A 124,594-nucleotide genomic window follows, 5' to 3' on the forward strand; every position below is an offset into this window, starting at 1 on the left:
CCAAACCAGCAATGGGGCTGATGCCATCCACTTCGTCTGGTAAATTGGGAACAAGGCCACTAGGAAAGAGTATAGGCAGGAAGACATGAGTTAGTGTCTGAACAACAGAGACTGTGAGGACTGCCTGGACTGCACTTGACAATCATCAGGCCACAGGCAATAAGCAACACACAGCTGAGCTACCTGGGAGACATGCAGCGCGGAGGTGAAGAACTCAGGCTTTGGGGCTCTAACACTTAATAGCTGGGTGACCTTCAGTAAGGATGGTCATTCGTTCATTCATCCACTCAGACATCCAGTGTGCGTGTACCGTATACATGCGAGGTGCAGAGGCACTGTGCCAACTCCAAGCTACTGACATTTCTGAATCTTGCTCTACCTGTTACATGGGGAGACCACGCTCTCCCTGTAAAGATTAAATGAGTTCATGTTTATGACACTTAGCACATAGTAAGCACGCAATAAGTGGTTATCTACTGTTTTTGTCTTTACTATTATTGTCATTAATATGCCTACCACAACCAAAAATTAAGCTTTTAAGAAGCCGGCACCAACTCGGATGCTTTAAGAATGTCACACAAAAATGCAAAATCCGGGGCACCTGGGTGGCTCAGCTGTTTAGCGTCTGCCTTCGGCTCAGGTCATGATCCCAGGGTCCTGGGATCGAGCCCCACATCAGGCTCCCTGCTCAGCAGAAAGCCTGCTTCTTCCTCTCCCACTCCCCCTGCTAGTGTTCCCTCTCTTGCTGTCTCTCTCTGTCAAATAAATAAATAAAATCTTAAAAAAAAAATGCAAAATCCACTGATCAAAGAAATTTTACTGGTTGAATTATAAGAAGAGGTTAAGTGAGGATCTGGAGACACTGACAGAAAACTAAACCATAACAGGAGGTGTGGTTGGACACGGAAGACACTACGCTGGACTCTATTCTAAGCTCTGCCATCGACTCTCCAAGCCTCACTTCCTTCATCCCGAAAAGGAGAAAAGCAGCTACCTCGTAAGTCACTGGCAATCAAAGACACAAAGTGCCCAGCAAGGCACCTGGCACATTGCAGGCGCTCCATAAATGGGAGCAAAATATTACTGTCACCAGGAAACATCCAGCGCTTTGCAAATTCATAAAAAGATTCACCGTCGCGAGAGCTGCCGGTGTCCCGACAGTCGGTGCATTTTCGAAGGGAGGCACTAGGGTGCAGATAATTTCAGCGGCCTGGCCAGAGTCACATGGCAGTTCAGTGGACAACCAAGTCCAGACCCCAGGCCTTTTCTGTCTCACCTCCAATAATGCTTCCCTGTCCCAAGCTGTAAACGAAGAGCTGACAGACGCTCAGCTTGACTTCCGGCAGTTTGTTCTCTCCATGTTTCCAAACCCAAATCCACCCTGTTCTGAGGACAATTCTGCCTGATCGCCAAATTCTGGAGCTGGGAATGGACCTTCGTGATCAGAACCAAGCAAAAAGCTGGATATCATAAGGTTCCGACATCAAGAGAATAATGACATAATACGTGTCTGCTATAAAGATAAGTGAAAAAAACTTCAGTAGACTATGCCTTCGACTATGAAACAAAAAAATACACGTACACTAACATCACCTCAAATCCTTCTTGGAAACTAGGCGGGCAATGCATCCATAAAAAGACAACGGAAATATTAAAAATCATCATTTGTAGGAAAATGAGAGATATTTTCCTCCATTTTAATTTTCTATACGTCTTCATTTCCTCCAATAACCATCACTAGAAGAACAAATTCCATTCTCTAAATTAAAAATTAAAATCAAGCTCAACCAGCACCTTTTGCAGATGGTGGCCCAGAGGCACAAAGTCCCACACCAGCTTACTGGTCAAGCTTAGCCTACAGTCTGGTCTGTACATTCCCGATCTGGGGTTCTCTCCACCACAGCCACTAACTTACTACCATTGGCTGAAGTGGCCCATCAATGACTCAAGCCAAGATCAACCACACTGGAAAACTACGTGGCAGGCAAAGCCAAAGAATTTGGTCTTACACAAGTTTCCAACAGGCAAACAATGAAGTTTGAAAAATGACATGTGACATCCCATTTATGAAAAAGAAACCACTATTTAATGCAGAAGTTCCTGCCTGGTTCCTGCCGAATTTCCACTTGGGCTTTACCTACCCTCTTTTAAAATGCTATGAATCTCTGTCACCTGCAATCTCCCGTTGGTTCCAGCCACCCTCCAGCTTTAAGTAGCTCCCTCGTCCCACTTGGATCATTGGCTCTTAGCCTTGGGACTGAGGTTGGGGCTTGAAGGAGCCCCACTAGAAATCAGAACTATATAAGCAAAAGCAGAGGGCTTAGGTACAATTTTATCACGCTATCGATGCAGGAGACGAAGGCCCAAAAGAGGAAGGAATCTCTTGGCTCAAAATCACAAGGGGTTCTCAGCAAAGACCAAACAAAATCCAGGTTTCTCAGGGTCCACATGCCACTCGCTAACCTGTGCCCGGGCCGCCCAAAGCTCCTAGACGAACCTAGTCAGTGCCGGTTTCCTCCCAGGCAAATACAGCATACTCCTAACCAGCTACCATGTGGGGGCACCCACGGTGAACAGGCACCACGCTCCCGACGGGCAGACTCCCGCTGTAAGCCTCACCACGGCCCTTCTGTGATTGGTGGCAGTTTTTATACGTTGCCTTTTTTTTTTTAACAAGGAAAACAAGAAACTCAGAAAAATCAGTAAGCTGAAAGACGCGAGCTGGTCTGATTTCAAACCTCATGCTCTTCCTCTCTACACCCTCACCCCCAGGGCCCCTCACGCCTTCCGCCAGGGGAACACGGTCAGGTCCAAATGAACCGAGGCAGAGGATGTCCAGTAACCGGCACAGGGCACCCTCACTGAGGCCACTTTTGCCACCTCACCCTCTTGTCTTGCTCTATCTACCACGCAAAGGCACAATCACTTTCTGTGCTGTGCGTGGCAGCAGCCGCTGTCCGTTCACACAAGACCCAATGAGGCCCAGAGGACTAAGTGTGTCATTGATAAAGTGTTGGGACAGCTGTGGCTGGAACTGGGCACCACATTCGGAGAACAGTTATACCAAGTGCACTTTTGTCTGTCTTTTAACAACTCATTTTTCATTCTATGTTATTTATTCTTAATTAGTGAAGAAATATATAAAAACAAAAAAATGCAGACAAAATAAGACATACAGATGGCCAACAGGCACATGAGAAGATGCTCAACATCTCTCATCAACAGGGAAATGCAAATCGAAAGCACAACGAGCTATCACCCCACACCTGTCAGCACGGCTAGACTCAAAAAGACAAGAAACAACAAGTGTTGGCAAGGATGTGGGAAAAAAGGAACCCTCTTGCACTGCTGGTGGGAATGCAGACTGGTGCAACCCCTGTGGAAAACAGTATGGAGGGTCCTCAAGAAATAAAAACTAGAACTACCAGTAATTCCACTACTAGGCATTTACCCAAAGAAAATGAAAACACTAATTTGCAAAGATATGCACCCCTATGTCATCACAGAATTATTCACAATAGCCGAGATAAGGAAACAACCTAAGGGTCCATCAACAGACAAATGGATAAAGAAGATATGGCATACACGCAGTGGAATATTACGCAGCCATGTAAAAGAATGAGATCTTGCCATCTGTAACAACATGGATGGACCTAGAGGGTATTATGCTAGGTGAAATAAGTCAAAGAAAGACAAATACCATATAATTTCGCTTATATAGAGAACTGAAAAAACAAAACAAACAAAAAAGCAGAAACAGACTCATCAATACAGAGACCAAACTGGTGGCTGCAGAAGCGGGGCGGGGGGGTGCAAATGGGTGAAGGGAGTGGGAGGGGGAAAAAAATACAGACAAGCCCAAAGTTCTTGACTACTCCTCACTCCCATCTTAGCCCCCTAAGAGGTAGCCACTGTTGTCAGCAAGACATGTGTCCTTCTAGGCTTTTTTCTAGGTATTTACAGATAAAGGGACAGTTTTATTTTGTGGCTTAAAAACAAAACAAATGCAGGCACCTGATGGCTCAGCCAGTTGATCGTCTGCCTTCAACTCAGGTCAGGATCCCAGGGTCCTGGGATTGAGCCCCGCCCCGCATCGGGCTCCCTGCTCAGCGCAGAGCCTGCTTCTCCCTCTCCCTCTGCCTGCCACTCCCCCTGCTTATGACCTCTTTCTCTCTCTCTCAAGTAAATAAAATCTTTTTAAAAAATGCAATCAAACTGTATATTTTATTCTGCTGCATCTTTTCTTTACTTAATGTGTCCCAAAGATGTTTTCATGACAGTACAAACAGATCTGCCTTCATGTTTTAACTTCTACATAGCTTTCTACAGCAGTGTTTTTCAAACTTTACTGACCACCACCCAGAGAAGGAAATGTATTACCCTTAATTCTTGAAATGCTTTTTATTCCGTACTATTATATTTTTTTAAATTCTGGTTGCAACCTATTGAAATTGAATTTCATGAGCTGCCAATGGGTCACAGTCTGAAATTCACTTTCGAAAGGACGTGTATTTACCCTACCCCCTGATGGTAATTCAATTTGTTTCCAAGTTGTTCCTTTTACAAACAGTGCTTTATGAATATCCTCATACAGGTCTCCCTGTGCACGTGCATGAGAATTTCTCTAAGATAACAGGAAGCGCAATTGCTGGGTCAAAATACATTCACGTATTTTTACTGGGCAAAGGATTTGAAAATACAGCAGACCCTTGAGCGACATGAGTGGAACTGCACGGGTCCACTTACATGCAGATATTTTTCAGTTAATACAGTACAGTAAATTTGTTTTCTCTTCCTTATGATTTTCTTAATAACATCTTCTCTTCTCTACTTTCTTTTAGTGTAAGAATACAGTATACATATGTAATACATATAACACACAAAATATGTGTTCGACTGTTTATGAATCAGGCTGTCAGGTAACAATACACTAGTAGCTAAGTTTTGGGGGGAGTCAAAAGTTACACGTGCATTTTCCACTGCATGGGACATCGCACCTCTAACCCCGTGTTGTTCAAGAGTCAACTGTACACAAATGGCCATAGAAACACAAGAAAACGTGTTCAACATCATTAGTCATTAGGGAAGTACAAACCAATACCACAAGGAGATATGTCCAGAATAGGGAAATTCACAGACAAAAAGTAGATTGTGGCTGCCTAGGGCTGGGGGCGTAGGAGGGGAGGGGTAATAGCTAGTGTTATGAACTCAATGTTTGTGTCCCCCCCAGAATTCCTGTGTTGAAACCCTACTCCACCTCCCAAGTGATGGTATTAGGAAGTGGGGTCTTTGGGAGGTAACTCAGATGAGGGCAGGAGGGTGGAGCCCCCACGAATGGGATTAGTGCCCTTACTAGGGTTACGAGAGATCTGCTTCCTCTCTCTGCTCTCCACCCTAAGAGGAAACAATGAGAAGTCAGCAGTCTGCAACCCCCAAGAGGGCTCTCACCAGGACTCAACCATGCTGGCACACTGATCTAGGACTTCCAATCTCTGGAACTGGGAGAAATAATTTCTGTCGTCTATAAATCACCCACAGTCTATGACATTTTTGTTACAGCAGCCAAGCTAAGACAGGGAATGACTGCTAATGGACACAGGGTTTCTTTCTTAGATGATGAAAGTATTCCAAAATGAGATCATGGTGATGATTGCATAACTGTGTAAGTATACTAAAAAAATCACTGACTACTGTATTTTAAATGGGTGAACTTCATGGCATACAAACTATATTTCAATAAAGCATATTTTTTACACTAAATTATCTTCCAGAAGGACTACAGAGGTTGACACTCCGTGTGTGCACTTCTCAGAGTGATTACAAAGCAGTATTTCCCTACTAAACATGCAGCCTGTATTTACATGGTGTTTATCTTTCTAGAGACTGAACAAAATTGACTCATTCAACAAGTATTTGTTGATCCTCTACTGTGTTATGTGCCAGACATGGTTCTAGTCTAAAGATACAGTGGGGAACAAGCCAGCCACGCTCCCTGCCCTCATTAAGCTTATACTGGTGACTGGGATATGTTTCTCAAACCTCAAGCCTAGGGGTACCCCTGATCCAAGATCAGCCTTGGATCAAGCCTTCAAACCTTCACCAAAATTTCATTCCACCATCCTCCCTCTCAACCTCCTTCTACAAAAGTCCATGAGGGCATCCTTTGCTTGACAAAGTACAACCGTGTACAAACTTGAGGGAAAACATTCCCTTTGGGTCTGCCCCTCACCAGACAGCAAACACTTAATGGCCATGCCATGGAAGAACCCACAGACAAACAAACCTGAGCCCAGGCCTCCGGAAGCTCACAGTTAGGGAGAGGCAGAATCCCGGGCATGAAAACAAAGGGACAAACCCAGGGTTGTGGGCACTGAGGATTTTGTCCAGGAAACCATGCAACACTGTAACGATAAAATAAAAACAGCTAACGTTTAATGCACCCCCAGCAGGTGTCAGGCACAGAATACATACACCTTTGCTCCATCCACATAGTTAGCCAACAAGTAAGTTATTATCACTGAAGAGAAACTAAGGCTCAGAAGGGTTGAGTGAATCACTAAAGCAACTCAGCCAATAAGTGGGTGAAGCAGGATTCAGACCCAGTCGTCCTGAGTACAAAGCCCAGGTTCTTCCAAAACCACCAGGCAGGACTTAGTAAAGGGCCTTAGCTTGGGCGAGGTTCCCAAGCCTGGCATCTGAGCCTGATTCTCACAGGCCTGGAGCGCGTTGGGGCACCCACAGGTGATCAAGTTTGGAGAGAATGACGCATATTGACCTGATTCAACAAAAGTCTGAGGACAAACTGGACTTCCATTTAGTCTCTAAAACTGGGGCTTGGAAATTACCAAGCAGAAGGGAGCTCATATCGGGATAAAAAGAGATGATTTTATTCTAGGGATTTTTCTCTTCCACTGTGACCATCTAATGGAGAACCCGTCTCGCTCGGGACATTTCTGCCACTCTTTAAGGGCCAGTTCACGTGCCAGCAGCTCCCTAAAATCCTCCCAGAGGCCTCTCAGCACTGGCTCAGAGAACTAGTTGGAAGGCAGGACAGGGACCGAGAGCCAGACTTCGGAGTCAGAAAGCCTGGATTTACATCCTGGCTCAAATAAGAGACTCCGAACTAACAGAGAACAAACTGGGGGTTGCTGAAGGGAGGTGGGTGGGAGGATGGGCTAGATGGGTGGTGGGGATCAGGGAGGGCACTTGTTATGATGAGCGCTGGGTATTGTATGTAAGTGATGAATCACTGAATTCTACTCCAGAAACCAATACTGCACTCTACGTTACCTACCTAAAATTTAAATAATAAAAATAAATAAATAAATACATAAAGTAACTCTTGCTCCATCGTGTACTTTTTTATGGAATCCCAGACCATTCACTTCACCTCTCTGAGCCTCAATGTGCCCACCTGTAAAAAGGGGATAATACCGTCACCTCCCATTTATGTGCCTCATACCAGGTTAGGCACTGGAGTTACAAAGATGAACGCAACACAGCCCCTGCTCTCCAACAGGTCAGGGTCTCATTAGGGAGACAGACACGTCACAGTTGGACCTGCACTAGCCAGTGCAGAAGCCACCAGCCACATGTGCCTGTTGAGCACCTGAAATGTGGTTAATCCAAATCAAGAAGTAAAATGCATATCGGATCTCAAACACTTTGTAAGATAAAAAAGAATGTGAACTATTTCATTAATAATTTTTTATTATTTGCAAGTTAGAATGATAGTACATGGCCATATTGAGTTAAATCAAATATATTATTAAAATTAATTTCACCTATTTCTTTTTTACTTTTTCATTGAGGCTCCTAGAAAAGTTTAAATTACGTATGTGGCTCACATTATATTTCTATTGAACAGCGTTAGTCAATAAAACTCAGTGAGGTAGGGATGCCTGGGTGGCTCAGTCGGTTAAGCGTCTCCCTTGGGCTCAGGTCATGATCCCAGGGTCCTAGGATTGAGCCCCGCATCGGGCTCCCTGCTTAGCAGGGAGTCGCTTCTCCCTCTCCTTCTGTGCCTTCCTCCGCTCACGCTCTCTCTCTCTCTTTCTCTCTCGTGTGCACTCTCTTTCTCTCAAATAAATAAATAAAAGCTTAAAAAAAAAACCCAAAACTCAGTGAGGTAAATAAGGGCTGAGATGGGGTCAGTGATGGGTGGGGGTGGCTGGAACAGCACAGAGGGCCCAGGTGGGGAGGGAGACGTGTCAGCGAAGACTTCCTGGCATTGAAATCTAAGTGAGACCTGAAAAATAAGAGGCATTAATAAGACAAAGGGGAGAAGGGAAGGCAACCCAGGCAGCAGGAAGAGCGAGTGCACAGGTCCAACAGTAAGAAAGAACAAGGCAAGGCCGCTCGTGACAAAGAGTTTGGCAGCCAGGCAGAGGGAAGTGTTTGGGGAGGAGAGAGGTAGGGGCAGAGAGGACAGAGGAGGTCAGTGAGGTAAATAGGGTCAACTTATGAAAGACCTTGGAAGCTATATTAAAGAACTTCATCCTGAGGGTGACGGGGAGCCGGGGAGGGTCTGAAGCAGGTAAGAGATCAGTCACAGGAATGTATGCAGCAAAGGCAGGAAGGGGAGGCAAGAGAGGAGATGTGCTCATCTGCTGAGCTGCTACTCTGTCAGACACTGGTCAAAATCCTTTCAGATTCACCCATTTTTCAGATGACAAAAACTGAGGCTCGTAGTGGGTCTTGCCTAAGACCACCGGGTTGTTAAATACAGAACTGGGATTGAAACCCACCTAGGTCCGGATCCCAAAGCCCAAGGGCTTGGTCAACTGGTACAGAGGTAAGGAGAGCTGAGAATATTAATGGACTTTATCGTAACGGCAACAAGAAACACTAAACATCTATACAGCCCCAGACTGTTGGATTTACACTTTAAAAAGTCTTTCAAAGTGTAGGATAAAGGACTATTACAGGTGTGAGGACAATCCAGGCGAGAGGTCCTCCCCAATATGCTGGGACAGTGGTAGTCAGAGGAAGAGAAAGGAATGTGAATTACCACAGGATACAATCAGGCAGGAGGTGCAAAGGGCCTTGCTCTGTGCCCAATNCACGACGCGTTCTCAATAAACAGAGTAACTGTCCAGATTTGCCCAAGATAGAACCGGTTTATGTCTGCTGTCTAGACATAAATATTAATTGTGCCCATTTCACTCTTAAAAGTGTCCCGGGTTACACAATAAATAACATGGTCACCCTTCCGATGAGGGTCTGTTGACTAAAACCAGCAGCCTATCCCCAGCAGAGCTGGATAAACACTGTGGATTCTCAGTCAGGTCTCTCCTCCACCTCTCTCTCTCTTCTTCCCACTCTCCAGGAGCCCCCGAAAACCAAACGGCCCCAGCCCTGGAGCAGTCTGGGGCTCTGGCAGGCCTTCCTATCAAAAGGAAGGACGCCAGGCCCCCTACAATGTAGGTTCCGACAGCCTCTTGGGACAGGTCCATTGGGAGGACACTTCCAGGCATCAGTCCCCAATTTGTCGGACTGATGATGATATGATAACGCAGGATCATTTTTTAAGCACCAATTATGTTGCCAGGCAAATCGCCGGGAAGGCATCTTCTCTTTTAATCTTCACCCCAGTTCTGTTGGGTGGATGTTACTACCAGTCCCATTCTACAGACGGGAAAACAGGTTAAATCCCTTTACTAAAGTTACACAACTAGTTAGGTTAAAGGGTCGGATCTGAATCCAATTCTGATCAACTCCAGCCAAGGTTCTTAACCACTGCACTTCATTGCCTCAGTCTTGGTGGCCACTATGTGATCCCACGAAGTCCAGACAGACCAATTACCTTCCCCATAATGAAAGCAAACCTCCAAGTCAGAATGAACCATCAAGTGTCCCCAAGGTCCCTACTCCTCAACCAGCCCCCACTAATGGTACATTCCACGAGGCCCCCCTCGTCCCCCTCTTTCAGAAAACCCCTTACCTGACCCTCACACCCTCTTCAAAGTATTTCCCGAAATACGAGAGGAGGGTGTGATGTAGGTCGGGACCCCCACCGTCCCCCCACTCTCAGTATCAGCTGCTGGGTCCTCGAGACACCCACCCACCCCGACCCCACCCCACACCCTGCCCCTGTCTGGACGCCCTCAAACACCCTCAAGAGCAAACCCCAAGTCTCCGTTAGGGTATACCCCCATCAGTGGGAATCCCGGCCGGGTCACCGCGCCCCTGCAAAGCCCCGGCCGCACCTGCAGCCGCTGAGCGTCCCGGGGAGGGTGACGTCCTCTTCCAACACCGAGTCCATCGTGGACACAGAGGAGGTGGTGGCGTTGGTGTCTGTAGCGGCGGGGCCAACTGGTTCCCCCCGCTGTCGCGACCCGCAGGCTCCCCAGTTCCCCGCCCCCTCCAATCCTGCTCTTGTTCGGACTCTGGCGGCGCCGCTGGAATTCAAACCGCAGCCGCCGCCATCTTTCCCGGCGCTTCTTCCTACGGAAACGAGGCGGGGTCATCGAGGCGCGCGCGGTGAAGCCGACAGACTGGGGCCAGAGGCCGGGCAGGGAAGCGCGGGAGGGTGCCATCTTGATTAAGGGCAAGCGCATTCCCACTTGGGCCAGCAAGACTAAGGAAAGAGAGGCAGGTTGCCATTTTTCGTGAGGGCACTCAAGCCGAGGCCAGGGCAAGCGCCATCTTTGTTGAGGGCAAATGCTGGCTTTGGTCCGTTAATTCAAGCGGGAGAAGGGAACCCAGCCTTTCACCGACCCTGAGTTCCTAACCCAGTACATGCTTTTCTAGAGCAATGATCCCCTAACCTTAGGATACTGTGCATCCAAAAGGCTTTCGCCTTGAGCTGAAATTCAGATAAACAAGTGCTGCCTCGCTTTAGAAAAATCCTTCCTGCGGAATCCCAACTCAAGCAGTAATTTGCACACTTAGTTTGAAGCAAATAAACAATTCCCTTTGAGCGGGTGGTCACCAACACTCCTCCAATCTCCCAAGGCTCAAACGCACGTGACATCAGTAAACTGAGGCCCAGAGAGAGGAAATGCATCGCCCAAAGTCCTGCACAGTAAGTTTGTCAACAGGAGCCACACCCAGGGCTCCTAACAGCAAGGTCAGGGGTCTCCATAACCCTGGCTGTCCTTCCTAATGCACAGAGCAACCACCAAACACAGAGATAATTTTGACAGAGCTGGGCCAGTGAAGCCAACCTTCATCTGGGTGTTGCTACCTTCCCCTGCGGGCTGTCAGCAGAATCCTGGATGAAAATAACTTGAAAAGGGGGAGTGGATAGATGGTGACTTTCCCTATAATCAGGTACAAGTCCTCCCTCGGCCTCAGTTTTCTCCTTCTAAATGTAAGTGTACTATCCAAAAGAGGCCTTCTCTAATCCTCTAATGTAAAGCAAGTCGTTTCTTGTATTCTTAGCAACCCGTATTTTTCTTTTGTGGCACTTAACCACATTTTGCAATTATGTATTTCTGTGTTTTTTAAAAAACCTTCCTTTTGCTCTAGACTGGAAACCCCATGAGGACAGATACTATGTTCTGAATTGTTCACTGCTATATCCCCAACACTATGCCTGCCACCCAGAAGGTGTTTTAAAATATACATTGAATGCACGATTCAATCAATCTGGGAAGTGGGGGCTAATACCTATTTTGCAAGGTTTTTATGAGGATGACCTGAGATACCTCTAGCAGTACTGTCAACAGTAATCCCACAAATCCCTCCCCCACCCCTTTATTAGCTTTCACGAAGTCTAAAAACTAATGGTCCTGCGCCTGTCCCTCTTCTTTATTCAGTTCACCCACCCCTGAATCAGCAATAAAGCAACAGCCCAAAAGAGAGAGTGGGCAGGAACTAGTTGGCACATCAGACACCCGACCCAGGGAGGGGACAGTCCTTGATGCCCTGGAACGGTGCTAAGTTCAACCAGAGAGATGAGTGTGTCCAAAAGCTGGCAAGCTGGAGGTGTCAGGATGCCTGCCTTGGTTCTGCCACCAACTCTCTGCGGTCTTTGCAGACCATTCCTCTGGGCCTGTTTCTCCACCTCTGAAATAAGAAGGTTGGACTAGATGGGTGTCTCAGGACCTCCCAGCTCTGGAGGCGAATTCTTTGTGTTTCTTTCAAAGCTACAAACACACCGCCAACTCTGTTCTGGTGAGGGAGGCTGAGTCACGAATCATCACTTCCCAAATGAAGGCACTAACTTTCCATCCAGCAGATAGAAGCTCTTGAGGAAAGAAATGAGGACGAGGACTTACACATTTTGAGCATCTCTCATGTATTACCTGTGTCCAGCATATCTCATGTACCACCTCCCTGAACTCTCGCAATGGTCCTCTGGAGTACGCACAACTGTTATCCCCATTTTACTCACAGATGAGAAGACGGAGACCAAAAGAGGTAAAAATATCTCACTCCAGGTCTCATTGCTGGTAAGTTGCAGGGCTGGGATTGGAGCCCAGGTCCCTCTAAACTCCGATGCCCTAATTGTTTCAGGTAGCCTGTCTTTCCTATCTGCTTGGTTTTCTACACTTTAGAATTTAAGATTAAGAGGTGAAGTCTACATCCAGACAACAGGATTTCAGTGATGTGTTCACCAGACTCTAGTCCTTGGGTAGCTGCTGCAAGGTGGCCACAAGGCAGATCTTAGTGTGGGCAGTATGATTGCAGGACTGGAAGTCTGGGCACCTAGATTCGGATTCTGGAAAGTCCTCTGACTTTTCCTGTGACTGGGGTCCCTTCCCCTTGCTCCTTCTTGGTTTTCCCATGTGTAAAATGGGGCAGACCATGCTGAGCTCACACAGTTGCATTGTCTAACTAGATACTTTGAAAACTATAAAGCAGAAAGAGCCTGTGAGGAGCTCTCCTTATGATGAATCTATTGCCCTGTCCTGCAAATGACTATGTTCCTGGATGGTGGGCTAAACCCTTTAGTAAACCTGGAAACTGAAAATAGAATCAATTGACAACGGAGAGCCCATTTGGGAAGTTGTTTTTCCCATTTTCGTGGTCAGGGACGAACCCTTTGCCCCATCTCTGTCTCACCAGGGCCTTTCTTTCTGCCAGGCCTGGAGATGACGTCACTCCCACCAGCTGTTTGGGCTATCTGGCTCCATCTCCTTGACAACAGCCACCCAGCCACAAAGCTGACATTATTATTCTGTTGGGCAAGGTCAGAGCAAATGGCTGGGAGGAAGTAGCTTGCAGCCAGATGTTTCTCATTAGGGTAGAACCCTCCTGAAGTTTGAGCAGCTCAAGCATCTCGTCAAGACACACGAGCTGCCACTACCGGCAGCAAGAATAACTTTGTAACATCAATACTTACACTATTTCATTTTATCCTCATCACTATGAAGTAGATTGGAGTGAGTGCCCTAGTCTATGGATGAGGAAAGAGGAAAGAAAGGATCAGGGAAGGGAAGAGATTTCCCAAAGGCATTCTTCTTTCTTTCTCTCTTCCTTTCCTTCTATTTTTCTTAGCTTTTCGTTTAGAAATAATTTCAGACTTAGAAAAAAAATTGCAAAAACAGTGCCAGGAATTTCCCATATAGCCTTCACCCAGCTTTCTAATATATTAACATCTGACATAACCATAGCGCCACTGTCAAAAATAAGAAATCACATTGTACGGTACTGTTGGCTACAGACCCTATTTAAATGTAATCAGTTTTGCCGTGAATGCCCTTTCCCTGGACCCAATCCAGGATTCCATACCGCATCTGGTCATACTCCCTCCTGACTCTTCTCCGGTCTGTGACAGTTCCTCTGTCTTTGGATTTTATGACATTGACACCTGAGGAAAGTTCGTGTCTGTTACTTGATAGAATGTTCCTCAGTTTGGGTTCACGTGGTGTTTCCTCATGATTGAACTGAGAGGTTGTGTGCTTGGGGCACGAATGCCACAAAAGCGAGGCTGTGCCATTCTTAGGGTATCAGGAGGCAGATGATGTCCTTATGTCTCACTCATTGGCGATATCAACTGTGATCCTGGCGAAGGTGGTATCTGCCAAGATTCTCCATGGCAGGATTATGATGTTTCTTTTTGTCATTAGTTAAGAGTCTTGGGAGGTGATAGTTGAGACCATGCAAATATCCTGTTTTTCATGAGACTTTCACCCACTAATTTTAGCATCCACGGATAATGCCTTCCTAAAACACTGATGACCGGGTATTCACCAACTGGTGATTTACTATTTGCATCTTTCCTTCTATATATATTTTTAAAGATTTTATTTTTAAGTAATCTCTCCACCCAATGTGGGGCTGGAAGTCACAACCCCAAGATGAGGAGTCGCACGCTCCACCGACGGAGCCAGCCAGGCGTCCCTGCTTCTGTATTTTTTAACTGGAATTCTACTGGAAGAAAGAGCTTTCCCTTCTCCCTCACTTAGTTATTTATTGAAATCCATATGGACTTGTGGGTGTTCGCTTTATTTGATGGGCTATAATCCATTACTATCCTTATTTCTTTTGTTATACAAATTGTCCTAGATTTGGCCAAGCTGCCCTTCTAATACATAGGTGTGCCAAGTTCCAGACCCAGGTCTGACTGGTCCCAAGGCCAGCAGAACCAGCAGAATTTCTAGCACGTCACCCCAGCCCCTTGCACTCAGAAGCTCTTCCCAGTCAGCCCTCCCCATCAGCAGTCCTTAAGTACTGACTGTCTTCTCCATAGCATGCTGGGTTACTAAGCTAGTGATGCCATCTGGGCCCAGACGAGTCCCAGGCTGTGCACAGAGTCGGTGCTCAATGCCAGTCTGTCAAATTCAAGTCCTGACTTTTGATTCAAGATGGAAAGAGGAACGAGAAACACTCCATAACAAGGGAATAGCAGGTAAAAAAAAGTAACACACATGAACAGGATATGACCGTAGACCTGCCAATTCAATGTTCCAGGCCTGCTTTCTTATTTGTAAACTCAGTGCATCAGACTGCAACACCGAGGGCCCCTTTGGCTCTGACGTTCGTGAATAACTGATATGAGTTACCGTGTACTGATGAGCACTTTCTATGTGCCAGACATGTGTTAATAACATTCTATCCAATCCTTACATTAACTGTATGAAACAGGGACAGATTATACTCCAGTTTTACAGTTGACAAAACTGAGGCTCAGACAGAAGAGGGATTTGCCTGGTCACACAGCAGTGAGTGGAGGAGATGGGAGCTGAACCCAGATGAACCCAGCGCTTCATTCGAAAGCCCGTGCTCTTAATCACGAAGCCGCGAAGCCGTGATGCCTTTCACTGAGTTCCTGCTCCCCCTGCCTTCAGAAGCTGGTGAAAATGCATAATTAAAAATCACAGTGAGGGGCACCTGGGTGGCTCAGTCCTTAAGTGTCTGCCTTCCGCTCAGGGCATGATCCCGGCATTCTGGGATCGAGTCCACATCAGGCTCTTCCGCTATGAACCTGCTTCTTCCTCTCCCACTCCCCCTGCTTGTGTTGCCTCTCTCGCTGGCTGTCTCTCTCTCTGTCAAATAAATAAATAAAATCTTTTAAAAATAATAAAAATACAAATCATAGTGAAATAACTTCAATACTTTGCTGGCCTAAGAAAACTAACAGTAAGATTCTAAGGGCACAAAGAGAAGAAACTGAGTCATTCTGACTGAGAGGTTGGGGAAAGGCATTTTAGAAGCAAGATCCATTCCAGCAAAAGAAAATACAAACTTGTTCACATCGTATGTGCACAAGGCCTTCACTTTTTAAGTCCAGCAGAAATAAAATCACCATTTGATGCAGCTCTATTTATAAAGCCCATATCACATTTTTCACCCCTTGATTCTTTCTCTCACACAAACAAGTTTGTTACCCTTTATGAATAAGGACATTGAGGCTGCAGACATGAACCAGTTTTCCCAAAGTTACACAGCAAAACTAGTGACAGAGAAAGAAACTTGGACCTCAATCTCCCAGTTCCCAAAAGCTGATAATTCTGAGCTTTTTGAAAACTTACAAAGGGCCTACCTATACCCCAAATCAAAATCTCCCATAATTGATATCATCAGTACCGCAGCCAGATCCCCATGTGTCTAAACCCGGAGGCTGGCTATTAGAGAGTCAAAGGCTTTGGGAAAACTATCCGGGGAGAGCTTTCCAGCATCCTTCCCAGCTGCACATCTGAATATATAAAGTAGCAATAGCTGTAGGCAAGAAAAGATCGCGGAATTACTCAATTGTCTGAACATCTTGCGGCTTAAAAGAAGCACAGAACGTCTTGATTGTAAGTTACAGGCGGTGGTGGGAGACTGCCCCCATCCCTTAAATGCAGTGACTTTCTACTGAGAGAGCAGGTCAGGACGTAGGGAAGGAGGACCACAGGTAGGTGGCCACAGGACTTACTTCCTCCAAGGGATGAATGTAAGGCCCTTTTGGCTTTGCTTCTGCCTCCCCCATCCCCACCCCTCCCCCCCACCCCGGTCAGGCCACCAGCTACACTGCATAGGGTGTGTTCTGTTGGAGACACCCAGCCAAAGGACAAGTGGAGGCTGAAGTCCAGTCTATCCGCTTGCCAACCTGTGGGTTCTGTTTCCCAATATGAATCCATTCCAAAGAAGGGGCATCCTTTCCTGACTTGCGCAAAGGAACTTAGTATATGTGTGGCTCTTAGTATATGTGTGGCCTCTTTGTCACCCTTAACTGACACTTCAACACCTTCATTCAATAGTGTGATGATCTCTTTCTTTTCAGACAAAAAGGTGAGGAGCGTATTATAAGGAAATAAAGTTAATTCTTTACCCAGGTCCCATACCTGTTCACATTGCTACCTTTTCCTTCTAATTAAGGAAATTCGAAACATAGCTGTCACCAAAGTCTGCTTCTTGCTCCGGAGTGTAAAGGCCTCTCCATTTCAGACAACTCCTTTGGAGATTAATGGTCCGTTGGAGGCTATACAATTTGCTTAATTACCCCCAAATTATTATCTCAACTAAAACAGAATCTTAATAGACAACCATTAATGTCTCTATCCTTGTCTGGAAGAATCTCATCTCTTGGCAAAAATAGCTTCTTCAAATGAAACTGGATAATCCCCTCGCATGGTGATGAAAGATAACAATGGCTCATTTAGAAAATGTTTGGAGGAAATTAAAAAGCTGAGCGATAGCCTCTTGGTTCTGCAAGCTACTAAAAATAAAGGCAGGGAGGGGAGGGCACCCAAAGCATCCATGTATCAGACCGAGGTTGCTTCCTGCCAGTCAGCACGTGCCAGCATGTTGGAGGCTCTGCAATCCAGTGAGTGGGCGGGGTCGCTCTCTTACTGAAGGAATGCGCTTGGTCAGCACCATTTGGCGGGAGGAAATCCTGGGCTGTTTATTTCCAGGGTCACCCCCCAAAACATTCCTGCTTAAAAGTGACTTGGTGCTGCCCAAAATAACCGTCCGCTTGGGCTTTCATTAATTCGAAGCCTTTACGACCTGCAGTATACTTATGTGTCTCCAGCATGTTCACTAGTATAGAAACGGTAATACAGTTGATTGGCTCGTTCATTTACCAGTATTTATTGAGCTCTTTTTGGTACCGGGGCCTGTGCTCAGCAATGGGATTAAACAGAAAAAGCTGGTCCAGCCATCAAATTGAACAGATAACTTGAGAGTAGACAGCTTACCATCATCATTTTCTTCTTCCTCCTCCTCCTCATCATCTTGATCATGAATCAGTGTTGCATTTGGTCTAGTGCTTTTTCTGTATCTACAGAGATGATCGTCCTATAATTGTTTTCCCATCTATGTGAATTACATTGATGGATTTTCATACGTTGTACCAACCTTGCATTCATGGGATAAATCCCAGGAAGTTCTATCTTTTTAATATTTCATTGTATTTACTTTGTTTAAATTTTCTTAGAAATATTTATGTCCATGCTCGTGAGGGATATCGGTCGGTAGTTTTCTTGTGATGCCTTTGTCTAGTTTTGGTATCAGGGTAATGCTAGAATGAGTTGGGAAATATTTATGTAGAATTTGTATTATTTCTTCTTTAAATGTTTCATAGAATTCACCAGTGAAGCTATCTGAATCTGGATTTTTTTTTTTTTGGTAGGAAGTTGCTAAACACAAATTCTGTTTTCCAATAGATGTTATCTATTGCTTTTTGAGAGAGTTTTGATAGTCTGTGTCTTTCAAGGAATCTGTGTGTTTTGCCTACGTCATCAAGTTTATTGGACTTGGTGGAGAGCAAGATGGAGTCACGCGTCAAGCAGGGGCCAAGCAGTGATGCAGGCAGCGAAGACCAGATATCACCGAGACCAGCACCAGCTGATGGCACACTCAGAACTGGTCACAAGCAGAAACAGAGATCTGCAAAGGCCCAAGTCTGATTAAATCCTTTAAAAAGGAGGGATTTTTGTAGCAAACTGTCAGACCCCTCAGACCCTGACTCCTCTGTGTCTGACCACTTCAAAAAGCAGCTGCAGCCGAGAGTTCTGCCCCACTGATCCCCAAAAAGAGCTGAGATCCTTCCCTGCTTGAACATAATAAGCAGTGAGGCCTGAGAATGGGCCTGGACAGGACCAAGGCCTTATCTCAAACTCCACACCCACGGACTGACTCCACATTTGGTTCTTGAACTTCCTACCCCCTGTGCTATCTTGTTTGTGGTGTGACTTGTCTTGTGTTTTGCTCTGTGTGATGTGTGAGAAGCCACGTTAAACATCCTAGTGAAATGTCACTGGGTCTGGAATCCTGAACTTGCTTTATCATTATGTTAACCTTGCTTTACGCCTGAAGAAAGCCGACATTGTGGGAAGACACAACTCGTGTGTGTGCCTTGCTAGCGTGCTCATGACAGCCTCAACTTCCCTTATGTCAACTTCCCTTTAATGTCAGTAGGATCTGTAGTGATAGCCCCTCTCTCATTCAGGATATTGGTTCTGTGTGTATCTTCTTTCTCTCTTTTTAAAATTTTCCAGGTTGCAAATTTATCAATTTTATTTGGATTTCTCAAAGAAGTTCCATGGATTTTCTCTCTTGTTTTCTTTTGTATTTATTTTTGGCTTTATCTTTGTTATATTTTATCTTCTGTTTATTTGGGGTTTATTTTGCTCTTCCTTTTCTAGTTTTTTTTAAAGATAATTGATTTGAGATCATTCCTCTTTTCTAATTAAACATTCAGTGCTCCTAATTTCCCTCCACGCACTGCCTCAACTGCGTCCCACAAGTGTGAAATGTTGCGTTTTCATTTTAATTTAGTTTAAAATATTTTCTTTTCTTCATTTTTCCTTGGACCTATGTGTTATTTAGAAGTATGTTAGTTTTAGAAGACTTCAGAATTTTCCAGCCATATTTCTGTTACTAATTTCTAATTCCATTGAGGTCAGAGATCATATTTCGTTGATTTGATGGTTTTTTTCTTGATTTGTAAGACTTACTGGGGGATGTCTGGCTGTCTCAGTTGGTGGAGCATGCAACTCTTGAGCTCAGGATTGTGGATTCAAGACTGATGTTGGGTGTGGAGCCTACTTTAAAAATAAATAAATAAATTTTTAAAAATTTGTAAGACTAATTTTATGGCTCAGTGTATGGTGTACCTTAGGAAACGTTCCATGTGCTGTTGAAAAGAACGTGTATCATGCTATGTTGTTGGGTGAGTCTGTTTCCATGAAGGTCAAGTTGGTGATAGTGTTGTTCAAATGTTCTACATCCTTACGGGTTTTCTGTCTCCTTGTTATATGCGTTGACAGAGGGGTTGCAATCTCCAACTGTAATTATGTGGTTTTGACTATTTCTCCTTTCGGTACTATCAGTTTTTGCTTCACATATGCTGACACTCTGCTATTAAGTGCATAAACATTTAGGAGGCTCTGACGATTTATTTTTTTACCATTAGGAGATAAAATGTAGTGTAGATTTGTTTCCTTTGTCTCTTTTGGTTGTCCGGATCGTTGGGAAGATTATACACATGTCAGATCTCTAACACGTGTTTTTGTTTTGTTTAATCTTTTCAACTAAAAAAAAAAAAAATGTTCACCGATTTCTCCCATCCCTTCACCTCTTGCAACCACCAATCTGTGCTCTGTATCTGTGAACTTGGGTTTTTTCTTTTTCTTTTTTAGATTCCACATATAAGGGAGATCCTATGATACTTGTCTTTCTTTGTCTGATTTATTTCACTTAGCATAATGCCCTTGAGGTCCATCCATGTTGAGTCAAATGGCAAGATTTCATTTTTTATAGCTGAGTAATATCCCAATGTGTGTGTGTATATGTATGTATGTAGATAGATGATAGATAGTTAGATACAGATATAGATTAGATAGATAGATAGATAGATAGATAGATAGATAGATAGATAGATAGATGATAGATAGATCACAATTTCTTTGTCCATTCACCCATCAATGAACACTTAGGCTGTTTCCATTTCTTGGCTATTATAAATAATGCTGCAGTGGGGGCGCCTGGGTGGCACAGTGGTTAAGTGTGTGCCTTCGGCTCAGGGCGTGATCCTGGCATTATGGGGTCGAGCCCCACATCAGGCTCCTCCGCTATGAGCCTGCTTCTTCCTCTCCCACTCCCCCTGCTTGTGTTTCCTCTCTCACTGGCTGTCTCTATCTCTGTCGAATAAATAAATAAAATCTTTAAAAAAAATAATGCTGCAGTGAATATGAGAGTGCAGGTATCTTTTTGAGTTAGTGTTTTCATTTTCTTAAGATATACACCTAGAAATGGGATTGCTGAATCATATGGTAGCTCTATTTTCGATTTTTTTGGAGGAACCTCCATACTGTTTTCCATAGTGATTGCACCAATTTACTTTCCCACCAACAGTGAACAAGGGTTCCTTTTTCTCTACTTCCATGTCAACACTTGTTATTTCTTGTCTTTTTGATACTAGCCATTCTGACAGGTGTGAGGTGTTACCTAATTACGGCTTTGAGTTGCATTTCCCCGATGCTGAGTCATGTCGAGCACATTTTCATGCAGCTGATGGGCATCTGTACGTCTTCTTTGGAAAAATGTCTGTTCAAATCTTCTGCCCATTTTTTAATTGAATTTTTTTTTTAGCTATTGAGTTGTAGGAGTTTTTTGTATATTGTGGATATTAGCCCCTTATCAGATATATGATTTGCAATTATTTTCCTCCCATTTAGTAGGTTGCCCTTTCATTTTTGTTAATGGTCTCCTTTGCTGTGCAGAACCTTTTTAGTCTGTTTAGTCCCACTTGTTCATTTTTGCTTTTGTTGTCTTTTCTTTTAAGGTCAGATTCAAAAAATCATCACCAAGACCTTAACACCTATGTTTCCTTCTACTTTTATGGTTTCAGGTCTTACAGTCAAGTCCTTAATTCATTTTGAGTTAATTTTTGTGTACAGTACAAGATAGTGGTCCAGTTTCATTCTTTTGTATATGCCTATCCAATTTGCTCAGCACCATTTATTGAAGACACTGTCCTTTTCCCATTGTATATCCTTGGTTCTTCGTTGCTGTAAATTAATTGACCATATATATATATGGGTTTATTTCTGGACTTTATATTCTTTTCCAGTGATGTGTCTGTTTTTATGTAAATACCATACTGTTTCATTACTGTAGCTTTGTAATATAGTTTGAAATCAAGGAGCATGATGGCTCCAGCTTTGTTCTTCTTTCTCAAGATTGCTTTGGCTAGTCAAGGTCTTTTGTGATTCCATACAAATTTTAGGATTATTTGTTCTGTTTCTGTGAAAAATACCACTGGAATTTTGGTAACGATTACATTGATTCTGTGCATTGATTTGGGTAGTATGGACATTTTAATAATATTAATTCTTTCAAACCATGAGTGTGAAATATTTTTCCATTTATTTGTGTCTTCCTCAGTTTCTTTCATTAATGTCTCATAGTTTTCAATATATAGGCCTTTTACCTCCTTGGTTAAATTTATTCCTGGGTATTTTATTCTTTTTGATGCAATTGCAAATGAGTCTTGCTTTCTTAATTTCTCTGATAGTCCATTATTAATGTAAAGAAATGCAACAGATTGATTTTGTATCCTGCAACTTTACCAAATTTGTTTATTTGTTCTCATGGTTTTTTTAATGGAGTCTCTAGGGTTTCCTATATATAATATGATGTCATCTGCAAATAGTGACTTTTATTTCTTCCTTTCCAATTTGGTTATCTTTTATTTATTTTTCTTGCCTAATTGCTCTGGCTAGGACTTCCAATACTATATTAAATAAAAGTGGCAAGAGTGAAGATCCTTGTCCTGTTCCTGATCTTAGAGAAAAAGCTTTCAGCTTTTCACTGTTGAGTGTGATGTTCGATGTGGATCTGTCATATATGGCCCTAATTATGTCAAGGTAGTTTCCCTCTATACCCACTTTGTTGAGAGTTTTTATCATAAATGGATGTTGAATCTTGTCAAATGCTTTCTCTGCATCTATTGAGATGATCATATGATTTAAAAAAAAATTTTTTTTTAAGTAATCTCTACATCCAACATGGGGCTGGAACTCATGACCCCTAGAGCAAGAGTTGCATATTCTACCAACGGAGCCAGGCAGGTTCCCCGTTGATCATATGATTTTTATACTTCATTTTGTTAATCTGGCCTATCCCATCGCCTGATTTGTGAATGTTGAACCATCCTTGCATCCCTGGAATAAATCCCATTGGATCTTGGTGTGTGATTCTTTCAATGTATTGTTGAATTCAGTTTGCTAATATTTTTTTAAATATATTATTTATTCATGTGACAGATAGACAGCCAGCGAGAGAGGGAATACAGCAGGGGAGAGGGAGAGGAAGAAGCAGGCTCCCAGCTGAGAAGCCCGATGTGGGACTCAATCCCGGAACGCCGGGATCACGCCCTGAGCTGAAGGCAGACACTTAACGACTGAGCCACCCTGGCGCCCCTCAGTTTGCTAATATTTTGTTGAGAATTTTTGTATCTATCTTCATCAGGGATATTGGTCTGTAATTTTCTCTTCTTGTGGCATCCTTGTCTAGTTTTGGTATCAAGGTAATGCTGACCTCATAACATGTTTGGAAGAGCTCCCCCCTCCACTGTTTCTGGAAGAGATTGAGAAGGATTGGTATTAATTCTTCTTTGGATGTTTGGCAGAATTCACCAGAATTTGTTTGTTGGAAGGTTTTTGATTACTGATTCAATCTCCTTGCTAGTAATTGGGCTGTTCAGATTTCCTATTTCATTATGATTCTGTCTTGGTAAATTCCATGTTTCTTTTTTTTTAAATTTTTTATTATGTTATGTTAGTCACCATACAGTACATCATTAGTTTTTGATGTAGTGTTCCATGATTCATTGTTTGCGTATAACACCCAGTGCTCCATGCAATACGTGAGCTCCTTAATACCCATCATCGGCCAAATTCCATGTTTCTAAGAATTTATCCATTTCTTCCAGGTTGTCCAATTTGTTGGCATATAATTGTTCATAATAGTCTCTTAGAATCTTTTGTATTTCTGTGATATCAGTTGGAACATTGTATTTTTGGTACATGTATCACAAGTTATGGTATTTCCCTCCAAACATTTTCTGTATTATTATTTTTTAAGATTTTATTTATTTATTTGACAGAGAGACAGCCAGCAAGAGAAGGAACACAAGCAGGGGAGTGGGAGAGGAAGAAGCAGGCTTCCCAGTGGAGCAGGGAGCCCGATGCAGGGCTTGATCCCAGGACTCTGGGATCATGCCCTGAGCCGAAGGCAGACACTTAACAACTGAGTCACCCAGGCACCCCTGTATTATTTTTTCAACATAGTTGTAATCATGTTGTATCCACCAGTTCATATCCTATTGAAAATTTTCACTGTGAAATGTAACACATATACCAGAGTATATGTGTGTTTGTGCGTATATACAGACACAGTATTAAAAAAGAATACATTAAAAAGCCCATGTACACACACACACTTCTTAAGGACATTACTCGTACCTTTGAGGTCATCTCTGCATCCCCCTCTCTTTTCCAAAGTTATCTTCACTTGTATTAATTATTCCCTTGTTTTTCTTTATAGTTTTCCCATATATGTATGTATTTTTAAACAATATATTCTATTTCCCATTTGGGGCCATTATATAAAAGAAATTATATTGTATACATTCTATACAGCTTGCTTTTTTTTCTTGGCATTATGTTTTTGAGATTCAGCCATACTGGTATATAGCTATAATTCATTCGTTTTTGACTACTGCGTAAAATTCTGTTCATGTATTTGGATACACCACAATGTATCCATTCTTCTACTGACAGACAATTGGGGTGGTTTCCAATTATTTTCCTATAACGAATGCTGCTGCAGTGAAGAATTTGAAGTATGGGTCCTGGTGCACATACATAAGAGTTTCTCTAAACTGTATACCAAAGGTGGAATTGCATGCACATCCTCAAAATACCGTTTTCTTCACTAAACCTTGATTCTGTTTTTAGTCATTCCTCCTAATTCTTTTTAATGTTTGCATTTTATCTCTACAGGTGCATGCACTAAGCCACATCTCTATTGTTGACCGTCTAGGGTTTGTCCCCATTTTTTTAAACTTTATATACACTCTGGGGGTAAAAAATTTTTTTGCACAGAATTCTCTGATTTTTAGGTCATTTCCTTATGAGGAATTCCCAGAAGTGGACTTCTTGAATCAAAGCTGTACTGATTACCATCCAGTGGGAAGGTCTTTACTACTGAAATACACAGAGTAATCACCATCCAAGTAGTTGTTAATCCTTTGGGGATCATAGATCCTTCAGAGAATATGATCAAGGGTATGGATCTTTCCTCCAGAAAACACATGGACATGCGCACACACATAGAAATTATTTGTATTCACAAACAAAGCAGAATGCCATTTCAAGAGTTTCTCAGACCCTCTAAGTACATATGCTGACATCTCTATTAAATAAGATATACTGTGTTGCCTAGTGAATATGTCTTATACTTCACCACTTAAGTTCCCATACCAACTCCTGTATCTGTTAAGTAACTTTTGTTTTAAACCACAATTTCCTGAGCATCTACAATGTGCCAGCACCATGCCGGATACGAGAGATAGAAGAATAAATGTTCCTGGCTTCAAGGAATATAGAATCTACTGGGGAAGACATAAAATAACAAGTATTTCCAATAAAACATGTGCAATAGAGAAGCATTCATTAGGCAAAACAGAGATACAAATTAAGGATTGATCAACTTTCCTTTATCAAGGAGTTGCAAAGAATGAATAAACATGCTCAAGGATGTTATAGATAGGAGAAACAGTACCAGCAAAGGGAGAAAGGCATCCTATAACGTGGCACCTATAGGAAGTTATACATGAGTCAAATATAGCTGGGTTAGAAGGGTAATGAATGTAAGGAAGGGTTGGGACGCTTCCTTATTTGAGACTGAGATTAAGAAAACAGTATGGACATAGAAGACGATAGCGGTGGGTCTGACAGCAGAAAGGAAACCGCAAAAGAAGATTTCCTCCCAAATACTTCCTTTTTTACCCCAAACCTACTTTTATTAAACACAAAGGAAAACATCTTGCCTGTTTTTTTGTGCAACCATCTGAAAGTTCAGTGCTCAATATCCAAAGTCTAAAACCTACTTATTAATACAAACAACACATTTAACAGTGTGATGGCTTTCATTTTGTAAGTGGAAGTATCAGAAAGCCAGTACTGAAAGTACTACAATAATTTCCTCATAAAATTGCCTTGAAAATCTAACTTACATGTAAAACTATGTCTGGTTAACATTCACTTAAAATATCTCTTTGGGGGCACCTGGGTGGCTCAGCCGCTAAGCGTCTGCCTTTGGCTCAGGTCATGATCCCAGGGTCCTGGGATCGAGCCCCCCCATTGGGCTCCCTGCTCGGCAGGGAGCCTGCTTCTCCCTCTCACACTCCCCTTGCTTATGTTCCCTCTCCCGCCTATCTCTCTCTGTCAAATAAATACATAAAATCTTTAAATATATATATATATATATGTCTTTTCAGCCTGTCAGTTAACACTTCTAATGCTATCATGTCACGAAAATCATTTCGTTGTTTTGAATTTAGCCTAACTTTTTAAATGTAACTAAACATAATTGTTACTTTGAAGCACTGGTTTCATTATAATGGAAGATGTGAAATTTTTGTAAAACATACATATCTTCTACTCCTCTGGAAAAGGAATATACCCAGTTTTGATAATCTAGACATCTAGACATCTTTGATGTCTTTGGTGGACTTTCATCCAAAGTTCGAATACAATACTATAAAAGTAATATTTCTGGCAATATTTCCTCTTGGTGTGTTGGGATTGTACATACATTTCCCTTCCTTTGAAATTTTAATTTGTTTAGTTAGGTTTCAGCCCTGCTTACTCGTTTCCTTAAAGTAACACCCAAATCATATACATTATACACTTACGCGTATAGAACCACATACATAAAAATATAAGGTGCGATTATAGAGTAATACGACTTGTTTTCTTGTGTGACTAGAAAAGAAAGGAGAAACGGGGTTTTGAAGTTTAAATATCAACCAGCTGAAGCTGAATAAACCAACTGAAGTTTATAAAGCTCTCAGCACAAAGGAACGCCTGACTTACTTTTTCTCTTTTTCAAAGTACTCCTTGGATCTTTAGATGGCATCCCATTAAACACCACTGAGCTTTGTCAAAATACAGGATCTTCAAGGGTACCTCAAAAAATAAAAAGATGTACTCTTGTTGCAGGTTGTCTAATAAACACATAGAACATGGTTCCCTTCAGATTTATACTGAAGAAAGAAAAATTTTTATACGTATGAAAAATTCAAAAGGAACACGTTTTTTCTTTAAAATTTTTATGGAAATCCCGATGAATCTCATAGAGGACAGGCAAAAGCACAAACAAGGATATATGTTAACATATGCTTCCTCCCCCCCACCCCGCCAGGGTGTTGTGTTTTGTTCTAAGAGGGGGAATCTTATGGCATTTTTTTCCCTAAGTGGAAAAACATTTTTAAAAGGGAGTTAAAACAAAAAACATGGTCAATAAATGAAGGGTTCAAAGATTTTCCTGAACGGGTTTGAAAATAAATGCCCTGCGACATATATTAAAAGACTTCCAACAACTCTGACCACTTAAAAAAAGTAAAACGACGAATCTACAATAGGTACAAATTATATACATTTATTTTTTTAATAATTTTAAATAACACTCTTGTATAAATTCTTTTCATATATTCAAATCATACACAAATTTAGAAATGTATCATGAAGCCTAGTACAGCGTATGTAGGAGACATGTTTTTAAAATTTGTGTTAGAATTTTAGTGACATACAGACGAGTTTAATGTTTCAGAAACATTCCCTAATCGCTCGGGCTGACGTGTAATGCATGACAGAGCGCTTGTGCCTAGCGTGAGAACTCAGCTGCGGATCCTTCGGCTCTGGGCTAACGTGGCTTGCGTTGTCGCCCCGGCTGCAGTCATTGTATACGCAGAAGTAACAAGTAAGAGAGGCTCCCAAATGCCTTTGAAAAAGCATCATTCAGCCACTGCCATTTTAACGATCCATAACCTTCAGTCCATTTGACGTTGTTTGACGTCTTCGGATGAACCCGTGTGTTCTTCCTGTTTTTTCCCTCGTCATAGTCACTGGCTCAGGGTTAAAGAGGAAAATTGCCGCTAACCTTCCGTCACTCCCCTGCACACACCAAACTCCTGTTAGTTCCCAAACCCCATACTGTCCACGAAGATCATAATGGACCAAAAGTTTTCTGTGGGTGAGGCCAGAAATGCTCTTCTTGCTCTAACAGGTTACACTGGGCCGCTTTTTACTTCTCTGAACTTTTTGTTGGAGAGCTTTCCTTGAGATGCATAGATTCAACTCCTACCCACAAACCTCAAAGTATAAGAACCAGGGAATGTTCATTACAAGTGCTGTTATGTTCACCGTGTGTCCTACAAAAAATAGAGGACCAAGGTGAATGATCTAATAGCCCCGTCCCAACTGAGGCTCTTAGGAAGACATACTATTGCTTTAGCTCTCTGCCTCCAAAACAGCACGAGAAGGGCTAAACGTCCGGAAGGTACTCGCCGACCAAAATGAATGAATGGGGCAGTGAGTACTGCTTTAATGACCAATTTTCTGGGGGACGTTAGGGCTAGAGAGTAGCCATATAATCTGACACTTATACAAATCCTCTCTCCCCAGATCTCTCTCCTCCCATCCCACATCTGCTCTGTTCTCTCTTAAAATGCAGGTACCCCTAAGAGTAGTAACACATCAATCCATAGGACCCTAGTATAAGTGAGCTTTAGTTTTTATTACCATTTTTCTCTATACCTGGAGAAAGATGTCTGGAAGCTTGACAGTGCAGGGAAGGAGGGGAAAATAAGGGAAGACAGACATAGTTAATAGCACTACCTAGGGCATCTGTCAGAAATGCATCAGGGCTTACGAAAATGAATGAATGAAGATACAATCATTAGTTAATAGTAGTATCTGTCATTTATCAATAAGATTCACACTAGCCTTATTTGAAAATAAACACATTTCTAATCCTTATTTAAAATTCTTCCAATATTATCTTTCTAAAGGACTGACGGGATCCCGGTGCTGAACACCATAGTTCATGGGGATCTTGCCTTCAGAGGAATGAATATTGTGTAATGCATATTCCCTACTAGTTTCCTAGTTTAATTTTGCTGGTAGATCACTTCATGATGGATTTTAATTCTAGAGCAAAATGATTTCCCCCAGCAAAAAGCAGGGGACACTAAAGAATATTTTTTAAAACAAATTTTAAGACCTTAATTTTTTTTTCCACTGGGAAGAATTAAGAACATGACCTAGGAGATGTTAATAAGTATTTAGAGGTTAGTGTTCCTTGTAATTCAATGTTTGCAGTATCTCTTAAGGTCTGTTTCAAGAAATCTCTATATGGCCGGAATCTGGACTGTTTGGCTTTGGCTCTTAGACTCCTTTCTCTATTGATTTAACTTCTACTTAACAAATGGTTCTTCCTCATCGCCCTCAATCCCTCACGTCGAGACGGTGGCAATCTGGGAGGGAGGCGGGTGTGTCAGTCTGCACATGTCCTTGCAATTGTGCAGTGCACAGTCTGTACGTGCATGGGGGCAGCTGCTGGGAAAGCAGATTTTCCCTCCCTGCTTGGGGAAGATTCGTTCACTTTAATGAAGCACAAAATGGTAGTTTTTTTTTCTTATCACCAATACTAGCTTCAGATAGTAATCCTCCTGTGTCCTTTCCATGAAATCCTTCATAGCTGTATGCCCCTGGACTGTACCTTGCACTTACAGAAGTTAGAAACAGTCACAGACAGGACTCTTCCCCCAGTCCTCCTTGTCTGGGGCTAGGCGGTTTCTGCACTGGCATACAGTGGAGAGAATATGTGCTTTAGTTAGGAGGCCTGATCCCAAGCCTAATAATGACGTATCGTATAGTCTCGAACAAGACATTTAACCTCATCTATAAAATGGGGACAATAATTACTTCCTCAGGGGGCTATGATAAGGAACAGAGGACATATATATATAGAAAGGTGTTTTGTGAACTGCAAAGGGCTATAGCAATATTCACTGATTTTAATATAATGTAATGTCACATAACCTATATTCTCGTGAGCAACGGCCAAATATTCAGAACACCTCAGGTTACCAGAAGTAGATTATCTGTCTGTCCATCCTCCAGAACATCATCTCTAAAACCTGAGAAAACTTATGGGTCTCCTACAGAGGGATGACCAAATTACATATTTTTCTTGGGGGAAGTTAGGCAAGGTTGTTAACGTGGATTTCCTAGGTCTGATCTAATAAATCTTTGTTTTTTTTTCCTAACCACTTGACAGTTTGCCACTCCTCCTAGTAAATATCTATATTTGATTTCTGGCTGCTTTTCCTGGCTTGCTTAACCCACAATCTGTCAATATCATAACAGATGAGAGCAACAGTAGGTGGCCTCTAGGGAAAAACTGTGTATAAAATCAAGGACTAACTGTACCCACCCACCTCCAGAGCTACCCTCTAACCCGACAAGAAGCTCTGCAGGAAGATGGTACACACCTTGTGGCATATGGGTGATAAGCTATGTTCAAATGTAGAAGGTATTTTTTTTTGAGGGGGTGGAGGAAGAATATAAATATTTGACAGGTATGGAGACTGGGGATCCCAAGCGGTACGATGGCTTTTCTTTTGGAACTAAAATATTTCTAATTCCTTTGGAAGACTATCTTTTACATTTTGAGACTTTTTTTTCATGAGGATATGTTCTACATTAATCTATGGAAAATATGTAGACTGGCTAATGTCTAATCAGGGGAGTACTTTGGAGAGCACAGCCTCTGTCCCAGCTTAACAATCAATGACTTAAAAATCTATTGCTTGAATCTATAGTAAGTCAAAGAACATATAACTCTACTTTGAGACTCAGAATAGGAAAGAAAGGTTAGAAACATTCAACCTCTTATAAATTTCAACAGTGTCCAAAGAGGGACTAAAAATGACTGATGGTCACCAGAGTCCCAGCTCTAGCAATATTGCCATCTATGTTACGCTATTTTAACCAATCCCCGTATTTTCTTTTTACAACACCATTAACTGCTGTACAAATAAATTCTAGATGATAAAATATGACATGATTTTTTTTTACAAATAGATACAAATACAATGTTGACCAGATATGCTACATTAACTATATACACCTTATTTCTCTAGAGGAAGGAAGAGTCCTTATTTTTAGACAATTTACCATTTACACTGACACCCTAAGGAGGACCATCAACTTCCTGCTCCTGGATGTTGCCTTCCTCTTTCTACCATTAAAAGCTTATCCTGTGCTTTGATCCTATCATTGAGCAAGAATTTGGGAAGGAAAAATCAAGCCTTTCTAAAGATCTTCTTGAGATTTTTCTGCCCCTATTTTAGAAACAGTTGAGATTGTTTATTGTGATATAGCCCAGACCTTAAGCTTTCTTCAGTGGTGTCTTTTAGCACAGTAAAAGGAATATCATCCCTGACTTTCCTTTTAAAAAAGGTGTCTCAGGAATGGAGATGAAGTCTTCCGGCAGTCCTTCCCCCTCCACTTCCATCCTGTTTCTGCTGGTTTGGCGAACACTTCCCCAGAAGTCTATTCCGAGGTCAAAGTAGATGTGGGCTGCACTGTAGGGTTCAGCCTTTCTATACTCCCATGTAGTTTGGTACAAAAATATACTTTACTACAAGTCCTTATTGACAGCAACTGCTTCAGATCTTCATGGGGGGAAACTAAAAGTAATGGGCTAAGTGCATTACAAATTTGTACCTGAAAATTTCAGATGCACTCTATGCTTTTGCTTTCTCAGCAAATCTGCCCAGGCCTCATCTGGCCCAGGAGCTGATGGGGTCTTAGTGAGCACTGTGGTCTAATAGTCCAGACAACGGTTCTAGCTCCTTAGGCTTTGTAGTTATGTATGGGTGTCGTCAGGGTCAGCTGCCCGTTGGGAGCCACTTCATTACCATCATCTTCCAAAAGTCCTGACACATCTGCATTGGGAATGCTGTCATGGTAGCTGCTGAAACTGATATTGTCTTCTTTCAGCTCGATGGTCCAAAAGGGGGCATTGAGTTTCCGGTTTTGGTACTCCCGGTACATATAGACAGCCCCCACAAATCCCATCAGTAGCACCACCACAATGATGATGACTGTCAAAATGATGATGTTAAACTGGGTCCATGAAACGTCAGCTAAAGCTGATGTGCTGTTTTCAGCAGAGCTTACTGAGAAGATAGTCTGCAGGGTTGTGGGGGTAAATGTACTATTTATAACAGGGGTGGGCACTGATGTGGTCAAAGAGGCATTGGAAACCAAAATGGTAGAACCTTCAGGTGTTGGAACAATAACTTCTGAAAATAAAAACAGAGAATGAAATGTAAAAGACAAAATTATCCAGTTTTAAGAAACAATAAAAGAAATACACATGGGAGTGGAAGTTGATGTGGGATGCTGAGATGATATTCTGCTTTAAGGTAATGCAAGTTAAAAATAATTTTTAAAGAAATATAGTGGAAAGAATCAAGGTCTAGAAAGCTAGATTGTTACATCCATGCCTGTTCTCCAAAATGTACAATATTAAAATCTTTGGGAAAATTTTAATGTTGCAGTTTCCCATCCTTCTTGACTCTGGGATAGAGTCATACAGATTCCTGCAAAGGCAGTAAATATGTCACTACTGAATCCTGAATCACTTGGTTAAAAGTGATAGGGATAAAAAAGCAATCATTTGAGCTAAAATAAGTTCAATGTGTCTGATGGCATTTCATAAGGGTGAAATTCTCTTCAAAGGTGGCAAAACAGAATAAGGAAAATAGTATTTCTAGTTACTTCTGAAAAACACAACTTAAAGGTCCAAATTGATGTCAGCCAAGGGAAAACACAGCCTTCCTTTAATCATGTGTGTAGTGATTCTTCCTTTGTGTAGATCGTAGACGATGTCATAATTAAAGCGCTAATGCAACACAGCTCAGTAGAAATACCGAAGGCTTTGGAACCAGGTAGAACTGTGTGGCTGTAGACAAGCAAGTGAATCTTGTTAACACTGAGGCTTCTCATCTGTAAAATGGGAGTGATAGCACCTACTTTGCGGAGTTCCTGGGGAGGGTTAGGCGAGAGAGGGCGCTATGGAGCGTTCCCGCATGTAATGTTCACAGGGCTTGGCCCATGGTAGGCACTTGATAAAATGGCTGCTGTTGTCATTATAATTTGTCGCCATAGTCAGACACATTATTCTATCCCCAGAAGAGGCAAGTTTTACATTACCTAGTAACTAATAAGAAAAATCATCATGGTTCTGTCTGCTACGTATGGACAAAGCATGTCTCTAAATGGGAAAGGGAACTGCGTGACAGGATCTCCAGGCTAGTGAAAGGGTTCAGTCTCCATCTTTTAGCCTTGATCACAACGGAATAAGGATATCAAGAAAATGGCAGAGGGACGACACCTGCCACAGACCATCAGCCCAGTATTCAGCATCTGTCAGAATATCAAAGAGTGGTTTCTAGAAGAGTGTGGTCTAATCACTCTGTGACCCAATAAAGCCTGACTATCCCTAGCTCATCCTGAATTTCTAATCATTAATTTTTATCTAAACCTCTACTGACCTTTCCTGCAAGAAACATTTCACCATATGAGTAACTTTTTCTTTCAAAAGTCAGAAGGAATATTATTACTCTTTTCTCCATTGCACATGGGAAGACGCTGGCCCAAAGTTAGGACAGAGGCTACGGTGGACTCTTGTTTCTCAGCTGGAACGTCTAACTGGATTACAGGTCCCTACTTCCAAAGACCTTTGATGGTCACTGGAAGTGATGAGAATATAGGAAGCAAAGGATAAAAGAAATGATAGGACTTTTAAATTATTAACATAAAAATGAAAATAGATGAAAAGAAAATGTGAGAACCCTGCAATGACTTTGTTGTGGGCCTCAGATTTCTGGAGTTGACTTTGGAGCAGCAGGAGAGCAGCAGGAATAGAAGGAGATCCCTTTAGGCAAATATCTATCAAAATCTATTTCCAGAAAACTCCTCCGGTGGGATTGGAAGGTTTTATAAAGCTAAAGGTAGCTGTCCTGCACTCGTCACTGCTAGGCATAGATAGTAAATGTACCACCTTACGTGAAGCGTTACCTTTCTTGGTGCAATTTCCCTCGAGGTCTCGGACATAGCCTTCTAGGCAGTTCTCACACCAAAACCCGGTGGTGTTATGGAGGCAGTGGATGCATTCACCACTCTCGGGCTTGCAGATCTTTGGAGTTGTGGTTGAGTCCACGTGGCTGTGACATTGGCACTTGGTGCAGATGCTGTCAGAGTTGTAATAGCCGTTTTCACAGGTGTTGCAGTTCTTGCCCGTGTAACCCTCTTTACACTGGACACAGCTAGGTTCCGATTCACCCAATTCTAAAAGTGAGAGAACACCAAAGAAATTCAGTGCAGCCTCAAGTTACAAGCAAAAATGCAAAACAACTAGTGGTCCTCAAGCTGGTTTTTAAACCCTCCCTACTATCTCCTCTCAGACTTAAAGAGACTAATGATCTATACCTTATTTCTTAATTCTTAATTGTCCAGTTTATTGTAAAAATGATGGGGCCCTCCAGAGAATCTCTGCAGGTAGAGAACAAAAGAAATATGCTTACATAAGGAATATGAATAATTGTAATGACGAGGCACTCATAACTGTTTTTATTGCTTCTTTAGTCATGACAGGTGGAATAAACATGATTTTAACAAAAACTTCCTCATCTCTCCCTCAAGTCTCATTTCATATATGTACTTGGATTTGGTTGCAAATCCCTAGAAAGAAAAACCTTTGCTGTTTTTATAACTCCTCTTCGCCTACTCTCACCCTCCTCTCACTCCTTTTCGCCAAGAACTTCATTTATCAACACACTTGATATCAATTGATAACGGATTGCCTGGTCTTTCCTCTCAAAATGAAGAAGCAGAAGAAGGCCTTACTTATGACACAGCTGCCTGTCGATGTCACTGCTGAACAAGGGCAGCGAAGACATTCTTTCGTGGCACCAGGACTCTGATAAAATCCTTCTTTGCATTCTTCACAGTGATCCCCTTTGCTATTTTCCTGGCAGTTTAAACAAGCACCTAAAAGAAGCAAATTATTTTAAGAAGTTAAAGACTTACTCTGAAAGCACAATAACTTTAAATAAATCATACCCGCAACCAAAAGACCTTATGCGTTCACCAGAAGAAGTGATGTGACAGGAATTCGATAGAGTTCAGTTTCTATCCCATCTTATTTCTACATTGGCCGCATCTGTGGGGTCTGTGTCCCCTTCTAGATTGTAAACTCTAGGGAAAGGCTGGGTACATGAGTAGAGGAAGCCCGGGTTGACGGTTGACTGCATACAGAAAGCAGGCCAACTATTTTCAAATTAAAAATATAAACAATCTAAAGACCTACGTAAAAAAGAATAAATTATATACTATTTTCATAGTTGGGATACTATAGTTAAGTAAGTGAACTAGACCTATATGTGTGAACATGCATAAATCTTGAAAAATGTTGGTTGAAAAAAAGCAAACCGCGGAATGATACAAAACAGAGGACAGTACTTACTTATCTTGTAAAATTTTTAAAAAACATACTAAACAATACTAAGCAAATGGATACAGAATACACTAAGCAAAAGGATACATACATATGATATGTGGTAAAAATTAAACGTGGACTGAGGGGGCATAGGCAAATCTCATGCTCTGCTCATCTTTGTGAGGGAAGGAGAAAAATGAGACACGGGGAAAAAGAGGACTCCAACTGTATTTGAAATTTCCTATTTCAAATATATAACTATATATAATACATATAAATATTGGGCAAAATACCAAAATGTTAATATTTATTAATTCTAGGCGTAGGTACATGACTATGCATATTATTCTCCATACATTTTTATATTAAAAAATTCAAGATCAAAGTAAAAACAATTAATTAATAGGAGCGCCTGACTGGCTCAGTCAGTAGAACGTGTGACTCTTGATCTTGGGGTTGTGAGTTTGAGCCCCACAATGAGAGATTACTAAAAATAAATAAATAAATAAATAAAAACTTTAAAAAAATTAGTAGAGAAAATGAAAAGGAAGGAGGAGAGCAAAGCGATGTGTTTTGTAGTAATACTCTCATGGTACCCTATTAGTAAAGATATTATACAGGCACTGAAGCAGCATCGTGTCTGAAAACAAAAAATGAAAAAGCACAGTGTAATTAACATCCCTTTTTTACGGGGCCACAGAGACGCACAGGGACTCTTCCAACTGCTATTACAGGAATAAGTGAGAAAATGTGACATAGAAACCTAAGAAGACGATAAAATTTTACCTGGTAAGCTAAATACCATTCAATGCTAAAACTATTCATAAACAGTTGTATTTGATTTCTTTTCCTTATGAGTGAAATATTTATGAAAAAGGGCAGAGAGACTGAGGCTGTGAAATAAAATTGTCTGACAACTGGGGCAAAATTTGAAAAACCAAATGACAATGTTATTAACACACATGGCACATCTCAATTCTTAAGTCATTACAACAGAATTTCCCCAAACTTCATGAACTGACGGGGAAAGACAGGTTTAAAAGTTTATTACCTGAACACTGAACTTTGAACTAAATCAAATTCCCATGCAAATGTCTCTTTCAATCATATAATTGTTTTTAAGATATTGTTTCTAAGTAATCTCTACACCCAACATGGGGCTTGAACTCATGACCCCAAGATCGAGAGTCGCATGCTCTCCTGAGCCACCCAGGCACCCCAATCATATAACATTTTAAGGCCTGTTAGTGTTAATGATACTTTTCACATACATAACAAAATACTAGTATATCCTCATACAGTGATAAACACGTTAGATACTGATTTCTTTCCAGATCTTCTTATATCCTGATCCCTCTTTAGCTATGTATCTTTGTGACAATAAAAATAGCTGAAAAATACATACTAAAAAACAGCAAACTGCGGATTTTGGTTCTGCAAATAAGATAATCTTTTGTTTGTTGTTTGTTTAGAGAGGGAGGGGGAGGGGGGAGGGAGAGAGAGAAACTTGAGCAGGTTCCATGCCGAGCGAGGAGGCCAACGCAGGGCTCCATCTCACAACCTTCAGATCATGACCTGAGCCAAAATCAAGAGTTGGACACTTAACCGACTGAGCCACCCAGGCACCCCCAAAAATAAGATAATCTTAAATGTTAAAGTGTTCTGCAGTTTGGAAAAATCAAAACCTGCATTATGTGTAAAATCTGGACACCTGCTGGCCCCTTTTAAAAATGCGCGATGAAAATAATTTTTAAGAAAACAAGTTCTGATAAAGTCCTAAACTTTCAAAATACCTCAAAAATGTTAATAGTCCTGTAACAGAATATGGATGTTTGGGGAAAGATGTGTTCCAATAACATGCCACTTGCATGTGACTAATGTAGCAAGAACAGGTCATATTGCTCTTCTTATTTAAAAATGGTAAATATATATACTGTTAATAGTTTGCTTCTACTATGCTATTGGACTTACATGCTTATTTTGGGGGGGCTTTTTACTATTTTAGATAAGACCTCAAGCCTTGGTGCTTATCACAATATCATTCCATTCTCTTAAACCGTTTATATTAGAATATACATTCTTTTAAGAAATTATAAAATGTATAACAATTAAACATTTTTTCCAGAAGAATTTATTTCCATTCATTTTATGCTGTATCCTACAAAGAAAAGTCAATGAGAAAAAAATAACGATATATGGTAAATATGTTGTCTCAAAAGGAAAGATGAAAACAAGTCTAATAATAAGACTCATTACTCTACACTGCTTCAAAAATAGCACGCACCTGGAACACAGCCACTGAGAAAGAAAATTAATGAATTACAGACAGACAGACATAAATACAGCCAAGTGCTATCAGTAGCTGTGAGGGCAACAGCCCTTTTGATTTCTCCCCTTTCATTTTCACGTGTCTCTGGTATGCATGTATCCTTTTTTTATATTGTCTTGATTTTTTTCCTGATTACAAAGCTAATACATTATAAACTCTATCACATGCGTATTATAAAATATTTTAAGAACTCAAGCAAGTTTAAAACATTTCATGAGAAACTTGGAGGAAATGTTTTTAGAATAACAATGAAGATCATAACCTTTCAAGTCCACATCCAGTAGGAACTGGTGGTGTGGCTTTACCTTTCTAACAGCTCATAGCTCCTCTTGGGGAGGCAAGAGAGCATAAGAAAACTGGTATAGTGTTTAATGTCAGATCTGAGTCCCACTCCCAGCGGAACCTCTTACCAGTGATGGGACCTTTGGGAAATAGCTTCTCTGACTCTCACTTTTCTAATCTGTAAAGTGGGATGATTCTTGGGCTAATGATTTAATGTAACATGAATATTTCAAGTGGTGAAAAACTATTCCATAAGACAAATGTTTTCTCTTTATGTTTCAATTTCCTCATCCATAAATTAAGAAAGCCACACTAGATGAAATCTAAGTTCCCATTAAAATCTAAAAGTTGAGGGTCTCTCTTTTATGATAAAGGATATGTAAACATTAGCTGAAGTTTAACTTTATTATACTCTGCCTGGAACCTCCCAAAATACAGCAATATCGCCTTAAAATTCACATTCTCTTTGCTGAAAGATGGCCAAAGGAGCGGATTACCAAATGAAAAAAAGAAGAAGAAGAAGAAAAAAAAAAAAAGGAGTGACTGTTTCCTGAAGCTGATCTCATCAAGCTCACTGGCTAGGCAGCAAACCAGTGTGGTAGGGTAACCAAGAAAGCAACCAGTCAAAGAAAAGAATGTGGGGCTCCTTTCCAACCAAATTCAATGACAACGCTTTGGAAACATAAATCGCCACCTGTAAAAAGCCTTGTCCCTATTTATTTTGCCATCCCATAGTTTATATATAAACCTGTCAGAAATACAGCAATGTGCTTTTTTGTGGGAAGAAACGCCTGATTCTCCCCCTATAGAGCAGAAGGCAAACTTGAACCTGTCAAAAAGAAAGAAAGCCAAACCTCCGTGAACAAGGGAGAGTAACAGAGGATAAGGTCAGAGAGAAAGGCAGGGGCCACAAAATGTAGAGTCATGCAGGCTATAGAAAGAAGCCTGAATTTTATTCCAAGAGGGATGGGAAGCCATCCAAGGGTTTAAGCATGGGAATGACATGATGTGGTTTTACATTTTAAAAAGATCACTCTGGTTGTTCTGTGGAGACTGGACTGTGGTGCGGTGGGGCTCTGGGGTGAGAGGACAAGAGAGGAGGCAGAGAGGTAGGATGAGATCAGAGAGTGCCACAGTAGTTCAGAGAGATGACAGGGGCTTGGACAAGGATGACAGTAACAAAGGTCATAAACAGTGGTCAGATTCGTGGTGTATTTTGAATGCTGGGCTGATAGAACTTGCTGATGGATTGGCTATTTGCAGTGAGAAAAAGAAAGGAACCAGATATGACTCTTAGGCTGAATGGTGTCAGTCACCAAAATGAAGAACACTAGGAGTAAGGCAGGCTTGGCTTACAGGGTAAAATAAAGAATTGTTTTGGATGTCTTGGGTTTTGATGCCAGTTGAGGCATTCAGACGAAGATGTCCAATGCACTATTGGATCTTTGAGTGTGAAGATCAAGGGAGAAATGTAAATCTGGTAGTCAGCACAGACATAGATGGCATTTTAAATTAAATCCAAGGGACTGAATGAGATCACTTAGGGGACAGTAAAAATGGAGAAGACAAACATGTAAGATTTATTTATTTTAGAGAGAAAGAGAGAGAGAGAGCACACACACAGTAGGGGGAGGCGCAAAGGGGCAGGGAAAAATCCTCAAGCAGATTCCCCACTGAGCGTGGAGAATGACACAGGGCTTGAGCCCAGGATCCTAAGATCATAAACTGAGCCGAAACCAAGAGTGGGATGCTTAACCAACTGAGCCACCCAGGCGCCCCAAGAGGAGCAAAAATAAATAAATATTCTTAAAGGAAAAAGAAGTGCACCATGTGAACATAAAGTTCTAGTTTGAAAAAATATTAGTCTCCTACTTCCATTTTAAAGTAAATATATACTCAATAAAGAAAATCTAGAAAATACAGGAGAATAGAAGAAAAAAAATCACCATCAGAAATCTGTCATTAAGATTTTGAATACTTTTCCTTGAAAACTTTCCTTATGTATAGAAGTTTAAGTTTTGCTTTTCAAATAGTCTAAATATATGGCCATGTCCTTTCACGCCCTGCTTTTTTTACTCTCATGTTGTTATATATACCAATCTTAAAAAATTTTAATGACTACTTAATAGTTGCCGTTTATTGATTACTCATAATGAGCCAGGCACTGTATTAAAGGTTTTATAAATATATTGCACTGAATCATCACAACAACCCATTAGACAGTTACTGTCATTATCTGCATTTCTAGACGAAGAAACAGGCTACGTAATTCGGCCAAAGTCAAGTCAAGATTGCACTTGCCGTGCTTTTAACCATGTACCGCCTAAGTAACATAACTGGCTTCATTCTCTGTTGATAGAAATAGGTTTGTCTAATTTTTTAGAATTACCACTACCACTTTAGTAAGCTTCTTTGAACGCAAAGCTTTTTATGAATTTAGAATTATTTCCTCAGAATAGATTTCTGGAAACAGAATTACTGGATCAAGGAGGTATTCTGAAGACTCCAATACACATTGTGAAAATGTTCTCCAAAATGTTTTTCCCCAATATATTTTATCACAAAAAATTTACTTTAAAACCTTCTTCATCTAAAACACAAGGTCTAGAAAAAGACTAGAAAGGGGGAAACGTTAAGGACTGGGAAAACATAGTAAGTGGCCACCAGAGGGCAGCCGTATCACAGCGCTGTTGAAAAAAATCTTTGAGACAAAAGGAAAGGCTGATTGTATATTAAGCCTGCAGGTTTAAATTAAGTACTTGCATGTCTTCGTGTTGAAGTCCTCTTTTATTATATTTCCAAACAGAGAAACCATTTATTTTTCTTATTACTAACTGCTTTTAGAAATCATAACCATGGCAAAGATCTCTTTTGCCTTAAATTATCTCGAGCAAGGACAGGTTGGGATTTACTTGACATTGAAGATAGCTACCTCATTGCTGCAAGCAAAACTAGCAGTGAGAGGCAGCAGTGTAGACCGCTTTCTTACTATACAAGACCTGGGGAGAAATTTAAATCAACTCAGTAGGATGAAGCGTTCCTGTCCTTAACCAGGATTGAAATTTATCTTTCCTCTGTGTATTTTTCATTTACCGAACAAACATTTAGTGAGTACTGACTGCGTGCCAGGGTCCAGGCTAGAGATTGTGCACAATGATGAACAAACTGATATTGCCCCTACCTTCATAGAACTTACGACGTAGTGAGTAGGCTACACATGACTCACAATCACAAATAAATACAGAATTATAAACATAAGGTCCCGTGACAAAAAATACAAGTGCGTATGACAGTGTATAATTGGGGACTGTCATTCAGCCTGGAGTATCAGGAACTGCTTTCCAATGAGTAAGCTTTAACTGAAGGCCTGAAGGAAAAATAATGATTTAATAAGGCAAAGGGGCTAGCGGTGGCATAGAGGTATATTAGGAAGACCGTTCTAGGCAGAGGAAAGATCATGTATGTAAATCTTAGGACAAGGGAACACGGCTTGTTTTAGGGATAGAAGCCAGTATGACTGGATCACAGACAGTAGAGAAAAAGAATAGCTCAAGAGAGAACCAGTGAGTAGCCAGGGACCAGATCGCATAACAGAAAAAAAATAACATGATTTCTCCTGAATCAATTTTTTTCACCATGGACTAGAGGAATAAAACAAAGAATTTCAAATACTTTCCAGGGTACTTTCAATTTCAAGTACTCTGCTACCCTGCTATCATAAAAACACTTGTACTTGTCAGACTAGTTTGTCCTGATTTTTCTGTTGAGGGAAAAAGATTTCCAAGGAAGGATTTCTAATCCTTACGTTTAGGAAAACTGACCATTGGAAGAGTTCATTGTCTTTAGCTTTTAATAGTTTGCCTCAGTATGGTTTTCTTTGTTTTATACTGCCTGGGGTTTGCTGAGCTTTCAGAATCAGTGGGCTGATGGCTTTCACCAGTTTGGAAAAATCTCGGCCATGATCTCTACAAATTTTGCTTCTGCCCCAATCTCTCTCTCCTTTCTTTCTGAGTCTCCAATTACATTTATGTTAGTCTTTTTGGCTGTGTCCCACATGTCTTTCCTGCTCTGTTCTTTCCATTGCATTTTTTACTTTGTGCTTCAGCTGAATATTTTTAACTGAGCTGTATTCAAGTCTACTTATCTTGTCTTCACTGTGAATAATCTTTTGTTAAACACATGCAATGTGTTATTCATTTCAGATGTTGTATTTTTCAGTCCTAGGCTGACCTTTCAATTTTTTTTATAGATTCCAGTTCTCTTGAAATTTTCCTCTTTTTCCTATTTTCTGAGTTTTCCTCTATTTTCTGGGTTTTCCTCTATTTTCTTAAAGCATTAATTTTAGTTATTTTAAAGGCATCGTTTGCTAACTCTAACATCTGGATCATCTGTGGGTCTGCTTCCATTGTTTCTTTTTTCTCTTTATTATTGGTCACATTTTCCCTCAGCATTGTCTAGTATTTTTGACTGCATGCCAGATACAGTGTATAAAAGAACCACAGATAACTCTTTTCCCTGTTAACCAGATACAATGAGAGAATTGCCTCAATCCAATTCGAAATTGAGATGGGTTGAAGAAGGACTGCAATTTCAGTATGAGTCAGTTCACCTATGGCTCATCACTCTTTCTTGGTCATGGCCCTCTAATGCTTTTGACTGAAAGCCTAGCATCCCTGAGTCTCCACAGCCCTGAGAGACTGCAACAGACTGAGTACTGCCCTTTGGTGGTTTCAGCCCAGGTCCCACTCCACACACTTCAGAACCTGGCAAGGTCTTGAGAGAGAGATGGTCGTATATGGTAGCAGGGCCTCTCTTTCTAAAGGGATTTTGTCTCCTAAGCACCATAAGACTGAGAGACTTCTTTATCCCTTTTGGGCCAGCCTCTCATCTCTTGCACAATCAGCTAATGTCCTGTGAGAAAACTGGCCTTGTGTTGAGGGCTCCTCTAGATTCCAATCCATCATACAAGTCCCAGACAACTGCCAAAACCTCTTCTTGTATCTCTTTCCTCAAGAAGAATTCCTTTGCTTGGGTTAAATCTGCATCTTAGCCTATGACCAGAATCAGCAAATGTCCCCTGGAAATAAAATGGCTGATGGTCATCCACTTACTTAATTAGAGTTCTACCCTTTCTGGAATTTTAGTTCATATAGTCTTCTCTGCTTCCATAGTTCTCCAACCAATATGATTTTTGAAATTTATGAAAAGAACAAAAGACTAATCACATAACAAAGTTAAGGAAAGTGTGTACCTGTGAGGGCATCACAACTGGCAGACCGATTATTACATCGGCAGGGCAAGCAGCCACTCTTACTAAAGTCATAATATCCATCTTGGCATCGATCACATGTAGAGCCGGTGACACCCACTTTGCATTGGCATTTCCCAGAACTGCAAATAAAAGCAAAGACAATGAACAAAAGTAAATGAGTTTGAAAGTTTTGTTGCCTAACATCCCATCATAGATGATCTTAATGTAGAAATACTTTCAACTAGATTCTAATTACTAGAATTATTGTGATTTTTTTAAATTGGAAGTTAAACAACTTCATGACTATATACATTCAACTGACATACTAACACTAATCATTTGTGACAAATTAATCCTCTGCACTTAGGTAGTTTAAAATAACTGATAAAGGAGCCATGGAGAACATAAGTCCCCAGTGCTTAGAAATCTTTGTTTACTAAGCAGTGGGGCATAGAACTGGTACCACCGCTACCTCTCACTCCTGGATCATTCCACAGTTCCATCAGCATCCACCCTGCCCAATATGGAGAAGAGAAGAAACTCCACCTAGTCTTCACCCAACCTAGCTTCTGGCTGAAGAATATGAACACCAAGATCTATATCCATTTAGACGCTGAAAATGATACAATTTTCTACTTTAGATCCAGGATATATTAAAATCATATTTCTGGTAATTAAACTGGAATTCACAATTAAGTAAATATAAGGGGGACCTCTATTGTTTTCTGCATTAAATCCATATAAAATTCTAGATTGTCAACCCAAAAAGAAGTCTAAAGTCTAAAGTAAGAAAAATAGGGATGCCTGGCTGGTTCAGTCGGTAGAGCATGTGACTCTTGATCTTGGGCTTGTAGGTTTGAGCCCATGTTGGATATAGAGATTACCTAAAAATAAAATCTTTAAAAAGAAAGAAAGGAAGAAAAATACTTTATTTAACAATGTGACTCTTCTTTATATGCTTATTCTGAACCTGAAATTTTTAGACTTCACCTGAGCATATCTTGGCACCAGTCATATTAGATGGGAGACAATTTAAGGTAAAACTGCTTTTCAATGTAACATTTTTTAGAGAGTCAGCTCCTAATAATGAGCCCCCGTGGGACTGATAATTTTAGTTCAAGAACCCAAGCTCAAATTATTAATACTTAAACAGCTCTTACATATATCAGTTAAAGTAATCTCCTTCTAATTCCCATATTCCTATTTCTATAATAAAAACAGAAGTTCCAAGTTTGAGAGTTACTGGAATTTTCAGTTGCACTCTGCAGAACGGAAGTAAAGCAACTTTCAACCATGTGTATTCTACTTGCAGTGTACAAACCTAAGGACTTTTTTTTTTTTTTGACATATGCCTCTCTTTTTCATCAGCATCCCCTGGGCTAAATAATGAGGCTTACATCCTCCATCCCTAAAAACTATATTGAGCCGCTAGAGTAAAAGTTTACTTCTCTCTCCCTCTTACGGTTCTCTGCACTATCCCAGGCTATGCCAAAAAGGAGTAGAAAAGTAGAAAAACAGTTTGACATGGAATATTTTTAGGGCTTTACTCAAACAAAACCAGTCCAAGAAGGGAAAGGAAGCCAGGCTTATGTAAATAATATATACTTTACATATTTCAAAGTCTTGTATCCTGAGAAGCCACCCATAGGCCTCTGTATTCCTATCTTAAAGCTGTCTAGTATATCAGGTTACATAATTTCTTGACTAACAAGTAGTTTTACAGAAAATGTAAAACAGAGGCATCTGACAGCAGGAGTGCTGCTGTTGCTGCTGCTGAAGACAATGATAAAAACGATGAGCCATCATTTATTGAGCGCCTATGTCAATAAGTATAGATATGCTCTCTAATCTTCAAAATAACCCTACTAGGTAAAGTCCTAATCCTCATTTTACTATTGAAGAAAATCAGAGAGGATAAATTTGTTGTCCGCACCTAGTAAATCAGGCTGATTTTTACAAAGCCAGACTTTTCCTACTATACCATGGCACTTACCACTCCCTAAGTCTGAATCTAAATTTGCACAAGAAATTTGCATGCCAAATAACTTGATACCTACTTGGGTATTAAGCTTCATTCGGTAGATTCCAAGCACCACAATTCACCATTTATTTAGGTTCTCACCTCAGTGAGCTGTTTCTGCCTTGCCCATACTCCGCCTAAGAAAAGTGGTCTCTTTTCTTACTGCCAGTAAATTTTAGGTCTTCCTTAACAAAAGCTAAGAGTTCTTACTGCTTGAAGAGAAACTGCAGCCCAGCAAAGTCCGAGGTTCCCAGAGATGCAAGCCCAAATATTTTGATGCTTAAAGCTTAGTTAAAATTTGTACTGATCATAGTAAAGAAGTGAGACTTGGTTTTAAACATGCAACAGAAATGTACATTACCAACCATGTCTCTTAAGTAACTTCACAAAAAAATAAAACAAAAGGAAAAAACCCAACACACATATGCTTACACAGTCTTACACAAGAAAATCTCAAGGTACTTAAAGATCTAGCAAAGTAAATCTGTATTCATCAAATATGAAGTTCAGGAATATGTTATTACTGAACAAGAAGGAACTAGTCAACTTCAGTCTCACTGAACTGTCAGAAAATTATAAAGGATATAATTGCCTTACAAAGAAATGCTAACATTTTATTAGCCAATTTCTAAGTCTTTTAAAATGTTAATCAAAATATGCTTGCTCCTCATTTCTCTACAGATTATTTGGTAAACAGAAGAATAAAGTTACTTTTAATGACAGTGTTTGCCGAACTCACCAGCCTACAAGAAAATGATATTATCTTGGAATGCCTAATCACTTCATAATATCTCATAATCATAATATAGTCCATGTTCTCAAAGTAGTTGCTATTCCTGTAAGTGGACTTTCCCTTCATAATTCTGCTCTGCATACTCAAAAGACTGATGCAGGCATCTTTCTCCCTGGAGAATGTGTTCCTTAGTTGCTGATGTAAAAATAAAAACCCCACAAGGGGCTTGCTTTATGAATCCCGATAAAGTGATTGACTAGTCTAGATACCATGCTTCATTTTTCCTGGGTAGATTTTAAAACAACAGGAAAGGAGGTGCTTTCTCTCTCTCTCTCTTTTTTTTAATATAGCAGAGAGTGGGAAAGTTTGCTGTGAGACGGCACTAGCAGTACTCTCCATGTTACTCATGGCCCAGGGCCAATTTCTGCATGTATAAGAATTAAATCACTCGGCAAATATAAAGCTCTCCCTGTGTGACTTCTTTTACAGAATAAAGCCTTTACAACACCCCCTTTCATGGTCTCCCTCTGTTGAAGACTGTTGAATGCTTTTTGAAGCAAAGGTCAATGATATAAATGCAATGAAATCAAAGACAGAAAAAAAAGTCCTGTTAACAGACCACTTATGCTTATCCATAGATTTGAAATGAAAGAACCGAAGACTCATAGCTTCATATCTGGAAAATAAGGGCACAAAACTAGATTTTGAACAGAAGTCAGAAATCTATACTATAGAGATCAGTTAAGATAAACTAAGATAGAACTTGCTCATCTGGTGTCACTTTTTATAGACATGAGTTAATTACTAGTAAAGTACTAAGATAGTATGGAGAATTACACCAGAAAGAAGAATATAGAGTTATTTACAAAGGAAGCACAAGCATTGTGCAACTAAGCCATACTAAGTATAAATAAGTATATACTATACATTTCTTAAATTATCCCAAATAGGATTCTCAGATTTTCTACGGTGTCAGGTGCTTAGTTATAGAATTACCACACTCATAAGTGTGAACCACTATTACAAGGTTTGAATCTTTAAAAATGAACTCTTAAGGGGTACTTGGCTGGCTCAGTCAGAAGAGCATGCGACTCTTGATCTCAGGGTCATGAGTTCAAGCCCCATATTAGTATAGCAATTACTTAAATAAATAAAAATTGAAAAAAACTATCTCTTAAAACGTGAATAATATATTTTCTGACATGAAGTCATTAATTTTTCAAAAGGGAATTCAATGGTGTATCACATTTCAAGATATGGTACATATTTATGTCATGCAAGTACTAAACAAAATATCTTTTTAGAGGTTCTGGTCTGTTTATGATGAGTAGATGGAGAATCTCCAGAATTTCCATTATTTTATAACAGCACTGACTAGGGTGGAAAGGGTGGAACACAGGAAGGAAGGTATCAGGGTCTATGGAAAATTCATGGCCTAAGGAGACAGAGAGCTTGGTTCATATTCCAGCTCTGCTAGTGACTAGCTGGGACCAAGGGCTTATTCTATCTTAGACTCAGTATTCTCACTTGTAAAATGAAGGCAGTTATACCAAACTTTGTAGGGTTACTGTGAAAATTAAAGATTACATACCCAGGGTCTCAGCATAGCATCTGGGATGTGATCAATATTCAAGAATAAAAGAATTACAAAGATGATGACAGTAATCCTAGATCTTGAATTTTTCCTGAGAATTATAAAGAAAATGGGCTGGACTCTCTAATAGGCAAAGGCAGACAAAGCTAAGTTATTTCCTTTTAAAATTCTGTTTACAAACCTAGAGAAATTGCAAGAATTTATGGGGGTAATTGTTAGTTTAGAGCAAAAAGGTGGCTAGGAAAAGACAGCACATTATGAAAACCAGGTAGAAATAGTTTGGGGAAAGAAAATTCTAAAATTGAGAAGGGAGGGGCACCTGGGTGGCTCAGTCTTAAGGTTAAGCATCTGACTTCAGCCGGGGTCCTGATCTCAGAGTCCTCTTGAAGTCCTGGGACTGAGCCCTGCGTTGGGCTCCATGCTTAGTCGGGGGGATCTGCTTGTCTCTCTCCCTCCCCCTCTGCCTCCTCCCCCCAGTCATGTGCACATGTTCTCTCTTTCAAAGGAATGAATAAAATCTTTTTAAAAATTTGTTTAAATAATAAAATTGAGAAGAGAAAGGATCTGCAAAAGCCTACATGATGTGGGACCTAAATCAGTGAGACTGATGTATTTTTGTACAAACTAGCTAATTGATTTAATTTTTTTCTACATTGTCAAATGTCTCAGCATGTTTTGTGTTATCAAAAACATTGTCTATTTTCTTCCTAAGAGGTATAAGATATAAATGACATGTACATGGCATATCTTTAGACATCATGTCATCAATCTGAACTTGTCATAGAATAACTAAAAAGATAGTTTTAATTAGGGGAAATTAATTTATTTATGGTTATTCTGAAGCCTTGTTTTTCTTCCTTCCTTCTTCCTCACACAATTTACATCTTGGCACTCCGACATGGAAAGAATAAGAAACAGAAAAAATGGATAATTAGAGGTATCGATTTTTTTTCTTCTATCTTTTCTTTTATAACTAACAATTCAGTGTAGGGACGTCTGGGTGGCTCAGTCAGTTAAGCATCTGCCTTCAGCTCAGGTCATGATCTCGGGGTCCTGGGATTGAGTCCTGTGTCATGGGCTGGGACCTTGCTTCTCCCTCTCCCTCTGCCATTCCCCTTGCTTGTGTTCTCTCGCTCACTCACTCTCTCTCAAATAAATAAATAAAAATCTTTAAAAAAAAATAAAAACAATTCAGTGTAGAAAGAGATTGAACCACTAGTTAAAACACAGTATGAAATTAACAGAAAATTGCTGATTATAATCTCTCTCAATATATTAAAAATAATATTAAAAAGAAGCCAGAAAAAGTTGTTCTAACTAGAAAAAAGTCTTTACATGGGAAAACAAAGAAAATGAAAATTTATTAGCAATTCTTAACTTCATGTTTGTGTCATGGTTTTGTAAAGGTAGTAAAAATAGTTTCTCCTTTTGGTTATGAAAGAAACTCAATAATTGGACATTTTGGCAAAAGACCATCTGCATTTGGCATTCCTCTGTCTTTCTACAATCATGGAAAAGACCATTATGCAATGAGCAAAGCTCCTTTGCTGGAGAAAAAAAAAGATAGCTTTATTGTTGAAAACATTGGGCTATTATACTAAACATTCCTTGTATTTTTGCGGGCAAATAGTCTAAAATATTCTGAGAGGAAATCCATATTCAGACAGAAATTCTTAACACTCAAAAAGGGTATTGCCTAAGTGCAAAAATATTTTCTGATAGTTGATCTTACCAAAATCAAATTTAAAAGCTTATTTGAAAAGTCAGAAATAAAACTTAATGGCAAAAAAAAAAATAAAAAGTGTCATATTTCCAGAGCCATAACTTGGGAAGGCTTAACTTAATTCAACTAGGAAAATTATTTCTTGTTTCCTTCACTTTTTTAATGGAATAAATATGGCCATAAGAATACTCAAACCCACACAATTACTCCATTATTTGATAGAGATTTCTGCATTTTAAAAGTCATTTTGAAAAAAGAAAGAAAAAGCATGTCCCGATAGCATCTCCTTGAAAAGAAGATACACCTCAAATACATTAACATTGTATTCTTTTGTAACCATCGTGAAAGGTTTGCTTGATGAAAGGGTAATTTTTTTAAAATCTTTTTTCAATTTAAATTCTAGATAGTTAACATACAGGGTAATATTTGTTTCAGGTGAAGAATTTACTGATTTGGCACTTCCATACAACACCCAGCGCTCATCACAAGTGCACTCCTTAATCCCCATCACCCATTTCACCCACTCCACCTCCCCTCTGGTAACCATCAGTTTGTTCTCTATAGTTAAGAGTGTTTCTTGGTTTGCCTCTCTCTCTCTTTTCCCTTTGCTCATTTGTTTTGTTTCTTAAACTTCACATATGAATGAAATCATATGGTATTTGTCTTTCTCTGACTGATTTATTTCACTTAGCATAAAACTGTAGCTCCATCCATGCTGTTGCAAATGGCAAGATTTCATTCTTCTTGATGGCTGAGTAATATTCCTCTGTGTGTGTGTGTGTGTGTGTGTGTGTGTGTGTGTATACACATATCATACACACCATATCTCTTTTTATCCATTCATCAGTCAATGGAGCCTTGGGCTCTTTTCATAATCTGGCTGTTGTAGATAATGCTGCTATACACATTAGGGGAGGGGCGCCTGGGTGGCTCAGATGGTTGAGCATCTGCATTCGGCTCAGGTCATGATCCCCAGCTCCTAGCATTGAGCCCCGAGTCAGGCTCCCTGATCAGCAGGGAGCCTGCTTCTCCCTCTCACTCTGCTGCTCCCCTGCTTGTGCTCTCTCACTCAGTCAAATAGATAAATAAAATCTTTAAAAAAATAAAATAAAGTCAAGTCTTGCTGAGGCTCTAGCATGCCCATCTTTAAACAAACAAACATCGGGGTGTGTCCATCATTTTCAATTAGTTGTTTTTGTATTCTTTGGGTAAATACCTAAGCAATTCCTGGGTTGTAGAGAAGTTCTATTTTTAACTCTTGTTGAAGGAACTCCATGCCATTTTCCAGAGTGGCTGCACCAGTTTGCTTTCCCACCAACAGGGCAAGAGGGTTCCCCTTTCCGCACATCCTTGCCAACACCTGCTCTTTCTTGTGTTGTTGATTTTAGCCATTCTGACAGGTGTGAGGTGGTATCTCATTGTAGTTTTGATTTGCATCTCCCTGATGATAAGTGATGGTGAGCATCTTTTCATGTGTCTGCTGGCCATCTGGATGTCTTCTTTGGGAAAATGTCTATTCATGTCTTCTGCCCATTTTTTAATTGGATTATTTGTTTTTTGGGTGTTGAGTTTAATACATTCTTTATATATTTTGGGTACTAACCTGAAAGGGTAATCATTAATACTTGATCTGTGCACATGCTGTGTTCCAAAAATTGACTTACCTTGTAGTGCCTAGATTTTAGAACTCATTTTCTCACAGAAATGACAGCATAAGTAGTGGCTTAGTTTTCAAATGAGCAAACAAAAACCTGTTGAACTAAAAATGTTGATACTGATAGTGCTAAGGACCAAGCCCTTTATACCCAAGTCCTAAGCTTTTGAGTTCTAAGCCCTGTAGGGAATGAAGTAGTCAGGAGGCAATATTAACATTTACTGAGTTCCTACTGTGGGATTAAAAATAAAGTGCAGGGGCGCCTGGGTAGCGCAGTCGTTAAGTGTCTGCCTTCGGCTCAGGGCGTGATCCCGGCGTTCCGGGATCGAGTCCCACATCGGGCTCCTCCGCTGGGAGCCTGCTTCCTCCTCTCCCACTCCCCCTGCTTGTGTTCCCTCTCTCGCTGGCTGTCTCTCTGTCAAATAAATGAATAAAATCTTTAAAAAAAATAAATAAAGTGCATAACACAATATTTATATATGCTTTAGTTACTTCCGTTCTTAGAATAATTCTATGACATTCATAAGTCTCAACTTTGCCACTTTCTAGCTGTTCGATTGTTGAACAAATTAAGTTTTCACATCTGAAAAAATAAGAATAATAATCCCTGTTTCAAACAATAGTGAAAACTAGTTAAAACTACATATTTAAGTACCTTCCAAATATTAGTAGCTCTCTATCTGGTCAAATTGGGGATACTCAACATCCCAAATAATAGAGCTTTCATGACATGAACTGACTCAGTTTTCAAAGTGACACACCCAGAGGGCAATCAGAATTAGAACCCAGGTCTTCTGCCAACTAATACCTGTTTTTTTCTCTCTCCTCTATGTTATAGATTACCTCCGTGTACTTAATGAAAGCAAGACAGAAGGATTTAATGTGCTCATCTTATAGACCTGCAACACTCTTAGAAGTTTTTTTATGTTAGCCTTCTCCTGGCTCAATTGTCAGTTGTTTAAATAGCTCCTCTGATGAATGGGATTTTAAAGTGATTGCCAAGGAAATGAGACATCGCTTCTGATCTATCTCAATACAATTCTATAACTTGGGAGCTCTAGTTTCCTACTTGTGGCTAGCACAGTTTGCAAATGCCTCTGTTCTAGCCAGTTCCCTTGCAAAGCTTCCCACCCCTAGTAGCTTTATTGATATAAGCGTGCAAAGCTTTTTTAATCTTCATTTTTAAACTGTGAAATATATCATTTATTCAGAGATAGATAAATTTAAAGACAATAGAATTTAAAGTAGAAAAATAAACTCAACAATTTAATATCCACTAGGCAAGACATTTGAAGCTCCTTGCATGGCAACCACATCCCCTTCTCTCACCCCAGAAGCAACTAAGTTTGTTTTTTTTTTAAAGATTTTTTATTTATTTATTTGACAGAGATAGAGACAGCCAGCGAGAGAGGGAACACAAGCAGGGGGAGTGGGAGAGGAAGAAGCAGGCTCCTAGAGGAGGAGCCTGATGTGGGGCTCGATCCCATAACGCCGGGATCACACCCTGAGCCGAAGGCAGACGCCCAACCGCTGTGCCACCCAGGCGTCCCCAGAAGCAACTAAGTTTTGATCAGTTCAGCTCTTTAAGAGTTTCACCATTTCCATATGGATTACTAAATAATAGATCATATCATTTTGCCTGCTCTTAAACTTTATATTAATAAAAATCATATATTCTTTCATTTACTTTTTTTCCTCAATACATTATGTTTTTGAGATTTATCAATGTGCATTTGTATAGCTATAGTCATTCTTTCTCTGCTGTATTATATTTTATCACATGAATATAACCCTATTTTATTCATTCTTCTAGAGATTTGGGTTGTTTTCATTAGGTATTTAGATAATACCTGTACACATCTTCTGGCACATATGAGCATGTTTTTCTCTAAAGTATATGCCAAAGAATGAAACTGCTAGGTAACAGTTTGTTCAAGATCAACACACTAACTGTTTTTCTGAAGTGGTGGTAACAATTTACACCCCTATTAGCAACAGAATCATGGTCTCATTGTTCTGAATCCTCACCAATACTTGGTGTCATCAGCTTTAAAAATTTTGCCAATCTGGCAGCTCAAAGTGATATCACGCTGTGGTTTTTAATTGCATTCTCCAGATTTTAATGAGATGGAATATATTTTCAAGTTCATTGGCCATCTGAGTTTCCTCTTCTATGAAGAGTCTGCCCAAGTATTCTTTTTTACGAAAGGATAATTGACATATTACATTAGTTTCAGGTGTACAATATAATGATTTGATATTTATTTATATTGCAAAACCATCACCACAGTAAGTTTAGTTACCATCTGTCACCATACAAAATTGCACCTTTTTCCCCAAGTATTTTTGACATTGACTTGTAGATATCCTTTATTCTTAGAGTAATCAATCCCTTGTCAGTATAATATGCTACAATTCTCTTCTCTCAGTTTGAGGCTTGTCTTTCCATTCGTTGTATAAGTTTTAGCATTTAATGAAGTAGTTAAGCCGTGAACACTGGAGCTAGACTACCTGGATTCAAATCCTGACTTTATCACTTACTGGCCGTATGACCGTAAGTAAATTACCTCAACTTCCTGCTTCAGTTTCCTCACTTGTAAAATGGAGAAAATAATCTCTCTATCTCACAGGTGTGTTGTGAAGATTAATTTAGTTAATATGGTTAAGCATTCAGAACAGTGTCTGACACATAGTAAAAACTGTGTAAGTACTGCCACTACATTACTAGTATGGTTGAAGCTTATCCCTAAGTTTAGTACCTCTCAACCATATGTCAAGTATCTTTCTACACATGGGGTGTTTCTGGGTTTTGTTTTTGTTCTATTTATCTATTTGTCTGTCCCTGAACTAAACCAAACTGTCTTAATTACTACGGCTTTATTTACCCTTTACATTTTTCATATAAAATTTTTGAAAAATATAGATATATTGAAAGAACAGTATTCTCATCATCTGTATATATATTTTGCTTTTACCTAGTACTCCCCTAATCCCTTCTCACCACGTACATCACTTCAGCCACACTCGCCTTACTGTTGTTCAGATGTGCTATGCATGTTCCTGCATCAGAGAGCCTGCGAATGCTGTCCTTTCTGTTAGCAGTACCTTTCAGCCAGGGGATTCCACATGGCATATCCTCTTACTTCTTTTTGTTATTTGTTCAAATGTCATATTCTCAACAAGGCCTCGGCCAGCCACACCATCTAAGATTATAATATCTCTTACTACTAAATATAATATACATTTTATTTTATTTTTTATTATCTCTCTCCCCATCTAGAACATCAGCTCTATGAAATCAGGGGGTTTTATCTGTTTGTTTGTTTCCACTGCTATATTCCCAGGGTCTAACACAGTGCCTGGCACATGACAGACACTCAAATTTTTTCATTTAATGAATGTGTAATCTGGCTCCAAAAATCTATGTATGCTTCCTTCATTAATTCATGATGCCTTCTTTTTTTTTTTTTTAAGATTTTATTTATTCATTCGACAGAGAGAGAGACAGCCAGCGAGAGAGGGAACACAAGCAGGAGGAGTGGGAGAAGAAGAAGCAGGCTCCCAGCGGAAGAGCCTGACGTGGGGCTCGATCCCAGAACGCCAGGATAACGCCCTGAGCCGAAGGCAGACGCTTAACGACTGAGCCACCCAGGCGCCCCCATGATGCCTTCTGAGTACCACACCTGTCTTCAATTTAGCCCATTTAATATTTTATATTACATTTAAATAAATCTCTTAGAATCTTAGAAACAGGGTATTTATTCTAGGTGAGCAAAATGAGACTTTTAATGACTGACTATCCATTATGGGCCAGTCAACATTGTAAGACATTGATCTCTTGGATTTGTTTTTTAAAGGATAAAGAAGAGCAGAAAGGAAAAAAATAATTTACTAGCCCACAAAGAAAAGTCTGTTTTGCTTAACCCCAATTCTCTGTTATGACCCTACTAAAAAATCCTCTTTAACTTCTATAATCCTCATATAAAAAAAGAACAGAGACTGGAATGCCTCAAATAAGCCTACTTGTTATTACTTCTGGTTTTCTTCTACATATAAGTTGACCTTAGATTTTTAGGGGCAACAAATCGATCAGTGGTTCTGATGCTAGGCCCTATTTCAGAATTTCTGATTCAATACGTCTGGGGTTGGGCCCAAGAATTTGCATTTCTAACCAATTCCCAGTTTATGCTGATATTGATCTGGGGACCATACTTGAAGAACCACTGTACTAGATTACCTGGAAAAATGTCACAATATTTGCTTCACTCTACTTTTCATATTCCAAGCCCTGACTGGTAAAGCTGCTTGATTTCCATCTCTGCACTTGGTGCTTAACCCTTAATTTGGTATCAGTTCTGACCTAGGAAGAGGGTACTTAAGGCAATCAACCTCAGTAAACTGTCATTCTCATTTGCTACTGGTTCCTTTGACCTTAATCCCCTAAATTCTCAATGGCTGAATTACAACTATTGTCCCTAGTTTCCTGATGTCTGTCTCCTGGTCCCAGTGGCACCTGCCTCACCATTTCCCACTTCAATGACTAGGTTCACAACACTTGCTTTCAGATCTCCCACATTGTCAAATGTCCGCCATTTAAGCCCCAACAAATTAAGTGGACTCAATTTTTATATTTATAATGTCCTAATTCCTGCCTTTCAAATGATTCTTTATGGATGATCTCAATACTTCATGGACTTCTTCTATACGGTATTTAATTTCATTGTAGAAGATCTGACTTCTAGATTTATGTCTCCATGGGCCACTCCTTAGGAGTGCTCACACACACCTAGACCTACACTTACACTGAGACTCACACTGCCATATCTAATCTTGCCCATTCTATTTTAGGGTACAATGGGGAGAGCCCTGGAGTCAGACAGACCTGGGCTCAAATGTAAGCTCTGCCATTTATTAATTATGCCATATTGTTAAGTAACTCGGTGTCTAAGAGCAAGACAGCTACGTTGTTCTAAGAAGTCAGAGAGGTTATATGTGTAACATCAAGAATAGAGGTTTAACAGTGTTCACCAAATGTTAATTTCCTTCTGTTCCTCCTGCTGCCTCTCCTGGGTTATGCAGCTTCCTTAGGTGAACAGCTTAGTCAAAAAAACTAATATATTTTCCTGTAAAAACTTTTCTTCCAAATATCTATAATATCGTTTACTGGACATCGTATTCAAACATAGAACTCTTTAAATAATCAATTCAGGATCAGCAAAGGTAAAATTTAATTAAGGAAGTGGTCACAGTATATGTGTTAGGAATTGGCAGAAGAGAAGGAAGGGATTCTGTTATTGACAATATAAGCCATGCTTTTCATTATGCTTTTGGCAGTGTGTGAAGAATGTCTATGTCCTTCCTGTATAGTATTTAGAATAAAATTTAAATTTGATGACATCCCAGATCTCTTTGAGAATCTATTTAATCTTACAGACCTTCTCCATGGAAAAATACATAACCATCATTACATGTCATGTATTTCCCCAGGTTAAGAACTTCTGACCTTGAGCATAGGGGCATATACTAACCCAGAACAGAATGCCATGGGAGTTTAAGGTAAGAGAAAGAACATGAGATAAGTTGTCAGAAGACCTTGAGTTGACTGCTCTTGCTCTGGTATTAATAGATATCTAAGCTTGGGCTCCAACCTTTCAATTATTACTTCTCATTATAGTAATTTGGTGAAAAATCATCCTTACCTACTTCATCCTTACCCTGCCTACAGGGTTGTTGTTAGACTCAAACGAGGAAATGTACAGGAGAAGAGAATACTAGTTCAGTTATTAGTTATTAGCATTACCTGGAAACCTACTGAATTTATAAACAGAAGTGCAAGCCTGAAATACCCAAACTGGTGAAACACATGGAATATATCATACCGGAGAATTCATTTAATATATAAAGAACTATAATCATGGAATTGATAATTTTTTAAACGAGCCCTATATACTTCGAATGTCAAAATAATCATGGCTAAAGCACCTATATACTTTTTCTAGGAAATCTAGACACACTTTAAGTCAAGATCTCTCTCTGGAATTGACAAATTTAGATATTGTGAGTAGAAATCAAACCCAAGGAGAAAAAAGATGAATAGTCCCATATTTCTCTCTACCCTGTAGGAAACATATTTCTTGCTATAAAAAAAAACCATCTGAGATGGAACAAGTCATGCTGATTTAATTTTCTTTCAGGGGACACAGGGGAAGACAAAGCCTTCTCTGTGGGAACAAGCATCCTTCTATTTCAGCGTAAGTCTACTAACACAAGGTTTAGAAGCTCTTCTTTTAAAACTTTATAGAAAAAAAGATATTTAAAACATTAAAACTGGCTATGCATTTGACTGTATATTCTTTTTTTTACTTTATAGGTAGTATTTATTTTTCTTTTCTATACAGTTGGCCCTTGAACAACATGGGTTTGAACTGCACAAGTCCACTTACACGTAGATTTTGTACAGTACAGTACTGTAAATGTATTTCCTCTTCTAACCACAACGTCATATATCTAAAGCAGCAGATCTTCATGCCAGCAAAGTTAGTTTATTTCCTTACCCTGATTCCTCTTCTGGACCTAAGGGTAAGAATTATCACTAGGACTAAATATACCTTCATCATAAGACAGTAATACTCTCCATATTCCCTTGACTGACTGCTTTAAATAATAATTCTATTAACTTTATTTCTAAATAATATTAGATTTTTTAAAAAGTGTAAAGATAGTACAGAGCGTTCTTGTATACTATTCACCCAACTTCCCCTAAGGTTAACTTCTCATATAACCATGGCATATTCATCAAAACTGAATATTAACATTTCTATAATACTACTAACTACACTATGACTTTATCAGATTTCCCTAATTTTTACGTTAACATCCTTTTTTTCTGTTCCAGGAAATCTAAGATATTACCTTATGTGTGTTTACTGGTCATGTCTGCCTGGCTTTCTCCAATCTGACAGTTTCTTGGTCCTTCCTTGTCTTTTATAACCTTGAAGCTTTTGAAGAGTACTGGTTAGTTATTTTGTAAAATGTTCCTCAATTTAGGTTTGTCTAATGTTTTGTTACAATTAGACTGAGATTATGAATTTTAGTGAAGACTGTCTCAGAGGTATCATGCCCTTCTCATTCATTGCATTGTATTAGGGGGTATATAATACTACTCACATGACTTATTACTGATGATGTTATCTTGATCACTCAAATGATAAGTTTTTCATGCTAGGAATCTGTCTGTATGGTAGCTAAACTTAGGATGTTACCAGGTTTATTTAGAAAATAAGCAGAGGTTCAGCCATGCAATTAATAAACACTTAATAAAATATTCAATTAATAAACACTGATAAAATAAAGGCAGAATAGTCAGACGGATATTGGTTTGAGCCTGTTTATGCTACTTACTAGTTGTCTGTTTGGGAGCAAATTACTCAAGTCTCAGTTTATTCATCTGTAAAATGGGACTAATACCACTTCAGTCAGTTGTTATTTTATCCTTACAAGTTAGTACATAAAAAGCCCTTAGCCTGGCACAGAGCAAACATTCAATAAATGTTAATGCTGTTCATTCTGGGGTTGATGGTGGTAGTAATAATGTTCATATTATTTGCCAACCTGTGTGGTATTTTCATCTGAGAAAGAAGTCAAATTTTAGAACAGAAGACATGATGTGTTTATAAGATTTTTGCACTCTTTAAGTGTAGTAAAATGTCCCATCCAGAGATGCTTAACTGGAGATTTAATTGTGTTTTCTTTCTCCTTTAGCAAGAGAAGTTTGCAGTTGCTTTGCCATTTGGGCAAGGGGAGAAAATAATCTTAAAGCAGATTCTCCTGACTGGGTGAAGAATCACTTGTTTAGGCTTCTTTCAGATGTGTAAGTACAGAGTGAATAGGCCCCACTGTCCCGAGAGAAAAGTTTAGCAAGAACTTTTTTATTGGGGAGGGAGGGAGATTTGGGGTTTGTTAGGTGAAAGATTCTACAAAATGTCCTCAACTGGAACGCTTGGAGCTGGCTCGCACTCTGGGATATGGCTGCATGAATAAACCGAAGGAGGCGATTGTTAAGATCTATAACTTTGGAGCCCTGTTGTAGAGCGTCCTTGCAAGAACTCGGCACTGAGGGGTGGGTTCATCCTCCCTCCAAGAACTGCTGCTGCCCCTTCAAGGATCTGGACCAGTGAAGGCATCATTGCAGTGGTGAGGTGAGCAAGCATCATCCATCAGGTTATTCAGCCTGGCAATGCCATGTCGGAGTGAGAGCCAGTAACGGCAGTGAACTGTTCGGAATCGCATTCCCTTGATACTCAGCATCAGAGGACTGACTCCTAGAGTTATTGGAAAATGAGTAATTAATCGTTGGAGAATGGGTTGCCTCAAAAGGAAAATGGATTGCTACTGAGGCATATGAGTGTCAGAGTAATTAATTGGAAAAATAAAAGAGGGATGCCTATATCTGAACCCTGTTTGTGGAAAAGTCCGCCATTTATAGAACCATTCAATTTCCCCGTATCTATTATATTCGCTACCCCCACAAGCCTCTCTACAAAGGTTAATACTTTTTTAAACTCTCAAAAGGTAAAGGGCCCTTGTACTTATTTTTAGCAACACAGAAAGAACATGGGTGTGGGGACCCTGCTTGATGCTCAGCAGCAAGGCTCGAGGGGGGGAATCAAAATGCCAGGCAATGCAGCAGGTGGCAGCAGCTACTGAAGCATGTAGGAGAGCAGACTCAGTCCCCGCAGCCTGCAACAAAGGGAGAATGGGAACACAGGGAGAGAAACATGGGCCTGAGAAGGAACCCGGGACTGAGAGAGTCCTTAAATTCAACTTAGAAACACAAACTGCCTTTAGATTTGCGTGTATGTAGTAGTGCAAAAATCACAAACTTGGTAGAGAATTATGCACAGAAACCCTGTCATGGGGCATATCACCATTTTCACTATTGTCCACTCTCAATATTCTCTCTGTTCTAATTATTATCGTAATTTTGGCCCTCACTAGTTTTCATTCTGCCTCTAATCTCCCCCTACTTATATCCATCCATTCTACTACTGCTAAGACACAGTGCTGATTTTTTTTTCTGCTTAAAGATTGTTTCATGAATAAAAGCCAAATCATTTGTCTGGCCCTTGAGGCCCTCTCTGACCTGACCCCAGCAGGACTTGCCAGATTTATCTTCTCTGCCCCCACTTCTCTTCCACCTTACATCCTGTGTAAGCACATCTCTGAGACATTAATCTTGCTCTTTCCCGTTCTCTAACATCCTTTCCCACCTTGTCCTCTTCTGTAAGCCTAATCCTTTCCTATCTTCAAAACTGAGGTCAAAAGCTATCTCTTCAGTGAAATCATCTCTGATTTTTTGGGCTATAAGTGAGAACTCCCAGATTCTTAATCCCCTTAACAGTTTATCCTTATAGTTTATGATGTCGGCCAATTTTTACTTTACATTATAATTATTTACACACATTTTTTTAGTGTCCTTACTAGACCGAAGCTCCTTTGTAGTAAGACCCATTGTCTTATTAATCTTTTATTCCCCACAAGGTCTATTAAAGTATCCTGCACATAATTTGTTAAATAAATAAACACCTTGATACCAAATACTGCAATTTGTATGAACTTAGTTATTTTTTATTATTAGCTTATATACATCTACATATTTGGGGGAGTCTCTCAGCAGAAGCAAAATAAATGACCTTTTAAGATTATCAATAACAAAATTTTAACTTTAAAATATTTCTTTTAAAAATCTCAAACCGGCCTAAAAGTGGCTTAATAAAATAAATAAGTGGAAGAGTCTGCAACATGGGTTAGGGAAGGTACCATGTTTGATCAACAGCAATTATATCCACTCACTGTGACATGTTATGTTCACGTTCTCAAAGGTCACCAATAGCTGGAAGAAAGATGTGGGTTGTTTTTTTTTTTTCATTCATTTGACTACAGCTGTTATATGGTTAATAATTAGAAGACCAGGAAGGCAGAGCATGCCCTGTACTGAATGGAGGATTTAAAATAGCAGGGTACTGAAAAACACCCAGAGCCATCTAAACTGTAATAGACATGCATTGTTTACACTTATATTCAATGCGCTTGGTGCCTTTTCCTGAATGAGCCCCTGTCTGGCCATTTATTAACATTCAAATTTCAGTCTAATTTCTTTTACCATGAACTTAACATGATACTTGGTGTAATGTGCTTAAAATATCTTCTAACACATAAACCATTGGCATTGTACGGACATTTCTTTCTTTTTTTTTTTTTTTAAGATTTTATTTATTTATTTGACAGAGAGAGCCAGCGAGAGAGGGAACACAAGCAGGGGGAGTGGGAGAGGAAGAAGCAGGCTCCCAGCAGAGGAGCCTGATGTGGGGATCGATCCCAGAACGCCGGGATCAGGCCCTGAGCCGAAGGCAGATGCTTAACAACTGTGCTACCCAGGCGCCCCTGTATGGACATTTCTTGAAACAAATTAATCATGATAGGATAAAGGCTGAGATCAATTACGTGCTTTTGACTAAGACAGCTACCTTTTAAAATTCTACCTTCAAGGAAAAAACATAAAAGTGAATTTAAAAAGATAATTTAAACTAGATATTGGTACCATTGCAAGAATGATAACTGGAGTATAGAATAAAATTATTTTTAAATAAAATTAAAGCTGTAAGGCTCTGTTCTATTTTCCTAAGGAATAGCAGAAGAATATGTTAGAAGATTTCTTGAGTTTGGTGCACAATGTACATGCAACTATCTGACATCTCAATCTGAATATCTCACAATCACTGCAAAATGAACATGCTTGAACCCTAACATCATCATCTCCGTCCAACTCACTTACCTGCCTGTATTCTTTATCTAGTTAATGGATTATCTCTTCGCTCATGAGCCGAAGCCAGAAAGAAACATGGAAGTCATCTCTCTCTCTCTCCCCTTACTCCATACGTACCAAAAATCACCTAGCCCTGTACATTTTATTCTCCAAATACCTCTTATATTGGTTCCCTCCTCTCTTGCACCATTGCCAATGCCAATGCCAGTGTCCGGTTTCACTGGTCTCCTTCCCTGAGCTCACTCTCTTTATCCACCAGACTTCTGACAGTGATTTTTCTTAAAAGCAAATACAACATCACTCCTTTTTAAGTATTCTTCAATGGATAAAATTTGCATCCCTTCAATGGATAAAATTAGGCCCTTTATGATCTGGCCCTGTTTATCCTTCCTTCCTTCCTTCATTCTATTCATTCATCAAGTATTTAATGAATCTACTTTGTGCCAAGCACTGTTCGAGGTGTTAGAGATACAACAGTAAACAGATAGACAAAAGTTTCATCTCATCATTTCCCACTCTCCTTCAACCCTTCCTCTCCACCACTCACAAGTGCTCTTGCCTTTAAGAAATAGTGAGCCACTTGCACTTTACTAAAGATGACTTGCTATTTCATACAAATTTCTACTCATCTTTCAGGTCTCAATTTAAATGCAACTTTGTCTCTTAAGACTTCCCTGAATCTCCTGTGCACTTTATGAATACTTATATTTTGTTTGCGTTTCTATCTATGAGAGTAAGTTCCGCAAGCACAGGGATAATGTCTTCTGACACAGAGTTGGCAAATACAATACCTTTATTAAATGAAGTGAGTGAAAAAAATGACACAGCTTTCCTCAATTGTTAATTGTTTCTAGTAATCAAATAACTTTTTCTTGATCTCCCAGAATTATATGCAAAGTAATAAAGAAGAGTTTACACAAGCAGCTGTTACCCCAATGATGATACAAGTGATGATTTTCTGAGCCCCATGTGAACGTGAGCCTCAGAGGTTTGCCATCTTTCTACTTGACATTTATTTCATTATAAGTTGACTTCATGAGTAAAATTTTGCCCTCTGTCCTGGGGCATATTCCCATAATTAAAATGCAAAATAATAAATATTTCAAAATACACTCACTGTACAGCAGCAACCCCAGATTTTATGGAAAAGGGCATTACACCACTACAGAACTTCTGTGTTATCTTACGGAGACAGTCTATAATGATGCACCTTACATACAAACCTACTATGAATGCATTAAAAAAAAATCTCAAATCAGTATATAATTGCCTACATATAAAGCCAGCCCTGACAATATTTTAAGGGCTGTAGTTAAGAGATTCAGGCTCTCACTAGGCAAGCTGATTTTTGAGATAAAATGTTATCTGATTTCTCCATTCATTTATTAAACATATGTCCAAATATAAATCAGGAAAACATTAGAAATGCATTGCAAAAGCAAAAATGAGAAGTTAAGATATCGTAGACCAATTAAACAGGTTGGAACACCAATGGTGCCGTGAGGGGGTGGCCATCTGTCAGTACATAAAGGACTTTGTGTTTGCACATAAAGACGTTGCTCAACCCACATCTGGCTCCCATAGCCAAGTTCTACCCTCACTAGGGCAACTCCCACTGAAAATATAGGGGCATAAAGAACAGGGAGATGAATTTTTTAAAAGCCAGCTGTTTGTTCCATGGGCATTAGATGTACAAGAGAATCAGGATAGAATTGAGGCCACTATTCTACTTCTATTTATTTTTAAAAAGAGAACAGGGAGGTGGAAACAGCAAAGAATTTTGAGTAGGTGTTCGGAGATCAGATTTCTCATCTCATTGTATAATCTTGGGAAATTCACTTGAATTTGCATGGTTTTTTTCTCCTGATAACGTCTTCTTTTCAGCCCTCTGCCTTCCCAAATCATAACTTAGAAGGCGCATCTCAGTTCCCACCTCCTCTGGAAAGCCTTTTTCCTTATTACTTTAGTTTATTCTTTTCCCAGTCTAAACCATTCGACTTAGAAATTCAGCATATATTTATAAGCTGTTTTGTATTGGCTTCTAGTAGTTTTGTGCCCTTTAGTCTAGCATAGATTATAGGCTTCCAGACAAGAGCAAAAGCAATATTGTTTTACTCCTCTTTGTGAGTCACCAATTCTATAATCTAATATACAATTTATGTAATTATATAATATATAATCTAATATATCCCAAACTCTAGTTCCAAGTTGCAAATGTTTCAATCCCAACACTTTTACTTACTGGTTATTACCTAGTAAGTTAGGCAATTTACTTAACTTCCAATTTTTGTGCCTAGCTGATATGGCTGCTATAGGGATTAAATCTACTGCTAAATGCAAACAAAGGACTTAGGATAGTGCCTAGCATATGTTTGATTAACTTTAACTACTACTACTATTATTATTATTATTATTATTATTATTATTATTATTAAATACAGATTATCAGGGCACCTGTGTGGCTCAGTTGGTTAAGTGTCCAACTCTTGATTTCTGCTCAGGTCACAATCTCAGGTTGTGAGATCAAGCCCCGCATCGGGCTCCAAGGTGGACGTGGAGCCTATTTAAGATTCTCTCTCTTCTTCTCCCTCTGCCCCTCCCCACTCACTCTATCTTTCTCTCCCTCTTAAAAAAAAGAAAAAAGAAAAGAAAATATAGATTGTTCAATTTCCAGAGGTTTAATATGTTCGCGAAAATGGAGGAAAATAATTTAAACGTTTTTTCCTATTAGAATGAACAATTTCTTCTTTAGCCTATGAGCAAAAACAAATACTCCAATCCATCCTCATGTGCAACACAGGTGGACTTAATCCTCTTCTTCGGTGAGTCACCAATTTTATTCCTCATGTTTAAAAAAAAATAGCTTCAACCTCTAGGGAGTTATTGAGCTGAATCTATGTGCCAGTCACAGTGTAAGTGGACACACACACACACAATTTAAGACTCACAAAAATCCTTCATGTCACATATATTATTTTACAGATGAAAACACTGAGGCTCAGAGAGGTCAGATATCTTAATGAAGGTCATACAGTTAATAAGTGGCTAAAACAAGAATAGAATCAAAGTCACTAATTTCAGATTCCACTTCCTTTCTACTACACATACACTACTTGCCTACAATTTCCTTTTTTCTTAACTCATATATAATTTATAGCAGAGCATAACACAGAAGTGTTTCCTCATAGTTCACCCATACGTTCTTGCCAAAGTACATAGTCCTGCAACTTCCCATTTCTGTTCTTCTGGTCTTATGTCAATTTAACTTCCTTTCTGGTAGCGAGAAATGCAGTGTTTATAGCTGGATTTAGAGCTCCTGAACCTTCCTTCTAAAGACTTTCTTTGAGTACCGGTTTTTAAAGGACTTCAGTGATGTGCTGTTTGTTCTGACAAAATGCCTGACATTCTGAAATAACACTGTTAAATTTTTTTTAATTAAATATTACTTTGCAGTAATCCATAGAAAAGGATTATGGATTTATCTCAAAAAAATTAATATACCTATCTTTGGGGCCATAGACAACCAAGAAATAGGGCAAGTAAAACAAATAAAGATTGGTGGGAGCAAGGAGGAAGGCTTATTGGAAGAGAGGTCAAGAAATTGAAAGGCCAAAGCATTGAGATTGTCTACAGATACTGAAATCATCCAGGATTTTGACAGATGTTGTGGCAGAGAGAAAACAGTGAGCTGTGTATAAGAAATCAGGGGTAGTGCCTGGTAGGGGAACAGCAACAAGGAGGTTGAACAGCATGCTTTGCTGCTATGAGCTTCAGAGGCAGGGGTTTTAGAAAGGGACGAGGGAGAGCACTCTATAAGTGGCAATGAGGAACAAGGAAGATTATCTATTCCAACTCCAGGTCCAGAGATAAGAGGAATGAGAAAGAAAGAGAAAACAGATATCACTTTTAAAGGTTGCAGGGGAAGCAAGGTCCTTCCAGTTGTCAATTAGAAGACAATGGCAGAGGATGTGAGAAATCAACATACTTTGTATGCAGATATTATAAAATTACATGTTACTCATTAAAAAAAAGACCTACTAAGGATAATAGAACCCATCAGGTACGCAGTCCATATAGATCAAGTAATAATAACAACAACAACAACAATAATAATACAGGTATCTTCCCCCTCCTGCTTAACATCAATCATCCATTACTGAAAATCATGTATTCTACATGAAATGCCAACAAAGAACCTATTACCCAATATTTCAAATGAAAATAATTATAATTCATTACATATCAACCCGAAACTACTAACCAACTCTCTAGAGTGTAACTAAAACACAATAAAGCACCTATAAATAAGTAGCAAACTCCCATGTTAAGGTGTAAAATGCTTACAACATCCCTTCCTGATCCAAAGCAATGCCCATGGTTGTACCGGGGGCCTTACATGCAGTAACATGCTGCACATCGTCTGTGCTGACGTGCGGTGCACTTCACAGATTGATTACATGGGATTCTGACTTTATGCTGATTATATCTGGAATTTAACATAAGACTTTCCACATGTTACTTTGTGTAAAATGCTGTATATGGCATTAGTGAGTTTCTGGGGTATAAACACAAATTTTTCTTATGTAACCATTAGCCAAAACATATTGAATTGAGAGATAAGAACATTCTAGGATATTTGGGTGTTAAATACCAAGAGCCTTTCTACTAAGAAAAACAATTGTGCAATTATGAAGTCATTCTGCTTCACAGAATAAGCACTTGCTTATTACATTTGTTCAACTGGGGTGAATGGTAGGTAAGCTTACGCAAGTTAGCTATACTCCCTAAACGTCAAAATTCACATATTCGAAATGGGAAAATAACAGCGCTCTCCTTAAGGGAGTTTCTTTGAAAATTAAATGAGATAATGAACATAAGTGACCTAGTATACAGTAAATGCTCAGAAAAATGGTTTCTAGTATTATTTTTATTGTATATCTAGAAAGTATAGATTGTAAAAATTTACACGTGCATTTTCTTGTTTGATCCTTAAGACAAAACAACTCTATACAGGAGAGAAACAGGACATGAACTATTACCACTATTCACAAATTAAAAGATAAATGCTTAAAAAAAGTAAAGTGACTTCCCAAAGATACATGGTTGCTCAGCAATTTCTACCAAGATTGGAACCCTAAACCAAGGGTTGGCAAACGTTTTCGTAAAGAGCCAGACAGTAAATATTTTAGGGTTGCAGGCCACACAGTCTCTGTTGCAACACGTCAACTCTGCCACGGGAGCACAAAAGGCGTCACAGATGATATGTAAACAACTGAGTGCACCTGTGTTCCAATGACACTTTATTTCCAGAAGCAGGCGGTGGGCTGGATTTGGTTCACGGCTGTGGTTTACAGACCCCTGCCCCGGATCTTTGAGTTACTAGTCCAATGCGCTTTTCCACTACTCTCTAGTTACGACCTATTTTCAGAACAGTGGTTAGCCTATGTCACTTAATGACGTTAACTGTCAGGGGGAAAAAGATCAGAAATAATATATAGGGCCGCCTGGGTGCCTCAGTTGCATAAGAATCCAACTCTTGGTTTCAACTCAGGTCACGATCTCATGGGTCATAGGATCGACTGAACCCCTTGTTGGGCTCGGCACTCAGCAGAGAGTCTGTCTGAAGATTCTTTCCCTCTGCTGTTCCCCTCACTCACATGCCACCTCTCTCTCTGTGTCTCTAAAATAAATAAATAAATATTTTTTAAAAAGAACTAATTTGTAAAAGATCAATGGAAACAGTAAGATATTATATGAATTTTAGAATAGCTGTTTTTCTCTCCTATCCAGCTTTTAACACTATCTCTCAATGTTCCCCTTATTTCTTTCTCCTCTAATAAAGCAGTTTGGCCTAGAAGGAAACACAATCTCTCCAAAGTGCTCAAGAAAAAATGTGTTTGCAGAATCTCATTCTAAAGGAAGCAGTAGCCATGCCATTAGACATTAGAATGAACAGACTTATCCAAATCTCATCTTTTAAAATGGTAAGAAAGGTTGAACCTTCTAAGGATGACTTGTGCAGGCATGTTTTTAGGGGAGCAAAGGGAGCAATGATAAGCAACTACTATATCTTCAGCCTCAAATAACAGAATGATTATCAGTTTTCTCATTATAGAAGCTGCATGAAATGGTGATAGGGACACTGGGCTTGGAATCCTAATGGGAATTCTTTCTCTGCCACTTAGTATCCTTGTGATTTAAAAACCCACATAAGGGGCACCTGGGTGGCTCAGTCCTTAAATGTCTGCCTTTGGCTCAGGGTGTGATCCTGGCGTTCTGGGATCGAGCCCCGCATCAGGCTCCTCTGCTGGAAGCCTGCTTCTTCCTCTCCCACTCCCCCTGCTTGTGTTCCCTCTCTTGCTGGCTGTCTCTCTCTGTGTCAAATAAATAAATAAAATCTTCAAAAAAATAAAAATAAAAATAAAAACCCACAGAAAAAAGAGTTGCAAAGATTAAAGCAAATAACTATTTAAAAATACCAGCCATTATAAGCATTGATTACTGTTGCATTTGACATTATAAACTTCTCTTTCTTTTTTAAGATTTTACTTATTTATTTGAGAGAGAGCAAGAGCTAGAGAGAGAAAGCATGAGCAGCAGGGAGGGGCAGAGGGGGAGGAAGAAGCAGACTTCCCGCTCAGCAGCAAGCCCAATGCGGGACTCAATCCCAGGACCCCCAGATCATGACCTGAGTCAAAGGCAGACGCTACCGATTGAACCACCCAGGCTCCCAAAATTATAAACTTCTTGATCAAGTTCATATCCATATTTTTAATAGAGGTACAATATGATACAATATTGCGTATTGTGTGTACGGTGTGATTTATAAAGCATCCAAGAGAACTACTGCTGAGTATAAAGAAACTTCTGCCAAGGAGCTAAAAGTTCTTTAAAACTATTCCCTCATTTAAGCCAACAATATTCCTTTGAAATTAAAACAAACCAGAACATATTGTGTGATGTGTGCTAGGCATTTTACACACATCTATCCATTTAACCTTCACAACAACCTTGAGGAGAAACTGAGGCTCAGAAAAATGAAATAACTTGCTGAAAGCACAAAGCCCCTAAGTGGCAACAGATCTTGGATCTATGCCAGGTTAGACTGATCTTAAAGTTTATGTTCTTTTCATTACATAATACTGTCTCTTCAGCTTTTTGATTTGGGGTTCACAAAAAGCTAGGTGCCTCATACAAGGTCAAAGAATAATTACTTTCAATGTAGTAGAAGGCAAACCCTCCGATGGCGGGACACTGTTCCACTATACTAAGTTGCCTCCAAATAACATACTATTTTGAAGTCAATTTCCAGACAATTCCTGCTTGATCAAGTTTTGGTCCCCTAACATATGCTGGTGAAACCAGTCTTTCCCCACTCGTTAGAGAAATTAGGAGATTACCAACTTTAAGCCTTAGATGTGCAAAGAAACATTTCCAACATTTGGATAAGAGAAAAAATAAAGCAAAGAGTAATAAGTTTCCCAAAAATCCAATGGCATGTGAATAAACATAATAAGAACGTTTCCACTGGAAATGCCAGGAAGTTATCACTTTCAGAAAGGAGATTGCTTTCTCAATAATTTTTTCCATGAAATTTAGAGAAATTATCACAAAGCAAAGTTGGTGACCCAGGTGCTTTTGAAGAACTAGATCAGTAAATTAGAGGCTTTTTAATTTTGATATTAAATATAATATACAAAGTGAGGCAATAAAAGTATATGAAGTATTTTATAAATTTATGTCCCCTTCCCCCTTTATTTAAACCACTCTGGTCCTTGAGAGCAAGAGCCTTTTCTTTTTCATGATAAAATAGCATCACCTCCACCCTCTGCTGCTTACCTGCTGCAGTGCGAGCTGAGGGCTCCATGCGGGCTACAGTCACATGGCAGACAGAGCCCGGAAGTGTGATTCAGGTAAAAGCCCTCCCTGCAGGTGTCACAGCGGAGCCCTTGATAAGGTGGCCAACACTCACACTGCCCTGTGGTCTGGTTGCAGCGATTCACATCCAGGCTTCCCGTCACAGAGCAGTTACATGCATATTCTATAAAGGAAAGAAGGAAAGGGACATTAGTAACTAAGATTTAATGCTTTCTTAATAAAAATGAACGTTTTTAAATTTTTCCTATTGAGTGTTCATGTCAATTTTGTAAGGATGGGAAAAAATGAATTCTGGTTCAAATTCACTTGCTGTCCCGTTTATTTAAGATGGGAAATGTAGACAGTCAAATATGTAAAACTATACATCACTCATAATCCATACATCACTCAGTGTCCCTGCCAGTACTCTTTATCCTCTAGCCGTCCTACCCTACACTCCAATTTGGGGGCGGTGTGGGGACGGGGAAATCCTGTATACTACTGAGTTTTCCTGGACTGGAAAACTCTAAAGGCCTATGCTTACCTACACGGCACTAAGAGCACACGCTGGAAATGGCAACATGTTAAATAATGAATAGTCCCATTGTATAGCAGCAAGAGCCCAAGGCTCAAATGGTTTACTGTGGTCACTTCTACAGGTCAGACAAAATTGTGCTAGAGCTGGAATCATAAGCTAATATGTTCTTCCCAGGGAAGAAGTCATGGAGAGTTGAAACTTTAAGGTAAGGAAAGGACGAACAATAAATCTTAGATGAGAAAGTTTACACAGTCATCCTGATCGTGGGCTAAAACAAATCACAATTTGAATCTCTTGCCTAAGTTTTAAGATTTAGAAAATAAACTTTCCTTCAGCTACATTTCAAAGAGTTCTTTGGATGAAAATATTTAGAAGTCCTTGGCTTTAGCCTTTAAATGTAGATGTATTTAAAGGTCAGCTCAAATTTGGTTTTTGCTATTGTTTACACTCATTTTATCAAGAAAGTATTTTCAACATGGTTTGACACAGTACCCACACAGGACTTTGTGAGCATGTAAAAAACAAGTAAAGTCAACTGCAGGTAAAGTAAAACCTTGTACACAGTTTAGGAATAGCCCCAATTCCAAAATAGCTACAAACCTAGATTTAACAAGCTCCCCCTAAATCTAGTAAAATTATGCTTCTGAGTAGGTAAGGCACTATATGAAATGGCATTACATTGATAAAAATTTAGCTTGGAAAAAATAATCTTAATGTCATTTTTTATGATTTTTTAAAAGTTACTGAATAACTGCAAATCCAGGGTCTTAAATAGAATGTTAGAAAGGCATTTGCTTCTCTAGTCTGGAAAAGGAAATTAAAATTCCTAATGTCATCACAAGCCGCTTATCCACACAAGTCAAAGCAAAGGATTCCACAGAGAAATTCCCACTTGGCCACGCCCATACCAGTCTATAGCTCCCACGCTTCTTTAGTTCCCAACCTTTGGGGTCAGCTTATCTCCCTGCTCTTTCCATCTCTTCTAATTTGTAAATAGATCAAATGAATGAATATACATGTATTGGTGAGTGATGTACTTTATGCATAATTCAAGCAAGGGTGGTAAATTAGTTACAAATCTCAGAGAAGAATTCAAGATTTCTTCGACCCCAAACTTAGGAAAGGTAAGCTTCCCATCTCAGTCAACTTTCTTATTTTTACTAGGCTATGTAAGCATGACTTCTCTTTGACAGAGTTACTTGTTTTCACATTATTTCTAGTGTTTGGGGTGTGTGTGTGTGTGTGTGTGTGTGTGTGTGTGTGGTTTTTGTAAATAAGGAAGCCATGTTTAGTGGTCTGAAAAGGTGCCAGTGACAACTTCATGGTAAGACCTACACTCCACCAAAAATGACCAGAATGCTTAAAATAACATTTTTCTTCCAAATCTGGCAGAATTTCAACATACATCCAATTCTTCCTGCTGGGCCAATTTCATCACAAGTTAAACTAACCAAATTATGCTGCTGTGGGCAGAACCAGCTCAAGAAAAATGAACAGATTAAGAAAAAAGTCTAAGACTGAGAATTTTATTCTATTATTTCCCTACTAATGTACTTCCATTTGAAACCTGAATCAGTGTTCCCAATCAATGAGATAAGCATTTTTTTAAAACAACATACTTAATCTAAAAACTTTGAGGAAAAAACTTTTTTTTCCCAATAAAGTTCTAATGGATAAACTTCAGTACTAATCAAGTTCATTAGCTACTTATTACTTCTATAGAGCCAAGTCAATCTCTTCAATATCCTCTGAACATATTCTTTTTATTCTCATCTTTAGACCTTTGCTCCTTCTGTCCTCCTTGAAATGCTCTCTACTCTCCACATATTCAAACCTATCCCCTATTTCAAGAATCAGCTGACACTTACTCCTCCACAAACTCTATCACCCTCAGTGTGAATCTGTAACAACGTCTATTACCTATAACTCTCATTTGCCAATAATTTGAAGAGGCAGGAAAGTGAAGCAGTTATGAGTACAGACTATAGCGGCAGACAGCTATGGGTTGAAATCCAGCTCTCTCATTCGCTAACTTAATGACCTTAGAGAAGTTAACTATCCTCTTGTGCCTTCCTTTTCTTGTCTGTAAACAGGGCATAATACAGTACCTATTACGCTGGGCCCCAGCACCTAACCCGGAGGTAGTTTGGAGTACTGCAAGGAGTAATCCAATAGCTGGAAGAAAGAGATACCAGATAACATAAACAATAATTCAGATGTCAGATTCATAGGCCACAGCTTTGTTATACCCTGTGGACAAGAAAGCCTGGGATTGGGTTTATTACTATGGCAGTTTTTGACAATGTTTAGGAAATAGAATTAGCGTCCCGACATTCAGAAATCCAAGTTGTAGGTTATCTAGGAAGAAAATAAAGGGTAAAATATGTATCCTGGGCTTCATATATTACCAATATGGGTGCCTACAAAAACAATGCTGAAAACAGAAGGGTTGAGGATGTGGTTTTAGGGAGGATGAAAAAGAGCATTTATTGATTATATGCCCCTTGTATTAATCATCCTAGAAGTAGTGGAATGCATGGCAAATATTTCAGCAAGAGGGACGACCCTCATGCCAGGAAGGGGGTTGATTTATGAAGACAAAATGCGCTATCATGTTAACATTCCTCCCCAAATTAACCAAAGGAAAGGAAGTTAAAGCAAAGCATGCCAAATGCCGAGGAACATGTGCATCTTTTCTGTTTGGAGTTGGAATCTGAGGCCCTATTTCAGTGACTGGCCTTAAATGAAATGACCCAAGTTAAATGAATAGTATGAGCAACAGTAATAAATGTAAAGCACTGTGAACATCCAATAAATTGTGTCAGGATAACTTGTTAGCTTGTAAGTAGAGTAAAAACTCAGAGTCTTCACAGTTCTTGACATTCATATAGAACCAGACAGGAGTTAATGCAGAAACAATGCAATTTACTAGGAGGCTGGCAATATGAAGAAAAAGAAAGGAATTTCAATTGATAGAAGCAGTGGGAAGGACCTATAACCAAGAACAAGAGACGAAGTGCTGACTTTTTAATGAGGTAGAATCTTAGACAGCAAAGCAGCACAAAGGAGTCAGTGACATGACTGATGGTAAGTCACTAGTGTGGATGTTAATGGGAACGAAACAATATGAAGAGGACACAAAAACTAATCACGGACAAGTCTGGATGAAATGCCAAAAATCTCATTTGGCTGCCTGAGAGTACATATGATGTAAATTCTCCATCACTTGAGCTGTGAGTTTTCTTTCAATGCCCCGTGATTCTTGGGAAAGCTCTATACAGAAATAGAGAAAGGCAACATAAATGTTAGCAGAGAGATGGCAATCTTTGGCAGTATTTTTTCCTTTTGTTTGACTTCTGAAGAGCAATGAACTACTTTGAAGAGCAATGAATTGAACCCTAAGGAAGAATAAGAAACTAAAATCTGGTGCCAAACTCTTTGAAAATAGAAATATAAAGGCCCAGAGAAGAGACAATAACTTGGCATTTTTCTTTGAAAACTTGAACATACGTGATGATTTTGTGGTAAAAGTATCCAAAGTAATCATTGCATTTAAATCAAATACTGAACTTTTTCAAACATTCCTTACCAAGGGCCAGGAGATGAACATTCTCAGCAATGAAAAATAAATATAGAGTAATTTTGTTTAGAAGTCCCATAAATCCCCCCAACCCCTTTGTGCACAAACACCTGTACTGGTAAGAGATTGTCTCCCTGCACATACTAAAGACCTTTTCTCATACACCTGGTAGTGTTCTTTCTGTATCCGGCTTTTAAACACCTCATGTTGCTGCTCAGTAAAAAGTTCATCATATCTTCTAGAGAATTTTAATTGTGTTTTGGTATCTGCAGCTACTTTGATGGTAGTTTTTAGAAAAATATTAATTGTCATACCATGTCCCAATTAATGTGTCTTCTGTCTCTCTGCCTCTTTTTGAAGTCCTTTCTGAGTGTTGTGATTAACTATGATGTCTGGAAACTCAGGCAATTTGGTACAATAGTGTGTTAGCCTTTTGCAGATAAAAAAGAACTATAAAAGCAGTAAATGAAAGATCGGAATAAGAAAATGAAAAAAATTATGCCCCCAGTGAATTCATGATGCAAATGTCATAGAACAAAGAAATGTTAATTGATAAGAGTACCATTGCTGAACTAAATGTTAATTGATAAGAGCACAATACAAAACAAGTATTGCATTTGTGCACAGATACTGGAAAAATCCTTGTAAATATAACTAACACAGAGCACTCACAGGAATCTGATCCAGGAATATAGCCTGACTTCTATCTATAGCCTCTTACAAAATTGTGGAAATAACTTCGCAAAACTCAATTCCCGACTCCTTTTCATTCCTCCAACAATGATTTCACTCTTGCTTTCTATATCTTCAGATATTGAAAGAATAAAAAAAACATCTATTAAGAACATTTTTTAAAAACTGCTCTAGACTATTCCAAAACTTTTCATTCTTCCCCATAGTCAGAAGACATACAAAATACACTATAATATTTATTGATGTGTCTTCTGTTCAATGTCAAAGTAGCAAAAGCTAGAAGACATATATTTAAAATGTATCAAGGCTCAGCACTTAATCTTATAACCAAAATTTAAAACATTAATAGAACTGAATACCATATGAGGAAATTTTATTGGATATAAATTTTAATTTTTTTTAAAGATTTTATTCATTTATTTGACAGAGAGAGAGAGACAGCCAGCGAGAGAGGGAACACAAGAAGGGGGAGTGGGAGAGGAAGAAGCAGGCTCCCAGCGGAGGAGCCTGATGTGGGGCTCGATCCCAGAACGCCGGGATCATGCCCTGAGCCGAAGGCAGACACTTAAGGACTGCGCCACCCAGGCGCCCCCCGGATATAAATTTTTTAAAAAATTTTAGAAAGCAATGAGGTTTTACTAGACACTGTTTCTTTTTGTTGTTGTTGTTTTTTAATATGTTCTTAGATTTTGCAAGAAGAAGCGTTGGTGTCCCACAAGCAACTACTTTAGCTGGACTGTGACACTAAATTCACATGGGACCCAACTAATAATTGAAGTCTTTTGCAAAGTTAATGTTACAATTAAGATAGCAAGAATTGATGAATGCTTCAGTTGATTACTGCATAAAAAGTTGTGGAACATTTTAGGATTTAAAATACTATTTAACTGGGGCACCAGGTGGCTCATTCAGCTAAGCATCCGACTCTTAATTTGGGCTCAAGTCACGATGTCAGGGTGGTGAGATTGAGCCCAGTGTCCGGACCTGCACAGAGCTACAGTGTAGCCTGCTTGAGATTCCCTTCTTCCCTCTCCCTCTACCCCTTCCCTCAACCTCCACCCCAGTGCCTGCACGTGAGTGTGCTCTTTATCTCTCTCCAAAAAAAATTAAAATAAATAAAATAAAATAAATAATAAATAAATATTAAACAAAATTTTTATTTAACTAAAAGAAGAATCTTTTTCCTTTGGCTCCAACTTAAGTCTTTGGTTGTAATTCCTCCTGTGTAGAATGAAGGAGAAGAATAAAAAATAAGATAAAGATGTATAAGATTCCCATCCCTTTTTCATACACAACTGTTTCTTTTCCTTTGAGATTCATCATTAGAAACCCTATTCTATTTAAACAAACACCAGGGAAATGCATGTAAGTATAATGACTTTGAATCTACCCCGTCTGTCTTTTCCACAAACCTAGGATAATATCTACAAAAATAACATCTCTCCTGATTTTCAAATTGAAAAGAAATAGAAAAATAATTGTCAGAATTAATACTAGGAATACTTAATTTAAACCTCTGCCTTGGGGCGCCTGGGTGGCGCAGTCCTTAAGCGTCTGCCTTCGGCTCAGGGCGTGATCCCGGCGTTCTGGGATCGAGCCCCACATCAGGCTCCTCCGCTATGAGCCTGCTTCTTCCTCTCCCACTCCCCCTGCTTGTGTTCCCTCTCTCGCTGGCTGTCTCTATCTCTGTCGAATAAATAAATAAAATCTTTGAAAATAAATAAATAAATAAACCTCTGCCTATACATCAAACGAATACAAAACAACAACAACAAATAATAATATTGTTTTGACTACAGGCTTGATTTCCTAAGTATGGTGTATTTATTTCAAAATGTACTTTTTATTAGGCCCATATTCCATCTTTGTAGGTTTAGAGTAAAGGAATCTTGGAAAGGCCTCATTCTAGAGAAAAGGAATTATCAACACAGAATTTTTATTTTTATAAAAGATCTTACTCTAGCATAACACTGATACTCAAATTACATTTCACATTTATGTTATGCCAGGGTAGGGTCACAAATCTTTGCAAAACCGGGAAACTCAATATCAAAGCTGATCAGTTTCTTGCATTAAACCAGACTTCACAGAAATGTGGAAAGTTTTAAAGCCGCTACTTTTAAAGAAAAGCTTTAAGCTTTACCTTTTAAAATAAAAATGTATCCCTTAAAATTCCCAGTCATAATTCACTGTCACAAAACATTTCTTCTACTTTATGGTAGACACATGAGGAAAAAGTGGGTAACAACGACACAGGTTTTATAGAAAATGTTCTGCTTCACACTTAAGGACGATGTTGTTAATGCTTGTCCCTGGTTCACTGCCAGTTTTCCACAATTCAGAGACAATTCATCTAATTAATGAGACAAAATGACAAGTTCTGGGAAAGGTTGTAACAACCAGCTTTCACTACTACTAATAACCAAGATGACATGACCAGTTATTAGGCAGGCACTACATTATATCCAACAACACACTAAACATTTCGCATGTACACATCCCTCGGTCTTCACCATAATCCTGCGAGGTAAGTGCCTTGAAGGACATAAGTCTCAGAGAAATGAAATGTTCACACAACCAACCAGTACTGGAGAACAGATTGCAACCTAAACTGAAGAACTCCAAAATCTATGTCTTTTCTCTATGAGAAACTTCTGATTCAAAACGAGTACAAAAAAACACTAGACAGACCCAGGACATTTTACAACCAGAATTTGCTGCTAATTAACCAGTTCTGTGACCTTCAATAAGTCTAAGTGCTCTGAGTTTCAGTGTCTCGATCTATAAAATGTGGATAATTCTTGTCATCTGCCTATATGAAACACTTAGGGATAAAGCTAACATAATATATACATGATCTTTATGCTAAAAACTATAAGACACTGAAAAAAAAAACACAAAAAAAGACCTAAATTAATAGAGAGACACAGCATAACAATTAAATCTATAGATTCAGTGAACACCATTCAAAATCCCGTCAGGATTTTTTGGTAGGTATTCACAAACCGACTCTAAAATAAATTTAAAAAAGTAAACTTGAACAGCCAAAGAAGAATAAAGTTGGAAGACTTTCAGTAACTCATTCCAAGACCTACTTCAAAGCTATAATAATCAAGATGATGTGTTATTGGTGAAAGAAAAGACACAAAGGTCGATGGAACAAAACAGCCTAGAAATAGACCCTCATAAATATCATCAACTAATTTTTGACAAGGTGCAAAAGAAATTCAAGGGGAAATTATCGTTTTTTCAATAAATGGTGTTGGAATAGTTAGGTGTCCCTATGCAAAAAGCCGATTTTTGACCTATTCTCGCACCTTGTTCAAAAATTAACTCAAAATAGATCATAACCCCAAATGTAGAACGTAAAACTCTAATACCTTTAGAAGAAAACATAGGAGAAAATGTGACTGACCTTGGACTGGGCAAAGAACTTTTAGATACAACACCAAAAGCAAAATCCATAAAAGGAAAATTTATAAATTGGACTTAATTAAAATTTAAAACTTTTGCTCTTTACAAAACTACTAAGAGAATGAAAACACAGTTACCAACTGGGAGAATATTTGCAAATCACATTTCTGTCAAAGAACTTGTGTCAAGAATATTCAAAGAACTCTCAAAACTTAACAGTAAAAAAACCCCACAATTCTAATATGGGAAAAAGGTCTGAACAGATATTTCAACCAAAGAAGGTGTATGTATAACAAATAAACACTTGATGTTGAAAAGGAAAAACAAAGCTGGGGGCATCACGTTGCCTGATGTCAAGCTATACTACAAAGCTGTGATCACCAAGACAGCATGGTACTAGCACAAAAACAGACACATAGACCAATGGAACAGAATAGAGACTCCAGAAATGGACCCTAGACTTTATGGTCAACTAATCTTTGACAAAGCAGGAAAAAACATCCAGTGAAAAAAAGACAGTCTCTTCAATAAATGGTGCTGGGAAAATTGGACAGCTATATACAAAAGAATGAAACTTGACCACTTTCTCACACCATACACAAAGATAAACTCCAAATGGATAAAAGACCTTGATGTGAGACAGGAATCCATCAAAATCATAGAGAACATAGGCTGTAACCTCTTCGACATCGGCCACAGCAACTTCTTTCATGACACGTCTCCAAAGGCAAGGGAAACAAAAGAAAAAATGAACTTTTGGGACTTCGTCAAGATAAAAAGTTTCTGCACAGAAAAGGAAACAGTCATCAAAACAATGAGGCAACCCACAGAATGGGAGAAGATATTTGCAAATGACACTACAGATAAAAGGCTGGTATCCAAGATCTATAAAGAACTTCTCAAACTCAATACACGAGAAAAAAATAATCAAATCAAAAAATGGGCAAAAGATCTGAACAGACACTTTTCCAATGAAGACATACAAATGGCTAACAGACACATGAAAAAATGTTCAACATCATTAGCCATCAGGGAAATTCAAATCAAACCCACATTGAGATTTCACCTTATGCCCGTTAGAATGACAAAAAATGACAAGGCAAGAAACAACAAATGTTGGAGAGGATGTGGAGAAAGGGGAACCTTCTTACACTGTTGGTGGGAATGCAAGTTGGTACAGCCACTTTGGAAAACAGTGTGGAGGTCCCTCAAAAAGTTAAAAATAGAGCTCTCCTATGACCCAGCAATTGCACTACTGGGTATTTACCCCAAAGATACAGACGTAGTGAAGAGAAGGGCCATATGCACCCCAATGTTTATAGCAGCATTATCCACAATAGCTAAACTGTGGAAGGAGCCCACATGCCCTTCAACAGACAAATGGATAAAGAAGATGTGGTTTATATATACAATGGAATATTACTCAGACATCGAAAAGAACGGTTACCCAACATTTGCAGCAACATGGACGGGGCTGGAGGAGATTATGTTAAGTGAAATAAGTCAAGCAGAGAAAGACAACTATCATATGGTTTCACTCATTTGTGGAAAATAAGGAATAGCAGGGAGATTGGTAGGAGAAGGAATGGAAGAATGAAGGGAGGGGGTAAACAGAAGGGGGAATGAATCACGACAGACTATGGACTCTGGGAAACAAACTGAGGGTTTCAGAGAGGAGGGAGGTGGGAGATTGGGCTAAGCCGGTGATGGGTTTAAGGAGGGCACGTATTGCATGGAGCACTGGGTGTTATACGCAAACAATGAATCAAGGAACACTATATCAAAAACTAATGATGTACTGTATGGTGACTAACATAACGTAATAAAAAATTTTTTAAAAACACTTGAAAGGATGCTCAATATCTTTTATTAGGAAAATGCAAATTGAAACCATAATGACATACTACTACACACTTAATAGAATGACGAAATTTTAAAAAACTGGCAGTACCCAGTGCTGATAACAGTGCTGAGCAACTAGAACTCTTCCATGTTACTAGCAGGAATGNTTAGAAAACAATCTGGCCATTTCTTAGAAATTTAAATTTACACCTACATATGACCCAGCAATTCTAATCCTAGGTATTTACCCAAGAGAAATGAAAACTTATGTTCACAGGTAAGCATAAGTGAATGTTTACAGCAGTTTTATTCATAATCACTAAAAACTGAAAATTACCTAAATGTCGACTGGTAAAATGTTAAATAAACTGTGGTCTTTTTTATATGGTATGCTAATATATTTTTTCACATCAGAATCTGGTTCTGATTTATTAACTTGATCTGTCCATTTTGTACCAGTACAGTAAAAAAAAATAATAATAAGTTTTAATCACTGCAGCTTTATAACATGTTTCACTAATGGATTACCTTTCTTTACATTTTCTTTTAGTTGATAGTTATTCATGTTTCCAGTTGAACTCTACTGCCACTTTTCCTCCAAAAAGGATCCTATTGTACTTTTCCCATTAATTCCACTTATTCTAAAAGTTAGTGTATCAAGAACTCGTAGCTTTACGTTAGTCCATTTTTCTGCCTGTGAGCACAGCTATGCCTCTCTATTTATTCAGTCTTCCTCTCTATCTCTCAGCAAAATTTCATAACTTAAAAATATATGTACATGAGTTTCATACATGTCTTGATGAGATTATTCCTAACCTTTTTATCATTTGTGGTAGTAGTGGCAGTAGTGATTAGTGTGATTTTTTCCCCCCATTATCTGCTCTAATTAGTATTAGCTAGAAATACTTAACTTTGTTTTTTTCTGGAGATATATACATAGTCATTTTGGTGAACTCTCATTATTTCTAATTTTTTTTGCCTTGATTTTTTTGAGTAAGACTTCTATTCTAAATTACACGGAGGTCTTCTACTGAAGGTCATATCTTACCTGGCTATCGATAGATATAATTCTGAGTTTGGTAAAATAGAGCAAAGCATTTCACACAACTGATTATCTTAATCCCTAGGTCAGCCTTATTATTAATTATAATAAAAATACCACTTACTATTACCTACAATGTCTCAGCCTTTATCAGTCACACATTTTACTTGAATGAACACTTTGCTTCACAACAACCTTGCAAGGGGTGTTTATAAATAGGGAAACCAGAACTTGGAGAAGCTAAGTCGCTGCCCAAGACCACAGAGTTCCTGTACGTGGTGAGACAGTGTTCAGACCCAGGTTTCTCTTACTCTAGTGTTCTTCCTCATTCCACTTCACCACAGAGCTCTCTTCCTTTAAAAAAGGGGAAGGAGGGAGGGGGGAAAAACAAGAAAAAGAAATTGAAATTCCACCTACTGCTGTTAAATGCAGTTGGGTGGTTTTTTGTTTTTTGTTTTTTCAGTCTGTTTTCTTTTTAAGCAGGTGACATCGAGTCAAATGATTAGCAAACAGTAGGGTGGGGGGAAACAGCTGCTCAAGCTACAAAAATAATTCTCAACGGGAGATTTAGAACACCTTGCATTTGCTTTTGGTCACTGAGTGTTAATATACTGTTCAGAGCCAAAAACATACACTCATGATTTAATATTTGGGACCAGTTTATTTTATTTAAATACAATCTCATAACTAAAATAATACCATTAAATAGTTATCTCCAGTATCTCTCTAAATTCTGGATACAGACTATACCAAACTACAAAACTGTTATATAAACATAGGCCAAAAAAAGTTTCTTTTTGTGCCACCATTTTCCTATTTGTTTGCATTTTTCAAGGCTTCTTTTAAAAAACCAATTTTGCCATTTAGTAAGAGTTATTGCTTACTTTTTGGAAGGACATTTTATTCTCTCTGGCTATTATCATATTGAGAATGTACTGTAAGAATTGACCAAATACCTCAATAAGTATTCTATCAAACTTTGAATTTATATGAATTTGTTTATTTACAAAATGTTCACAATATCCTTCAGTTTAAGGGGAGGTGGGGAGGAGGGAGGAGCAAATACAGAAGATGAATTTGTGCAACTTAAAATCTGGCTCCATGCTATAATAGAAAGAGAGCAGTCTATGAGGTCAAGGGACCTGGGCTCAAATACTGAAACCATTATTTATGATTTTAAAACTCATGCCCTCTTTGTAAATATTTTTTTTATAAAATTGGGATAATGATACCTAACGTACGAGGATGTTCTATGAATTACAGGACACAAGGAAAAGAAAACACCTAGGATAGGGCCTTCTCTTTCCTCACCCTACATTTTATTATAAGCAATCTTTTTAGCAAAGTAGCATCCTTAGATGTTACTACAGATTGCAAGAATTGAGAACAGGGATCATCAGAGATCTCTGAGTGCATTCAAATTACCCTAAATAATGTCATTAATACCTTAATTTTGTAGCAATAGAACAGAAAGGCTAAGAAAAAGAGGAGAGCTTCAATTTCAAGTGCTGCCGATTGCTTCTGAGGTTGGGATTAGATTTGCCTTAGTGTGTCTATTTACAGAGCACAGCTGAGCAACTTAAAGGCTAGCACTATTTGCTCATTGTAATACCTGGAAAATTAGTTTGGAGAAAAGGAGCACGGAGAGAGCAAGAGAAAAGGTCAACTTAAAAATACTGTCCTAAGGCACCAAGTGATTTAACCTAGAAATCATGCCTAATTTCAATAAAAGAAAGTTGGTCTCACATATTAGAGTTTAACATCTATCCCACCCAATTTTTAAACATATTATTAAATGGATGGTTTGTGGATTATTAGGAATAAATATGTATTTAATTACAAAATTATGCCATACCATCTTGGGAAAACACATGGGTTATATAGGGACAAAAGTACGTACAGAGAAAATCTACTTACTCTGGTTGCAACAAAGACTAACAGGGAGGAATAACTCCCTGAAGAAAATACATATTAGAAAGGTATACTTGGGCACTTTATCCTGCATGGAACAATTCTCCAAATCAGTGCCACCTCTTCAGAATCACCTGGGGAGCACAGTTAAACTTGGATTCCTGGGTCCCATCCTATACCTATTGAACAGAAATCTCGGGGGGGGGGGGTCTCAGGAATATGCATTTTTTACAAGCTTCAAAAGTGATTCTAATATACCTAAAAAGTTTGCTATAAGCAAAAAGGAAATACAGAAAATTCTTATGCAGAAGTGGCCAGAAGTGGGCTTCAGAAGTGAAAACAACAACAAAAACAAAAATAACAACACCAATAATGACAACAGTAATGATCTCCACTCCACTACTTAGTGCTTACTCATTTATTAACTTATTCCATGCCAGGCACTGTTTTATGTACTCTACATGCACAAACATTTAAAACGTTCGAAGAACTTATCTATAAGGTAGGTCAGGTGATACAGGGGATAAAAGAAGGAAATGGAGGCACAGAGAAAGTAAGGAATTTCCCCGAGTCAGAAGGCCACCGATGTCCGACTGAGATTAGATTACCTTTAGCAGCAGTGTGAAGAAGGGACCAGAGTGGGGAGACTGGAGGTGGGAGATTTACTGATAATCAACTGCAGATGTCCAACAGGAAAATCTAAATTTGGGCAGTGTCACTAGTAAAGATTGCTTCTGCAAACATACAGATACCTGTCTGTATGTCATACAGTGAAATTAAATCTGTTCGCTCTTTAAATAAATAAACAAACACTGCAAGGCAGAAAATATACCTGTCTGCAGTTGTCTACAGTGCTAAAAGTTTAATAGATGTGGAGCTAAGAGCCAAGTGAAATAACTGAGCCTTGAGTTATTCCAAAGGACACTTAAGTACTTTTTTCTTTTGGAACTGGAAGTGGGCTATCTTACTTTGAATGCCCTATCTAATCCTCTTACTCCTCAAAACATGTTGACAAATTCTTCCCACTCTCCTGCCACTCTTCACTATTATCAAACACTTATACAGTATAAACATTGTTCTACACTGCAAGCTGTGAAGTTCTCTGCTTTATCATCATGACTAAGCATTTGGGTAACACTTCAAATTCAAAAATCTTAACGGCATGAGAGAGGAGAAACCCCTTTTCCAACTCCACAGCTGACTTCTGCTCTTCTACAGGCCTTTAGAGGAACCTAATCACACCCCCTTTACTCTCTCTCTCTTTCTCTCTCATAGGATGTTCAAAAGAAAACTGAAATGGTCAGGATCAATTCTAAAATAGATTGGGAGGCCTTTTTTTTTTTTTTTTTTTAAATGAGAAGTTGGAAGCACCACGATGTTAAGTTCGCAAACAATACAAAACACAACCCTCAAACTTCCCCTAATCATTGCCACAGCACTAATGGAAGTTAACAATTTCAGAAGTTCTCAGGGACCAGCAGTTAATAATAAATCAAAAAAGAAATAATTTGACTCCCTCCTCCACTCCTAAAGTAATAGTCTTGGAGAAACAAACAACATTAGCCAAAATATCTAAGAGAAACAGAGGCTAAGTGAAATTTACCTCCACTCTAGTGGAATTTACCTATTCCTCCTTCACTTCTGATTTCAGGTATCCCATTCACTACCTTCTGTACCTTTAAAAGCTTTCACCACACCATTGGCAGGATTGTAAAATGGTCCAATCACTACGGAAAACAGTATAGAGTTTCCTATAGAAATGTAACTACCATATGATCCAGTCATCCCACTTCAGGATATATACCCAAAAGGATTGAAAGCAGAGCCTTGAAGGCACATTTGTACACCCCTGTTCAGAGCATTATTCATAATAGCCATCACGTGGAAGCAACCGAAAGGTCCACTGATGGATGAATGGATAAACAAAACAAAACAAAACAAAACGTGGGATATACATACAATGAAATATTATTTAGCCTTAAAAAGCGAGGGTTTCCTGTCCCGTGCTACAACATGGATGAACCTCCAAGTCATGTTAAATGAAATCAGCCAGTCACAAAAAGACAAATACTACATTTTTCCATTTATATGAGGCATCTAAAGTAGTCAAATCCAGAAAAACAGAGAGCAGAATGGTGCTTACCAGAGATTAGAAAGTGGAAAGAAGTAAGGGGGAGTTCTATTTAATTGAAACCGTGTTTCAAATTTGCAAAATGAAAAAGTACTAGAGATCTGTTTCACAACAATGTAAATAAATGCAACACTACAGAACTGTACACTTACACAATGGTAAGTTTTATGTATCTTTTAATCATAGTAAAAAAAAAAAAACAGGTGGGGGTAGAAGCTATTATACAGCATGTCTGTATGCGTTTCTTACTTTACCAAAGGAGCTAGGAAATTTTAAGTGCTAGGACTTAGGAATCTAATTGTCTTGTCTACCCCCTTTTTACAGGTAACTGAAACTAAGAGTAGTAAACTAATTTCCCATATAAGGTTTGAAGCCAGACAGACCAGACCACAAACATTGGCTCTACCGCTTAGCTGTGAGCCCGGACAAGTGTGGGGATGAAACAATGTTGCACAGGGCCTGACACACAGTTCTTCTTCCCTTTCAGCAATCTGGGATAGTTCATTCTAGAGTCAGAGCCCCATCTGGGTTGACAATGATAAATGGAGTGACCATTTGAAATGAAATAGGTGAATTTTTATAAAAATATTTTAATTAAAAAAATTTATATTTAATTTAGATCCTAAGAAATATTGAAAGTAAGCTAACTATCTACTGAAGTAATTTTGCTTTATATTTTAATGTTTCCCTTCCCCAAAATTTATCTAATTTTAAGGAGAGAATGATTACAGATTAAATTTAGGTAGTCATCTAAAAGAGGCTACTCCTAGAACAACCAAATCTCTCATAGAGTCCTGATGGAAATATAAACTTGTATAAGGTCTTCACAGAACAAGGTGACAACATCTAGAAAGATAATGATGTGCTACAACCTAGCAGTGCCTAGGAACCCAGTGTGTGTCCATGAATCTGCATTACCTGAGCACTTACGAGAAACGCACATTCTCAGGCCCACCTCAAACCAACTGAATCAGAATTTACATTTTAACAACGTACTCAGGTGATTCCTGTGCACCTTGATCGAGGAGCACCACCCTAGAGAAACTCTCCCATATGTGAAGAAAGAGACATGTGCAAGGATGTCCATTGTAACATTATTTGAAGTGACTACTAATAAGAAAATGAGTACACTGTGGTACATTCAGAGTGAACAACTACACAGCAACTCAATCATTCAGAGTGACATGAACCAGCAAAGGTAAATCTCAAAAAGATGCTGAGTGAGAAAAGCATGATAAGATGCCATTATGCAGGGTGTTATACGCAACTAATGAATCATCGAACCTTGCATCAGAAACCTGGGATGTACTGTATGGTGACTAACATAATGTAATAAGAAAATATTAAAAAAAAAAAGATGCCATTATGCAAAGTTTCAAACATTAAAACAACACTATATTTGTGTGTGTGTGTGTGTGTGTGTGTACGTCTGTGTATAAGCTTTCTTAAATGCATAGGGCCACATTCAGAATAGTGGTTACACTTGAGTAGGGAGGGAAGAAAATGGGATAAAGGAGGAACACTTGAGGCTTTAATCATATCTAGTATTTTATTTCAAAATGAAAAAAAAATCCAAAGTGAACGTGGGAGAAAACTTAGATAGTCTAAAGCTGAGAGGTAGGTATACAGAGGGTGTTCACTTTCTATAAGCTTTTCTGAAAGCTTGATACAGTTCATAATTTTTTATGAGACATAGTTTCTCCCCATTAATTAACATTTCTCATTAATAAATATTATCCTACTCAACCTTGTACTATGGTTATTTATCCACTTGTCCTATCTAGGTTCTAGAAGAACAGGTTTTACATCTGACTTATACTTAAATGAATCCTCACCCTTTCTCAACACACACAGACAAGGCTCTTGGGTTTCAGATACTAGGTTAGGAGATGGAGAGGTGAGATGTTAAGTGGAGTGACGGTTACCTAAGCCAATAAAATGGACAAACAGAATATTTGCCTGGGCAGCCAAAACTATGGCCTCAAAATGGGACTAAATGTAAAGTTCAAGAAATGAAAGAAAGAAAACATATAGCACAGTACCGTAAGCAACACTGCATCAGATGCATTGAAAAGGTAAAAAAGAAAAAATGCACATCCATGAGCATGAATTTATTCATTCATGCAGCAAATATATATTGGCTTGCCATGTGCTGAACATTGTATCAGGTGCTGGGGACACAGCACTAAATAAAAAAGACCAAAATTCATGCCTCATGAACCTTATATCTTAGCAAGGGGGAGACATACAAACAAGTTAAATATCTAGTTTGTTAAAAGGTAGATAAATGGTAAGGAGCAAAACCAATGTAGGGAAGGGAAACATGGCAGGGGTAGAGGATGGCAGGGGTGGAGGAGAGGAGGAGGAACTGCAGGCATGTGTATTGGGGAATATAATTTTAGGTAGAATGGACAAAGGAAGCGTATGGTAAGTATATGCATTAGTTTTCCTTTTGCATGTTCTTTACACGCTTCTGGGCAAGGTTAGGAAGTTTAAAAGGTTCAAAGCCATGTGCTGTTGAATGAATAAATAAATAAATGTGGGGCACCAGGGTGGCTCAGTCCGTTGTGTCCGACTCTTGATTTCAGCTCAGGTCATGATCTCAGGGTCATGGGATCATGCTGGGCATGGAGCCTGCTTAAGATTCTCTCTCCCCGTTTCCCTCTGTCCCTCCCCGCCACCGCCGTGCCACCCCAGCCTCCATGCCACCTCTCTAAAAAATAAAAGAATGAATGAATGAATGAATGAACAAATGAAAGAATGAACAGGACAAAAAGATGGGAAGAAAAATACCAAGAACATGAAAACAGAGAACCCTAATTCTTCTCTGAGGTTGCTAGGGAGAAGATTCTTGGCAAGACACATAATGATTAATTCACTCATTCAACAAATTAGCATGGAACCAGAAATGGGAAACATAACTTCTAGATGCCGGAGATACAACAATATAGAAGAGAGCTATGGTCCCTGACCTCATACAGCTTACAGTCTTAGAGAGAAAAACAAAGGAGCAATATAGTGTGATAAATAGTAAAATGGAAATTTGCACACAACGTTATGGGAAAACATGGTATGTGTGTTTGCACAGGGAAAAACACCTAATTAAGACTTTCCAAAGGAAGAAATCTAAACAGGCACACAAAAATGTGGAGGAGGTTTAGTCAAGCTAAAAGTAAAGGGGAAGATTATCCCAAATTCAAGGGAGTAGCACATGTAATGACCTAGAGGTTAAGACAGAGTATAGTACCACAGAGAACTGAGAAAAATTCATTGTGGTGTGGGCATAGAATAGGAGGCAGGAATAATGAGAGGTCAAGGACATTCGAGTAGCCATGGAAGAATTTTACACAAGATAGAATGACATGATCAGATTTACATTTTATTTTTTTACTTTTTTAAAGATTTATTTATTTTAGAGAGAGAGAGCACACCTGGGGAAGGGGGGCTGGGAAGCAGAGAAAGAGAGAGAGAATCTCAAGCAGACTCCCAGCTGAGCACAGAGCCCAATGCAGGGCTCAGTCTCACAACCCTGAGATCATGACCTCAGCTGAAATCAACAGTCCAACACTCAACCAACTGAGCCATCCAGGTGCCCTCAGATCTACATTTAGAAATCTAAAGAATGGACTGGGAAAGAACAAAGGCAAAGTAGCCTGCTAAAATAATCCAGTTGAGAGATAAAGATAGTCAGAAAAGTAAATGCCAAGAGCATGTGCATGTTATTATGACCACAGGAAATTTATCATTACCTGGGCCCAACGGTACACTTATGTCCTAAAAACCTAGTTTTCTATTGTAGCAAAACCAAATCATATTTGCTGATGAATTATCAGTGTCTCTTACTCAAAAGGTAGGAGAGATCACAGAAAATCAAAGACCCTAATAAAACAGGCCCATAAAAATGTTTTCAGAGTTGTACTTTATAACCACCTAAAGTCATTATGCTCTTCCCTAAGACGGCACCTTCATTGCACGTTATGTCAATATCTGATAACAATTTTCATTCTTTCCTTTCCTCAAACAATTTTTCTACCCATTTTAACAGCGTCTGAGAACTTGAGATTCATGACTGGCTGTATAAGAGACAAATACAGCTTTTCAGCTGAATAAACAAAGACAGACAATGAGGGCAATGTGGCAAATCAGTCTGCCCACTCAGATATTTTCCAAAGTAGGAGTTCATGCCAGGCTCCCTCAGTTGGAAAGCCCAGGGGAATAAACATTCCAGATATATAACTGAACCAATACCAAAGACAGATTTCATTGGCACTATCAATTCTGCTCATTGTCGAGTGGAGAGTTTGGGGAAATTATGAGGTCGAAGAGCTTAAAAAAGAAAGAAGGGGAATAAAGAAGGGAGGTACACTGGGATATTTTGTTGACATCACCAGATTTGACACATTAAAACAATTTTACTCACCCACAGAGACCAGGAAAGCAATGTACTTTCATCAATGCCCATTTTAATGTATATTAAAAGATTCGTGGCTGTAGTCCAAGATGGCACCACTTAAAATGAAAATTATTTGTATGTTACAGTATATTCTAAAAGACTAATGTCTTGTATCAACTATATATCACGTATAGAATGTTTGACTTAGGTGATGCAATGTTTGAGGCAGCTTCTCTATCCTTTTTTCTCATTCAAAATGAGCAGTACATTCTTCACCAGGTCTGCTCAGACACCCAGGGTGCTAGTGAATGGTAGGACAGACTCTTCAGTGACTAAGCAACCAATATCCTGGAATTTGAAAAGAACTTTTTATAATGAAAAGTTCTCCTATCAATAGACCATTTGCCTGAGTTGTTTTCATAGTTGCAACTGACCTTCTGCTGGAGACCAAAATTGCCCCTCTGTTACCCTGAAGTCACTCCACCAGCTAAAAACTAGGGTAGGACAGGGGAGGGGAAAAGTACTTTAAAATTCTAAGACAACAAAAGATAGAAGAAATTAGGTAATCAAAGAGAAGAACGTCCTTGCTATAAAAATAATGTGGGTCATAGGCATTTATAAAGAAATATAAATAGCAAGTTTCTTGAACTCAATAAATATTTATGGAATAAGCATGAATCAAATGACGGATTTCAGCACAGGGTGCTTATGGTTTATATGACCTCTGACAACTCGTTTCTTTGAGTCAGTCTACTCACATGTAAAAACTGGATAATAGTCTGTACCCAATTCTACCCAAACAATTCAAGCAGTCCTTCTATTGTTAGTTTTCATCTTCAATTGGGCTATATAAAGTATTTAGCAATGTCAGAAACAACCACCAAATAAGCTACCAATTTTCATTTCTTCTCCTTAAAAAAATGATCGAAGTCTCTAGATTTAACTTAAAAAGAAAAAAGGATCTCCCCTCAATCATAAAGAAAGCACTTTGCTGACTATACCTGATAACAGCATTGTGACTATTTAAAAAAAAATAAGAGAAGCCCTGTATTTTAGAAACACATGCTGCAATATTCATGGATGAAATGATATTATGTCGGGATTATAATTATTTCAAAATAATACAAGGGCGAAAAAAATGGATGCAGATATGGAGGAGGCAGGATTGGCCTAGACGGTTGTCTGGGTAGGTGGTAGGTATGAGAGAGGTCATTACACTATTTTGTTAACTTTTGTGTATTTTCAAAATTTTCCGTAGTAAAACAGTTAAGTGTCTTTATGCTACTTTCACAGGTGTATTTTCTTAGGTTTTTGTTTATGAGAGCAAGGCCATTCATTGATCCCCTGAACAAGAAGTCATATTTCAAATATGCATGCTAGGTAAAATTTCTCTAAGATTAATTTGAATAAGATAGGTTGATTTAAATTCATGTTAATAAACTTTCCTGAATGTTTGGAAAATAGATTGATTGCTATTCCAAAGATGATTTTAACAACTAACAAGTCTTTATTGAAGTCTTTCCCTGTGCTTTCACTGTTTTCAATGCTTTAGCAAAATTATCTCGTAAAAGTACTCATGACTCTATGAAGTGGGCTTAGATTGGTGACGGAGCTGGGATTTAAATCCAGACATTATGACTTTAAAGCCTGTACTTTTTTTTAAAGTTTATTTATTTATTTTTTTAGTAATCTCTGCACCCAACCTGGGGCTTGAACTTTTGACCCCAAGATCAAGAGTCACACGCTCTTCTGACGGAGGCAGCCAGGCACCTCTAAAGCCTGCACATTTAACCACCAACGACTGGATCCTTCAAGGCTCAGCAATATTGGTTTGTGTTGTGTTGGAAAGAATTAAGAGAAGGGAAGAAAACTACATCAGGCTCAAAAATATATATGCATTGCCTTGTCAGGGAAGTAGTGCATATGTTGGGGGGAGGAATGGAAAAAAATTGGGGAGTTAGGTAGATTGAATATTGAATTGTAGCTATTTACCATTCATCATTATATGATCTTGACTAAGTTAAATACTTCTCTTAGTAGAACTTTAATATTCTCACCATAACACCACCACCAAAATGATACTTATATGAGATGAAGGACATGTTAACTAACCTTATTACGGTAAACATTTTGCAATATATATGTATATCAAATCATCACATTGTGCACTTGAAACTCACACAATGTTATAGGTCAATTATATCTCTATGAAGTTGGTGGGGGGAACCTCTATTACCTTCGGTTTCCCCATCCATACTTCAAAGATATGAGGTAAGATGGCAAGTGAAAATGTATGTAAAGGAACCTAATACACAAGTATCCTAAAGTATTTGCATACAAGTCTGTCCCTCCACCAGACTATAAACACCTAAGTCATTCACAACTCCACCTCAGCTCCAGCACAGTGCCTGGCATACAGCAGGCACTTCGGTTTGTTCAACCTAACACCAGATCCCTTAAGAGGTCCGGCACCAACTGCTGGCTTTGATTTTAGTCTCTAATTTAAGCCATCCAAGTCTGTGTGTTATACCAACAGGCAAAATGTCTTCTTAATAAGAGAAGATAGAAAAACTAATTCATGTCACCCTTCTATTATTACATTATCTTAGCTTGTAAACCCTTTAATTCAAAATTAATGCTGGAAAAGATTTAGAGAGACAGTCAGCGGCCTCTAATTATCTTTGCTGGGGATCACTTACTCTTTTAGGAGTACACTGCAGTTTCCAGGTTGATCCAGAACACAAGCCCTACCATGTCACCTGGGGGCTCATATTTCTTCATTACTTTGAGAATCCATCTGAGCATAGTATACAAAACACTTTTTTATTCGATAGCTGCCAACCACTCTAGCCTCAAATCTCACCAGTTCCTCTTCCATCCTCACATACCCTATCCTTCCCTAGTCAAACCACTCAGGACTGCAGGTCCCCGAACAGGCCATGCATGTGCTCTCTTACCTCCGTGCTTTTTCACATGCTGCTCCCTTTTCCCAGAGGCCCCTCCTCCTCCACCCTGTAATTCCCATTTCAGCTCAGACCAAACTTCCTCCAGAAAGGCTGCTCTGACAACATCCTCTGCCCCCACCCCATGAAAAGTCCGGGCAAGGAGTCCCTCTTTCCTTCTGTGGTGTGTGCACACCACTATGATGGAACTTACCACCCTGCAGTCTGATCTTCTGTACCCTTCACTAGGGGTCAAGGGCAGAAACCATGTGTTATTTGTCTCTCCAGCATCTATCTAGCCCAGCACTAGGTGCACAGCAGGTGATTAACAATAATCTAATACATGAATAAAAGAATCTTATTTTGTTAACATGGAAAGCCCAATGTAAACTTACTGACAAAAGCATACCCTCTTCCCTATTTCTTAAGTAAAAATAAATGCAAAGTCTTAAGCTGAGCCGTCCTAGGAAAACACAGTTGAAGGCCAGTTTGGGCAAAAAAAAAAAAAAAAAATCACGTGGAGGTGCTTGGCTGACTCAGTAGGAAGAGCACGCGACTCTTGATCTCAGGGTCATAGTTCAAATCCCACACTGGGTGTAGAGATTACTTAAGTAAATAAATAAACTTTAAACAAAAATCAGGTGAAAAAAAGGGCCTGAAATCTTTTCTGGTTAAAAAAAAAAAAAGGGAGGAAGGGGAGAAAGGATGAGGGATGAGAAGGAGAAAAGGGAAAATGAGAGTAAGGTACCACTGCAGATTGGTTAAGCAAAAAGGAAATAGAAAATAATAGCTTCCTGACACTTGTAGCTTTAGCCCCTGAAGACTACTTAATCATTGATTTTAAGTGTATTTCTAAACAAGTGATCAATTATAAAAGATTATCAACTGAAATAAATTTAGCAAGAGAAATCCCTCCAATAAGCTGTTAAAATGCTTGCCATTAACAAGAAAGATCACATTCTAAGCAGAATAACTCTGTAAAACAGTAAATTTAAGTAATCATACCTTTTTTTGCCCCAAATGTTTGGAGTCCATTTGGAATTGCTCAACAGAAGTTTTATGCACAAGTTAAACAATGATTAATACACAGAAAACTAATACACTAGGTGGCAAACTTGTAGCAACTCGATATCATTATTTGATATGATCTCTATATTTGACAAACCCGTACACTGGCAGAAATGACCCTTAGCTTTTGGATGTATGCCATTTGCCCTTCAGCGCTATCCTAGTTAATGCATAAAATTCCTTACCCGATTCATAACAGATATCTAACTTTTCTGGAAACCAGTCTACTGAACAGATCAATTAGGCTAACAAAAGAGTAAAAGTGAAATTTAGTGGGCAGTCATAGTATGCGAGGAAATGCTTCGGTCTTTCCAGGTACAGAGCACAGTTTCTACTAAAAGTCCAAGGCATCAAGAGGAAAACCAATGAGGCTGGTAAACAAATCTATGGTATGGACAGAAAGACAATGACTACAAATCAGAAGAGAGTGAAGGCGGCGGGGGGGGAAAAAGATACATTAAAACTAGAAGGAGTGGTTGGAAGAATATAATAGAGCACATGAAGCTCAATCTACTTTTAGATTGTTATTTTGCCCCAATAGAAAGAGCTTGAAAAGTAAGTCAGAGTTGGGTTTAAATCCCAGCTAACCAGTATTTTTCAGCCAGTGACTATTAGGCAAACAACTTAATCTCATTTCAGACACAGGTCCTCTGTAAAACAGGGTAATACTACTAATTCAGAATTGAAAGGATTAGAGGTAGTGAAGAATTAAACAGATTGAAAGTAGTGAAAGTAGGTATTCAAAGTATAACATAAAAAGAAGAGCTAACATGTAAAAGGCCTACTTATGCAGACATTCTAAGTATTTCACGTTAGCACTTAAACCTTATAAGAATGGGGTGACATAGGTGCTATTCTTAGGCCCATTTTACAGATGGGGGAATTGAGGCACAGCCCAAGGTTACACAGTAAGTGGTAGAGAAAATGATTTAAATCTAGGCAGTCTGTCTCCAGATGATAGTTACCACTCATCATCATCATAATAATAATAATTCTTAATTTAAAAGCTTGAACACAAGTTATCTTTTAGCTTCACTTAATTGTCCTTTTGTTCCCTCCAAAAAGCTAACCAATAAAAGCCCCAGATCTCTGGTCTGCAGTACATCTCTGCTACTCCACTGCCCTTGTACAAATCATTCCACAATTATAGGCCTTCATTTCCTCATTTCTTCAAAGTGAAATACTAACTGCCCTAGGTTATTATACTTTTTAATACAAGGTACAAGACAGTTTGCCCAAAAGCCCTTTCTTCCCAGAATAGATACAATCTCAGGATATAACTGGTTATACAAAAGGGGACAAAAAAAGGTTTCATGTCAAGCAAGTATGGTACTTTAGGCCCTTTTTGTGGCTAGTGACTATTGTGGTAGGTCTGGGAAAGAATTCCAAATTGCCCTTTCCAGATCATGCTTCTAAATGGGAAGAAGAGGTAACCAGAGATGAATAAGGCCATTTCTGGCCTCACCTTGTATGTGGTCTAGTTGGAAATTATGCCAGAGTGCTTTGACTCTGCCATTCACATTTGAAGGTCTTTCTGACAGTGTCATTCCCAGAAATAAATAATTTGCTATTTAGGATTATTCATTTATTGTATAAATATTTACTGAGGACCTACCACATGCTAGGACTTCACCTAGGTTCTGGGGATATAGTGGTTGAAAAAAAGAAAGAGAGAGAGACAAACACAAAAATCTCTGCCCTTAGAGAATCTACATTCTAGTGGTGGTGGGCAGGAGGATTACCCTTCAGTTCACCTCAGATATTTATTGAGTACTTACTATGTGCTGAACACTATCCTAGGTAGATGCTAGAGAGTACAGACATCAATAAAACAGCCTATAAGCTACTTGAGGACAAGGTATAGAGGAGTCATTTACATAAACGAGTAATACTTAAAACAAGAATGTTTAAAAAGCAAGTAATCAAAAGATATGATATATATAGTAATACTAGAATGTATAAGGTACAGTTGTATAGCAGGCCGCATGGATGATGTTTTTCAAGGACAAATAAACTTCTCAGGTGAAAGAAAGGGATGTGGTAGACATCTGTCATTGTTTTCGGCAGCCTTGTATCATTGTATAATTTCCCACTATTTTAGAATCTGTTCCTATCTGGGGAAAGAAGCCTGGCTCTCCCACCACAAAGGTTCATAATGCCAGATTGTTGTTTTCCCTACCCCCTCACCCCTGCCTGCATCCAGGGCTTGAGCAAGTGTTTGAGGTTCCAACAATCATATCCACCCTCCACTTGGAATTAGCAACTAAGGATTCAAAGGAATGAGCATGTGGTGCCTTCTCTGGTAGCAGATGAGATGGTTACAGTATGACAAGTGGCAGCAGTACTTGCCATTACAACATATCCAGTACCTAATGTTAGTGTCAAAGGTGCAAACAACAGCATCGAATTCAGTGGTGGTGTCAGAGGCATATTCAGTGGACCTCCCGGGGGCACGATTGAGCATTATCTTTATTCCACATCCTGAATTTGGTTCCCCTGGAGATTCTGTGAAATCTTCCATATCCTTTTAATAAATTCCACTTCTGATTAAATCAGCAAGCATTGGTGTTTATTGCTTACAATTAAGGCCTTTATTAAAACTGAACAGAAGGAGAATCCAGGCAGAGGGAACAGTATAAGCCAAATAACAAGAGGCCAGTTAGCTTAGTGATTCAGAGAGGAGGCTCTGAGGCCAGACAGATTTGAATCTGAATCAACGTTCTATATTTTACTACCTATGAGAACTTGCTCAGTGTATTTAAACTCTCAAAGCCTTGATTCCTGCTTAGTAAAGTGGGGATAGTAGTATATATTTCTTATTAGGTTCTTTTGAGAATTAAACAAGGCCATAATAACTCATTTAAACCTTTTATTTTTTTTTTAGATTTTATCTATTTACTCATTCGACAGAGATAGAGACAGCCAGCGAGAGAAGGAACACAAGCAGGGGGAGTGGGAGAGGAAGAAGCAGGCTCATAGCGGAAGAGCCTGATGTGGGGCTCGATCCCATAATGCCGGGATCACGCCCTGAGCCGAAGGCAGACGCTTAACCGCTGTGCCACCCAGGCACCCCCATTTAAAGCTTTTAATATTTGATACAGAACAAGACCTCCACAGATGATTGCTTTATTAATAATAATGATGATGATAATAAGCATGGTATTTGGGAGAAAATATAAGCAATTTGATTCTGCTGGTGTTGAAAGCACAAGGAGGGGCGGTAGGAAATGAGGACAAAGACTATGGAGAAGTTACAAGTCATATTAAGAAACTTGAGGTATGGGCTGGGATCACTTAAGGTGATGAAACAGGAGAATTATATTGAAGTATAAATATCATATTAAAGTAACTAGGAGAATGATATAACCAGGTTTTGCCTTGAATATATATCCTCCACAGCTAGTCGTAGAGCTCAACCTGACCACTGTACTTGTACACTGTAGGATGTTGTAATACACACTGCTATTACTGAGTCTTGATGTCATACAAACTGAAACGATTTCTTTCTGATAAATACAAACTGTCCAAAAGTGTGCATATATATCATTTGTCAGTATGTCTTGCAACTGGATCAGAAGGGGCTGGGTCTATACTTGAAATAATAGCTTCTCCTTTGTCTGACCTGAGAGACGATTAAACTTTGGGTGAAGTTTATAAAACAGGAGGAATGCTCCCTCAGGTGACCGGTAGAACTATGAACCACATCTGCAAGTCTGAGATTCTTCTCTGACTTTTATGTAATCAAATATCACCTGCTACTTTTTACAACATATTGTTTTGCACCAGCGTCTTGACCTAGAGTCCATATTAAGTAAAAGATGAAAGGCTTTGTTGTCAAGTCAAGAACAATCCATACTACCATTTTGCAGTATGTGGTATTTCTTGCCAAATGCTAGTAAGTATTACATTGTGTCTGTTAGCGCTAACCCTTCTGGTGCTGATTAGACAGTCTTACAGTTAGTGCTCAGTTCTGCTCTCCATTTATCATGGTTGTCTACTTGTTTAGTCTCATCTAATTTCCACCATTATTTCCTCTCTCCACCCTTACTCCACACCCATACCTACCTCCAAGAAACACTCTTTGATCTAATTTTGATTTTCCAGTAGCTACTGAAATCAAACTAGAGTCACTGTGCAACTCAGAATGAGTGCTGAAAAGGACAATGTATGGGCTTGCTGGGGGATGTTAGGGAAGGTGACAAAAACAGAACCCAAAATGTGCTCTGTATCCACTGAATGCTTTATTTCATTTCTGCTATTCCCATCTGTTTTGGCAATGCAGCATAGTTTAGTCAAAAGAAAAAAAAAAAGAGCACAGACTTTTAAGTCAGACAGAGCTGGGTTTGAATTCTAGGTCGACACTCAAGAACCCTATTAGGTTGGCACTGTTATACTCATGTTACAGACTACGATAGAGAAGCCCAGGGAGATTATGTGACTTGCACTGTGTATGTGAATGTTGTATTTGGCATGCTTTCAAAAATATCCATGTTCAACCAGTCTAAATTTGAGTGGTCATGTCTTTCCATAGGCCCCAGTCTTATTTTCACTTTCCTAGGTCATTTGTAGTTAGGGCTCAATACCTACAAAAGATCCCAGAGGATTAAACATCTGCCAGAACTGGACGATGGCTGTTTCAGGGATTCCCTAGAGTCCCATCTTTGCATTTGTTTTTTGAAAATAGCTTCCATTCAGCTCAGTTCTGAGCGGTACAATTACTGTGTATCTGGCAACATGGCACAGGATCATTCTTTCTCGACCTCGGCCACTCTGAGAGGACAGGAGGTAGCCTTTTGCATCAAGCTTATTGGTCCTACCTGTACCTTAGAACCACCTGTTAGAAAAGGCTGATCTGTGATGTTCTGATTACCAATGTCTTGCCAGTCTACAGACTATGTCACGGAAGCTGGTAAATGTGTTAATCTAGAATTGACAAAGTTCTCTCTGCTGTTGTTTAAACATTGTGAATAGATAATAAAAACAATATGAATAATAATGATAGCTAACTTTGAGTGTTTACCATGTGTTGATTATTAAAAGCACTACTAAATCAAGTTTTTTACATGCATTAATTTAATCCTCTCTCAATAACATTATGGTTTGTTACTATTTTGATTTAAAAGTTATAGCCTTTTCTTCACAAAATTCAGAGAATAGAGATCACTACGTGAGATAGATATCAGATTCCTGGAGGCCAGAGCCCTTTTTTTGGCATATTCTTTAGCATAGCACGCAGGCCTTTTTTGGCAATATCTGAGCCAGGCAGATGGGCACTTTGACTTCCCTCATCATAGAATTGAAAATATCAAATGCCTGGCCTGGTTCCAGACTGCTTTGGGCTTTTGAGGGCCACTTGAACCCAAGAAAAATCATGCTTGTGCTAGAACAGACACATGAGAAATAGTTGCTAGTTTGGTTCTGACAAGGAGTACCAAGTCTCGAGTAAAGCATCATATAGAACCTGAGATCTCCATTCAAAACAGATTCACATTCTTTTTGGTGATATGACAAATAATTTAAATGTGGTGAATTATTTATCATTTTGATCTGTCATATACTTGACTTCAGAAGAGTGCTAAACCCAACTCACACGGCTGTTTTCATAAAAAATACGTGATCTCGTTTGTGAGATCCATTTGTGAGAAATGGAGCAATGTATACAGTAATTAAATATTATATTCAGTCAATGATAAAAAGCTTTATGGTTTAGTTGTTTTTTCTGTAATGATTCGGAAGTACCTAATACAGTAACTTAGCATCCAGAATTTGATCATCCAGATTATAGTAATATCACCAATACTACTACTTCAACTTCATTTGAAAGACATCCCATTTTAAAATGTTAAAATATTTGAAATATATTATGTTTAAGAGCAGTATCAGAGCAATACATCCATATACAATTATCCCAATGGCAGAGAAGGGGATAAAGTAAATATAGATGTAAAAAAATTCTGTAGTTACCGCTAAAATGTTAACTTTATAGTTATCTGGGTTCATTTTTTGTCTACACTTCTTTACATTTTCTAAAATGAACATGTATTATTTTCATAATCATAAAAATGGTTAAGTGAATCCCTTCTAAACAGCTCAACCAAAAGTAATATTAAAGATCTACAAAAGAGCAACTTACTTATTTTATAAGTTTAATATGAGATAAAGATTATTTTATTTTCTCAAGGTAGTATGTGAAGAAAAATAATACCGAAGCATCCCAAACTTCAGAAAATATCATTACGGTCCATAAATTATACAAATATGTTAATTACAAAATAGTATAAAAATATATCTTACGTAAAGAAGCCACATATAAATGCATCTGTTTATTTCTTTGTTCTGTTTAGTCAAAAGCTATCTTGTTTACATTATATTATAACCTAATATGAACCATGTAATCAGGAAAGAATACCAGAAAACAGTTTGAATTCTATAAAGTCACTGCATTTGAGAAAAGCCCACAGTGTTTTGCATGTGAGACTTCTCAAAAACCTTGGAAGACTGGGAAGTTAGGAATAGGCTTCGTTTTATAGCTAAAGAAAGTCACAGAGCCATTTAAAAAAATGTGCTCGGGAACATACAAAGTGAATAGAAAGACAGACTGGAATCTAGTTCTGACTGCTATTCTACCGATTAGCTAAACCACTCAGCCCTGCCTTTGTGGACAAGTTGAAGCAACAAACTAACTTAGAAACTAAAACCAGTTGAGCAGGATAGGTTTGCAGGCAATACACCAACAATTCAGTATAATAATACCCAACAGCTAGATTGCTTTGTGTTTTTGGTACACGTTATAACTATTCATTAACCCACACAACATCAATGGAGGTGGGGCTATATTGTTAATACAGTTCATACAGTATGAATAAGTAAAAACATACTGTGGGATTATAATGACTACAAAATCAAATGAGAAACCTACAGAAAAAAAAGTCCAAGGCCTTCCTCTAATTAAACTTCAATCCACAAATAAAACAGGGTACGTTTGTTGAAATGCCAAGCATCCCTTCTTTTTCCTTATTATTTCCATTGATGTTTCCCAAACTGAACATAACATCCCAAAAATGATAGATGAGACTGAAGAGAACCTAAAAGCTACTCAGTTCATCCAATCTCCTTCAGAGACCACAACATCTAAATTTTCCCTAGAATATTTCTTAAGGATTACACCTTTAAAAACCATTTCCAAAATTAAAAGGAACTAGAGAATATGATGTTCTCCTCATAATTAACAATGCTACTCATAATTTCTTGCTTTTGCTCACATGGATCAAGTAAAAGCACTTGATTTTTAAAAATAAATAATAAAATCTAGTAAGATCCCTGGTAATATGCCAGTTTCTAGGAAGCATCTAAGACTGAAACAAAAGTTACAGAGTATCTAAAGAGTCTACAATTTACTAAGTAAGGTTATTTAACATTCTCCAGCCAGGTTGAAAATATTCCTACTCCTATCATTTTCCTTATGACTAGGCAGAATACATTCCTTTTTCTAATTGAATAAATTTCCCCTTCCCTTGATGCTTAGCTGTCTCCCTGGCAAGGGTATCATATAGAACAGCTGTTATATTACCAGTATACAAGCAATCCCATCTGATCTAATTGCAAAACATATGGACAGAATGAAACCAAATTTGGGGGGCTCTGTATCTTTAAAGGAAGAAATAAAGCTCTTCTATTGGTAAAAGCTGTGAACAATGCAATGAATTCAAATTTTGCACAATTTAAACAATATATATTTCACTAAACTACTTTAATTAATTTTAAGTGCATGTTTTACAACCCCCAAACAGAAGGATATGGATAAAGAACCAGCTCCATCTTCAGCCTTTTCTAAGATCTCAGCTAAATGTCCCCTAGAGGTATCAAATCTTAGATATGTTGACCCTACACTGTTTAAGATTTGTCAGGCCTCAGGAATAGTTTCCTTTCTTGGGTATTATCTTCAGTAATCTATTTTCTTCAGAACCACAACTCAATGAGAGCAAATATCTCTGAGGCAGATCAAAATTGCTGAGTCAATGTCAAGAATTAAAAATTAAACTAGCCCTGGTGATATCACCTGACTTGATCTCACATAAAGAAAAGCTTACTAAGCTTATCACAACTTTTTATTCATTTTTTTCCATTTTATTCATTTATTTTTTATGACTATAAAATAAAAATTGGATGTATTCACTGAAAAAAAAAAACCTTGGAAAATTCAGAAAAACACAGAGGGTAATTTATTTTTTTTTTTAAGATTTTATTTATTTATGTGACAGAGAGACAGCCAGCGAGAGAGGGAACACAGCAGGGGGAGTGGGAGAGGAAGAAGCAGGCTCACAGTGGAGGAGCCCGATGTGGGGCTCGATCCTAGAACGCCGGGATCATGCCCTGAGCCGAAGGTGGACGCTTTAACGACTGCGCTACCCAGGCGCCCCCACAGAGGGTAATTTAAATGACCCATAATCCCATAACTTAGCTTTAGCCACTTCACATTTTGGTGTATTTCTCTTATCTTACGTATATTGCTACTTAACAAAACGTAAGCATTTTAATGGCTACATAACAGTTCAGAGATTACCATAATTTCTTTATCACAGAAGTTTAGAGTACAAGAATTCCTATTTCAAAAATCTTTACTGAAAGAACAAAGCCAGTATATAAACCAAATGAGAGTGGAACTGATTCAAGCGCGGGCAATGATATAGAGGTGAGAGGTGAAGGTTGGGACGAGGGTCCAGAAGTAGGCCCACCTGGTCTCCTCAGTCCCTATGCTGGCTCCCAAACGCAGCTACAGGTGCCCCCAAACGATACAGTTTAAAAACCACAAATCTAGTCTACCTCTCTCATTTTACAGATGAAATTCTTTGCCCGAGATCACAGAACTGGTGAGAGAACTGAGAAAGAACATTGGGTCCCATGGCTTAGAGACAAACGCTCAGCTTCTCCAGCTTAGCTACTCTTTCTACAAAAGTCTTCAGATGTTCATTTGCTTACTGGTGTTCTTCCTTTACTAAGATAAATAGAAGGAACAAAATTAGGTAACAAAAACTGAATAATTAATGTAATTTGTTAGATCTCAAAGAACCCCACTTGCCCTAAGTAAGTTTCATACTATTCCTGTGAGTTAAGGGTAAAAGAAGGAGAAAAGTTCATTTCTAAACTGAGGGAAAAGACTATGAGATTACATTATTTTCCCCAAGAATACACTGCTAAGTATAGTATAGCAAAAAACCATTCCCTCTTCTTCACTCATTCAATCAGTAAATATTTATTGAGAATCTTTTTTGAGTTGGACACTGGGGACATAATTGTGAACATAACAAACAGAAGTCCCTGCCCCCATGGACTTTATAAGCCTGATGTGTTTGAATAAGCTACTTTACCTCTCTGACTCTCTGTATTTTTCATCCAGAAAGTAAGGATAATAATATTGTACTATTACATTGTTGAAGAGTTAAATGACATGATGTATGGGAAAAAAAATCCTGATACGTAACTAGGCATATAGTAATATGAGCTCAGTTAACATTAGTTACTATTCCAGCCAAAGTGTCAAATATTAAATTGGAAGTGAGAAGTCAGAGTATCAAGTCTCTATGCTACTAACACACTGATTTGAGGCAATACACCCAAAATAGTATATTAAGATAATTCCAAACAGATTTCTACACTAGAAGAAAAGTAAATAATATATCAGTCTGGAAAAAAGGATATTTACATGAGCCCTCCCAATCAAGTTCTGTAGTTCACCTTGTCATCTCCATCACACTTGCTTTCAATGACTAGTGGGCTCTTTCCTTAACAGTCAGCCCCACAGAGTGCCTGGCAAAGAAAATATAAAGAAATCCTCATCTTCAAATACCATTTTTCCATCCTGTAATTATGAGCAGCAAAATCAGTCAAAGATTTATATTCAACAAAGTAAACCTAAAAGACAACAGTTTGAAATACAAAATATCAAATGTGAAACCCACTAAAAACCTATGAAGATTTGGTCAATATTCATCAACAAAAGTACTAACAGAGGAAAGAAGTTAAGCCTTTATTCACTCATATGATACCCAGAACTCAACAAAATATGGATGTCACAGTCTTGGAGACTCCAAGAACACCTTGTAAACTGTAAAGTACTGCACACTTGTTAATTATTGGAAACATTCTGTTCACTATTAACTTTAATTAGATTTCTACAAAGGAAATTCTGTCATTCAAAAGATCAAACATTTGTTTCTCAACCAAATTAAACCTTTTATATTGGTATGCAGCCCAAATCCACCTACCCAACAAAAACAACTTATATTATTTATAAATAGAAAAATAAATTTGCTACTTATTCAAAGTATTTAACTTTTTTTGAAGCAGGTAACTTCTGTTATGACAGGTGTTTTTTTCCTGTATTGTTCCTTGGGAGAAAAGAAAAGAAAAGAAAAGAAAAGAAAAGAAAAGAAAAGAAAAGAAAAGAAAAACAGAATCTGGGCAATAAAAAAAGAGCCCAGAGCGAAAAGAAAAAACTCTTCTCTCATTATTTTCATAAAGAGAGAATTAATACCATGTCCTGAATACTATAGAAATTATGATGCTTTCTTCTCAAATGGGCTTAATAATCTAAATTAAATAGACTAAAAACAAATCCATAGGAAAAAAGTCAAAGTCACAGAGAAAGACAGGTTTTGTTCAGAGTGCAAAGTGTTCAACCCTGTGCACCCTGTTACCAGGCCATCTTCAAGGACATCTTTTGTTCCTCCAGAAAGACTTCTTGGGAGAATTGGGCTTTGAGGAGGCACTGAAGGAGGACAAAGTGGTAAATTGTTAAACAGAGAAGATAATTTGATTCCTTAAAGAACATGAAAGAATAGATGGGGCTAAGAATAAAAGAGAAGAGTGAGAAGGACATATAGAGGAATTTAAAGTGAAAAAATGAGCAAGGAGAACAGAAGAGAGGTTTTTTTGGTTTTTTTTCCTTAATGAAGGAAAAATAATGGGGAAAGTTTTTTTTTTTTTTTTTACAACAATACTTATCTGTGAAACAGTAGCATTACCAGAGGGATTATTTTGACACAAATTTATCACATGTACTTAGAAGAGACATCTACAAGGATAATTTTTTTGAATAAACCGTTACTGTGATCCAAACACGTATATGTCCAAACATTATCTTTTTCATCACAATTTTTAAAAGTCTCCCTCCAAAGTCACTAGTGTAGTCTGGGTACTTATTTCCAGTGAAAAACAGATAAACCAAATTACATACTTGAAAAGAGACTAAGTGACCACAGAAGAGGTGCCTGTAACATAATCTCAACATTAGTAATAAAGATTTTTATATCACACCTACAGTAAATAAACAAAAATCAAGATCAAGGCAAAAAGCATGAATTAAAGCTCTTTATAACTAAAAATATCATCTAACACTGCTTTCAGCTAAACAAGATCTTATATTTCTATTCTCTTCTGATCTATTAAGTGCCCTAAAGCAGTAATCTCTCTACCCATAATTTACCCATCAGTAAAAACAGTACTGTGATACTTTTCTTCCATTCTTTTTATAAGGGTGCCAGGACGTCTGGAAGTTAATTTATACATGTTTAGAAATGCTGAGATGAAAAGTAATGCACACTTTAATTTTATGGGTCTTTAAAAAAAATCAAGATAAAAAGACCTAGTCAGATTATTTCAATGTGTAAATTTTCAATTAGCCAGAAGGCTTCCTGGGGTCATAATTCAGAAGATTTGAAACTAATGTTATATAGGAATTTAACTATGCTATTCCAAAAACAAATCAGACTAAGGAATTTTTACAGAAAGCTAGGCACTTAGGCCAGGAATAAGATACAGTAAATTTGAGAAGTCCCTGGGCCTGGGCCTGGGCCTGGCCCTAAAAAGACTACAGACAAACTTCTCTATCACAGACCACATTAAAATCTAATCAAAGGAGGAATTAGACCTACAACTTAAAACCACAGTTGTAAAACACTGTAAAACAGAAAATTCAAAGAGGTGAATGAATAGCATACGATGAAGTGTAGGGAGTAAATGCCAGTAGAACAGTAGAAATTTTCTCAGATTAGTATCCAAGGACGAAAAATTTTTAGCAAAATGGTTTCCTTCTCTTCTCTTCTATGTAACTATTTCCTTAAATGCCAATAATATGGATTCTGGAACCAGAATGACTAAGTTTGAATCTAGGTTCTGCCATAACTGAGCTTCTGTGAGCCCCAGTTTCCTTATCTGTAAGATGAGGACAGTTAATAGTATCTAACTCAATTGTACCTAACTGTTGTGAGGATTAAAGAAGTTGATATACATAAGGCACTCAAAACACTTCCTGGAACATAGTAAGTACAATATGTGTGTGTAATTACTTACAGTGGTCCATAAGCCCTCAGACCTGATGCCAAGTACCAGGAGATCCAAAAACCAAAATTGTTTCTGTAACTCATTTGGCAGCAAAACCTGACCCAAACACATGCAAGGCTATTTTCAGTCTTTATTTATCCCATTCACTGTAAATATACATGCATTTTGCTGCAAATATCTTCATGTATTTGATCATAGGATGCTGACCCACTGGGGTATATTTATTAACTTCCTAAGATCCAGGGGAAAAAATGTAAATTCTGAAACACATCCAGCTCCACAGGTTTTGGATAAAATATAGTGGACCTACATTATCTCTGGAGCCTGAACAATTTCTATGTCCCTAAAACAAATGGTATCTTCTTAAATAACCACAAGCAAATAACTCTCTGTAGCTAGAGCAGAGAATTTTAGGATGAAGAAAACATTACCCGGTATACTTAGGCAGGCCCTGCATTCCCAGAATGTTCCTTTCAAACAAAATCCATTCATGATATTTTATTTACATGTCATACTAGTCAGAATTTTCAAGCTCTAAATTCTAAGGCTTGCTTAAACAAAGCCTATTCTCTTAACTTATATCATAAATAAATGATCAAGGCTCTTTGGGGGCATTAATGTGCCCTGAATCATGCATACCAAATCATTACAGAACTTTTAAGCTAGAAGAGACCCTTGAGAACTAAACTATTACTCCTTCCCTTCCAAACTATTTTATCATCCATAAATTTACCCTCCCCTGTGAGGTAAGAATAACCTGCTCTAACTTGTCTTTAGACTCTGTCTATAGGAACACCCTGTAGGTGAATGTGAATAAACTGGGTGGGGTACTCTAACAGACTTGGGATCTAAAAGGATGGCTTGAATCTAACACAATACATCTACATGTCTGGCAAATGTCTCAGTTCATACTTTAGAAAATAACAAGAATTTCCCAGTCCAGAATGAAGAAACACTCATCTAGTACATGTTTTGTTTTGTTTTGTTTTGTTTTGTTTAAAAAAAAAAAAAACCGGCTTAGCTATCTTAATGGACTCAATGAGTCAACAACATAACGTGGCTGCCAAAAACGCTACTGTGATTAGGAACTAACTACATCAACAGTAGTATAGCATCCAGAAGGAACGAGGTAACTGCCCTCTCTACCGCAAGCTAGTCAGAGCATATCTGGAGTATTATGCTCAGCTCTGTGCTCCACACTTTGGGAGGGACGCAGAAAGACTGAAAAAGTCCAGAAGAGGACAGTGAGGGAATCTGAAACCATGTCACATAAAGAAAAGTTGAGGGAGCTGACGTTATTTAGTCCAGATTCCAAGAGAACACGATCACTGTCCCCAAAGAACTGTCATGGCCCAGAGAGAGCAGACTTGTTCTGCCTGCCTCCAAAGGGCAGAACCAGAACCAGTCGGTGTTAACAAAAGAGAGAAAGATTTCAGCTAGCCCTTGGAAGTATTTCCTAAAATGTAAAGCCATGCTAGGAGGGTTTTAAAGTCTTATCTAGCCATACTTTAAAAAATCAAACACTTGTCATCACCTTAGTCTCTTACTGCTGGTAACTACCATCCTCTGGCATCACAGCTTCTCCCTTAATTCTTCTTAAAATGTCCCACCCAGGCAACCAATCAGCCAAATGTATTGCCAAGCCTGTGGGAGGAAAGTGCCTGTTTGCTGGGCAATTAGTTTCAGTTTGCAGATCAGTGTCCTTATAAACAAAAGAGGGCCCTAACTGAGGGGCAGGCAAGAGCTCTCAGCTAGAACTCTATGAAAGAAATTCTTATTAAATCAAAGAGCAGCTAGAAGACCCATCTAATCACATAAGATATTATCGATGGCATTCAGTCCTTACAGGAACATTAAAATAAAATACCTAATACAACCATCTTCCCAAATGCCAGAGAATCCAACTCTGCAAGTCAAACTAGGTCTCTCAAGATCAGTTAGAAGCTTTCCTTCTGTCAAAGAGATGTATGTACTATTTGAAGTAGACTAGAACCCATGCTCAGATAAAAAGGCCATCTTTGATTGTATCACACTGTAAAGCCAAAACTACCTATCAACAGGCCCACAAAGTTCAGTTCAGCTGCTGAGAACTAGACATAGGCAATCCATAGTGAATTCACACATAAAAAAGTATGAACTGTGTTAATTTAAGACACAGAAGAGCTACTGAAGTTGGACAGCCTTCTAAAACTTTTGTCACCCAAGACCACAATAGACATGGTTATATGTTAGTCCATGGAAGTTACTAAAGCCTTGAACTGTTCATATGGCACATATTAATTAATCCAGCTTTACTTCACTTGAAATTGGATTCTTCGAAACTCCTGCTGAAGTACTGGAGAATATGTCCATGAGGGGCTTAATAAGAACACATCCTTCTCTGTGCTTTTAAAACTGAATCCCAGAAGCAATCTAAGTGTCCATAAATAAGGGATTGGTTTTAAAATATATATATATATTAAAATATATGTATATATGTATATATATATGTATATATATATGTGTGTATATATATATGTATATATATATATATACATATATATATAATTCTTGTACCAAAACATGCAACTGTTAAGAAGAATAAGGTAGATCTTAAGTATGGACATAGAAAAAAAATTCGCGATAAATAGCTAAGTGAATACAGCAAGCTGTAAAACAGCTTGCATAGAATTATTTTGAGTTTTTAAAACTATTTTTAAAACCCGTCTGTGTATGTATGTTCACAAATGCCCAGAAAAATGTCTGAAAACAGATCAAACTGTTAACAGTAGTAACCTCTAGGGACTGACTGGAACTAAGAAGCAGTAAAGGAGTGACTTTCACTTTTTCCTTTGTAGACTTCTGGTTGTTTGTATTTTTTTGAAGTAAAGGTTCACTTTGTGATTTAAAAATAACAATACAAAAATAATAAAGATAAAATAACATCAATTACACTGACTTATTTATCACATACTAACGTTCAAAATAAGTGATCGTGCTACTACTTAAATGTGTGCTTCAAACTCTGGAAAATCTAATTCATCGTTTTTCTATTATATTTTACCACCACCACAACAAAAAATTGTCACATTACTGCTAGGTTTCTCAAAAAAAATTGTAGTCATAAGGATAACTAACACACACATGGTGCTTACTTTGGACCAGGAACTGTTCGAAGCACCATAAATGTATTAACTTGGTTAATCTTCACAGCAATCCTATGAAGTAAGTACTATTATTATCTTCATTTCACAGTTGGAGAGAGGTTACGTGACCTGCCCAAGATTACACGGTTAATAAGGGACAGAGCAAGGATTCAAACCTAAGAATGGACTCCAGGGTCCATACTCTCAACCACTGTGCTTCCTGTCTCTTAGTAATATGTCAATCTCTCTATACCAAAGCCAAAAAAGGTTATAGTCAAAATCCAGCTAGTTAATATACTCCTTCAAGCTAGAAGAGATGCAAACTTAGCTTTTTATGGTTGAATAATGTGCATTCCTACTGATGTCAATGCCACCCTCCAACCCAAGATTCAAGACTGTATTAAGACTCATAATCATGTGGGAAAACTCTCTACAAATTCAATTATAGTCCAAAGTTCATACCTGACTCTACAGCAAATCACTGAGCCTAAGAATTAGGTCAGAGGGCCATTAATGTAAGTACAGCTTGGCAAACAGTTTGGACAAATCTCCACCCCAACTTAGGCAAAGGAATTCAGAAACTCTTGTCTAATGTCTTGACAAGGTAGGTTTTATTTGTTCAGTTCCAGGCCCACTTTAGATTAAAAGGAGACAAGAATAGGAGTTGTCTTTAACTTTGCTTGAAGACTTCAATCTGCAAGAAGAGCCTATTTTCTATGTGGACTCAAAACAGATACTGGCATTTATCAGCATCCTTCAAACTGAACATTCTAACTTAAGGGGGGGGCGGGGAAATGGGCATCCCTGCCTAAATTGTGTATTTGTCCAAACATATTGACCTTGTAATTGAGGAAGAAAAAATGGTGCAAGAAAGGGATTTAACCTAATTTATAGGCATGCTCAACCTAGATACACACCTGTCCCAAATGACCTACTGAATCCATTTATTTGCAGGGAAAACATGGATTACAATGTCTTTTTTTTTTTTTTTTTTGCCCGAGTGCTCTGTCGTACTGTGGTAGACAAAACCCTCAATATCTCTTCCACCTGTCACATGCACGATATAGATATAGATATAGATATAGATATATATGCAACACATTATATATATGCACATTGTACACACACACACACACATTATACACACACAAACACACACACAAGGAGAAATGAACAAGGAAGCAGAAGCTTTGAAAGGAATCCCTTATACTTAGGTTTTGACTCATTGGTTGAAGGAGGTACTGTTCTGGCTTTCAAACTTCCCGAAATAACCCAGGCAGAGAGGCAGGGTGAACGAACCGAACCCAAAAGTTTGCGCCCATTCAGGGTCTCTGACAAAGGCCAGAAAGCCCCGTTTGGAAGGAGATGCGATGCCTTCCACACCGCAGCCGCCCCCCTCCCGGGGAAGCCCAGCCCAGGGGGGACAAAAGACTTTCCAGATTGGGGAGGGGGGCGGGCGAGCTGGAGCTCGACCTCCCCTTAGGAGTCGAAATCCGGGGAAACTTTGGGGTGAGGAATGATCAATTCCGGGCACGAACCCAACCCGGGAGGCCCGCGGCTGGGGTAAGGGTGGGCAGCCGAGGGGCTGGGTGCAGCCGGCAAGCAGTGCGAGGACTCACCTGGGGGAGGGGGAGAGGGGGCCTCGGTGGCAGGTGGGGTGGGCGGGACGGTGCCGCCGCCGGGAAGCTCGGGGGTTGGGCTCAGCGGAGTGGTGGGCGCCGGGCTGGTGGTCTCAACGGGGGTGGTCGGCGCCGGGCCAGTGCTCGTCAAGAGGGTGGTCGGCGCGGGTCTGGTTGTCGCGCGAGGGGTGGTCGGAGTACGGTCCACCGCCGGAGGGGCGGTCGGCGAGGGGCTGAGAGGCGCCTGGAAGGTGGTCGCGGCGAGTCCGGCCGTCGCCCGAGGACGGGTGGTCTCCGGGGACTCGGCTGAAGAGGACGCAGCCGGGGGCTGATGGACGGTAGTGCGCGGCGCTCCGGTCCTCGGGGCCTGGGCCGTGGGAGTCGTCGCCTTAGAGAAAGAGCGACTGGGCTCGCCCCCTAGCCCCGGGCCCGGAGACGCGTCCACCTGCCCCACGGCCCCGCCGCCACCGGTGACATTCCCCGCCGAGGTTGTTGAGGCGGCGGCGGCGGCGGCGGCGGCGGCGGCGGCGGCGGCGCAGCACAACAGGGCGAGGGCGCCCAGGCTCGGCAGGCTCCTCATGGCGCGCTCGGCTCCGCCATTCATTCATTCAGTCATTGAGTCGGTCGGTCAGTCATCTTCTCCTCCCTGCGCTCGGACCAGGGAAGCCGCCGCAGCCGCCACTGCCACCGGGCGCACCATCGCCACCTCCCTCTGACAGGCGGCCGGCCCCGCGGGCGGGCCCCAGCGCGGAGGGAGCGACCGGGCCGAGCGTGGACAGCCCGCCCTCCCCGATTGGCAGCCTCTCCTGACCAATGGGAGGCCACGCTGGCCCACGTGACCCGCCCGCTTCCCGGCCTCTTTGTAGCCCCCCGGGCCAATCAGAGGACGTCGAGGGGAGGGGGCGGTGTTAAGGCGGGAGGAGGGTGGTATGAGCCCCTCTCCAGCCCTTCGGGCTCGCGGCAGTCCCGGCTTTGTCTGCCCAAGGAGCGGGGCGCGGGCCGCGGGCATCGGGCGACGCGGAGCAGACAAAGGACGCGCCCCGCGCGGCAAACGCCGGGCCAAGTCGTCTGCTCCACTGGGCGGCGAGCGCGACCCGGGGCGGGGAGTCCGCTCTCGGGAGCTTCCCCGCCCTCTTGAACAATGGGGCGCCGGCGCCGCACCCGGGCTCGGGTGGAGACTGGTCTGGAACCCCCGCAATGGGCGAGGGCGGCAGCCGCGAGGATGTAGAGTTCAGCTTTGCTTGTACTGCCCGAGAAAGCCTGGTCTCGGCCCTGCGAGGTCTGCGCTGCCATTCCCATTTAAGGGATGGGGAAACTGAGGGCCCCACTGAGCCAAGACCCACGCCCGGACCAGACACCTGCTGTGGGCCCCGGCGCTGTGACAGACAGGACGGGAGTACTAGAGACGCGCCCGGAGCCGAAGGTGCAAGCTTCCTGTATAGTGGAGACAGACTCACGTGCACACTTTACCCTGACCCCGCACCCCCAACCCATCCCCAAGGGAGAATAGGCTCTGACGGGGTTTGAACCTCAGCGTCCTGTTTCTGCTGAGTGGCTTTGTGGCCTGAGCGCAGTTTTCTCACCTCTAAAATGGGCATGATAGACACGGAACACCCCCACACCTCCTGTCACAGAGATGATGTGAGAATTCAGTAATGAATGTACTGAAAGAGCTTAACCCAGTCCCCGGCCTGCAGTAAACCCTCCTTAATGCTAACTACTTGCAGTGTACTGGGTTCGGACAAGCCCCACGCCACAACCCTGAACTGTCCCCCGCCGCCTGCCTACTGCAGGGATTGGGGTGGGTCTGATAGCAGAGCTTGGCCCCGGGTGACACCAAATCCTGTATAAAGCTGGAATTCCGACGCGCAGCCTCGCACCATCTGCCCGGGATCCAGAGCCTGCTCAGGCGCCGCTGCTTCTGGGGGGAGCCAGGCGGGGCGGGTTTGTCATCTGACAGGGCTTAATCCCAGCCCCAACGCCACCCATTCCTGGCCTCTCCTACGTGATGCCTGCCTTTGTGCATGGTTTCCCATTAGTCACTGGCCTCCAACCAGAAAGGCAAGATGAGATTTGTATGTGAACTTGGGTATATGTTAATTTAAAAAAATGCGTTTATTCACCTGCGTGAGTAGTAGGTGGGGAGAGGATATGTACGTGCTTGTGAATGAGAGCATAAACATCTTTGTGAGTCTGTGTGTATGAGTATTATATGTATTTGTGTGAGTTTAGGGAGCTATTTTTGTGTATTATGTGTTTTAAGTATCTGCACATGTACTGGTGTATGTTTTATGTGTATTTTCTGCAGGAGTTGTTTCTTTTTATTTGTGAGCATATATGGATATATGTTGGTAGGTCTATGTATGGAAGAGGACTGCAGGATGAGAGGGGTGTGTGTAGGTGTTCTGGTTTCAGACCAATATTCAGCAAGTGCAAATGAAGATTCTGTTTTACTTCTCCTGGGGAAGGAGGTAGACAGGTCAGTCCCTTCCCCATGTTCTCTGGCTGATTCTCCCTAGCCTTTCAAACCCCAACCAAAATACCATGTCCTCTAAGAGACTTCTCTGGATCTCTGAGTGGGAATTAAACACTCCCTTCTCATTTACTCACTGCCCTTTGTTTATTCATTGATTATAGCCTCAATCGATCAATCTACCTCTCCCCTGCCTCTTCCTAAAAGGATTAAGAATGGCTCTCAGAAATATATACAACAGGATAAATTGAACTGCCTACCCGGCTTTTTTTTACTTCTCACAGGCATGCATCAGCCATAATACTAGAACTTGCAATTTATGTGTCTGTCTCTCCCATTAGGCTGCTCTCTCTGTTCTTAGTGCCTAGCAGGGGTAATATGTGTGAGCACTAATCCATGCTGATAAAATTGAATTAAATTGGAAAGAGATCCTGGGGTGCCATGGAAAGACCTTGTAACTTTAGAGTCAGACAGACCTGGCTCATGACTTTGCCAGATGTGTGACCTTGGAGGAAATCTATTACCTCTCTGAGTCTCAGTTTTCTCATCTATAAAGTGGAGTCAATAAATTATGTCTCACTTCGTTGAGCTGAGGATTGAAGAGGATGTTTTCACAGAGCCCAGTATACAGAAGGTGCTTGACCCTTGTAAGTTCATTTTTCCTTTATACCAGTGCTAACTTTGAGCCTTGTTGGCTGAAGGACCACAACAAAAACCTCTCTGTCATAGCTTCCCCATCAGGTGACATGGCCTGACAGTTGCCCTACCAGCTATCCACAAGTGATAGCTGGAAAATGCTGGGCTGGCCCTAAGATGTGCTAGATCAGAGATTCTCTGGCAGTGGGGGAGAAAAGCTGATGCAGCTTCTTTGCCTGGAGAATCACAGAGAAAGGCTAGAAGTCCTTACCAAAGTGATCCAGGCCAGCACTCTGCCTCAGACAGGGATATGCCCAGGCTTCTAAAATGGGTTAATTACCCTGTAATATGTCAGAATATGTTGAATTATTTTGAAAAATAATTTAAGTGTATAAATGTCAATTCATTCAACATTTTTTTTAAAGATTTTATTTATTTACTCAACAGAGAGAGAGAGACAGCCAGCGAGAGAAGGAACACAAGCGGGGGGGTGGGAGAGGAAGAAGCAGGCTCACAGCAGAGGAGCCTGATGTGGGGCTTGATCCCATAACGGCAGGATCACGCCCTGAGCCGAAGGCAGACGCTTAACCGCTGTGCCACCCAGGCGCCCCAATTCATTCAACATTTAATTCTTTAAATGTTTTGCTTTGCCTCTATCTCTAAACCACAAGATAACTTTTTTTTTCATTTCTTAGGAATAATATTTTATGTTTAAAAATCAGAAACACTAGGGCCACCTGCGTGGTTCAGTTGGTTAAGCAGTTGCCTCCAGCTCAGGTCATGGTCCCAAGGTCCTGGGATCCAGCCCCAGTCCAGCTCCCTACTCATCGGGGAGTCTGCTTCTCCCTCTTCCTCTGCCCCTCCCCCCTCGTGTTCTCTCTCTCTCTCTCTCTCTCTCTCTCTTTCCCTCGCTCTCTCTCTCTCTCAAATGAATAAGTAAAATTTTAAAAATCAGAAACACCTTAAATATCCAGTATCAGACAAAGGTATTATTATGTCTGTTCAATTTAATTATATAAAGTCATTGTAAGGGTGGCTCTGAAGATAGTATAGTAAATATTCAAAATAGATCATTGAGCTCTTACTGTGTGCTAGACATTACACTAAAAGCTACACATGAAATATTTTGTTTAATCCAGAAAAGAACCCCAGGAAGTAGGTACTATTATTATCCTTATTTTACAGTTAAGGAAACTAGGGCACAGAGAGGTTAAGCCATTTGCCCAAGGTCACTTCGTAAGTGATAGAGCCAGAAATCAAACGGAGACTCACCAGCTCCAGTAGTTCCCTTAACAACTATGCTATAAAGGGGAAATGCTTATGATATAATGTCAAGAAGAAAAGAGGGGAAAAATTACAGCTGTGACTCCATGTGTAACAGAATGTTGGCTGGCACTTTTCCTGTTGCTCCAGAACCGTGGCTAAGACCCTGGGCTCTAAGGAGAGCTGACAACCCCCCCATGACACACGGGGCCACTAGACTTAATAATGAGGGGCCACAGAACAGCAGGGGTCAGAGAGGACCTTGTCAGAGCAGGTGAGCAGCCTGAACGTTCTCCTATAGGCAATGGAGATGCTGTAAGTGCCCCATCTGATTCCTCTTTGCATACTCAGTACCCAGCACAATGTCATATACGCAGGAGTGGCTCAAGGATTGTTGGTGGAGGGGCGCCTGGGTGGTGCAGTGGGTTGGGTGACCCGACTCTTAGTTTCGGCTCGGGTCGTGGTCTCGGGGTCATGGGATAGAGCCCCGCGTCTTTCTCTCCCTCTCCCTCTGCCTGCCACCCCCTGCCCTGTTCTCTCTCTCTCTCTCTCTCACAAATAAATAAATCTTAAAAAATAAAAAGGAATTGTTTGTTGAACTAAATGGAGTCTTATCAAGTGGCAAACACTGTCCTAGGAGTTTTGCCTTCATAACGTATTTATTCCCTGAAGATAGGGCTGTCCCCATACTTGAAAGAACAGGAAGCTAAGCCTCTGAGAGGTGAACGGATTTGCCCAAGATCTACCCAGCTCCAAAGCCCAGGCTCTTCTTGAGACTCTGCCATCCATTAATGTGGCCACTATGTGTTGCACATAGTAGGAGGTCGATGAACACATACTGAAAAAAAAGGACACGTACACACAAAATTTTATCCTCCTATAAGAGCAGAATTTAAGAAAAGAGAAGCTTTGGGAGTATGAAAAGAAGAGAAAGCATAATAAAATAATAGATGCAGCTCAGCAAAATAACTTCATCTCCCCGATTCCAATAAAACATGGAAACTTTCCCCTTTCTGTTTCATTGAAACAGCAATGCTGACATGGACAATTTCTAATCCCGCTGGAGCCTGGCCTCCTATCAGATGTGGCTAAATGCAAGATTTGGCATTATCGGCAGACAACTTCAGGATTACTAGGGCCACTATTAACAAGTCTGCCCAGCAAAGGACATAATAGAAAACTCACAGAGGGAAATACAAATGGCTAAAAAACACTGAACTGCTGTATATTCAACTTAAGCAATCAAAGATTTGCAAATTGAAGCAGTAAGTTACCTTTTTTTTAAACCTGATTTGGCAAGAATTTTTAAAAACTGATAATATTTGCTAATGACGGAGTGCCTCGGTCTGTTGATTAGAATGTAAAGTGATAGAACTTTTCCAGGAATCTTAAAAAGTGTCTGTATTCTTCGACTAATTATTTCCACTTTTAAGAATATATCCAAGGGAGGGGCGCCTGGGTGGCCCCGTCGGTTAAGCATCTGTCTTCGGCTCAGGTCATGATCCCGGGGTCCTGGGATGGAGAGCCCCACATCGGGCTCCTTGCTCAGTGGCGAGCCTGCATCTCCCTCTCCCTCTGCCTGCCACTCCCCCTGCTCATGCTCTCTCTCTCTGTCAAATAAATAAAATCTTTTTTTGTTGTGATGAGCACTGGGTGTTATATGTAACTAATGAATTGTTGAACACTACATCAAAAACTAATGATGTACTATATGTTGGCTAACTAAACATAATTTAAAAAATAAAAATAAATAAATAAAAAACTGCAAATAGTTGAAATCTACCAACCAATCACTTTTCTTATTTGTTTGGGTGATGATAAATAACTGATGATTTAACGCAAAGAAAAAAAAAAGAGAATACATCCAAGGGAAATAAATAATCAGATGTAAATAAAGATTTATATACAAAAATGTCACCAGAGTGTTATTGACAATAGTTAAAATTAGAAAAATCTGAGCAGGTAACAGTAAAGGATAGGTTAAATACTTCGTGTTGTATGACCTCCCTATGTTGGGCTGCTATACATCTATAAAAAAAGGTGATACGCATGAAAGAAATTCTTACAATATAAAATAGTGAAAAAAATAGGTTACCAGTACACACCTCTTAGAATGGCCAAATCTGGACAACACCAAATGCTGGCGAGGATGTGGAACCATAGGAACTCTCATTCACTGCTGGTGGGAAAGCAAAAAGGTTCAGCCACCTCGGAAGACAGTTTGGTGGTTTCTTATGAAACAGAATATATTCTTACATATGATCCAGCAGTTGGGCTCCTTGGTATTTACCTAAAGGAACTGAAAATGTATGTCCAGACAAAAGCCCGCCGACAGATCTTCATAGCAAGTTTTGTTCATAATTGCCAAAACTTGGAAGCAATGTCCTTCAGTAGGTGAATGGATAAATGAACTGTGGTATATTCAGACAACAGAATATTATTCAGGGCCAGAAAAAAAAAAAAAAGAGCTACCAAGCCATGAAAAGATATGAAGGAAACGGAAATGCATATCGTTGAGTGAAAGAAGCAGATCTGAGATGGCTGCATACTGCATGATTCCAGCTATATGACATTCCAAAAAACTCAGAACTATGGAGACAATATTATATATTATAATGATAGACACATGTCATTAGACATTTGTCCAGACTCATAAAATGTAACCCCGAGAATGAACCACAATGTAAGCTATTGACTTAGGATGATGACCATGATGTGTCAATTACACAGATTAGCTCATTGTAATGAATGTACCAGTCTGGGCGAGGATGCTGATAGCAGGGGGGGCTGTGCATGTGTAGAAGGAGAGGGTATATGGGAAATTTCTGTATCTTCCTCTCAATTTTGCTATGACCCTTAAACTGCTCTAAAAATAGTCTCGTAAAAAATAAGGGATGGGGTACCTGGGTGGCTCAGTCAGTTGAGGGTCGGACTTGATCCCAGCTCAGATCTTGATCTCAGGCTGAGTTCAAGCCCTGCAGTGGGCTCCATGCTATGTGTGGAGCCTACTTGAAAAAAATGTAAAAAAAGAATAGGGAAATATTTATACTATGATCCCAATTATGTAAAAGAATATATGTATAAAAGACCAAAAAGAAATACACCAATATAGGAATAATCTTTGTCTCTGAATGATGGCACTGTGGGTAAAGCTTTCTCCTCATATTGTTTTGCATTTTCCAAATTTTTGTTATATTTTATTTTTTAAAAATATTTATTTATTTTGGGGGGCAGGGGCAGAGGGGGAGAGAATCTCAAGGAAACTCTATGCTCAGTGTGGAGCCCAATACGGGGCTCGATCTCATGCCCCTGAGATCAAGACCTGAGCCGGAACCAGGAGTGGGACACTTAACCAACTGTGCCACCCGGGGCACCCCTTAAGATTTTATTTTTAAGTATTCTCTACATCCAACATGGGGCTCGAACTTGAGGCCCTGAGATCAAGAGTTGCATGCTCTACTGACTGAGCCAACCAGGTGTTCCCACATTTTCCAAATTTTTATTTACAACGAACACATTGCACTTCAATCAGGAATTACCAGCAACAGAATTCACTTGGATCTGGGCATTTGTCTGCCAGCCACATCACTGATCTACCTCCATGGTATCTCTTATACCCTAAGAGGGAGAAAGTCCTAAGTGATAAACTCACATTAACTGCAAAGCACCTTCTCCGAACAATGAAGCTAAATGTTGAAATCCTGCTTCAAAGTCCTTCTAGAAGATGCTAAAAATAAGCTCAGAAAAGCTTTTTCTGCAGTTCTTGGAGATCTACTGAAGGACGTCATTCAGAGTGGGCACCAAGTCAAACTCTCGCTCGTCATCAGTGTTGGCCGGAGAGCAAAGAATGTGAGCCATTTGGGGGAGAAATGGGGCCAAGTCTTCATAAATAACTCTTTCCCTTAGACTGCTGTAATTGTAATAAAGGGGACCACTGACAGGTGCGGAACACAGAGCTTTCACTATCATGAGCTCACTTGAACTTTGCAGCCAGTCTGGAGGGAAGATGGAGTAATAGCAGTAGTGATAATATTATATTAGCGACTAACACTTATCGAGCACTTCTTATATGCCAGGCATCGATGCTGACCACTTCGTGCACATTAGCCCTTTTTTATTCCTTCTGCTGCGAAGTGGGAGCGATCATCTCCATATGGGTCAGTATACTGTCACTTAAAGAAATCAGATGCTTGCCCAAGGTCACCAAGCCAGTAAGTGGAAGAACTAGGATTTATAGCCATTTTTTTAATCCTCAAGTTCAGAGTGACTTCCAATGCTTACTGAACTTCCTCAACTTTGATTATTTTTTATTGCTATTATTAGGAGAGACATTAGTGTAGCAGTAGAGTGCTGGGTACAATGCTGGTCTTTCTAGCTGTATCACCTTGGACAAGTCACTTAATTTTTTTTTTTTTTTTAATTTAGCCAACCCCGGGTCAGAGCCACACCCTACGACCCTTGAGCCACTATCAGACCTGAGTCATTCCTTACAGAGGGGCAGCTAAGGGCCAGCAAGGGACCTAGAGTTTGCTGGCTGGAAACCCCAGGGCCCTCCCCCCACACAGCACTGCCCTTCTGACTTTTGGTCCAGAGCTCTTTATGTCACCGGGGTCTCTGGCCAGGCACTTTCCTCCTGGAATCACAGAAAGAGTGCCCTCCTGCCAACTTTTTATCAATGCTCAAGTCAGTATTTTAAATGATGACAATAATCTCTCAGGCAGCAGTCAGGACCTCAGGAATGGCAAAATCTCCCAAATTAGGCCACATTGTTGTAAGGGAGCTAGAAACAACATCTTTCCCATTCCATCAGGCCTAAATTAGAATGGCTTTAAAGAGGGTCCTGGGAGATCAAGCCTGCTCTCGGGCCTGTGGATCTGATTTCCTTTCTCAGAGGAAATCACTTTTCTTACAGTCGTTGGGTGTTTATCGGGTGTGTGCAATGCCTCCAGTGCAGCCCAGAATTTGGAATTGGATGTAATCTTTAGCCGCAGATTGGCAGTGCTACTTTAGAAATAGGAATCTTGGAATCTCTGCCATCTGGTCCCATGTTAGAGCATTAGTCTATGAATCAGCCTAGCTGGGTTCCCAGGGCAGAGTCTATCTCCCTTCATGGTGGAATGGTCTAGTGAGAAAAGTCCATGACCTGGGGGGCTTAGCCGCACTACTCCCAGCCTATGTTACCTAGGGCAAGAATCAACCTCCCTATACTCTCATCATTGCAAAGTAAACGTATAATGCCTGGTCTACTCATCCTGTTGCCAGGAGGATTCCTTCATTCATTCAGCAGAAATGTATTAAACACTGATCTAGAGATACCCTAGTGAACAAGACACACACACAAACAGTATCCTGCACCTGTGATGCTTACAATATAGCGAGTAAGGGGCGTCTGGGTGGCTCAGTCAGTGAAGCGTCTGCCTTGGGCTCAGGTCATGATCTCAGGGTCCTGGGATGAAGCCCCAGGTTGGGCTCCCTCTCTGCTCAGCGGGGAGCCTGCTTCTCCTTCTCCCTCTCCCTCTGTGCTCTCTCTCTCTCTCTCAAATAAATAAATAAAATCTTTAAAAAATAATACGATATAGGAAGTGAGATAGTCAGCTAACAAATAAATGGGTAAATAAGCAAGATATTCACTGATAACTAATAGGCACCACAAAGGAGATTTAAAGGGTGCTGGGACACAGCATAAGTGGGAGAGGTCCCCTCAGTTTGGTCAGGGAAAGCCTCTCGGAGGATGTGACCTTCAACCTCAAGCCAAAAGCGGCAGCTGGCTGTGCAGAAAGCAGGAGAAGCAAGTGCGGGACACGAGGTGGGGAAGGAGCTGGAAGGAGACCAGGGCAGCAAAGCCTACAGAGTGAAGAGGAAGTGGACAAGGTGGGAGCTAGCTAGGCAGAGCTCTGCAGCCATGCCAATTGGATTTTCCTTGCCAAGCAACAGCAAGTCAAGGGGGAGTGTTGAGGAGGGGGATGGAGGTGAATCTCAGGGCAGCAAGGGCGGCAGCAGGGAAGCAGTGAGAAGGCTGAGTTGCCCAGGGGTGAGAAGACAGACAGACTGGCCTGGGACTGTCCTGGAGGCACATTCAGGATCCAGTTTAGAGGCCGGCTTGTCAAGACTTGCTCTTGGATTGGGTGTGGGGTAAGGGGAAGAAAGCATCAAGATTGATGTCTAGGTTGGGGGGAGGGGGGGTCAATGGGTGACTCATGCAGTCCCAGAACATCAAGGAAGCAGGGAGATTCGCCTGCCCCCTGGGCGTGCTGTTGCCCACGGAGATCTCCTAGCTCCGACGAGCCCAACCACAACATAGGAAGCAAGTGCAGCGCTTGTCAGACCCTGTGTAACCACGCTGGGGGAGGGCATCAAAGGAGTCTTCTGAAGGGAGGGCCCTGTGAGCAGAGTCTCGAAGGAGCAACAGGAAAGAGGAGAAGGGCTTTGGCATCATAGATCACAGTTGTGAAATAACAAATGCCGACCTGGCTAATGGTAGTGGTGGAAGGGGCTAGTGTCTGCGAAGCCCTAACGATGTGCGGGGGGCTGTCCCGAGCACGAGTTAATGCACGGAGTCCTCACAGAGGAACTCGAGGACTGGAGACTCCGATGATCGTCTCTGCTTGGCAGTCGAGGAGATCAGGCGCGGCTAAGCCCTGCCTTGGAACTCACCAAAGGCCGTACCACCCCACACCAGGCTTTGGTCTTAGGCACTTGAGCTCTGGAGGCCTCGCCCTCATCGCCACACAAACCGCCCCCCTGGGAGGCAAGCGCAGAAAACAGAGGGTGGCGGAAGGCAGACGTCGAGAGAAGGTGACATAAATGACGTGGAAGTATTTTGCGAACAGGAAAGCACTGCCCCCACGCAGAGTACCATCACTGTTATTAAAGAACTGGCCTCCCCTCCATGCGAAGCCAAGGTTTCTGGAGTATTGGCCTCTGGAGTTTTGGAGGACCGTGGCTGCTCAGAGGTCCTGCCCAAACAGAAGGAATCTCCAGGGATGGGCTGCCGTGACTCTGACCGCGAGCTGGGGAGTGGCAGGTGTGGGCTCCAGTCCTAGTCTTGCCCCTAACTTGCTACACAGCTTCGGATGAGTCATCTGTCCAGCCTGGTTCCCCCAACCGGAAGATGGAAGAAGGGAAGAGTGGGGATTCTAAGGGCTTTTCCAGACTTTGCATTTTGAACAATCGCTCCCGCTGTTGGTGCTCTGTGTCTCAGGCAGCTAACAAAAGGAACATCTGTGTGGGGCCCTTTACTAAAGCAGAATGCCACCTTGGATAGGAGGGGCACCTTGCAAAAAGCACCGGTCGCCTATGGCTTATGTCTCCCGAGTCCACAGATGTCCAAGTCAAACACGCCTCATTCCTCCCGCCCCTGCCAGGACACTGGTCTCCAGGGCCCTTAAGTCTGGCCCATTCCTGTCCCTTTGAATCCTTCGGGGAGCGGGGGGTGTGAGCAGCACAGACAGTATCTCAGACCCCACTTCTGAGGATACAGCCAGAAAATGCAGGTGCTGATTACATCCCGTGGGGTCCTGTTTTGAGTTTTCTGTGAAGCACAGCCCTCAGGCCTTCCTCACGTGTGCTCCATCCCGTGTCATCGGTTTGGGATCCCCTGCCCTGGAATAAAAAGCATTCATTTGGGAGACAGCACTGGATCTTTCTCCGTATGTTGGGATCTCCATAGTGAGAAAAGACTCCTAGGCCTGCAAGAGACCCTTTTCCATCCAAGCAATGCAATCCCAACCCTTCTCGCTGACGCAGAACTTTGTAAACTGTAAAGCACTTTCATACATTATTAATTCACATATTATTCCTTTTGTCCCTCAAACAATTCCTGGACTAGTGTGCGCAGGGTAGGGTTGCCAGATAAAATATGAGACACCAGTTACGTTTGAATTTCAGATAAACAATGAATAATATTGTAGGGTAAGTATGTCCCAGATATGGCACGGGACATACTTCTGCTAAAATAGTGTTCATTATCTGAAATTCAAATTTAACTAGGTATCCTTTCATTTACTCAATCTAGCAACCTTAGACAGGGATCATTAAACACCATTTTGCAGAAGTGGACTCAGAGGCCTGAAAGGGTTTATCGAAACTCCTTAGGAACAAGGACCGTGTGTGAGTCATTTTTTTAAATTTTAGTATTTATTTACTTATTAATCATGAAAAACATATTCCCCTAAGCCAGTGTATCAGTCCCTTTGATGGTGATCTGAGAGATTTATGCCTCCTGGAAATCTACTCCTCTGAGAAGCTATGTCCTATGTTTGCAAGATTAAGTACATGTATAGAGCGTTAAAAAGTTAATGATTCTTTTTTAATTCCCAGTTCCCACCCTGGAGAAGATTCTAGGGAAATGCTTACTCAGATACTGGACTTTCTGAGCCTCTCATTCCTACAGGAATCCCACAGGCTAAAAGAAAGAGCTGGCTCAAGACAGAGAAGGGTCTCAGGAGTACAGAGTTAGGCTTCCCTGTTATTTCTAGGTGGTTGTACTTAAGATTAATTCAGATGAGTTTCTGGAAAGCAGAGTGAAACTATAGAACATTGTGAAATTAGCAGGGGGCATCACGGCAATGCTCCTTTTCAGAACACGCCTTTCCTACTCCTGGTTTGGGACCATAGGGAGGTCTGCTCTGGGCTGCCACACCAGGGTGATCATGGCATAAAAGCCACCAAAGACACTGCTAAAGACAGAACACGAAGTCCCCGTCCTGCCCTCTGGAGGAGAAGACCCCTCAGTGGCACTGGTGGGCCGCCTCCAGGGTGACCCTGGACTAGCTTCAGCTCCTCTCTCTCCTGATGGACACCTTGGGCTCTGCCCACTGACAGATCATATACTGATGTCATCTGCCCAGCCAGAGCTGTGAATAAACACAGACACTCGGCAAAGGCTTGAGCAGCTGATGATGGAGGTCAGGGGTCTTGGCTCCTTGCCAGGCTGTCAACTAAAAATGGTGACTTGCTGAAGAGTTGTGAGCCTGGGTGAACCTCTGTTTCACATCTGAGGCTCAGTGGCAGAGTCTTCACATGTTAGGGTTAGGGGAGAGAGCCTTTAAAAGCATCTAGGTCAAATCCAAATGTTCTCGTTTTTTCCAGAAAGAAACACCAATTTCAGAGAAGGAAAGGATGTAGTCGAGCTCACACTGTAACTTAGCAGCAGAACCAGGCCTGGAACTCATTTTTCTTCTAGATGCTGCATTCCTGATTCAGATAATCAGCTTTGAGGGCAGAGTGAGCAGCAGGCGGGGCAGATGTGGTCACTGAGCGGTGTGCTGGCATGGGGGGTCACTGAGCTCTAACCTTGGTACACCATTAGCATCTTCACCCAGGCCGTCACCCTCTCCTGCCTGAAGGCCCTGCAGTCCCCAGGCCATGGCTGAAAGATAAACAGCTCTCCACAAGGCCCTGGAATTGGAGAGGAAATGGCCCATAGGAAGCAACTGGTCCAGTCTCCTTAGCAAGACAGGGTGCCCAGTGCCTGTGAGCTCCCCCAGGTTGCTGGTTGGTAGGCAGACCCCAGGAAGGCAGAGGGTGGTGAGCGGGCCAGGAAGGCATAGAGCTAGCCCAGATAAGTTGAGGAATGACCTTCTGTCTCCTGTCAGCTCTGTTCCAGAATCCTCTTCATATGGAACTGAAGTCTGCCTCTAGGAGCTTCTGTCCACTGGGTTCTGTCTGCTCCTCCAGCAGACCTGGGTAGGAGGCTGCCCAGATCACACCGTAAGTGAAACTGTTGAGTCAGGCAGGCACTCCGATCTGCACACAGGCCAGCCAAGCTCTCTCCCCTGCCAGGCCCATGCGCAGATCCCACCGAAGAGAAAAATGCTGAAACCCAATGAAGGAAGAGCAAGGGCAGCTCTGCTGGGCATTCTCGGATGGATTCCCTCACAAGTGCCCACATGTTTCTTTGCCCTGAGCAGAGAGCGCAAGGGCCTTTGAGGCCACCCTCTTGGAGCTTCCTTTCTGGTTAGGGAGTCAATTAGAGGAAATCGGATGATTTCAGAAAATAGCATTGCTAAGAAGAAAACATGCCTGGGACGGAATAGACAGTGACTCGGGGGCAGCATGAAAAGAGGTGAGGCCCGAAGGTGGGCAAGGAGGCAAGCATGGCAAGATCCAAGGAGGAACAGCACATGCCAATCTGTCTCTGGGAAGGAACAAGCTGACTGTAGGAGAAAGAGAAGAGCCAGCGTGGAGAAGTTGTAGTGAATGAGGGGAAGAGGGAAGGAGATAAAAATCTGAGAAGAGCCTGTGGTTTGCACCATGACCTACAGCGCCGTGCTTGGCCAAAGAATAAATCATGGCGTGATTCTACTCCCCAAGGAGCAGAGCCACAACAAAGCAGAAATCACAGCGGCACC

At 39.9% G+C, this 124,594-nt stretch overlaps 2 protein-coding genes across 6 annotated transcripts in view; both read right to left on the reverse strand.

The window, feature by feature from the left end:
• The window catches only part of CDK5RAP2 (CDK5 regulatory subunit associated protein 2), a 162,496-nt gene extending 152,041 nt beyond the window's left edge, over positions 1-10,455 (reverse strand). For 4 of the 5 annotated variants that reach the window (XM_040631798.1, XM_040631797.1, XM_040631796.1 and 1 more), the window contains exons 1-2: positions 10,209-10,455; positions 1-59 (exon numbers count right to left, since the gene is read on the reverse strand). The exon at positions 1-59 is cut by the window's left edge and continues 9 nt beyond it. In XM_040631798.1, the coding sequence (XP_040487732.1) occupies positions 1-59; positions 10,209-10,264 (115 nt within the window). In that variant the 5' untranslated portion in view covers positions 10,265-10,455. The remainder of the gene's footprint in view (positions 60-10,208) is intronic. The other variant, XM_040631799.1, reaches the window with a different exon arrangement.
• Positions 10,456-28,846: 18,391 nt separating this feature from the next.
• MEGF9 (multiple EGF like domains 9) lies at positions 28,847-110,634 on the reverse strand. Its single transcript, XM_040631802.1, has 6 exons — positions 109,871-110,634; positions 69,213-69,414; positions 42,825-42,964; positions 34,371-34,514; positions 33,543-33,812; positions 28,847-31,762 (listed from the first exon to the last, which is right to left on the reverse strand). Exons 1-6 carry the CDS (start codon positions 110,472-110,474, stop codon positions 31,311-31,313), a joined length of 1,812 nt encoding a protein of 603 aa, XP_040487736.1. The 5' UTR covers positions 110,475-110,634; the 3' UTR covers positions 28,847-31,310.
• Between the last annotated feature and the right edge of the window lie 13,960 nt (positions 110,635-124,594).

The sequence above is a fragment of the Ursus maritimus genome, unplaced genomic scaffold, assembly GCF_017311325.1.
Source record: "Ursus maritimus isolate PB19 unplaced genomic scaffold, ASM1731132v1 scaffold_17, whole genome shotgun sequence".
Classification (NCBI taxonomy): Eukaryota; Metazoa; Chordata; class Mammalia; order Carnivora; family Ursidae; genus Ursus; species Ursus maritimus.

Coding starts and splice junctions, on each gene's coding strand:
- MEGF9 (XM_040631802.1), bottom strand. CDS start 110,474: ATGAATGGCGGAGCCGAGCGCGCCATGAGGAGCCTGCCGAGCCTGGGC. Junction 34,515..42,824: donor CAGTTGTGATGCCCTCACAG/GTACACACTTTC, acceptor TGCTTCTTTTAG/GTGCTTGTTTAAACTGCCAG. Junction 33,813..34,370: donor GACAGGCAGCTGTGTCATAA/GTAAGGCCTTCT, acceptor TCTCACTTTTAG/AATTGGGTGAATCGGAACCT.